The sequence below is a fragment of the Rhinolophus ferrumequinum genome, chromosome X (genome assembly GCF_004115265.2).
Source record: "Rhinolophus ferrumequinum isolate MPI-CBG mRhiFer1 chromosome X, mRhiFer1_v1.p, whole genome shotgun sequence".
Lineage (NCBI taxonomy): Eukaryota > Metazoa > Chordata > Mammalia > Chiroptera > Rhinolophidae > Rhinolophus > Rhinolophus ferrumequinum.
Genome location: NC_046284.1, coordinates 95,078,081 through 95,203,084, shown reverse-complemented (window position 1 = coordinate 95,203,084; position 125,004 = coordinate 95,078,081). Strand labels below are relative to the sequence as shown.

Sequence of the window (125,004 nt, the reverse complement as noted above, 5' to 3'; positions counted from 1 at the left end):
CAGGCTTGTGGTGGTGGGTGTCGTTCAAGTCCCCGCTGGGACCCTGTCCGGATAGTGACAGACGTCACAAATATCACATGCTCTCACTCAAGCTCTCACATAGGCAAACGTCGACTCATAACTGTAATACTAGTGATAGTGACCATTTATAACTAAATGAGATAGGCACTCTGCTAAACATGCCAAATCGCATTTGTATCCCCGGCATCTAACAAAGTGGGCATATACTAGATGTTCATTAAATCTTTATTGAATGAGTCAGCCCTCCTACAGCCCTATAAAGTGGTTAATGTTACCCCCGTTTACAGATGTGTAAATTATACAATGGGAGAGTTGGGGTTCAGTTTAGCCAGTCCAGCCTGTGTGCTGAATGGCCCCCTTGTGTCCTCCCACAGGAGAAGACTGAGGTGTACAATCTGTGACAACAATATGATCAAAGACGATCACCAACAGCAGAACATCATTGCTCTAGAATTTGCCCAGGGATGTTATATTTTTCTGCAGGCAAACAGTTTCCAGTGCATCAACACCTCACCATCATAAAACAAAAAGGCAAAAAGCCATCTTCCAGGATGAGATGTTATGGGCATAGGCTCTAGAATTAAACAAAGCTGTATTCAAGGGTCCCTGAATTCCTGTGTGTATGGAAGTGTGTTACTGACTTTTTTAGGGCATTTGAATTACAATTGGGAGGGGGGCAATGCCACTGGTATTTTGATATCGGTTGCATTGGATCTATAGATTGCTTTGGGTAGCATGGACATTTTAACAATGTTAATTCTTCCTATCCATGAGCATGGTCTGTGCTTCCATTTATTTGTATCTTCTTCAATTTCTTTCTTCAGTGTCTCATAGTTAGTTTTCCGAGTATAGGTCTTTTATCTCATTGGTCAAATTCATTCCTAGGTGTTTTTTTTTTGATGCAATTGTAAATGGGATTGCTTTCTTAATTTCTCTTTCTGACATATGATCTCACTTATATGTGGAATCTAAAGAACAAAATAAACGAACAAACAAAACAAACAGACTCATAGATACAGAGAACAAACTTATGGTTGCCAGAGGGGAGAAACGGTTGAGGATCTCAGTGAGAAAGGTGAAGGGAATTAAGAAATATAAATTGCTAGTTACAAAATAGTCATGGGGATGTAAAGTACAGCACAGAGAATATAGTCAGTAATGTTGCAATAACTATGTATCATGCCAGGTGGATCCTGGACTAATCGGAGGATCATTTCATAAATGATATAAATGTCTAACCACTATGTTGTACACCTGAAACGAATATAAAAAAAAATATTGAATGTCAACTGTAACTGAAAAGCAATAATTAAAAAAATGGGTAGGGGAGCTTAAACTATCCAATACACAAATAACTACTTAGAAAGCAAAGTGGGAACTACTATGAAAGTGTTTAACAAAGAGCATTGACTTGGTGTGAGAGATTAAGGAAAGCTTATGAGAAGAAAGGACATTAAATGTAAGAACTGAGGAAGAAGCTGGGAGGGGTGAGAAAGCTCTGGGCAGAGAGTAAATCACATGCAAAGGCTCATAAGGAGCTTGGCTCTTTCCAGGAGCTCAAATAGGTGACACTGGCTCATGGCAAGGTGGCAGGGTCTTGGGGCTGTTAAGGATCTGAGATTTTATCCTGAGGACCATTGGAAGCCACCGAGGGCTTTCAAACAGTGGATTGTTAGGATCAGTTATGTGTATCCCTGGAATCATTCTGCCTGGCTGCTTTGTGGAGAATAAATTGGAGCAGGGAGGAGGTTTCAGAGACTATTGCAGAAATTCAGACAAGCAGTCACACTGGCTTGGAATACAGGGCATTGGCACCAGAGAGGAGCAGGCAGATGTGAAAATATTTTAGGACGTAGAATCAACAGGAAATGGCATCTGACTATTGACTCCTAGGCAGAGCAGGAATACCGAACAGCTCTTAGAGCAAACGGAAAGAAGAGGCCCTAAATTATTTTGCAAAGGATTGGATATTATTTTTTAAAGTATTATTGTGTCACTGTGGGAAAATCAGAATTTTTAAAGGCTTACTGTATTTATGATATTCATTGATTTGTTTTTTTTTTCTTTTCAAAATATAGTAAAGCGCATTTTGGTGCTGAGCGCTCCTGAAGGTATCGAGGTAGCCCTACTCTCAGGTTTCCAAGATAGATAGACAGGGGAAAGGTGGTGCTATTTACTGAGTTGGGGAACACCGAGGAAGGAGCAGGAGGGTTTGGAGTTAGGTAGGTCTCGTGGGGAGAACATGACAGTTCCTGACATCAAAGTGGAGGTGCTGAGCTGAGCAGGCAATTGAGCAGAAGCTCCAGATGGAGGCACATTTTTGGCAGATGCTGGGGTCTGGGTGGTGATAGCAGCCTTGGGAAAGACTGCTAGGTGAACAACTAGAAAGTGACTACAGAATGAGACGAAAAGTGAGGTTATTATGAGATGTGATGAAGGCCCAAATTTAATGGCCCAGCAACAGATGCTGAGGCTAAAAAGAAGATAAGAGTGATTAGAGAGGGACAACCTATGGAATAGGGTTTCAACAAGGAGGGTGCGGTCAGTTGTGTCATGTGATGCTGAGAAATCAAGTAAGGTGAAAACTAAATGCCCACTGAATTGAGGAATGCAGAGATCATTAGCAGTGCTGAAAAGAGCTGTTTGGTAGAGTGCTGAAGGAGGAAACAATATTGGAGTAGTCAGACGGTGGGAGAAGTTAAGGGAAAGAAGTAAGGGTGAATGCTTTGGAGAGAAGAGATGGAGATGGTCTAAGAGAAAAGGGAAGATAATCATTGGAGGAGGAAGAGAGGTGGATGGAGGGCTTTTGTTAAGCTTGGAGAGAGTTGAGAATCCTGAGGGACACACTGAATAGAAGGGGAGAAAACAGAAGTTCAGGAGACCAAAGGAATAATCAATATTGTAAGGGAGGAAGAGATGGCATCCAGATCTCATGTGGAGGGACTGGCCATAGCTCGAAGGAGAGACACGACTTTTAGCATAACAAGCGGAAAGGAAGAAAGCCTCCTTTCACAGTACACTCCTGAAATATATGCTATATCTGTATCTACATATAGATGATACGTATAGACTATTGAGATGTATTTTATAGATATATATTATATATGTCACATAATATATGATAATACTATTGTCTATCTCAGAAGGTTGTTGTGAGATATTACGTAATGCATGTAGAATTCACAGCTTGCTGCCTGCAATAGAGTAGCACTCAACAGTGTTAGCTATTATGAATAAGGCAGAGTCGGCTGTGTTCACTATATTTGTCAGCATAACCCAGGCTATGCTGCAATGCAAACAACACCCGACCTCAGTGCTTAACACAAACGAAGTTTCTTTCTCATTGATGCTACATATCCAGTTGAGTCAGCGAGGGGATCTGCTCCATCCGGTCCCTCGGGCCCAGATTACTGGTGGAGGTTCAGCTGTCTTGTAGCTGCACCAGATGTGATCCTGACCTCTTCGGTTGCTGTAACAGGGCAAGAGAGAGAGGGAGCAGGCAGGTCAGTGCTTCAGGCCACATGTGACACGTGTCTCCTTCTCACAACCCATTGGCCAGATCCAGTGTCCTGTGCCCCTGCATACTGTTGGGGGGCTGGGAAATGTGGGAGCACCCATGACATTCAGTGAGTAGGAAATACCTCTGGCACAATCCCTGTAGCCAGATGGTTTCAGCCTGTGGAGTCACCTCCCTCGTGTTGGAGAAGGCAGAGACTTCAAAAGTATAACTTTGTGACTCTCCTTTGTGTGCTCTTTTGATACCTCCTTCATAGGAGGTCTGACAATTACGTGTGCGAACTTGTTGCAATGATGTTGCTGACCTTTTTTGATATCAGAGGGATTATTCCTGATGAATTTGTACCAACTGGACAAACAGTTCACCAAGGTTACTATTTGGAAGTGCTGAAAAGGCTGCGTGAAAAAGTCAGACGACATGAACTTTTGCCAATAATTCCTGGCTCTTGCATCACTACAATGCACCAGCTCACACGGCACTGTCTGTGAGGGAGTTTTTAGCCAGTAAACAAATAACCGTATTGGAACACCCTCCCTACTGACCTGATCTGGCCCCCAATGACTTCTTTCTTTACCTGACGATAAGGGAAATATTGAAAGGAAGACATTTTGATGACATTCAGGACATCAAGGGTAATACGATGACAGGTCTGATGGCCATTCCAGAAAAAGAGTTCCAAAATTGCTTTGAAGGGTGAACTAGGCACTGGCATTGGTGCATAGCTTCCCAAGGGGAGTCGTTTGAAGGTGACAGTAGTGATATTCAGCAATGAGATATGTAGCACTTTTTCTAGGATGAGCTCACGAACTTAATTGTCAGACCTCATACATAGCCAACCACTCATATACTCCTCAGGAAATCATGTTGACGTACAGAAGTCACCACCCATCTGACAACATATACAGCTCTTGGCAATTTCCCCTATTAATTCTAGTTGTTATTCATTTCTGGAGAATTTTGTGTCAACTGAAAATAGAGACGTATGAACAAGGAGGACATTTGATTATGCGTTTTAGCTGAACGAGTGCCTTTTTTGACAGCATTCAACAAAACTTCCAAGGCTTGTATTTTGAGTTGCCTTACAATGTAGCCGCTATCGCTGTTTATTTCCCTGTTTGGAATCAGATAAACAGGTGTGTCTCCACTTTGAGAACTCCATTATGAAATCCCATAAGCATCTGAATTTACAAATCAGATTCTTATGGCTTCTTTAATTTTTGAATTTTTGCTGTGCAGCTCCAAGATACATGAAGTGAGCATGCTCAAGTCCAAAGCCAGGGAGTTTTATTTAAAAAGAGTAATAGCTAATATTTAATGAGCATTTACTACTCATACGTGGCAGGCACAGTTCTAAGTACTTTACATAATATGTTAACTTATTGAATCCTCACAAAACTTTCTGGGTTATATTTTCTTCAGTTTCCCCATTTTGCAGATGAAGACAATGAGGTATGGAGAGATTAAGTAATTTGCTCAAAGTCAAACAGTTACTAAGAGATGGAGCCAAGATTTAAATTCATGTCTGTCTGACTACAGAACTCTAGCTCTTAGGACTATACCATCTGCCTGTTAAGGAAAAATTAAAATATTTTAGGAAGGAAAAAATATGTTAGAAGATCCTAGTTGATACCAATCAGAACAAACTGGCTATCCATTGATTACTGTACAGATTTTGAGCATGGACTAGTAATGACTGTCCCGTTAGTGGTTTTATTGTATACCAGATATGTGATTGAGGCCTTTTACCTACATTATCCTCTTAAATATGTGCTCAGAAAGTTCTAGCTTCCAAATATATCTGCAAACTCATCACGTCTCATCACCTCCACTATTACCACCCTGTTCCAAAACACCATCACCTTTCACCTGCACTACTGCCATCACCCCTTAATTGGTGTCCCTGCTTCCACCCTAACAGTATTCACAACCCAGGAGTCAGAATGATCCTTTTAAGGGCATGACATGCCTTTCCCTTTGTCAAAACCCTCCAATGGCTTCCCCGCTGACTCAAAATCCAAAGTCCTAACAGCGTACAAGATGCTGCAGCACCTGGCTCTCCACCTCACTGAGCTCATCTCCCTCTAAACCTGCAAGCAAGGAATTATAAAATGCAGGTGTTAGTGACCTGTAAATGATTCTATTAGCAAATTTTGAGCCAGGAATCAAACCTAGTTTTATTTGACACTGATTATTGGATTCCCTACATTACACTGTGCTCTGATAAAATGGTTATTTTTTTTTGCAGTAAAATGAGTATTATTTTTGATAGATAACTTAGACATTTCCTCTTCTTGGGGAGGTAATTTAGTCTAGCATTGCCAAAATTGCTGATAACATGCTTTGCCCCTCCTTTTGGAAGAGACTAGAGCTAGGGGTATGTTCTTATAAAAAGTCACAGAAGTGAAAATCCTTAATCACTGCATTTGTATTAGATTTTAGAATTATTTTACAGAATAATTTGAAACTTAAATACACAAAACATATAAAGGATTTTCAAGAAGAAAAAATATCCTTTGAGGTGACAAATAAAGGGTGACTATAAAGAAATGGCTCTGATGGTCTTGGGTAGCTCATGCACTAATTCAGGAGACAATTCCAAAAGAAGAGTTGTGGGAGTGGGGGGTGGGGGAAATGGTGAAGAGGAATGAAAGGTACAAAGTTCCAGTTATAAAATAAATGAGTAATGGGGATGTAATGTACAACATGGGGAAAATAGTCAATAATATCATAATAACTTTGTATAGTGACAGGTGGGTACTAGCCTTATCATTGTGATCACATCGTCAGGTATGTAAATGTCAAATAACTATGTTGTACACCTGAAACTAATGCACGTCAACTATACTTTAAATAATAAGTTTTAAAAAAAAAAGGTTGTGAGGGATCTATGGCAGTAGTTGTATGACTAGGTAATTTCCTGAATGATTACTTTGAAGGATCATGTAATGTGATGATAAGGGCTTAGAGCATTAGACTCATATAATGTGTCAGATATTGGTCTAAGCCCTCTATGTAGTAATTATTTAAATTTGCACATTACAGAAGAGAAAACTGAGGTAGAGAGAGGTTAAGTTACCCAGGGTCTCCCAGCTAAAATGTGGCGGGGCTGAGGTTCGAACACATGCAGTCTGGGTCCTGAATCTATGCTTCTCACAATTGCACTATACTGCCTCTTGGAAGAGCACAGAGCAGGGGGGCTTCAAACTTTTTAGATTACACATCCTCATTCATAACCAACCAGAAGCCAGAAGACTCGAGAGCTCATTGATGTAGCCCATGCAAATCAGCCTGCCTGGGTAGATACCTAGCACTCGGGGTACTAGGTACTAGGTACTATCAGCTGGTGCACCTAATCAGTGAGAAGATTGAGGAATGATGCTCTGAAAGAAATAAAGGCAGAGATCAAGGAAAGCTATCCAGCAGAAGCAATACATGAGTATTTACATATTTGTATGCATGTACTACTGTACTCATAGATTTATATTGTAAAACATGTACAAAAAGATTTAAAATGATGAGATAAAAATAAACATAACTCAAAGTTCTAATATTTGGTTTGCACCACCAAGATGGATGTTTTCAGCATCCCCTGGGGAACACCTCAATTTGGAAAATAGTCTTGGGCTAGCATGGTTTTAAATTCTGGCTTTACCACTTATTACCTGAGTATTCTGGGCAAGTTGCTTACTCTTTGCCTCTGATTCTTCGTCTGTTAAATCAGGATAATAACTCCTAATTTGCAGGATTGTGTTGCTGAAGTGAGATGATGTGTGCAAAATCTGTAGTGCCAGCCTTTCAGTAAGCTCTTTACCTATTATTTACTTTCTCTCTTAATTTTAATTCCCATTATTTGTTTTATGGTCTGTGTTTTAAAAACTGTATTATTTTGTACATACTCCTATAATGAAGCTGGAGGCAGCTCTGCAGTTAGCCTTGGTGCATCTAGATGGAGCCAGATTAATAGCTTTTTCATGCTCCAGCATTACAGACATGGTGCAGCTGTGTCTCTGACAGCAAAGAACACTGTGGAGGAGACATGTGGAAGAACCTATGTGCATTTTACTTTGTGCTAAACGCCATATGAATTGGGAGGGAAGGAGGGAGGACTTAATGACTCTTCCGACACTTAACAATGAATGGCTCGATTGTTCAGCAATTATATATCTGTAACAGAAGCTCCCTTTCACACCAGCTGGTAGCCATTGCTCTTTCGTGATTGGCAGTCAGGCTTGAAGACTCTGTAACTGGATTTTGAGCTATTTTTTATCTGTGCCTTTCCGTGGGTGACTTTTTCCTAACAGGGTTCCTTGGCTACATTAAGTGTCATTTATTACCATTCACTGAAAATTTCACTTTTGATCCCAACTCTAGGCTTTTGTTTCTTCTTTCTCCTCCTCTTTTGATGCTAAGCCTGTTGGGTTTCTTTGGCTCAAAGTTAACCAGAAAAAAAAGTGCACTCGAAGGCATATCAGTCAGGTTTCTGACAAACAGATGGCACCCTCTTATTAGGATAATCTGAGAAGGGTTTTCTTATAACGGAACTAATTTCAAAGTATAGGAAGGGGATTGGAGCAGCCACAAGGCATAGTGCAAGGACCCAGGAGTCATAGCAGTAGAGCGGTCACTGTCCCTTGGCCCAAAGAGATGAAGGGGTGGGCAGGCATCTACACAATCTATGAAGTGCGCTGTGCACCTGAAGCTGAAATAGAAGAATACTGAATGTCAACTATAATTAAATATATATGTATATATATGTATATATATAATTAAATATATGTGTATATACATAATTAAATGTATATGTTTTTGGGGTGCCAAAAACATGTATACAAGTGGACACTTTGGTCAGCATTGCTCACGCAGTAGTTTGCCATCATCAGAAAGCACCTCTTGTAATTGTGGAAGTCACAGGTGACTTGTATCCATCTTTTGTTATCGATATATATTGAGTATTACGATTAATAGTTTTTTCCTTTTATAAAATGTGTATACATTTCTTTGGGACCCTCTGTATATATAGTCGCAGGATTTAAAGTGCAGCACAAGGAATATAGGCAATGGTATAGTAACAGCTATATATAATGTCAGAGGGGTAGTAGACTTGGAGGGGTTATCACTTTGTGAGGGGTGTAAATGTCTATTACATTGCTTTGTACACCTGAAACTAATATAAAACGGTTAGAAAAAGAGATGAAGGGAGGGAGAGTTTATTAGAACATGGAAGGGGAGAAAGGAGAGAGGTGTGTGGAGCAGGTCACCTTGAGAGGAACAGTGAATTTTTATTGAGGAACAGCCAATGCAAGGTGACCTCATGGGAAACCATGCGAACAAACATTCCGAGTTCACTCTCCTGTCTCCCTCCATTTTCCAGCTTGGATTCCAGTAGCTAAATTCCACCCAAAGCTAGAAGACATGAGAACTCATTGAGATAGCTCATACAAATCAGCTTTCCTAGGTAGATATCTAGCACTTGAAACTATCAGCTAGTGCACAGAATCAGAGGAAAGATTGAAGAATGAGGCTCATAAAAATAAAAAGCAGAGCTCAAGGGAGGCTACCCAACAGGAGCAATCTGGCTAGGACACCACTATTGGATGCAGCCACTGCTTTCACCATCCTTCTGATCTCACTGTTCTTTCTTCATCTTTCGGTCACGTCTTTGAGAGCAGAGTCCGGGGGAGGAGCATCCAATTGGCTGAGGCTAGTTCATCTACTAGTTCACCCTCTTTGCCAAGGGGTGGAGACAGGGAGTATTGCCGCATTTGGCTTCCCTGGGGGGAACTGGGCTGCTGCCTTCTTTCAAGGCTCACACATTTGTGGATTTGTAAATATTAAGAAAGAGCTCAAAAACAAGGCAGGTCAAGTATATGGTAACACATGGAAACTAGACGTGTGGTGGTGAGCATGCAATAGAGTACAGAGATATCAAATTATAATGTTGCACACCTGAAACTGATACAATGTTATTAACAAATGTTACCTCAATAAGAAAAAAATTTTAAAAAAGGCAGTTCTGTCTCTTCTAAAAAAGACACTCTCCATTAACAGATGACCTCCTAAATCTCCTTTACTAATCTGCAGCAGTAAGACTACTAGACAAGAGTACGGAGATTTGTTTTTACTTTCAGTTCTCTATCTCTCTCTCATTTCCTTCTTTCCCCCATTTCCTGATCTTAGGAAGATTCCTTTATCTCTTTAGATCTTTATACAAGACAGCAGGACTAAGATCCTCAAACCTAGTTGGGGGTTCAAATGCTGGGCAGCCAAATATATATATGTATCTCAACAGAATGCCCTAATCAATGTTTTCTTGATAGAACGCCTATTAGGCTGTTAATACCTAAACTCCATTGAACATGTATTTCTCTCAATACAATGTTGGGTTTTTTTCAGCTGCTATTTATATAGGAAACATTTGTATTTATGGCCCTAAAATGAAGTGTAACATTTTTTAATGGATAGTCAGTCATGAGACCGACATCAGAGACTCTTGGGCACTGTGTATCTTTTAGTATGCATTCACAGGGGGCATCAATATTCTCACCCTCTGAGAAATCCACTCACATTTTTTTTCAAAACCTCCTTGTCTTCAGTCTTTAATCTTTTTCCTTTGATGTCCCTAATCATCTGGCCAAGCCACTAACAACTGCTTATGACTTGGTATAGACCCATGACTCAAGGCTTCTCTCCCCAGGTAAGGTGCCAGTGAGGTACTGCTTGAAGTTTTGTCCATTGGAAGCATTTCCCTTCGTTACCCCTCAGATTCAATATAGCTGCTCAATCCACAATGAATCTTGAATTGTTGGATCCAGACCAATCCAAAATTACATTTGTCATCCTTGATCAAGTATGCTTATACTCTATTCCCACACACACTTCCCTAGAGTTTTTTTCAATATAAACTAGAAATCCAGGAGTTCTTTGGCCTTCTCTGGCTTCTGCCTTTTTCATTGCCACTCCCCTCCCAGGGTTATGTGGAAATCTGACAACCTTGGGAATCGGTGGGGGGAAAGAGGACGATGAAGTGAACTGGCTTCATCTTACCAGGTAACTCCCTCAGGTGAAAGAGAATCTTCAATCAAGGGAAGAACTGTTTCATCAGACAAGCTAGAAGAGATTTCTTGAGCTGGCAAGGGAGATTCAATGAGAATTAAGGGTGCAGCATTCTTAGGGTCCTCTAAATCCTTTCATATATTTCCATGTCGATTTTCCAGCTTTCAGTCTAACCCAGATAATGCCACAATATGCACTGAAGAAACCTGTCAGGACTGTGAATACCACTGTGATATTATAATTCAGCAGCACACAGGATCAAACCAAAATCTGAGTTTATCTTTGACCATCTCAGATCTGCTGAGGCAGAGGCCTTTTTTCACCATTAAGCTATTCATTGTAAGAATCAGCCACTTCATTGGCTGTCATTAAACTCCTCACGCCCTTCACACTAATCTCCTTAAATCCTACTCTAAATCACCATTCCAGGTGACCATAAGCAAATGTTTAATCAGCTATATTGCTACTGTATTTCTAAGGGGGAGTTTTAATGTCAGTGAACCAATCCCGGTTTTATCACTTTTCCTTGAGGGTCAGTTGCCTGCAGTTCACTTTGTGGTACCAATTTCTGAGTCAGTCAGAGTTCTTGGGGGACAAAAGGAATTTAGTGGGAAATCATCAAGGAACTCATAGAATTAACAGAATGTCTGGAGAGGAATGCTTAGGCAAGGGGGGGGGGGAACTAGGGAAATGAGGCAGCGGGAGATGGGATTAGGATGTTGCTGCGGATTTTGTTGTAATTCACAGCCACCACTGGGCCTCATCACCATGACAAGAGTGTGCTAGCCACTGGGCACAGCCAGGAATGCTGGTAGATTACAGTTTTGTACATTTCATCGCACTGGCTCTTTTTCTTTAATCCTTTAAGATGCAAAGCCCCAGGGGAGAGCATGTGCTGGATCATGTGCCCCTTGACCTGGCTTTGCAGGGGTTGGAGAGAGGGAGGGGAAATTTTTATACTAAGATGCTACAGTAAGACTCACACTATGAGAACTGAAGGGGATTTCGGATGCTGGGCCCTGAAAAGCCCTCTTTTTCGGTCAATAAGTAATGGAAAGCCCTAGGAGTCCAGAAGCCTTTTTCTATTTCTCACTCTCTCACTTGTGTTCTCTCTTTCTCCTTCCTTATCCAATTTTGAGAAAGTCACTGTATTTCCCTGGTCCTGTGGAGGAGAGAGTTTGACTAAAATATTTAGGGTCCATCTATGTCTAAGACTCCATGATCTCAGACTTCTCAAGAATCTAGTAAATTAAAAAAAAAATTTAGAAGGCATTATTATGCTTACATTAAAAACTTAATAAATGCATAGGCTCAGATCTTTCCTTTTATCTAATCACTAGTTTAAAATGATCATTTTGACCCAGTTTTTCATTGTATATGAAACTTCTACATACGTCAGCAAGTCATATTTGTGGAGTTCCTTCTATAATATTAGATATTGAAGCATTTTAACCTTAATTGCCTTTGGATAGTTCATGTTGATTTTAATAGCTTTCTCAGTACTCCCGCCAAAGTTAAAATGAACATAAAAATCAAGGTGAACCTTAGGAAGAACAGTGATAAAGGAAGTTAATATTCTGGGAGGCCTTAGGGTCTTATCAGGGTTGGTGCATCAGTTTTACTTTAAATCTCTTATCTATCTAATTATTTCACCACTTTGATTAAATGAAGCTAAAATTGGTATTGATGAAAAGAGAAAGCACAATCCAAGAAGCAGATAAGCAAATAATTGAATGCAAATAACTCTTAATTATACTCACTTAATAAAGTTAAGGAATAGTGTCAGGTGCCAACATTACTTTGTCACATCAAAGGGCAGTGTCAGGATAAAAAAAATAGCACAGAATGTTCTGAAAATTGTGGTCAATTTCAAATTGTTAAATACTTTCATATGAGTTTGGTTCCAAAACAACTCTGAATCCGGGACTGTGAGTGTGTTCAGACACTCCAATGGAAACCCAATTCTTTGTATCCCGCCATATGTCTCAATCATTTGTAAAATCCTAACTAGAGTCCTCAGGCTTCCCCAAACACAAAGAAATAGATGGGCTTCCACGTATGGCAGTTGCACCTGGCAAGTTTAAAATGCTGTCCATTTGCAATTGTAATAGGAAAACTACCAAATAGCTTTCACTTTAAGTTGATCAAACAGTTTCTTCTAAACTCAATAATACATTTACACTTTGTCCCCTACCTAACCCAAGGTTACCGGGATTATTTATCCTCTCTATCCAGTGTCCTGCTGCTATGATGCATGGTGCATAGGAACAAACATCTGGTAGTGATATAAACTAACTAACACGTGCAGAAGAGATATGAACAGCACATTCATTACAGAAAAACAGCTTGTGTGTGGGGAAGAGACAGTGATGTTTTAACCGGAGGCCAAACGAGTCCGGGGCTCGAGCTGCCTGCGCTAGCTACTCAGCCAATAGACTGACACAGGAGTTGGGTCATAGAATAAGCATTTATTACCGGTGATCTGAGAAGGCAGCGGGTTAACACCTCCAAAAACTGCCTTCACATTCTCAGACTGGCTAGGGGTATGTAAAGGAAAATCATGGCACTCTCCCAGAGGCTGCATGACCAAGTCCCAGAGGTCTGTTTTCCTTTTGTGATGCTCCCTGTCATCCTATCTCTTGTGGCGCCAGCGGTCTGGGAACAGTGGGGGAGTAACCTGGGAAAATGCTAAGCGATAGAGTTTGTAATTAGCAAGCATCTACAAGGTGATAATCTAAGATAAGGAGCCGGAACCCGGACAGGGCATCCCGGAGGCATTCTGAGCTCAGCCGCAGGGGGTGTGAAGCCTACTTGGATGGGGGCAGGGCACCCCGGAGGCATTCTGAGCACAGGGGGCCCAGCTGGGCCCTGCTTCATTGTCATTAGAAACTGAAGGTGATCAGGATGCATTATTCTCATATGGACTTTGCAAAATGCATTGCTGATGTCTCCAGAGTCATTTTGTGTGCAGTTGATCAGGGACACATATTTTAGAAAACGACTGGATTGTTTTTATGTCCCTCATTGCTTTGAACAAACAGGCTGCAACTATAAATTTAACTGGCAAAAAGAGTAGTGGCCATGGTAGCAAAGAGATTTTATGATCCATTTTTATCATACAGTTTCATTATACTGGAAGGCAATAACGACCCTTGGCATTTATAGAGTCCTTTGTATTTTCAAAGCACTTAACAATCATTAATTACTTTATCTCATCGCCATCTCAAATAGGATAGGTTGGTTAGCAGGACAGGGTTACAGAAGGAAAATAGTATCAGACCATGAAAGATTAGAAACTTGAAAAGTTAGGCAGTTGAAACACTAAGAGAGAACAAAGTCCCTGGTTTTCCCATCATTTAGGAGGAAAACGATAAGAGAAGAAAACATCATAGGTCCTCATTGAGAAACACTGTTTCTGTTTCTTATTTTTGATTAGTTTAGAGGACTAACGGTAAAAACAAACAAAAAAAGCAGCGTACCTCAATACCTTTATAAGCCAACAACTGGGCTAGGGGTGGGGACTCTCACCACTTGTACTGATGCTAGTAAATAAGGAAACATAGATAACTTTGAACACCGAGCCAGGTACTGTGCTACAGTACTCGATATCCATTATCACATTTCATCTGCACAACCAAACCATGAGATAGGAGCTGCTAGTACCACCAATTAACAGAACAGGAAACTGAGGCTTAAAGATGCTGAGGAATTTGCTCACAATAAATAGGTCTCCAACCTTAACTGACTCCCCAATCCCTGCATTAATTCTCCTCAGATGGCTTCGAGGTGATCTGCATATTCCTGAATGGTACTATGCTGGGTAACAACTGAGGCTGACCTAGCAACCCATTAACTCCTTGGTTCTCTGGAAGAAAGGATGCTGAATTCCAGTTGAAGAATTCTGGAGGATGAAATCGGTAAATATGAGTGCTCGATCTCTATGATATAGGCTCCAAACAGTCAACAAAATTCAAAGAGAGGGGCTTGTTTCTCTCTTGTTTTGGGGACATGATTCCCATAGTCTATCTTCTGCACCATGGGTAGGTCCCATCTTTACAGGCCACAGAATTGTTACGAGTGGAGCAGCCTTAAGAGAAGAAAGCTGTGTTTTAGCTAGTAGCTTGAGATGAGGGCAGAGCCCTTGCTTAGCAGACGGGGCCTCATAAACCAGTCATGAACAGATCAAGAGGGCTTCCCAAGTAGTGTCTGGAAAGAGGCACCAACCACAAAGATGACTGTAGGTTTCTCCTAGAACTAGAAATAGGCAGGGGAGGCATTCACTAAACAGTGATTTTAAGGACATCAAGGATATGTGTCCTGGGCTTGAGGGGAGAATATTGCCACGGAAATTAGTATTGGGACAGCGCTTATAGACAAGCCCTGGACAGTAGGAAGCAATGCCAATAGCTTCACAAGGGCCCCACATTACTCAGACTCTAGAATTATCCGGCAATTCTAGGGAGCATCAGGGAGGATCATTGAGACACTGGTGAGATTTGAACCACTGTGAGTTCCCTGTTCGCTTAATGTTTGATAGCCTTTGGTCTGCTAATAAACCTTTATGCACAGCGTGAACTCTGTGCTTCCCAGGGGAGGAACTGGAATCAGCCTATGGGGGAAGAGATGGCTCTAGGATTCTGGGTGGGAGCTTGAGCAAATAAAAGGGCAACCATGAAAGATAACCTTGCCTTTTGCATCTCATCTGTTTATGAGACAAAAGGTTACATCATTAACCATATTTATTTACCCTTTTCCTACCTCATAAATTGTGTGTGCATTTCCTAGTCTTCTCTTCTAATGCCAAAATTTACCAGATCACAAAATACAAATTATCCGGTATGAAAAGTTGACTTTTTGTCCCTATCTAAGCTCTGAAAAATTCTAGGCTCTGCTTAAAATCAACAACTGCCAGAGTAAATGAATAACAGAAGAGTGACTTCAATAAAAATGTGGTTTACATGACATGAGAGATGAGAGACGGCACCTGAATTTGATGACCAGCATTTTATGCTCTGGTTCAGAATTTTGGTCTTCATGTAGGACCCTGTTTACCTTCTTCACGTGCCTCAATTAAAAGGGTATGGTGGGAAAAGGGGTGGAGAGAGGGTCAGAGATAATCTTCACTGATTTCACAATTGCCCCCAGGGTCCGGCATGTTTGAACAAATACTTAGCAGTGATGTAGCAAGAAAACACCCCTGAATCAATATTTTGACAAAGTCCCGTTACCATCTGTTAATTAAAAAGTAATTTTCAGATTATCTGTAAAGCAGGAGCTCCGTGGGTGACATATATACAAGTGAAGAGGAAAATAGTAGCCAGCGGAGGGGTGATTTACTTCACTATTATAATTCTAATTTATTTTCTTTCACCAATTCCCATGCAGATCCAAGTCACATACATAATAAAACATTCTTACAGTAGGCTACAGCTTTGTACTATGCAGCATTCCAGGGACATGAGCACAAAAGGATTTTGTAGATTCTTCAGGAAATTGTATATGACCTAGGCCATAGAGGGCCTTTAAGAAAAGGAAAATTGGACATCCATGTGCCCCCACAAAAGTTTCAACCTGAACCTACACTTTGAATGAAACTTAACTCAAAATGGATCACAGATCTAAATGTCACTTCGAAGACTGTAAAAATGTCAGAAGACATAGGAGAAAATCTTTGTGACCTTGGGTTAGGTAACGAGTTCACAGATAATAGCATCAACATTGTTATCCATAAAAAGAAAAAATGGTAAGTTGAACTTGATCAAAATTAAAAACTATTGCTCTGCAAAAGGCACTATCAAGAGACTAAAAAGACAAGCTACAGACTAGGAGAAAATATTTGCAAAACACATATCCAATATAAAAGTCTTATATCCAGGGTATATAAAGAACTCTCACAATTAAACAATAAGAAAACAAACAACTCAATTAAAAAAATAAAGTAGGCAAAAGATTTGACAGACACTTCATCCAAGAAGATGTATGGATGATGAATAAGCACAAGGAAAGAGGCTTAAAATCATTAGCCTTTAAGGAAATGCAAACTAAAACCACAGTGAGAAACCACTATATACCTACCTCAACAGCAACAATGAAAAATACTGACAATTCCATGCATTGGTAAGGACTCAGAGCAACTGGAGCCCTCATCCAGTACTGGGAGGGACTGCAAAATGGTATAGTCACTCTGGAAAATATTTTGGCAGTTTTTTCTAAAGTTAAACATCTACCTACCATACAATCCAGCCATTTTACTCCTAAATATTTACTCTAGAGAACTAAAACGTATGTTCACACTAAAACCCATACACAAATATTTGTAGCAGCTCTATTTGTAAGTTCCAAAACCGGGAAGCAACCCAAATGTCCTTTAATGGGGAATAGATAAACTATGATATATCCATACAATGAAATACTACTTAGCCATAAAAAGGAATAAGCTAGTGACAAACACAGCAATACAGGTGAATCTCAAAGGCATTTTGCTGAGTGAAAGAAGCCAATCTCAAAAGATGACAGATTGTATGATCCCATTTATGTCACATTCTGGAAATGGCAAAAGTATAAGGGAAAGAGAAAAGATCAATATGCCAGGAATTAGTAGGGAAAGGAGGGTGTGACTACAAAAGGACTTAAAGGGGAGTTTTGGGGGGAGATAGAATTGTTCTGTATTCTGATTGTGGTGCTGGTTACACAAATCTATATGTTTACACTCAGCACTGTATACCCAAAAAAAAAACACTTAAATTTATTGTAAGATAATTTTTAAAAATTAAAAAAAACCCCAAACATATCAAGTACATTCATTCAACAAAAATTTTAAAACTAAAGGAGAGAAAAAGGATATTGTTTCCATTTGCAGGTCAGGAAACTGACTCGCCCAAGGTCATTCAACCAAATGATAAGTTCTAAACTAGAATCACATCTTTGAAGGACATCATTCTTTCCCTGTTGTTACACGAGGAAAAAAACCTTCAAAAACCTAAGCCCAGTCATGTATCAGCATGCATTTGATTGCAAGCAACAAAAAACCCCAATTCAGAGTGATTTTTTAAAAAAAGGTATTTATTATTTTACATAACAAGGTGTCCAGTGGTAAGGACAGTCATGAGGTTGGTTTTGCAACTGAATGATGTCATACGTGACCAAGATTCCTTCCTTCTTCCGCTGCCAAACTACAGCTTCATTCTAAGGCTGCTTTTCTTCCTGCTCATAGTATGGCCACTGGTCTCAGATAGGAATCTGTGCTTCTTTGTTCATATTCAATGGAAGCTAGATCACCAGCAACAATCTCACAAAGCTTGTAACCAAAGTGCGTACTGCATGCAAATGCTGTGGTTTCCTAGGGTCTTAAAGATTCCAGAAGATCAGCTATAACAAGTACTTATGTAATTAGCAACACTCTGAGATAAACAGAGCTTCTCACTGCAGTAACAGCCGTATGTCTTATTTGTGCAGAGCTCAAATTTGCAATAGATCTTTGGCGATAGCCATGCTGACGCTCGTAGACACTGTACCTCATGTTTGGTTAGCATGTTAAAGTTTACCAAGCAGTGTAATAGCTCATTTTATAAAACCTTTAGTTGAAGAGAGGAGGATTCTCAGGGTCTTAGGAGTCAAGTGACTTGGCCAAATTCACCATCAGTTAGCAATGCAGCCAGAGGTCACATTTGATCTTCAAACATCCTTTTCATAATTCTTTCCTTTACATCACATGGATTCCGTCTTCAATGCTTAGATTTCACTAGGGAGGCACAGTAGCAATTTCAAAGAAATATTGCAACTTCATACATGATGCTTACAAACTTTAAATGTCGGCAAACTCACACTGTTTATATCCCCAATGGTGACATTTGGCTATTTGGAATTTTAGACTCAAATGAGATAGGACAAACTTGAAATCCTGAGGTCTCATCAACTTGTCCATCTCCCTTCCCTCAGTGTCCAGTCAACTGTCCTGATAGGTGGATTCTAATCCCTAAATATGTCTTGCATCATCCCGTTTTTTATATCCACAGCCCCAGTGTGTGCTCAGGCCCTTGTTATAACACAGTAACCTCTGTCACTTTGCCTCCCTTTTCTCCCCACCGTTACTTCTTACACAATGGTGCTGGATTAATGTTTTCAAAACACAGTGCAGGTAATGACATATGTCTCCTTGTTTGCCCCAGCTCTAAAACTTTATTAATTTTTCTTTTACTATAAATTCTTCACTCCATAATCTTTCTATGGCCCTCAACAATCTGATTCCAATATTCCTTTATATTTAATAAATTTTATTGGGGAATATTGGGGAACAGTGTGTTTCTTCAGGGCCCATCAGCTCCAAGTCATTGTCCTTCAATCTAGTTGTGGAGGGCGCAGCTCAGCTCCAAGTCCGGTTGTCGTTTTCAGTCTTTAGTTGCAGGGGGCACAGCCCACCATCCCATGTGGGAATTGAACTCGTAACCTTGTTGTTAAGAGCTCACGCTCTAACCAACTGAGCCATCCGGCCACCCCCAATATTCCTTTTCAAAGCTTGACAAAATCCTCCTTTCTGGGTGGGGGTTGTAGGCAGTAGCGTACTGGAGTCAGCTTACAAAGCTTGTGAGAACCAGTCTTACACCTCTCTTCCCAACCCTGTGTTCAGTGATGTCAGGCTGGTCGCTTGAAGCTGACCATGTTGCAGGGTAACTAGGACTAAATCTGAGAGTAAAGGTTCCTTATTACATGGGGGGAGGGGCAAATATGTTGACACTGAAAGCCCTGTACCAAATCAGAGATAAGAGGGGCCGGGGGAAGCGAACAACAAGCAGAGCGTTGAAAAATCGTTGAGAAGGTAGACTTGAGCAAAGATCGAGTTCCCACAGAAGCAGCCGTTCAAAGGGATTTGAGATCAGGTGGTTTATTTGGAAGATGATCCCAGGATGCACTGGTAGGGGAGTGAGGGAAGGGAGACAATGAAGGAAAGACAGCTAATACGGATGAGCAGGTTTCTACTGTGGGCAAGTGAGGCTCAGTCCCATTGGGGCACTGGGGGAGTGCGTAAAACACACCTCATGGTTGCCCACGCAGGGGTGTTTATCCTTAGGCAGACAGCTGTGGGTGCTTGCATTAAGAAGCAGCAGGTATGTAGGGGAAGACCAAATGCAAAGGAGATACGTGTAGGACATGGACACTCATGGTTTTATGTTGTTCATAACTTGCTTGCTAGTGGCAGGGCTTCATATAAATGGTCAATGATGGGGTGGATCCACCCCTCCAGTTGTTAACCATTTGTTGCTACTCCACACACCCTATTTGTTCCTTCCTCTGGGTCTACTCCAGGTTCCTTCCTTTGCTATATAATATTCTTTGTAGGTCCCTCCAGTTTTGATAATTCCCTAATTCTTTCCAAGTCATCAAGGATCAGTGCCACCTCCTCTAGGAACCCCATTTAGCCCCTACCCCAACCCCCCCCACCCCCATGCTGGAAGCTGGATGAGGAGCAAACCAAGCTGGAGGTCCCAGGAGGTCTGAAGCAAGGGAGCAGGGAACAAGCCCCTCCCCCTTGGTGAGAATGCATGGGGTCAGAGGAAAGAGACAGAAGTCGTGCTGTGGGGTCATTCCAAATGGTGAACTCCATGTGAGAAGACTCATCACTACGGTTTATCACTAGATCCCTCAGACCCCCCCACCCCCCCAGCACAGACACCAGGCCTATTGTGGCTGCACAATTGTCGGTGGCAGAGAAAAATGAGCGAATGGAGGGCTGGATAGACAAAGGGAACTAGGTAGCGAGCCAAACCAGGAAGTTGGAAGAGGCATTAGAGGAGTCACGGAGTGAGTGGGTCAATAAGAGCACCTGGATGCATTCTGAGGATGGACGTCAAACCCTGTAAGGTGTTTTTCCACATGTGACCCAGATATCATTTGAGATATATTGTTTTCTGAGAGTCAGTGAAATTGCCTTTAGCCTCATCCTACTTTTGGGACAGCTCCTCTCTTCAAATCTCTGGGGGTTATGGGTGGTTTAAGTTTGTTTTGTTTTTAATTCCTCTGATGGACTGAGCACCTACCTCCATAGAATTACGATGGATGCAAACACTTGCCTCTGTCTGGAATATTCTTTCCAGAACAGAAGATTTGGCAGAGGTTTGGGAATTTCAGTCTTTCCTTCTCTTTATCCCATATCATTCTCTGTAAGTAGAAGGGAATAATGTCAGGATTTATTTCCCTGCTGATATTAATTATGATCATAATATATTAATTATGACATCAGAACCATTCCTGCCCCTGAAGTGGCCAAAGTTGGTTTTTAAATAACACTTTTCTTGCATTACATACACTTCTAGCAAGTCCTTATCTGGGTTTGCTAAAGTCAAATGAACTGACTGGGGGAGGCAGCCTGCACCCCTGTTTCTCTTTCCCTGCCTCCCACCTTTCCCAGTTTAGAGCATTCATTCCCCTTTCCTGTGATGTGGTAGCACTTTATCTGGACCTCTCCTATGGGCTTGTGTTATGGATATTTAGTTACAAATCTTATCACCCTTACTGAACTGTAAACTCTGCAAAGGTGGATCATCTTCCTCCTCTGAAATTCTAGGCTAACCTAGTATCTGACACAGGATAGATTTTGAAAACATCCAATTTATAACTGAATGAATGAATGAAAGTGAAGCTTTGGATGGCCCCTTATTGATCTGGAGAGGCTGCCAGGAGAGGAGCATATGGTACCTCCCGTCCCTACATCTATTGATTCTGGGTTCCTGCTAGAATTAATAGGCGACTACTAATTTATTGAAGACCTACTATGTGCAAGGCACAGTGGGAGCTCCAGGACTGAGATCTTTTTACTATACTTCTATCCAGCTTCTTGCCACCAAAACCAACCAAACAAGCCAAAAACAACTTCCAGGGCCCTTCTTTCAACACTTCTTTCTATTCGTTTTTGTGGAAAAGCTGGGGCTTAGAGGTAGGAAAGTGATATCACAGGAAATACTCAGGGCTGTCACGTCTACATCTGGCGGTTGGCACTGCCAATTCCCATTTTCTGAATGAGTTATTTCTGTGTGCCTTCTCGGCAGCCAGCACTGCAGTGCCTTGCATATATTATACGCTCAATGAATACTTGTCAGTTGATTTTGTACAAATATGTGACAGCATAAATATATTATGAAAAATGAGGAGTCTGGGTACCAAAAGAGTCAGGATTCCTTTTCAAAAAAAAAGCAAACAAAAAGGAAGTGGTGGAGCTTGGCTTAAAGTTCAAATGCCCCTGTACTCTGCCCTGCAATCTCTCTAAACAGGGGAATTTGATAAGGTAGTTGAAGGGTAATATTACCTTTGCTCTCTCAGTGCAATTGAAAGCATTCCTAGCTTTTAGGTGGACTCCACTGGCTACCTTCGTGAGGCATTTTCAAGAGCATAGCAAAAGAAGATGCTGTTTAATTTGAGGAGCCTACTGAACAGTGCAGCTCTTAGAAATGGTCACAATTTCATGGTTCGAAATTTTCGGTAAGTGATGACAGCCAGAGATTTGAGTCTGATGTCGGAACCATGGTGATAAATGAAATTTATCTATTCTGCAGCTTCAAAAGGCCTCTTTCTGCAGGGTGTAGTGCCAGGTTCAACCCTTATTTGAGACAGCTGTCTCTAATTCCAGCAGAGCTTTCATTGCTCAGTTCTCTGTAATCAGATTTCATTGTGCACTGGGGTGTGTGTGTGTGGGGGAGGGGGGGACTAACCACGCAGGTATAACAGACTAAATGTTCTTGACATTTTCCGTTTATGTACATTCCAAACGAGCAACTGGCTGAAGAAAATTAGAGGAACTAATTTACATAGGGCCTTCAGCTTGTATTCGGGTTTGCTTGAAAACAATATATGGTTCTAGGGCATGGGGATTAATCATTTCTTTAAAAGAACAGACCCTAAATAGCAACTAGCTTCATATTTACAGAGCTCCTGCAAAGGGGCCTTGTTTGTGATGAGGAGAATGATGTTTTAAAAATAAAGTACAAATTTGAAATCCATCCCTGGAATTCTCAGTAGCATGTGCAAAGGAGGCTGTCTCCACTGAATTCACTATAAAATCTGCATTCTGCTTATAGCCATGGAGCGTGTGGTGGAAAGTGGTGCGGAGTGTTTCTGTGGGGAAGGAGACATGAGGGGAGAGCTAGTTGGGTAAGCAAGGCTATCAAACGTGGACTTTGTTGCAAGAAAGCTTCTAGAGTAGCTAGAACATGTTAACAATGAGAATTTTCCCAGAGCCTCTTTACAACCGAAACCAACCTCAAAACAACTTCACTGACTTCCTAAAGGAGGAAGCTTCTAGTCTGAATTTTTTTCCCACTGTTAGGAAGCGGACGTGTGACAGTGGCCCTGGGCCTCCCTTCTCTGGGCCACGTCATAGTTCTGAGTTCTCTGAATTCCACCATTAGCACCACTTCCTTGGTGTATATGAAACTCAGGAGCCAGAATGACATTGTAAATGATATTGTAAGTTAAGCCCATAGTATTAGACCTAGGTGGGACCTCAGAGCCACAGAATCATGCCTCCTGATTATGCAGATAGGGTAAATGAAGTCCAGAGAGATTAGGGGCTTTACCAAGTAGTGCCGGAGTTAGACCATATATCCAAGAATCTGGAGGAAAGCTCAGGTTTTAGAGTCTCAAGAACTAGGTTCAAGGCCTGGCACCACCACTTGCTGGCTATATGACCTCGAGCAAGTAACTCAACTTTCCTATAATGTTGCTTCACGTATAAAATGGGAAAAAGAGGAGTATCTGCTCTGCTCTAGCACAGGGTAGTTCAATCATTCATTTAATAAATACTTACCGAGCACCCACTTTGTGCCACACCCTAGGCAAGGTGTTGGAGATAAGAGTGGTAAATAAGATATTTCATTCCAGACACATGAAGTCGCAGTCTACTGATAATGAGATAATGTGTGTGAAAACTGTAAAGTGACAGACAAATGTTCATTATTTTATTATTCCGTCTCACTGAGTTACATCAGATAAAAGTGTGATGAAATTTTATTCCATAGTCTTTAGCAAAGAATCATCACTGCGCTGAAAATAATCAACTGAACGAATAACCAAAGCTTGAAACTTAAACTTATATTCGTCTTTGTAATTTCAGTGATGACTGATTTTTTTTTTTTTTTTTTACAATTATTACAAGTTAAATTTTTGCAAGCAAAACCTCTTCCAAATATTTGGGCTTTTTTGACATTTACTAATATTCTATTGTCTATATCCAGTAGCCAGATTACAATTCTGAAACTCCTGGCTAGCCATCTGTCACAGTGAATGGGGGCTGAGGATGACTCAGCCCAATCCATACTTGTTATTTGAAAATGTGAAAGCGTCGAATCACCCATCTTATTAGGGACTTGAGAGTGTGAGTCTCTGTTGCAAAATGGAATAACATTGAAATGGTGTTGTTCTCATGTGGCATGGCTGTTTTTCTTTTTCACTCTTTTAGTTAGCCACACTACCTGCCAGCTAGATGAATTCAGAATGGCTGATCTCCAATAAGACCTACAGCCTTTGATGACCCCTCAACAACAGAGAAAAGCTCCCTGTCAACTCTGCCTATATTGTACTTTTACTTTGATTTTCAGCCTTCCACAGAGATTGGACTACGCTCCCCCCCACCCCGCGCTGCCCCGCCCCATCTCTCTTGGGAATGGTGGAGGGCCCTTCTTACAAAACCTACCACACGAATTTGCCACTAGAGAGTAATGGGAAATATGTGGTTAGGGTTTGGCAATGTCACAAAACAGGGACTACACAGTTTTGAAATGAGCAGTCATATCACTGTGGACGAGATAAAATAACAGCTTAAGTGAAGGTGAAAGCATCCACGCTAGCTCCTGGATCAATCACTTTTAGTCAATTATTATTATTATTATTTTTTACAAAATCAATAGGATCAGACACAAAGACTGCCGAAAACACCCAATCCGTAGGCTTTTCATCTTACAAACGAGGCTCTAGAGCCCAGCTGTGTTTGGCTAATAGACAGTGTCCTATGATTTGTTGCCTATTAGGAAAACCACTTATAGCTTTTAAAGAAACCACTAAAAAATCTCTTTCTTTATCAGAGAAGACCAATTTGTCAGTGCAGTTCAATTTCATCTTACAAATAGAAATTTCTTCAGAGAATATTGAGCTAAGCCACACAATTCTGTGGAGGTTATGGATTGGAGCCGGTGGTGACTGGTTTTCAGGTATTTCATTCCAGACCTATCTAAGGGCTTACATAACTCATTATGTTCCCTTCATCCCCCCCACACACACATCTATACACACATCGACACACAGACCAAGCAATCACAGGCCAGCCGTGTTCTTGCATAGAGAAAACAGTCCTCTGATTATTCACATTTTCTGTCATAAATGAACATTATTGCCTTTTAAAAAATATATTTCTTGACTTCAGAATCTCACAATTTTAGAATATTGACAACGTAAGGTATCTTAGAAACCACCTCGTCATCCAATTATCAGTAGTAATTTATACCTCACATGAGTATGTGGCAACAGTGAGAGAGGTTTCAAATACATTTTTATTAATAAATTATTATTATTGTTAATAATAAAGAAATTTGGCAATGATTTGCGCTTTTTTTAAATCAGTAGGATCAGGTTCAAGGGTTTTGTGAAAATAAAGTGACTCTTCCTTGCATGTATTGCAATATGCCTTCTCGAGATGGAAAGAAAGTAAGGGATGGAGGAAGTAAAGTTAGGCCACTGAGAATTCAATGACGCCAGTATGGCCTGCGGGAAATCTCGTGTTTATAAACTTCATGAATGTTGTGGAAGACAAAGAGATGAAGGATCACTGACTTTTAGTACATGTTCTTAATTTTTCAGATGAGGAATTCAGGCCAAAGGTGGGCAATAGTCTTCCCAAGGTCATACTTGAACTAGGACAAGAATTTGAGTATTTCAAACCACTGATCTTTCCAGTCCACTGCTTTGATTACTCTGATCCTTCCAAATTGATCAAGTTGGCCAATCTACCCTTGCACAATATCCTTTTTTTAGGTACAGCCAAAATATCTCAGTAAAGAAAAACACACCAAGAAAATATGCCTTCACTGTTGCATCAATCTGCACAGTTAAAGTAACACCGGAATCTCAGCCATAGGGGCTATTGGCCCTCTCTTATGCCTCCAGAAGCTAAAGTCTTTATCTTAAATTCTCCACGCTGATCAAAATATCATTTAACACGGAATTTTTTCCTACTCTGGCAAAGTCTGTTTCTGACTGACCACATTTTACTCAAATCAAGCATTTTTTCTTCCAACAAAATACAATTAGACAAGGGAACACATCCAGGTCTCCCCCCTTGCTCCAAACAATTTAGCAGAGTTGGAAAATGTAGACTCTAGTAATGAAAGGTTCATTCTGCCAATAGAGAATACTCTTCCATTTTCTAGCTGGGAAGATATTTGGGTAAAGCTAACACAAGGATCTACTATTACCTTGGCTTAGCTTCTTAGTATTCAGTGATTTGGGGTTGAGAAATCTCTACAATTATTTTTTCAAGGGATAAAATTAATGTAAAGAACTAGTCTTGCCTTTTTCAAAAGTTCTGGCTTTAACCAGGTTGCAGTGACAGTTTTGACAGAAAATCTGCACGTGGTTCCCATTGTTTTCTAGAATACTGTCCTCCCTATTATGTGTTGACTGAAGAATGATAATGTGGTTTAGGTCTGGTTTACCAAGGAGACACATTTGAGTACAAAAACACCATGCATTTTATGGGAATACTAAAATAGTGATTTTGGCCCTGGTCTGGGAGCTTGTGAACCAGACTAGGCTGCCTCCAACTGAGGCATGGGGTCTCTGTGAGAACATAATAGCCATTTATGCCAGGGGTTTTTACTGGGCTAATTCCAGTGTGGGTTTATCACCAGGTAAACAATAAATGCTTGATAGAGACCAGAAAAAAAGAGCCTGTGGCGGAGGTATTTCAACATGGTACAATTGTGGGGCTCGTCTACTTTTCTCTAATTTTTAAGTAGCTTAGGAAAGGGGTGTGGCAGTCTCATTTTGGAGCCAAGGGGAGGTCTATGAGGAGACAGAAAACAGGATAGGAATTTAAACTGGATCCATTGTGTTTGCTTTCCTTCCAGTGATAAATTTTCCTGGTTAGCTCTTGATATCTATGAAAAACAGCTCTTTCCCAAGCAAACATTTCCTGCCCCACCTCCTGGATAGAACTGAGAAAGGTGGTGACTACTGTAATGATTTTTCAATGGTGTAAACAGTATGACCCCCTTCACCAGTTGAGGTGTAATTAAAAAAAAATTTTTCCAGTTAATCACTCATGCCCTCACTTTCCAATATAACCAGATGTACAATATCTATCTCTCCACCCTTTTTATCCCCAAGAACCTTGGGGACTTGTTCTATCCCAAAGGGGTTAGTGGAGAGAGGGAACTGAAATACCGGTATACCGTAGTTCATGATTACAGCACTTTGGATTTTGGCTCTCATGGTGCCATGGGCAAAAACTTTTCCCATCACATCCTCTCACCAGTTTCCCAGGTTTTTGCACATGACTCAGACTGCTTCACCTAGGATCCAAGGTTATAATGGTCTCGTTTCACATGCGCATGTCCAACCATTATTTCCAGTAGTGCAAATACTGTATTGGAGTGGTGGAGCCCTAGGCGATTTCAACTGTAGCAACACACTAGGCTACAATCAATTCTCCTCTGGGATTCTTAGGCCTGGGCCACAGCCGATACTTGCTCTTGCCTCAACATTAATTCTGTTTTGGGGTTCTCCGTGTCTTTTTTTGGTCATCAGATCTTGGTCAGGGCATTGAAAATCCATCATGACAAATTTCTAAATTCATTCCTAGAAATCTGCTGAATTTCTTACACAAATTGATTTACTTCTGCCCCAGAGACATACTATCATTCATTCATCCATTTACTTAAGAAATATTTATTGAATGCCTACTGTATATCCCAGGCATTTCCAGAAGCACTGCGTAAATATTAATGAATAAAATAGGCAGGATCCCTGACATCATGGGTCATATAATCCAATGGGAAGATAAAAAGTAAGCAATAAATAGACATAAATACATATGAAAAATTATGGTCAGTGTTATGAACAAAATGAAGGCAAAGCGGAGACTACTTAGTACAGTCAGAGAAGAAATCTCATAGGAGGTGGTATTTAAGCTTTCAGCCTAAGGATGAGAAAAAGCCCTCCTTGAGAGCTGAGGGGTGAGTGTTCTGGACAGAAGAGCCTTACGATGGGAAAGCATTTGAAGTACAGGTCGTCCTTTCTTTGCATGGTGCCCATGTGCAGGAATTTCAATTACCACAGTTTAGTTAAATAAGTCCAGTATTACAGGTACAATGTTGAAATTTCAGTTGCCATGGTATATTAATCGTGAGTAGCTGCAGAAAGTAAAAACTTCACTGCTATCTCTTCAGTCCACAAATCACTATGTAAATAACTGATGCACATCATGATCAGTGACCAATCACATTCCTTCTTTCGAAGTCTGTTGTTTATTGCTCACTGTGCATATGTTATTCAGTTCGTATACAGACAGCAAAAAGTACATAGTCGTGCTGCTGTCTTGTCTCCCAATGATAAACCCATGTGACATTTTATAAAAATGGATGACTGAAAGAGTGAATTGTCTGATGGAGATGAAAGTGCAGCAGAGAAATAATAAAAAAAAATAACACTGGCTGTTAAATTTGAATCAAATGTTAATGTACTTATGAAAGAAATAGCTGACTGGGATTGTTGACCCTGCTGCTGTTGGGGAGGCTCTAGATATGCAGCTAGGGGAACTTAGTGAAGACAAACTTACCGTCATAAATAGGGAAAGTGGTTGTGACACAAAGTATGAAGATGTTCCAGAGGAAGTGACACCTGCAAAACTTCACATTAAAAGAATTCTCAGAGATATTTGAAAATATTGAAAGGGCCGAGGACAAAATGTTGGAAGTTGATTGAAACGTCCAAAGGAATATGACAATTCACCAAAGCATAGAAAAGATGTTTGCTCTGCATCATAAATTTTATGATAAAAGGATGGCATGCATTGTTCAAACTCCTCTTGACAAAGAAATAAAACACTATAATTCTTAATGTTTCTAGTGTTTTAAATTACAGTGTACTAAATATATATATCAGTTTTACTATCTTCTTCATTTTCCTATGTATTTAGACCGACAATAAGAGACTTTTTAATGTTTTGATTAAAAAAATTAAAGTCACAGAACAATTGTGATTTTTCCCATTGATTATTAAGATTGCTTTGCATGGGTTCAGATTTAATGGTTATTCACAGCCCTACACTACGTCTCAAGGCCAGAACTGTCTGTACAAAAAAAAAAAAAAGCTTATCTGCTAACATTTATTGGAGGTGTAATGCCCAGGCAACAAGAATGAGGGCGCCATTATCAGTGGCTGGAGTCTGGAAGAGGTATTCTTCTGATCGTTTGTTGGTCTAAGAAAAAGAATTTGAAATAAAGTTTCTGTCCCTGTACAAATTTGAAAATGAAAGGTCTGGACAAAAAGGAAAGATGCAAGCAGGATGTTTGTGTTTTCTTTCTACCTTTTATACTGAGATCTATCAGTGCAGAAATGAAAGGAATAGCATCTCATCATGTGATCTCAACAGGAGAACATTAACCCGAACCCTAAATCGAACCCTAACCCCACCTCCAACTTAGAAACTCCTTGAAGTGTGTAGGGACAAATTGGAGAAAAACCCAATCTGTCTTGTAATAACGGCTGGAAGTTGGAGCTCTTTTTGAAGTAGCTAAAGATGTTGTTCATCCTCTTTCACCATTATTTTCTATTTCCTTCCATGGAAAGGGGAGAGAAAAGTTTAGTTCCCTGCAAAATTTTCATTTCTAATTATTTTTCTCTGTGATTCAACAACTCAATTCTAAGACCTATGATATTTTCTTAAATGAAAGTTGTAGCCCCATGAGCATTTAAAAAGGAGTGGATACAACAAAGTCCTGTAGGGGCTGAGACTGAGGGAGGGTATTGAATCCCTTAAGTGTAGCAGTTTGGAGACTCAGCTTTTGTGGGCTCCAGAATAACTAGGAGTTTGAGCTGGAGCTCTAGGCAAAAAATAAGGCCTCAAAATTAACCCATGGCTTGTTTTTCCTGTTGTTGATGGATATGAGCTCAACAACTATAGTGATGTTTCCAAATTCTTTGAATCTTGGGGAGCGAGATTATTCAGTGAAGTTTCTCCCCTCATTTAAAAATAATATTGAAGGAAGTGTTAAACCAAAGACTATTAATGTATTATTGCAAGACATAGAGTCAGGAGAGTTTATCTTCTATGACTTTATGTTGCTTGGACCTTATTCCAGAAGAAAAAATACTTTCCGAACTGCCCTAAATGTGAATGGGGAAAGATGAAGCTACCATGACTCCATTCCAGGGCAGACATGTTAAACCTGTTTACAGATCCCCAGAAAAAAAAAAAATCCTGTGGACTCTGAAAAATGCATGAATATCAGTCAAATGGTTACTTCTCAACAATATCAGTACTTGTGTATTCTAAGTATTGCTTAATATTATGACTAATTAATATCATCAGAACCAAACATATAACCAAAATAATATGTAAAAACAAATTTCCTGCTTAAACGCTATGCTATGTCTCTAAAGTTATCAAATTGCTGACTGCTACTATCTAGATTTTGGACACAGTTTTGTAAACTTTTTACTAGGGTTCCAGTAGAAAGAAGAAAATGAAGGTCTATTCTAGAAAGTTCTTTAGCCAGCAAAATATTTTTTGTATATTTACAATTTATTTTTAAAATATTTTGTTCTTCTTAGTCTAAACTTTTAATTTTTTTTACTTATTTTCTTTATGTTTTGCTACGGACATAATCTATTAGGATAGTAATGCATATGTTATAAATAAATAAACATATTGTAGATCCATTTCAAACATCTACTCAAGCACCTTCACCAATGCTAGATTGTTAGAACAGAACCAGACTTTGCCTGGCCCTTAACTCCTCAACCTCCCTTGGCTTTACTTGGAGAAACTGAAGGCAAGGAATCAGAAGAAACAGCTCATGGTCCCTCTTCCCCCTAGAGAGGAGGCCAGCTTGAATTAGGCATGAGCTGAAAGGAAGAAGCTGTTAACCTGCAGTACATTTCTTGAAGTTCAAAAAAATCATTATTATTATTTCACATCATTTTACTTAGACTCTTGGGACAAGTAAAAAGAAGAAATCTCCAAGAATAGATTTGAAGGGCAGTAGGGGAAAATGAATGAAACTGTTTCTTATTGTATGTACATTATAAATTCTGATTGTCCAATCTAATGATTTCAATAATAGCTAAATTCTATCACATGCTTATTATTTGCCAGGCATTGTCTGAATTCCATGTATTAAATTATTTTATCCACACAACAACCCTCTAAGATTATTATACTCATTTTCTGGGTGAGAAATTTAGGTGCAGAGAGAGGTTAAGTAGTAAGTGGCAAAGCGACTTATAGGGCTATTTACAACAAATAAGAATTCAATCTCTTTCTTCAAATTCTTTTCTCTCAACAATCAAAATACTGGATGTCTAAAATGTAAAGTACAGCCATATCAATTTCAATGCATTAGCACTTTGCAGACACACATGAGGCTACATGTAATTTACTATGTTTTGTTTCAAGAATAAAATGATGAGTCACCACAGGACATGTTTTCGTATGGAAATATATATTTCTCTTTCTCTTTTTTTGTAGAAGTGGACAACCGCTACAAAATAAAGTACAGCTGAAGGGTCGTGACCTCCTCACTCTAAAGAACTTTACAGGAGAAGAAATTAAGTATATGCTATGGCTATCAGCAGATCTGAAATTTAGGATAAAACAGAAAGGAGAGGTATGTAGCATTTTCATCTTACTTTCCATTACTGCCAATCAGCCTTTTTAAAGACAACCTTTCCAAAGAAATACGGAAAAGAAAACACATTAAAATTCCGAAACAGTAGCGAGTAGTGAAACCACACAGTCAAGGTAATTGATTATCACTGAGTGTACAGGCATATAAAAAGCATAAAAATCAGTTATTCAATGACAAGTCATTGTACTTCTTTCATGTGGAATGTTGAAATTCATTATTAACTGGGTCAGAACCTAAGGAATCATTTCTCCAGAAAGATTTTATTTTTATACTTCCTTTCTTTTCTCTGTGTGTTTTCTATTAAGTTAAAAATAAGCATACTTTTTTTCTAGCAACAAATTTCAATTGTGAATGCATATCAGATATATGATTATTAGGATAATGTAAAAAAATGTACACTGATGTGACAGTGTTTAAAAAAATTTAGCAAAGAAACAATCAAATGGTAACCCAGTAGGAGAAAAGATGGGACATGGTGCTTAGCTATAATCATTATTCTGCATTTTGAGCAATTCATGTTTGAAACACGCTTCATTAATGCAGTAGCTTCATTTAGATTGCTTAATCGCAAAAACATTGTCATATTCCAAGCTTGTTCAAAAGCGTTTTTCAAGAGTTGGTTGCAGGTTGAGAAAGTTGTATACAACTTTGATTTTCTTATCTAGTTCACAAGCTCTCCAAGTTCCTGAGAACAAATTGCAAACAGGAGAGAGTCCAACTGGGATGAGTTGATGTCCCTATAGAAGACCTGAGATACTGAGAAAAGGTCTCCCAAGATTCCAGGCCTTTGTTATTTACACTGTGTGAGAGGAAGCTTAGCTGGCAGGAATCTATTTGTTCCAAAACTCATCCTATCGGGAGTGTCCATCCATAGATGAGGAAGGAGGAAGAGCCCCACCCCACACCAAACTCTCCGGATTGTTTCCACAGGACTTTCAGAAACAAAGCCTTTGCATTCCCATGAGGATGCATGAGGAAAGTGCAGCTGACACTCTGAGGCTGCATCTTAAGGAGTCTTAGTGCCCCATGTTGTGATAGGGTAGCATGTTCCTAGCTGAGAAAACACTGCGAACCATGCATCTTCAAGGTCATTGGACACTGATGGGCATTTCTGTGGATTTAAGGGAGAAGATGGTTCCAGTGTGAAATATGAATATCCTTTGGAACAACTGTTCACATTGAACCCAGGGCAACTAATAATCCTCTCTAATTATATGTCAATAAGCTGTGGGAGTTTCTGCTCCCTTCCCCCATTTGTATAGAACATGAAAAAAAAAAACACTTTAAATTCACTTTTTAAATACCATTTTGAACAGTTATTTGGAAGCAGTGATGAATTATTCTGCATTTTCTGATAACGTAAAGAATTAAGTTTTGAAACATAGTCCTTGATATTGGATATACAGATATTTTTCATTTTAATTGCATTTTTGTCCTTGGTTTTCAGTATCTGCCTTTATTGCAAGGGAAGTCCTTAGGCATGATTTTTGAAAAAAGAAGTACTCGAACAAGATTGTCCACGGAAACGGGTGAGTGCACAAACTAACCTTTGTGTTGAAGAAGGGGCTGGAGGGTGAGGACCTGGGCAGTGTAACCCAGTAGGAGGATTTGTCTCTTTAGCAACCACAGAGGGGAAACGCTAGCCCTGGAGGAGCAGTGCAAACCTCTGAATGCCTCTTCCAATTCTCACAGAAGCTGCCAGTAGAAAGATTAGCTTCCTCTGTAGGAATTCAATGAGGACTCGAGCGGAAGTCCCAAACAGCAATTCATGTTCGGTACAAAATGCAAGCAGGCACAAATTCTCAGGCCTCAAACTCATGTGGGAGAGAAATGTGTATTATTTTTAATATGTAAACAACTTTTTCTTGTTTTTACCAATGTTGCTGGACGGTGGAAACCTAATCTCTGCAATGTTAGGCAATCCTCAGTCATTTCAGGGTTTGCTTTGCCACCTAGGGTTTCCTTTCCCTTTCCACGCAGTCATGGTTCCGTCCTGGAGACTATCTGAATGTCAAGACATCGAGGGCTATGGGGATCTGGTCATTGGTCATCAGGACATCATCATCCAAGATCCATGCTGGAGACTATTGGGACTTCTGTATCCCCATTGGACCTTGGCTGTCTCCCATTCACGGTGGAGTTGGCTTCACTCTGATCACCAGACCTGAAATATATCTCAGTTTGGCTCTCTCAACCTCTTGCCACGTCCCCAAGCCACACTGGACACAGAGACACTGTAAGGCTCTCTCTACTCATGCTGGGTACTAGGGAGTTCTATAACATTTGTTGCCTCCTGTAGCTCTGTCTTAAAAGCACAGCACAGGTGTTCTCATCTCTGGGGTTCCCCAAATTCTTCTGAAATTTTCATCATGCTCCCCACCCTTCAGTACTTGGCCTGGGGACGGACAGGTGGGTTTAGTGTCAAAGGTCCATCAAATTCTACTTCTGTTGCTTCTTCTCTCTCGCTCCTCTTTTTCCCCTTCCAGTTCCCAGTATTGGGGGCCCAGCGATAAAGTAGGAGGGAAAACTTGCTCTGACTTTCCATGTAGTATTCTTTCAAACCTATTATTTGTGCCTGGACTCCTAGGCTGTTGAAACTCAAAATTTCTTTTTTCTCAAACTAATATCTGTGTACTGAGTTTCAAAAAGTCTATTTTGAAACATGTAATCTACACCTTGCCTTTTTTCTTTCTCTCCGTGTTTCTGTTCTACCAGACCGCCCTTGAATCAATGATATGACTGCCTCCCACCCCCAGTGGCCGGTTAGAGCATGGTGCTCTTTACAACAAAGTTGCCGGTTCGATCCCCATATTAGCCAGTGTGAGCTGCGCCCTCCACAACTAGATTGAGACAACTACTTGACTTGCAGCTGATGGGTCTTAGAAAGATACACTTAAAATAAATAAAAAATTTAAAAAAATAATATGACTGCCCAAATGGGCAAATGGATAGGATTGAGGAGGAGGTACCAGTGAAAAAAATGCATTGGTTGATTCTTCAAATCAAGAAGCATCAGAGCTTTCTAGGGCTTAGAAGCCAACAACAACTTCGTGCAAATCTTGCCTTGTAATGATCAGTAATGAAGTTCATCAAATACATAACAAAATGGAGTTCAGAGGGATTAAATGATTTGCTAACTTCACTCAATTAGCACCGCGCTTTAACCAACTGAGCTAACTGGCCATCCCAATTCACTCAATTAATACAGATAGCACCAGGATTCAGATGTCAAGTTCAACACTCTTGCTAATGCACTCCCCACCTCCCCTGAGAGAAGGAAAGAGGAAGAGGGGAAACATGTACGGTGTCGCCGAATCTCTGAAGTCTTAGGAAGAAAACATGAGAACATTTTGCTATTTAAAGCTGGCTCCTTTAAGAGATCATGTTGACATCTAGCGTACAGTAAAGGGAAAATGAATATCGCATTAACCAGTTGGTAATTCTCAAATTCTGTTCCCTTTCAACAGTGGTCTTCCACGAACTGGGCAGAATTTTATTTTATCATTTTTAATCATTAGTATATAAGAGGGGTGTTCTTTTAAGTTATCAAATGAATCAAATTAATGCAGAGACATTTCTCAATTTTAAATATTTTAAAAGTAATTTTTCTTAGTTGTTGGTATTTTTCTACCAGTCTTCTCTGTTCAAATGTTATGTTGATATCAGATATCCCTGAATAAGTGATCAGTTTTACCATTCACATAGAATGTGGTTGTTAAGCTATTAATAAAACCAAGAGTGAAGATTTAATAAGCCTTTAGGTGAAGACCCTGTGCCAAGCACTCTACATTAATTACATGGATTATCTCGCTTAATCCTGACAACTCCATGAGGGTGAGGCCATTGAGAAAAACAGGCTGAAACAGGTTCAGCAAATGGCCCACTGACACATTGCTAATAAATGGCAGACACAGGATTGGAAGCTATTATTAAATGTATTTTTTATTAAATGTATTTTTTAAGTATCTAATTTAGTTTGGACATGTGATAGTCATGTTTTATTCCAGGAAAATTGTTTCTATAGGTGGCATGAAGCATTTTGTTAAATGATGGCTTTCTATAAAGAAGGGCTCTGAAACCTGCACAAAATTGCCAACTGTAACAACAAATACATGAGGAAAAGGAACATATGATCATAAAAAGTTATGGTTCACAGAGTATTCATTATTAGCCTCAATAAATATCCGTGGTTTTAATTGCGTATGGCATCCTGCCAAACTCAACAGTAGGAGAATCAGGCAGAGGAAGTAGCTGCTTTAAACGTTTACGGAAACTGTAAACCTCAAGCAAGAAAACATGGCAGAGCATTTGTGTTGTGTACATGTGCCTCTTAAGAGTTGTCCCCTGGCACAATTTTTCATTAAAACCTGTTACCTTGGTATTTAGAATGAAAATAGGACGTAATTAAAACTGCCTGTCACTGCCCCGGCTTTGTGCCAGCTTTTGGGATGGGACAATCTGTGAGGAGTCCATCCCAAGCCTGAGTTGTGGAGCTACAGCAGAATTCCCCTTTATCTCAGGGGACAGAATAAAATTCTCCACCCAACTTAAGCCATATTAATGGTTCGTGTAATATTTTTATTACAGTGTAACCCACCTACGGAAAAGTGCACAATCAATAAGCGTATAGTTCAATGAATTCTTACCGTGAACACAGCCTTGTAACTAATACCCACATAGAGAAACAGGATACTAACTAGCGATCAGAAGCCCTCCCTTGTATCTTCTTCTAGCTGCCACTCCCTCTACCCAAGGGTTATCATTCTCCTGCCTTCCAATAGCACAGATTACTTTTGCCTGTTTTTGAACTTTATATCATTCAGCATATGCTCTTTTGTGTCTGGCTTCTCCGGCTCAGCATTAGGTTTGTGAAATGTATCGATGTCTCTGTGTGTAGTTGTAGATCATTCATTCCTCACACACTCTTTGTGTATGCCTGCTTGGCAAACCGTGCAATTCTCCTGTGTGTCTACTGATGATTATATTCTTTCATTGCAAGTTAATTGAGCAGATAGACGGGTAGATTTATTAATCTCGGTAAGTGCAGTAGCTGATAGAAAAATGCACAGGGCATCCTAAGAGACGGCTCTTTTCATTATTTAACATTGGTATTTGACTTTCAAGGTGACACAGAAGCCGGTGCTTTCCAAGCTCTTTCAAATTCATCATCTTTACAAAGGTGGCAATATGAAAATTGTTATACTGCCCTGCAGGTGGGAAAGTGAAGCACAGAGAGGTTAACGACGGCCTTAGTTCTATCAAAAGAGCCCTCAGATTTCCAGTGCATGAATTTTATTTATACCCTTTCTTCCAAAGCTTGCAGGGCTCTGTGAGGAAAAGAAAGAGCAAAGTAAGATGTACTTTTATTTTCCCAGACAGAAATTATTGCTAGAAGAAGCCCTTTATTCAAAACTATCTGATGTGAATGCACAAACAAATGAAACAGATAGAAGCAGACTTCTCTGGATGAAGCGTGAAGAAAGAGTATAGATAGACCTGTCCCTTTGCTCTCCTCTCCTCAGGTAGCTCCTGGTGGCTTCTGGGAACCTCTGATGCCCTGGTGAAGCACTTATTACCATCCAGGTCTGATAAACTGGTGAATACTTGACCTGTGATATTTTTGGACTGGAGCCTGAGGCTTCTTTCTGATCAGTGACCGGAATTGCAGAGGCAATTCTTTCCTGGAGGCAATGGCCCCCATTTTATCTCCTCCAGGAACTGCTGAAGGCCTTGACTCTTAATTCTTAACACTTTCTGTAACTCCTCTTCCTACCCCTACCTCGTAAGGCCAGTCTTGATGTGAATCTTTATAACACAAAGAGAGAAATGAAAAGGCAAAAAAACGAATCCTGGGTTATTACAGCAAAAGGCTCCTCGTCCAAGTAAGAGTGTGACTTGGAGCAGAGATGCCAGGACGTCTTAAACTTTATGTGAAACGTTCCTCCATAGTCTTCAACCCTTCATGACATTCACCCCTGTGCTAGGCACATAGCAGGTACAAAATAAATACTGTCTTAATGAATGTGCAGTATTCATATTTGTTTAGGTGACTTTACCTGTTTATAAACAGATTAAGTGCTCGGGAGTGATTAGTGATTACAATCATCACTAAATCCCATTAGCTCACTTCACACATAATAGAACATTCTGTTCTTTTTGTTAACAAAATTAGGAGACGTTTGCAAGTGAAAAGAATGAGTCCTTGGGGTGGCCGGTTAGGTCAGTTGGTTAGAGCTGGTGCTGGTGGCACCAAGGTTATTGGTTCGATCCCTGCATGGGCCACTGGGAGCTGTGCTCTCCTTAAAAAAAAAAAAAAAAAAGAATGAGTCCTCTCTCCAGAGTAAAAATCCCGTCTTCACTGAGTAAAAATCCCTTCTACATTCATTCAACAGGTATTTGTTGAGAATTTACTATGTACCAGCATTTATTCTAGGTTCTTGAGAGTGATACACCAGTGAAAAGAGAGGAAAATCCCTGCCTTCATGGAACTTACATCCTAGAGAGTATATAGACAACACACAATAGACATAATAAATAAGTGTATGATATCTTATGTTGGAAGGTAAGTGCTCTCAGCAAGAAGTATGTGCCTGGAACTGAGGGAAAAACATGTACTCCATTATTTGGACTTTGGCTTTTACTCCGAGTGAAATTGGGAATCTTTGCAGGGTTTTGAATCAAGGAGGGCATGATCTAACTTGCTTTTTAAAAGAATCTCTCTGGCTGCTCTATTGAGAATAAACTGTTGGGGTGGGGGTGGAGACAAGATAGAAACAGTGAAACTTGTTAATAGGTAACTAGTACATAGAGGCTGGGGCCAGGGTGGTAGCGATGGAGGGCTAAGAGGGACACATTCGGGCTATGTTTTGAAGGGAGAGCCGATGAGATTCCTGATGTATTGAGTAAGAGCGCGACATCAAGGATGACTTCAAGGTTTCTGTCTAGCAACTCTGAGCAGGGTGGAGCAGGATAGAGGGGAAGATCGGGAGTTCGGTTTTGGAAGTATTGAGTTTGAGATGTCTATTAGACACACAGGCAAAAATATAGTTAGATATTAGTCAGGAATAAGGGAGTGAGATTTGGCCTACAGATATTTGGAGTCATCAGCATATAGGTGACTTATATGCTGATCATGGGATCAGCTTTAAGGTCATGGGATTGGCTATAATTATAAAAGGAATGAGTGTAGATGGAGGGAAGAGGCCAATGAATGGCCCTGGGGCACCTCAACATTAAGAGGTCAAGGAAAAGAGGATTCAGCAATGGAGATTGAGAAGGAGCAAATGCCAAGGTAGATGTAAAGGTAAGAAAGTGTGATGTCCTGGACAGTGTGTGAAGAAAGTTAATTACGGAAAAGGTGGTAGACAACGTTGTTAAATGCTACTAAGAAAAATGAGAACTTAAATGGCCACTAGATGTAGCGATGTAAAGTTTATTGGTCACCTTGGTGAGAGGAGTTCTGGAGCAGTGTTAGGGGGCCACTGCCTTATGGGAATAGATTTGAAGGAAATGAGAAAAGAGGATCTGGAGAGAGAAAGAAAAAAAAAGAGTTTTTCTGTAAAGAACAAAGAATTGAAGGGATACCTGGTGGGGGAAATAAGACAAGAGAAAGTTTGCATTTGTTTTTATTAATGAGTGAAAAAATGAGAATGGCCTATTCAAGATGTAGGTAACGTAAGGGAGAAAGGGAAGAACTGCTAGAGCAACGTCGTTGAATAAGCAAGGGGGTATGGCTTCTAGTGCATTCATGGGGCATGGAAGGTTCATCTATGCTTAACAGGAAAGAAAGCAGAATATATGGGTACAGATGCTGGCAGGTGGGGAAATGGAGTGGTGGAATCTGGAAGTCCTCTGATCGCTAGCTTTTTCCTCAGTAAGGTAGAAAGCAAGGTCATCAGCTTAGTGCTGGCCCCACTTTGAAAATACAGAGGCTGCCAAAAAAATGTATACACATTTTTAAAAAGGAGAAAACTGTATTAAAATAGAAATACAATGAATGACGCCAGCATTCATTTGATTAACGCCATCTTTTGAGCGAACGTCATACTACACATTGCTACGTAATTCAATTCAACTTCGAAAAGTAATATATAGATAACATCTCTCAAAATGTGTATACATGTTTTTGGCACCCCCGGTATATCAGAATCCAATCACTTTCTCATCACTTCAGCTGCTACTACCCTGATCCAAGCTACCAACTCTCACCCAGATTTTTAAAAACATTTTTATTGGGGAATATTGGGGAACAGTGTGTTTTTCCAGGACCCATCAGCTCCAAGTCAAGTCATTGTCTTCAGTCTAGCTGTGGAGGGTGCAGCTCACTAGCCCATGTGGGAATTGAACCGGCGACGTTGGTGATATGAGCACTGTGCTCTAACCAACTGAGCCACCCAGCTGAACCTCACCCAGATTTTTGAAACAGTCTTCTGACTAGTTGCCCTGCTTTGGCCCTACTACAGATGTTCTATGAAAACATAAACCCAATCATAATTATTCCTCTGCTCCAACCTTCTAATGGCTTCCCATCTTATTCAGACAAAAGTCAAAGTTGTTGCTTCCTCCCCACCTTCCTCCTGCAACCTCAGCCCTTACTATCCTCACACACACTGCATCTTATGCACCAACCTTCTTGGTGTGCCTTGAACCTACAGTCATGACCCTTCCTCATGAGCTCAGGACATGCTCTTCCCACTGTCTGGTATGTTTCAGTGTGGCTTCCTTGACCACGTGAAAATTACAACTCCTATTCCTTATACTCCGTATCCCCCCTTCATCCTCTATTTTTCGGATAGTACTTATCAACATCTGACATATAAGGCATTTACAGTAGTCCCGTCTTACCCACAGGGTATACATTCCAAGACCCCCAGTGGATGCCTGAAACCGCAGATACTACCAAACCCTCTCTATATATTGATTTTTTCCTATACATACATACCTATGATCAAGTTTAATTTATAAATTAAGCACAGTAAGAGATCAACAATAATGAAACAGAACAATTATAACAATATACTGTAATAAAAGTTATGTGAATATGGCCTTAGTAAGTAAAATAAGGCTGACTTGAACACAAGTGCTGTGATACCGGGACAATCTGATTATCGAGAGGGCTACTAAGTGACTAACAGGCGGGGAGCGTATACAGAATGGATACACTTGACAAAGGGATGATTCACGTCTTGGGCAGGAGGGAGCCAGACAGCACAAGATTTCATCATGCTACTCAGAATGGCGTGCAATTTAAAACTCATGAATTCTTTATTTCTGGAATTTCCATTTAATATTTTCAGACTGTGGTGGACCATTGGTAACTGAAACCTCAGAAAGCTAAAGCACATATAAGGACAGCCTATTGTAATTTACTCATCCAGTTTATTATCAGTCTTTCCTCACTAGAATGTAAGTTCCATGTAGGCAGGGACTTGTACCATGTTTACAGTGCTTTCCCCGGTGCCTAGAACAGCACCAGGCACGTAATTTTAGAATGAATGAATACATTTCAGAACCATGTTGTGAGGCCAGGACCTGCTTGGTCACTCCAGAGAGACAAGATGGTCTCCCACCAAAATTTGGTTTGATTGTTGACAGTGAGGGCACCACACATGCACCAAGAGAGTATGAAAAGTTTTATTACTCACATAATGTGGTTTTCTGGGGAGACTAGGTTTGGCTCCCAAGCTGGTCCAGAAGTGGCATTAGAGACCGGGGAGATGCTACTGGCCTGGACTTCTACTGTGGGTAGGGGGTGGGGCTGGGGAGAGGATTCCCATGCATAGGCCAGGACTTGCATAGTTTGAACTTCCTGCTAGCGCCAAAGGAGGGATCACCTGCACTTTCTTATTAGCTTGCCCAGATATAGGGCAGAAGGAGAAGGGAGAGTGATGGTAGGCTTGAAAGCTTGTAGCAGTCAAACATCACAAATGGAGTCAGATGCTTTATTATAGGACCCTTAGCAAGTAATACTGTTACTGTGTTTCATGTTCTCTGGTTCTACTTAGGACATAGCTGCCAGGGGTCTTAGGGCCCTAGGCAAACTGCCTGATTTTTCAGATGAAGAAGACTGAGTCCATTTCCACCGGGTTGCCCTGTCTCTGTAGATCCCACTGTAAGTTGGCTCAAGGACTGGCTCCCCTATGGCAAGCCCTTGGACTCTAGGTTCGCAAAAACAATCTTGAACACATTTTTAGACTCTCTGACTCTTGGAAGATGTCAGAGGGGTAGTAGCTTAGGGAAGGGAGGTTATCACTTTGTGAGGGGTATAAATGTCTAACTAGTATGTTGCCTTGTACACCTGAAACTAATAAAAAAATAAAATAAAAGAGAACACCTTTAAGTACAAAATAGGTTGATTATAATTATTTCATTTTATGCAGTAACAGAAATGAGGACTATTGTTTTGATGTGGATTTTTCTGAGTTTCACTTTTAATTAAGAGTTATTAAATAGAAAGTAGATTAGCATAATGAGCATACCAATGCCTAACAACTGTTAATATGTTGCCTTCTTTGATTTATCTATGCATTTTTGTTGCTGAAGTATTTTATAGTAATGTAAAGCTATAATGACATTTTATCCCAAAATATATCAGTAAGCATATTTTAAATAAACAAGGATAGTTTCCTATATAACGATAGTATCATTATCACACCTAACAAAAATGATTCCTTAGTATCATTTAATATCCATCCATATTCAAATTGTATCATTCAAATGTGTTCAGACTTAAATGGGGTGTTTCATGAGATTTTGGGTCAAATTCCCCTTCAAGGGTCTAAAACTCCTCATTCCCCAGTTCACTATGAAATTATTTCCTCCTTTCTCATGGGAAACAGATGGGATTAGAAATTTCTGACTGTTGTTTATTTCCTGAAAGACAAATTAGGCGTATTACAAGAAGAAGGAAAACAGTAATGTCTGCAAAATTCCTCAGACATGTGTCTATCTTGTAATTATACTTATTTGCCCTTACATTGTGTATCGAAGGTCTGCCTACTGAAGCAATCTCAAATGAGAGAGTAAAAGTTTGACTGGATGTCACCATTTCCCATCATTTTGCCCCAGGGTGTGTTATAAAAGGGCTCTGCTTGCACTAACAGAGTTTAGCTGTAGCTTGGGGTGACACAGGATGACACAGCCCCCCTGTGTCATCCTCTTCTGACCAATGGAACATGCGGGTGCAGGTGAGGCAGGAGCCATCCTCATCTGATGAGATGGCTGCAATGATCGCACATTCCACAGAGAGTTGAGAAGTGGTGAGGGTAATATGTGAGCACTGCTTAGCTTTGTCTTGGTTGGAAGATACATAAAACAGTAGAGGGACACTTTGACTTGGCTGACTTTTAGTGACCCGAAACTACCAATTCAATGCTTACTTTATTTTAATTAAAAAAAAATTAAAGTATAATTTATATATAGTAAAATACACAGATCTTAAGTGTATAGTTCAATCAGTGTTGAAGACTACATACACCCATGTAACCTACAAACTCTATCAAAGTATAAAACATTCCCATTACCCCAGAAAGTTCACCAATGCTCCTTCCCAGCCAATCACCCTCTCCAGAAGCAACTATTGTTGTAATTTCTGCCATTCTGTTTGTTTTGCCTGTTCTAGAACTTCATATAAATGAAATTATACATTGTCTAGCTTCTTTCATTCAGCATAAAGTCTGTGAGAGTCATCTACGTTGTGTGTATTCATAGTTCATTCCTTTTTATTACTGAGTAGTATTCCATTGCAATCCGTGATATCCCATGCTATGGTTTATTTTTCTGTTCTCCTGGATAGACATCAGTATATATTTTAAAGAATAAATACCAGGAGTAGCCTCTGAAAGGGGAACAGTGCCCCGTTATTTCCAGGTTCTGAACAAGAGGGTGGAAAAACGGGCACACAGCTGAAGGAGAGTTGAGTGTTTGTACAGAAAATTCCCTCGGTTCCTCATGTTGCTCTGCCTGGGAATTCCCTATCAGAGAACTTGGAGAACTTGAAAGATTTTGACTTTTCAATCAAGATTGTGCCAGCTCCTCATAATTGTGTTTCCTATTTTAGTTCCTTTTTTCAAAATGCTTTTGTTTTTCTTTTATTGTAGGCTTTGCACTTCTGGGAGGACATCCTTGTTTTCTGACCACACAAGATATTCACTTGGGTGTGAATGAAAGTCTCACAGACACAGCCCGGTTTGTAAATTTTCTTCTCTTCAAAACTTATTTCAGAATTGATGGATACATTTCAAAAAGAAACTATGCTTCTCTTTTAATAGTGTTTTCCCCTTTCACTGTCCTTTGTACTGTTCTCTGTTTTCCTTCTTTCCCTCTTTACTTGATGTTCTCAATGCCCCTCTCTTATCCTCTGGCCACTTTCCATGGATTAAGATCATTTTTTTCTTAGCAATTTGAAGAGGTTTCTGATTATAAAATTTCAAATTTCGGGAAACTTAGAAATCATTAAGCATGACTCTTACATTTTACAATTGAAGAAATGGAGGACCAGGGAAATTGACACGTTCAATGACTCATAACTAGTTTGCATTGCAGCAGGGCGTAATATTAATAGATATCATTTACTGAGCATTTATTATGTGTCAGCATTGTTCTAACTCATTGAATCCTTATAACAACCCACACAGATTAGCACAAAGAGGTGAAACTTAATTAGGGACATACTAGCTACTTTAACACAGAATCTCAAAATGTCAATGGCTTAACATAGTACAGGTGTTCCTCATTGGTAAGAGGGAAAGACTGATTATTTGTGTGGCCACTGAGAGACTCTGGATGAAAGTGTTTCTACAATCTTTAACATGTGGCCTCTAAGGTCACCCTGGGTGTCAACATCCAGCCACAAGCTAGGGGAAGAAGAGAACATGGAGACGGGATACTTGCTTCAAAGCCACCTTAGCAGGGAAGTGGCACCATCACTTCTACTCACATTCTGTTGGCAAGTACTAGTAGCTCACCCCTACCTAGATGAAAGCAGAGGTGGGAAAAGGCTCGTAACCACTATACTATAAAGATTGAATGGGCGGACGGGTGGCTCAGTTGGTTAGAGCACGAGCTCTGGGCAACAGGGCTACGGGTTCGATTCCCACATGGGCCAGAGAGCTGTGCCCTCCACAACTAGAATGAAGTCAATGAGCTGGTGTTCAGCTCCCGGGTGGCCAGATGGCTCAGTTGGTTGGAGCGCGGGCTCTCAACCACAAGGTTGTCGGTTCGACTCCTCGACTCTCACAAGGGAGGGTGGGCTGTGCCCCCTGCCCCAAAAAAAGATTGAAACACAGGCCCCGTGACTCCCCATGCAGTATTCTCACCATTATATCATATCTGGTCGAGAAATGCAGAGCAAATGTCTTTGTTTAAATATTTTACCCTTGATGTGGAAGCCTACTGACTTTTTTTTCTGCAAATGATGTGCCATAAAGTAACTCCTTGCAGACACTTCCTACTTTTTATGGCATCTACCCTAGTATATACTAAAGAAACCACCTCATTTGAATTGCTAAAGTGATTTGAAATCACTCATCTTTAAACATTTTTGTCACATTATTTCAGATGAAACAGTATTAGTATTAAGAAGTGTGGTGTTCATCTTCTGGATGTAAAGGACAAAAAGAATAAATAAACATAAATGAGATTTTCTTCCAAATCTGCTGCCACTGACTGGGATTTATATTAGCCTAATAATTCTCTTTTCACAAAAGTGAAATATAGCTTACTCGAGAGCAAATATTACAAGCTGGTTAAGGAATGAAGCCAGGGATACAACCAGGAGAGAGTTTCAGTGGGGATCCTCCGTGTAGAACCAAGTGAATGAGAGTGAATGAGTCATATAGGAACTAGTGGTTGGAAAAGGGTACGGTTGAAGGAACAGCTGAGCATCCAGTAAAGCATTAAGGAGTGCAGACTGGCAGCCAGAAAGAGCTCAGGGCCCAGAAATCAGTGGAGTGGGCAGGACCCCAAAAGCAAGAGACCAATAGCCAAGCATGGATCGAAAGCTGAGGATGAGTATAAACGTGTTCTTTTCTGTGCTTGCTCTCCACATAACGATTCCCACCGCAAGTTCTTAGAGGAGCTCTACACAGATCTTGAGAAAAACAATATGCTCACAAGTTCCAACGTCATTGGGACCTTTTAGTCCATATACATAATTAGTTCCATTGCTACATGGATATATGGATACATAAAATTTGATCCATAGAATTCCTTCTGATCATTGCATCTTATCCAAAAAACTCTGAATGAAAACAAAAGCTCCTTCTTAAAGGGTGTATACTATGGACCTCTTGTGCTATTATCTCAAATCTTTGTAAAATCCTTACAAAGTAAGTGTTATTGGCCCAATTTTACAGATGACGAAACCATGACTCAGAGAAGTAATGGAGCTTAGAAGCTAAGTCAGAATTTAAATCAAGCTGTTTTTTGTTTATTTAAGGCTATGCTGTTTTTGACTACCCCTACTGCTTCTTGCATACATCCCATGAGAGGGACAGTGGAATAAGTTGTGGCAATCATTGGCTTCTGTGTCATTAGGTCCCCAAGACCACCCCATGTTTGATGATTCACCTGGAGGATTCACAGGACTCAGCATACAGTCCTACTCATGGCTGTGATTTATTATAGTGAGAAAGTATACCAAGCACAAGCAATGAAGGGAAAAGGCACATGTAGCAAAGTTCAAGGGAAACCAGGTGCAAGCTTCCAAGAGTTCTCTCCCAGGGGAGTCACTCAGGACATGCTTAGTACCCTTCGCAATGAGTTGTCACAACACATGAAATGTTGCTCCTTAGAGACTCAGTGCCCAGGGTTTTCACTGGGAGACAGTTATATAGCATCCTCTGTTTGACATGTACCCAAATCCCAGACTCCCAGGAGGAAAGCAGGTGTTTACTTTAAACCACATTATTTGTAAAAATATTTTAGGCACAATGAGCCACTCTTATCAGTCCTGGAAATGGTGGAAACCCTGTCAAAATCAAAGTTCCCAGATGCCCTCCAGGGGATTCTTACAAGCAGGGCTTTCAAAGGATAGCGGTCAGGCCTGCTATGTTACCTCTTCTCTGCATGGCTTGGATATCACAAGACTTGAGATCTAGTCTAAGCTTTGCCCCTTACCTACTTTGTGACCTCCCTAGGTGAAAATTTTCTGGATCTTAGTTTCCTTTTCTAAAATGTCAGGGAGTACTGATCCTTAAGGTTCACTTTATACTCTCAAATGCATACAAATGTATCAGATACAAAGTTGTAGTCTTTAAACAGAGGTGTGTCCCAATGTAAACCATGTGTAGACAAATGCGGAGTAATTTGGATAGGGGTAAAGACAGAAAGTAGAGAGATAATTTGTAATTTTGCAGGTTAGGGTTTAGATGGTGTCTGGGCATCTACATTTTATTTTTATTTATTTATTTATTTTTTAAAGGAAATGCTTTTTATGTTTTTAAAGCAGGGCGCAGCTCACAGTGGCCCAGGTGGGGATCAAACCGACAACCTTGGTGTTATTATCACCACGCTCTAACCAACTGAGCTAACCGGCCACCCCCTGGGCACCTACATTTTAACAAGCTCCTCAAATGATTCTGTTGCCAGGGTGTCTGGACCACACTTTGAGACCCTGAATTGTAAGGTTGTCCTGTAATCTTGAGCTGTTGTGCTGTCAATCTATGCTAGTGCATTAGGGAAAGGGATGGTAAAGAAGAAACAGCTAATGAGATATTTATATGGTTTCATGATAACTGATTATGAAGGGTGCATTGATAGTGGAGACAAAATGATTTCAGATTAGTTATTATTAAAATATGTGTGTATATATTAGCAGAAGAAGGAACATGAAAGGAGTTTCTGCTTTGGGGAGGAGGTAATAGATTAGGTATTGACCTACTGTATTAAAGGTTGAACCTCCAAGTACAAAGGGCCACAGGCCATTGGGGATAAAGACCTTGGGTGAAGTTGAAAGCTGGAGAAATAGAAGTAGAAGCTCAGTGGTAGAAAATGAGCTGCAGTGTCTCATTGTGGGAGAACTGCAGAAGGCTGAACCTTGAGAGCTGCAGTTACGGACGGGCGGGAGGAAATCATGAGAGTACAAGGAGAATAAGGATAATGCAATCAGAAGAGGCTAGAATGGGAGATGGGGATGTCAGAAAGGGGGATAGAGTAGCTACTGTGGAAATCTGACTTTCTGTTGTGTACCGCATTACTGCTTCATCTGCCAAAATATCTGACAAACAAGATATGGCGGAGATTCAGAAACTCAATACATTTAAATCAAAGAAGACAAGAGAAACGCACTGCCTTTCACAGAAGCAATTGAACAGGAGAAGCAAGGAAGTGAATCTTAATGACATCTATCCTGCTGATACGCACCATACCATCCATAGCAATTGCCTCCTTGCTTTTTGTAGAAGTTAAACTTTGTAAAATGCAAAAAGATCGGATGATGTTTAAATGACAGTGCTGGTCCTTTCAAATCAAGAGAATAGCACACACCTGACAGTGACTGATGGCTTTGCTTCTCCATCTGCCTGTCTGGCTGCTTTGGGGACTTGGTGGAATAAAAAAGTGACTGCCCATTGGTCAAAGAAGAACCTGACGGGCAATACAGTGAATGTGGCAACAGGAAAAGGAAAAAAAAAAAAAAAGGCAAAATTGGGCCAGTCTCCTGAAAGCTGTTAAATGTAATTTCCAAAGTGTCTCTCTTATTTAGCCAAATGATTTAATTATTCATTTATTCAAAAATATTTATTGAATGCCTAGTTTTTCTTCCAGGCATTGTTTTAGCACTGAGAATAAAATGCTGATCAAATCAAACAAAATCATTGTTTGAGTGGAAATTATAGTCTAGAGGGAGGAGGCTTTCACCAAACAAATAAATAAAGCATGAATAGACTAGCAGGTTGAAATAAGTGCTATGTTGAAGCTTAAAACAGGGTGATCTGTGGGTGGGGTGGAGGCTACTTTAGATTGGGTAGTCAGGAAAGGCGTCTTGGAGGAGGTGACAGTTGAGAACTCATTGTAAAGACAGAGTCAGGTATGCAAAGCTGTGGGAAGAGCATCCAGATGGAAAGAACTGCTGATACAAAAGGTTAAGGCAACAATAAAGTTGATGTGTTCAGGAACAGAAGGACAGCCAGCAATGTTTTAAAGTCTGCAAATAAACATATTTTAAATCCGCACATAAAAAAATAAGTCCACTTATGAGTTGGTCCTGTCCCAACCACCAAAGACAGGAAAAATAAAATCAGATCAAGGAGTAAAAAATGTAAATACACATTCAAAATAGAATGTGTTGCTCTTTTTTTTTCTTGATTATGATAATAAACTTTAATTAAAAAAAACCCAAAAACCTGTTCTCTTCAAAATATTGTGGGCAAATCCTCCTTAGCTAGTTGAGTATTGTGTAATCTGAAGGGATGCTAGTGGGGAGAAAAGAGGGACACTGAGATGGAGTTGTGGACTGGTACTGTGGACGAACTGGTATGTCGGGGTCCCCAAGACCACCGCCAGGTTTGGTGATTCATTAGGACTCACAAGACTCAGCAGACGATCATACTCAGAGCTAAGATTTATTACAAAAAAAGGTTTCAAAGCAAAGTCAGCAAAGAGTAAAGGCACATGGGGCCAAGTCCAGGGGAGACCAGGCACAAGCTTCCAAGTGTCCCCCTCTCCCAGTGGAGACATATAGGACATGCTTAATTCACCTCGCGACAAGTTGTGGCAATACGTGTGAAATGTTGTTTACCAGGGAGTCTCTAGTCAGTGCCCAAGATTTTTATCAGGGGCTGGTCACACAGGCACCCTCTGCCTAGCATGAACCCAAATTCTAGACTCCTAAAAGGAAAGCAGTTGTTCAGCACCATCCGTACTGTTTATACGAACAGTTTAGGCAGTGAGCCATCCTTATTATTTCTGGGAATGGTAGGAACCCTCCCCAAGTCCAAGTTCCCAGACAGTGGCCAAGGGCCAAAGTTGTAAGCAGACCTTTCAAAGATAACCGTCTCAGGACTGCTATGTTAACTCTTGTTAGCACAACCTGGCTCTCATCTCTCCTCTGGATTTTGGTAACTGTCCTTTACCTCGATCTACCCTAGCTGGTAATGGAGTGCGTCCTACACTGATGGGGGACGACAGCCTTAAGATTTGAATTATTTCCTCAGTTCAGTGTGGGTCCCTGTAGGGCCAGACACCCATCGGATATAATCAACCATTGCTTACTTCCCTCTTTGGAAAAGTCTCTCTTGGCTACCTCGTCCACCCCCTAACATGTCAGAACACACAAAACATATACACATACATTCAGTTACATTTGCTTCAGATTTGAGGGTATTTTCAGATGTTGCCAATTCTCTGGTGCTCTGCTAGAGTTAAGAGTTGGATATTCTATGTTTCCCCCTTGCTCTGGGCTTATTCTTTTAGATGGGTTCACCAGAAGTGACACCTTCGCATGACTCAGACCACTGGTTTTTTTGAAGTTGAAAATCGGATGGACCTTAGGAACAGCAGAGAGACGTTATCAGTCCAGTTTGAAGGCTTTCTGTTTCTTCTATAATGACAGCTGTTCATGCCTAATGCTCTGAGTCCACTATTGAAAGGGACGTAATAGCTTCACAGTCATTTTCACTTTAATACAGTTCATAATGCAGCTTCAGAAACTACGTGTTTGAAAAGCTCCATATAAAACCAGATAATGTAACGTTGTTCTACTCTAATTACTTTCCCTACAGATGTAATTTACTTATGGTGGTGATTGCTAAAGTGTGTTCTGTCAGTGTAAAACTAGCAGAAAGTAAAATCAGCACAAACCACTGTATTAGTTTCCTAGGGCTGCCAAAAAAATGACCACCAAACTTGGTGATTTAAAACAACAGAAATGTATTCTCTCACGGTTCTGGAGTCCAGAAGTCTGAAATCAAGGCGTCAGCATGGCTGCGCTCCCTCTGCAGGTGCTGGGGAAGGATCGCTCCTTGCCTCTTCCCATGGCTCCTTGGCATCCCTTGGCTTATAGATGCATCTGTGGGGACAGGATCCCAGAGAGCAGTTTCCAGGCTCTCAGCCTCACGTGGAAAGGTGCTGGCTTGGGTAGAAGATGGCCATCCGCTGTGACTAGTTAGCCATCAGCTGTAACCAGTTAGCCATTAGCCATTGATATCACTGCTGTGGCCAAGCTGGCAAGCGCAGATTGCAGCTAGCAAGTGAGGTTGGTTGGCAGAGAAGTGGACGGCAGGTTACAGATCGTGTGGCTCCTGCTTCCTGTGTCTCCCACCCAGCCACCAGCGAGAATATAGTGGTGTGACTCCCCTATCTATGATTCCGTGGGTGTTCCTTTTGGCCTCACCATGTCCTGCGTTCTGGTGCGGGGAGCAGGACCAGAGACCCCGCATGACACCCTGTGTGACAGCATCACTCCAAACTCTGCCTGTCTTCACCTGGCCTTCTTTTCTGTATGTCTCTGTCCTCTCCTCTTATCAGGGTATCAGTCATTGGATTTAGGGCCCACCCGTCTCCAGTCTGACCTCATCTTAACTAATTACATATGCAAAGATCCTACCTGCAAACGAGGTCACATTCTGAGTTTCCAAGGTGGACATGAATTTGGGGGACACCACTCAACCCACTACAAACCACATATCCACATGCCCTGCAGCAACATGGAAGGGTTTCAAGTCATTGTGATTCTCATCGTTCAAATAATGGAAGTTACGGAGGAATTTGTGGATGAAACACGGTCTTCAAAGAAAGAGTGAACCACTGTCATGTTGAAAAGAATGTTTAAAAAAGCTGTGATATTGTTATAAGGTATTTATAGCAATGATATTAAGACCAAAAAAGGTAATCTTTCCTAAGTTTTAAAATATTGGCATATAATGGGAAATATGTACCTCAGGAGGTATGAATAACTTGGTCTCTAATAGGAAATGTGGTATTACCAGGAATCTTTACAGAGGCCACCAAGAAGCTAGCAGGCTTGGCCTGCTTTGACAAAAAAATCAAAATAGAAAACATCCATTTTTTAAATAATTACAGGGTTATCAATGGTGTCATTATGCACAGCCAAAAATTCCTCCCACTGTTTGCCAGTCAGCTCTTCTACTGACAGGAGATGTCACTGATAACAAACTGGAATTTAGGGGGCACACAGTCTGATTCAAGGTAGGGTGGAGTCAGAAGGAAGAACGCATGGCAGGACCCTAAGAGAATATAACTTGTGTTTCTTTTTGGCTTTTGCAACCCATTCCCTATGTTCCAAAAGTTTAGGAACAACTGAACTCTAAAGAGCATCAAGATTGCTGTGTGATTGTCCATCTTATCAATATCCATGTTTGCTCTTAAGATCTGGCTCAGCATACAGCATAATATTGGAGGTTTTTTGTTTGTTTTTTTGTTTGTTTTGAGTATTTGTTCACCTAACCACAGAAACTCTGCAGCAGGCCTGCTTGACGCCATGGAGAACTTGGCTTATGGTGGTTTTTGTTTTGTTTTGCTTTGTTCTGTTTTGGCCTTCTGGATGTTTTAGTGAAATGATAAATAAGTTTTGATCTTATACTAAAGGAAAAAATATCAACGAATAATGGAAACTCGAGGTTGGAAAGGTCTTTATGGGTTACTTAGATCAACCATGCTTTTCATGACTCCTCCACACCATTCCTTCAAAATTGTCCTTGAGCCTGCATGAAAAAATCCAATATCAGGGTACTCTTTACATACTGAGCTATCATGCTCCATTTTTATACAGTCTCTGACTGTTCTGGGGAGAGTTTATACAAACTGACTGAGAATTCACTTTCAAATTGAGTTGAAATTGGTATTGCTATGTCTTCTCAATGTTCTTCTGTTTTTTTTAGTATCTTTATAAATTCATGCATTTTAATATATTTTAAAGTTTCAATTCATTGTAGTTGTTCTTACTGATGCTCAAATTGTCCCATATCTAGCCAATGTGATTTGTCTTCAAGTTGGCTACTAGGTCATTTTGACATAACTCTTTTAGTCTTGGATAGTTTCCTTGCTTTTTGATATGACAAGATATTCCAGGCTCATCTTGCATATTTCTTTACCAAAGGCAAGCATTAGTCATTGCTCTAAGAAGCCCTTTCATTTTCAATTACTTTCAAAATCATGTTTAGGAGGATGTTTTTTGAATTTTTTTTCCTGGTTATTACAATACTCCTTTTGGTAGAAACTACGAGATTTTTTTTTTGATTACACAATATGTTCTTTTATTTTTCCAACTAAGGTTTATTAGTGCGATAATGGTTAGTAAAGTTACATAGGTTTCAAGTGGAACTACCAATATTGCCATCATCTAGAAATAAACAATGTTAACATTTTATCTCCTGAACCATTTTTCCATTTAAAGTCCTATGCCATGATTCTTTTTATAAACAGTAGGAAAGAGAGATGATTGGGGGGGGGGGAACACATTTTAAACATTTCAGCAAAATCAAATTGAATAAACTTTTTAATTTGTTCATTATTTAAAGAAAATCATATTGTTAGCTATTAAAAATCCAGAGGGAACTGGTATGTGTGAGAAACTTTAAATTTGGGTAATTTGGATTTTGCAAAAGCAGTTTTGTTACCATTGTGGACAGATAACTTAAGATTGACTGCAAAGTTTCAGAAATCAATCGGAAGGCAAACAGCACTCTCTATGTTCAAGGGAAATGAAAAGAGACCGAATTAAAAGTTATTACAGAGCCAGAGAGTATTTTTAACTGGTCAGCCTTTTATTTTGTAGCACATATAATGCAGCTCTGATGATGTTTAAAGCCAGGGCTTCAAATTGATGGAGAGCTATAGAAAGCCCAATTACTGTAAATGTGCCTATAAGCCCAGCTCTATTTATAGGTTTCTGATTTTTTTCCAGGGAAAAGGTTTTTGTTTTGTTTTATTTTAAAGACCTTGAGTATCCTGGAAGAAGAAAACTAAGAATGGTGATTTCTCTATGACTTATATCAACTTTAAATATAAAGTAGACAGCAACACCATTGACAAAATAATATGAATAACTGTCTATTTAAAGATCTTTAATATCTTTGTTTCCCCAAGAGATTACAATGTGAAGACAACCTGCGATCTGTGCCTCTCCCACGTCCCAGATTCCACTTCACCTTCTGTGCCTGAAGGAGGATTGCAGGGCCATTTTTTTTAAAATCAAGCTTTTGCCCGTAGATGCTTTACTGTCCAAGGGGCTTTCTGTGTTTATAGGAATATTGCCTACTCTGCACTTTTTTTTACAGTCAAATCTATTAACGTTATGAATTATCAACCATTAGCATTCCTTTAAACACAAAATTGCAAACATTCCTCAATGGTTCTCAAAGTGTGGTCCCCAAAGCAGCAGCATAATTTGCTGTTAGAAATGCAAATTTGGCGGGGAGGGGACCAATCCAGACCTACTGAATCAGAAACAGGATTGGCTGTGTTCTAACAAGCCCTCCTGGTGATTCTCACGCATGTTCAAATTTCAGAATGATTGCTTTAAACTTTCACATGTTACTTATCCAACCAATAAATCAAATACATATTAAATGAACAAAACAAGTCTCCTCAACCGGTTAAACACTGATTGCGAAATTAATCAACTGCTTTTAAACATTTAACTTAATCACAAACCTAGCATTTCAGATTTCCTTGAATGCTCTAAACATTTTAAAAAGGAAAAAATACACATAAAATACCACTTTGATTACAGAGCTGATTAATATTTAACAAGAAAACTGGGCATAACACTGTTAATATCATACACTTAATATTGTTTTACATTATTATCCCTGCTTTTATTTTATCCTTACATGGTCCTGGAATTGAAACTTTATACACTGCTGGGTTGCAAGGATTTCTACTGGAGACTATTTTTATACATTTTCATGGTTTACATATGTCGTTTTACCGGACTGGAAGGAAAAAATATCATCTCAGGAGGCTAAGAATGCAAGTGAAGTGGATTGCTGACCACTTAATCTTGGTTGGGTTTTGGGAACTAGTTGCTCTTAAGTTCAAGATGAATTAAAGTAAATCTGCTGGCCACTAGGATGAATATATTTTTATCACATAGTTTTCACTTTTTATCATGAGCTCTATATTGGATTGCTATTACTGCTTTAACAAATTACCACAAAATTAGTGGCTTAAAACAAAACAATTTATTGTCTTACAATTCTGGAGGCCAGAGGTCTAAAATGAGCCCACAGGGCAGTGTTCCTTTTGGAGGCTCCAGGGGAGAATCCATTTCCTTGCCCTTTCCAATCTCCAGAGGCTGCCTGTATCCTGGGGTTCCTGGCTCCCTTTCTCCATCTTCAAAGCCAGCGGCTTTGAAGCCATCTTCTCTTATTTCTGACCACCTGCCTCCCTCTTATAAGGTCCCTTATAATTATATTGGGCCCACCCCAGGATAATCTCCCTATCTCAAGTTCCTTAATTTAATCACATCTGCAAAATTCCTTTTGCTATGTAACATATTCAGGGGTTATGGGGATTAGAGCGTGGATATCGTTGGGGTGCATTATTCTATCTTAAGATCCTTATTCCTGTTTTTCATATAAATTCTGATTTTTTAAAAAGATTTTATTGGGGAAGGGGAACTGTGAATTTCCAGGACTTTATTGGGGAACAGTGTGTTTTTCCCAGGACCCATCAGCTCCAAGTCAAGTCGTTGTCCTTCAATCTAGTTGTGGAGGGCGCAGCTCAGCTCCAAGTCCAGTTACTGTTTTCAATCTTAGTTGCAGGGGGCGCAGCCCACGATCCCATGTAGGAATCGAACCAGCCACCTTCTTGTTAAGAGCACGCGCTCTAACCAACTGAGCCATAGTATTTTAGGTGTCATAAAATTAACCAATTCTTACGAAATAGGAAATTGATAATAATTATAGACTTTTTTGGCATAGCTGCCTCCATCGACATTACTTTCTCACGATAGAGTTAAAAGACTGCATTCTATAGTATGAAGCATCAGTATATCTGTACTGGGAAGGGAATTTGTATTAAGGTCTTGAAGAAAGAGGTAAAGATTTAAAATTCTTTTAACATAATAGCCTATGCCTTAGGACAGTAGTTCTCAAACTTTGGAAGGTTATCTGAGTTACTTGGGAAACTTGGTAACAAGTGAAACTACCCAGACTCTACCCTATTTTGGGAGCGTGGGCCTCAGTACTTTAAGTTCTTCACTTAGTTTTGACACACACAAGTTTGGGAACCATTTGTCTTGGGCATCCAATTGGTCAAGGTAGCTGGTTACTCTAATGAGGGGGCCTTAATGGAAGGGCGTGCATTCTTCATTTCTTAGGATTTGAGATGCTTTTCTCCTTCAATTGAACTAGAAAGCACTCCCTGCCAGTGAGATTATGGACCAAGTCCTCTGTCTTTCTGGGCTGCTATCTCTTGAATTTTTGGGGCTGGCTGGGGCTGCTTAGGGTTCTAAGAAAAAAAAAATGGGTGGTACTTTCAAAAATATGGTGGCCTCAATTCCCTCTTTATTGGGAGTCTCAAACTTTAATATGCAAACGAATCACCTGAAAACTTTGTTAAAATCCATATTCTGATTCAGTAAATCTGACGGGGCCTATGATTCTACAGTTCTAACAAGCTCCCAGGTGGTGCCCATGCTGTTGACCTGAGGAGCCAGGTGCTAGCTTTGGTTCTCAACCTTGGCTGCATATTGGAGTTTCCTGGAAAGCTTTTAAAAATACTGATCCCTAGGTCTTACCCTTAGAGATTCTACTTTTCTGACATAATTGATAGAGATTATGGCCTGGGTATCAAGAGTTTTAAAAACTCTCCAGGTGACTTTCATGTGCGGCAATATTTGAAAACTCTTTTCTTAATTAACCATCAAACATCACCTGTCTTGCAAGAGCAATTATAAAGTGGCTCTTTTATGCACCTCTTTCATGCTTATAACATAGACTGTGCTTAGATAGTTCAGAGCACTGGTTCCTAAATCTTGACCTCTCCTCTTATGCCCTGCCATGAGAAGTTTTCATCAGAAGTGGTAGAATAAGAAAAATAAAGACGATGTAGTGAATTACACAAAGCAAAATTCAATTTCAAGGTTGTTCACACCTTTTTTTTTGGTGTTAAAATATCACTTTATTAAGTGAAGATACTAACATATTACATGTGTTTATTTGCTTGTTTCCCATTGTCCTTAATTTGCCAAACAAAAAGTTGGAAATTTTATGTTGATCTCCATGTTATCGGAAATTTTGCTGATCCATGAAATCTGAAAATCTGGGAACTATGAGTAGGAGAAATCAATGAAAATTTGAAAGTATCTGAGTCTAGAAAATATTATAATAATATAGTTTTCAACCTGTGATTCTCTAATCCCTGGTAGCAAGGTGTCGTGCGGTAGACCCTGCTCGCTGCGCCATTTGTCGTGCGGGGCGGCCTGCGGGGCCTCTGGTCCCGCTCCCCACATAAGAAGGCAGGACACGGTGAGGCCAAAAAGGTACACCCACGGAGCCATAAGTAGGGGAGTCATATCTCTATACTCTTGCTGGCGGCTGGGTTGGAGACACAGGAAACAGGAGCCACAGAATCTGCAATCCGCCATCCACTTGTCTCTGCCAAACAACCTCACTTGCTAGCAATCCGCCTCTCTGCAATCTGCAATCCACACTTCGCTGCTTGCTAGCTCAGCCACCATCTTCTTGCTAGCCCCCATTTTCTGCTAGCCTAGCCACGGCAGTTATATTAGTGGCCAATGGCTCACTGGTTACAGCTGACGGCCAACTAGCCACAGCTGATGGCCATCCAATCACAGTCGACGGCCATTTACTACCTGAGCCAGCACCTTTCTTTCTATGTGAGGCCGAGAGCCTGGAAACTGCTTTTTGGGGCTCTGTCCCAACACAAGGAGTTATTTTTGTGGTCCTTGAATTTTATAAGCACCAATAGTTTTCTATAGACTAAGTAAATAATATGTCTCAGACATATGAGAGACTAATTTTCCAAATATATATGATGATTAAAATACAAATTTATGAAGACCTTACTAAATACATACTAGCTGTAGTTCTTAAGCATTTTCTTTTGACACAGTAATAATATCTACTACTTTTTGATCTCTTACTATGAACAAGGCATCATACTATGCACATAGGGTCTCTCATGTAAATCTCACAATAACCCAGTGGGATATGTATTGTTATTATGGTTTTACAGACCAAGAAACTAAATCATAGAGAAATTAAATAACATGTCCAAAGTCACACAGTTAGTAACTTACAGAGTGAGCTGTAGAACCCAAGACTAACTGCATATCTTAAAATTATGACTCTATTTTTAATATAACTACGATCATGGGAGGCTTTCCAAAATTTTTTGCTATTAAAAAGAATTTCTTAAAACTGAAATGATTAGAAGCCTCTGTTGTGAGGGTTTCCCTTAAATAATAAGAAACCATGATTTTAAACGAAAGGCCGTTCTTGCTATTTTTGTAAGGCTGAAGCATTAGCTGAGGGACCACCACCACTCTTACACATGGAAAAACTTAAAATCTGGATCCCAGTCTCTCCTTTCAGATGTTTATCCTCTGCAAATTTGAGGCCATGTGTAGTAATGGTAAAAACATGGACTTCTGAGTTAAACTGACTTTGATTTGAATACAAGCTCCTCCAACTTATTTAGCTGTGTGATTCAGGGTAAGTTACTTAATCTCTCTGTGTCTCAGGGTCTTCACTATAAAATGAGAATAATAATATCCATCTTTCTAAGAATTACTTGAATTTGTGGCCACGATTTGATTTGTGTTGCTTTTTTGGCGTAGTGTGTGTGTGTTTGTGTTTGTATTTGTGGTATGATATTGAACGCGTTCTGTCTTTTTCAGAGATGCTGATAGCTGTGCAGAGAATAGGAGTAAGGGCCAAATGCCTTCTCAGGCTCAGCCCCTGCAAGAGTTCATTGCTAGCTGTGTCAGTTCAAGTTTACTGAGAAGGAGACTCCAAGATGGAATTAGACAAGCAAGAGATGCATTTGGGGAGAACTGTGAAGAATTAAGGAGAAAGGAAGCAGGAGTAGGCAGGGAGAGCCTTCAGAAGGTGATGCAGATCTGACCCCAGTGAAAGGAAAGGAGGAAGGAAGGAGTCGGTTGGAAAGAACCTCAGACACAGTACAACTCTGAGAAAGTCTCAGCCAGGCTGATGAGTAGCCCCAGAGCAAAGACTGCCCTTCAGAAAAGTCCTGTGTCAGGCAGAGTGGTCCAGCTCTGGTGTCCACACCATGCTCAGTTATTGATGGGAACAGCGTGGGGAGAGTGTGGTCTCTGCAGGAATGCTGCAGTGGATCCTGAAGGTACAGCAGCTGAGGGCTGTCAGCTAACAGCACTCCTTCTAGAAGGTTCTCTCTTGTGAAGCAATCTGTGTGCACCTCTGTGGCTGCCCCATTTGTACTTTCAGTTTTATAGTGAAAATGTATTTGTCTGCGGATGGTGGAAAAGAAAATTAGCCACATGCCAGGTCATTAATGTTTTTCTGTACATTAATGTTTTTCTGTTTTTGGTCTTGTTCCTTTTAACTTTACCAACTGCCATTTATCAGTTATAATTCATCATCATGACTGTTAGGCCCATGGTTAATTTCTTATCTCTGTAAAAAATAGTAAAATCAGTGGTCACTGGATATCAGTGGAACAACAACTGCCTTCTGTAATGACTACATGTTTAATATTAGCTTTTAAATCTGTCGCGTTGATAGGTAGTTGTAACGTAGTAAAAATTCTAATTTATTAGCATGTTATTACTGTTAAAGATCCTGTATTAAAGAAGGAATTATTAAGCATAATTCACTTAGATGATCTTTTCTTGGTTTGCTGCAGCGTATTGTCTAGCATGACAGATGCAGTGTTGGCTCGAGTGTATAAACAATCAGATCTGGACATCCTGGCTAAAGAAGCATCCATCCCCATCATCAATGGGCTGTCAGATTTGTACCATCCTATCCAGATCCTGGCTGACTACCTCACGCTCCAGGTTAGCTTATTTCCTTGCCTTATACAAGAGCAAAATCAATAAATAGTCTTGACCATCTCCAAACGGAACCGTTTAAATCATGGTATTGATGTTTTGTTTTCAAATATCATCTTGGCAAAGAATTATAGCACATGGGTGTATATTAGACATCCAAAGAACAGGGAATTGTTAAAAACAGATTATGGGAGCTTCCTGTTCTCAACCCTATTCCCAACCTCTTTTAGTCCATCTCTCATCACCTGGTTTTTAATTGTTTCACTTTTTGGTGACATGTTTAATACAGTGGATGAATAGGGAATGCTGGAGCATACAGATAGGAAAAGCTTTATGTAATCCTACATATCAGGCTCTGTGGTTTGGGAGTGAAGACTGGTGGAGTGTGCTTTACATACTCGAAACGGTCAATTACTAAATCACTTTCTAAGAAGGAAGCCATTTTCTATCATTTTAATAAACTGTTTAAGGCTAGGATTAAGAACATGCAGAACTTATGGAATTGAGGCTCAAATTTAGCCATGTCCTCCTCCCCAAATTAGGAACTTGAATAACTTTGAAAGATTGATCTTGTTTGTTTTGCCACAGCCAATCCACAGAGTTTTGCCACTGGGAATCCTGACAACCACGGTTTCTGTGTCTATGGACTTTTCTGGGGAGATAGGGAAAAACTGTATAGGTCCATATTCGTCTTCATTTGAATAAGCTACACACATGTATATGTGAGGTGAAACTCAAAATGAAACTCAACTGGTGATAGGATAAAATTCATGCAGAGAGGGTAATACAACGATGTTAGATACGAAGTGGCCGTGGCTTTACATATACACCAGATAATTTAATGCTTCGCCTTGAGGCTTTATCATTACTAGATTATAAATTCACTGAGGGACAGTGAAATGTCCTAGTCATCATATTGTCCCCTGCAGGATATGGTGCAATGCCTTCACATAGGAGATACTCAAAGTCAGAGTTGAATGAATAAATAGTTTATCAAGAACATGGAATCTAAATCAGATGGACCTGGATTTAAATCGTAGTTTAGCCCCCTAGTAGTTCTGTGATCTCCAAATTGCTTAGTCTTTCTCTTTTTTATCTTATATGTATAAATATAAATACATATAAAACCTACAGATACTTCAAGAAAAATAAAAAATAAACCCACATGCCATTGACACAGTTTTGTCAAACCTTACCTTAGAATTTTTTTGCTTTTAAATACAATGTTACAGGTAGAGTTGAAGCCCACTGTTTAACTCTCCCTGCTCTCATTTCCTCCCATCCCTCAAGGAAATTATTATCCTGATGTCTGTATTTATAATTCCCAGGCATGTGTTTATATTTTAGCTATACCTGTCTATATTCATAAACAACCAAAATTATTAATGGGCATGTTTTCCAACTTTGTATGAGTGGGAACATACTCAACTACCATGCTACACTGTTTTAGGTGCATTGTATGTCCCCTTTCTTACACCAGCGAATGGAAGATCCATAAAGGCAGTGACTGATTTCTCCTTTGTTCATTATTATATCTCCAGGGCGAAGAAAAGTGTCTGGACATGGATGGTGCTCAATTAGTGGAATGAATGAATGAATGAATGAATGAATACAACAAAGATTCAGATTTGAAATGTATGAAAATATGAGTCTCATGCAAGTTAATGTGATGTCTTGGTTTAAGATATTAGGACATTTTGCTATTTTTTTGTGATTGTACATTTATGTTAATTGAATTGCTCAGTATAATGCAAGAAATTAGTACAGTAGTACCCCGGTTTTCGAACGTCTCCATTGATGAACATTTCGGTTTACGAACGCCGTAAACCCGGAAGTAAGTGCTTCGGTTTTCGAACACGCCTTGGAAGTCGAACATGTCATGTGGCTTCCGCTGAGTGCAAGATCCTGAGGCCCAGCTGTTGGCTGTTTTCGAACATTTCAGAACTCGAACGGTCTTCCAGAACAGATTACGTTCGAAAACCGAGGTACCACTGCAGTTTAATTATTCCAACAAAGCATTAAAATTGAGGTGAAGACCGTTTATTTTAACCCAAATAATTGTTTCACGTCAGTGGATTTCCTCCCAGATGTAATCTCCTCCATCCCTTGCCTTTTAGGAACACTATGGCTCTCTGAAAGGCCTTACCCTCAGCTGGATTGGGGATGGGAACAACATCCTGCACTCCATCATGATGAGTGCAGCGAAATTCGGAATGCACATTCAGGCAGCTACTCCAAAGGTAGGGAAACTTTCTGTCTCGAACTCACCTCCTCTTAAATCATCCCCAAATGCAATTACCCGGTGAAAACAAACCTCTCATCCATTCCAGAGCACAGGTGAGGCCACAAAATTTAGGTTGTGTTAACAGTCCTACTATTATAGCTATTTGGCTTATTGAGTGCCCAATATCCCATCTCTACAGAAAGAGTCTTGGCTGATGCTTTTCATCCTGTGAGTTTATTAGAAGTATGTCTGAATTATCCTTCTGAATGTGCTGAAACCAGCCAGTGTGATGACTAAATCTTTGTGCATTGCTACCACAAAGTCTGAGAAAAGCAAGCAAATCCAGACAAGACAGAATTCCCAAGGCACAGGGAGGGCTGTCATTTTCTAATACAGCAGTCCTCCCCTATCCGTGGGGAATAGGTTCAAAGACCCCCACTGGATGCCTGACACTGGGGATAGTAACAGACCCTCTATACAGAGGGTACGAAAAAAATGTATACACATTTTAAGAAAGGAAAATTTTTTAAAACTAATACTGAATATATGCGTATACTGATAACAAAAGGTGAATACGAGTCACATTTGACTTCTGCAATTACAAAAGGTACTCAAAGTTACCGTCAGCGTCCAGACACTTCTGATGACGGCGAACTACTGCTTGAGTAACATTGACCAAAGTGTCCACTTGTATACATTTTTCTGGCACCCCTGGTATATTACATTTTTTCCTATACATACATACCTATGATAAAGTTTAATTTATAAGTCAGGCACAGAAGAGATTAACAATACTAAGAATAGAACAATTAGAACAATATGCTGTAATTAAAGTTATGTGAATGTGGTCTCTCGCTCTTTCAAAATATCTTATTGTTCTGTACTTATCTTCTTCTGATGATGTTAGATGATAAAATGCCTACATGATGAAGTGAGGTGAATGAGACATGATTAAGTAAAATAAGGCTGACTTGAACACAAGCGCTATGATACCGGGACAGTCAATCTGATAACCGAGACAGCCGCTAAGTGACTAAGGGTGGGGAGGCTGTATTGTGTGGGTACGCTGGACAAAGGAATGAGTCACGTGCCGGGCAAGATGGAGCGGGTGGGCGCGAGATTTCATCATGCTCCTGAGAATGGCACAGAATTGAAAACTTATGAATATTTATTTCTGGAATTTTCCATTTAATATTTTTGGACTGTGGTTGACCATGGGTAACTGAAATGGCAGAGAGAAAAACTGCAGATAATGGTGGACTACTGTACTGCAATTTGATAGAAAAACGTCAGTCTAATATGAAGCTCACAGTGATGGCGTCTACACCAGCTTAGTGTTTCAAAACTCGTCTTCAGGGACCTTTCTGCTTTTTAAATCCAAGTCCCATATGACTGTGAACCTGACTCCCATATACCTTCTATCTTGCTGCTAATCTTTCATAGAATGTATGGGAAGCATGACTTCTTTCATAGACCCAAAGTGACCCTTCTGATACTCAAGAAACTGGTAATAGTTGTTGCCTCTGAGAAGGGGAACTGGGAGGTTCAAGGATAGAGGTAAAAGGATGACTTTCTTTTCACAGTATATCCTTTCATGTAGTTTGAATTTCTTAACATGTAAATTTGTGTTACTTACATAAAAACATCCATCCATAAATAAATACACCAAAATAAAAAAAGTCAGATCCCTTTAGGAGAAGCCCTGTGTTATGATACCTGCACACTCATACAAAATAAATAGGCCTCTCAGATGATAAAAATTAACCCTACAAGAGATTCATACAGAAATCAGTCTGGAGGGATTCCCACAGAACCTTTGAAATATCCCCCATCTCTACTGAATTGTTTTCCCCAGTATGTTTCTCATTGGCTACTAATATTCTATTAGGAGTCTTTTGAGTGGAATACTCCCCTAAATAGAAACCATTTCAGAAACAAAGTAAAAGACAGAATTGACCCTCTCATTAAGAGACGACTATTCAAAATTATTGTGTACCAGTGTGTTTCTGACTAAGCATGCATTTGCTGTTATTTCAGTAGTCGCTGCCGTGGTTAACTCTGAAAAGCTAAGACATCCAGAGATGACTATATGAGTCCTGAAAATTCCTCCTTGCCTCTGCTTCTTGAGTTTGAGATGTTTATTAGCCAATCAACTGGGAACTTGAATTACACAATGTAGATTAATAGCTAAATTTCTCCAACAGGAAAAACTCAAATCCTTGAGGTGTTCATGCACTCTTCACCCTCTACCAGGGTTTGGGCCAGGTTCTCCACAAGGAGACCTACCATGAAGATTGGTGTACAGGTGATTTATTAAGGAAGTACTCCTAAGGCAGACCTGTAGGAGAATAGGGGGAGCAGAACAGAGAAAGGGAAGAATCTAAGCAAGAGTGCCATTTACGAATCAACCATTCTAGTTTTCCTGGGACTAGGGATTTTCGGGGACATGAGACTATCAGTGCAAAACTGGGAGAGTCCTAGGCAAACCAGGATGAATTGGTCACTCTAGTGCCATGTCAGGTACAGTCCCACAGAAAGGAACGTCAGTGTGATCCCACAGGTGCTCTGCAGTTTAAATTATGCCCCAGAGTTTTCCCAACCTGAGGCAAGGAAGGTGGGTTTTCCTCCTTTGAACCAATATTTGGTCAAGGGCAGCAAGGGGATGAATCTCCCGGGTGGTGAATCTCCCAGCACTTTTGGCAGGAAAAGAAGCTGGGTAGCCAGAGGGTCATCAGAAGAAGAGCTGCGAGTGCTGTGAAAAGCACACTGAAATGGGGATAGGGAGGAAAAGTTGTAAAAATGGACCCTCTGATGGCATCTGGGTAGAGCATCAGCATTGTCTGCTGTACCCTGCCAAAACAAAACAAAACAAAACAAAAATGTTTTTTTCCTAGTGTTCTTGCTGGACCGATTTGAGTCAATGCACCCTGCAGCCTTAGTTTGCAAGGACTGCCATAACAAATTACCACAAACTCGGTGGCTTAAAACAACAGAAATTTATAGATTCACAGTTCTATAGACTAGAGGTCCAAATTCAAGGTGTTGGCAAGGCCCCACTCCCTTTGAAGCCTCTAGGGAAGGATCCTTCCTTGTCTCTTCCCACTTCTGGTGGTCCCAGGCATTCCGTGGTCTGTGGCTGCAACACTCCAGTCTCCACCTCCATCTTCTTCCCTTTATGTCTGTTTATCTTTACAAATGTCCCTCTTTTTATGAAGACCGTAGTTACCGTGTTTCCCCGAAAATAAGAGCTAGCCGTAATGCGTCTTTTGGAGCAAAAATTAATATAAGACCCGGTCTTATTTTATTATAAGACTGGGTCTTGTAATGTAATGTAATGTAATGTAATGTAATATAATATAATAATATAAATAATATAATACCAGGTCTTATATAAGACCGGGTATAATATAATATAATACCGGGTCTTATATAAGATCGGGTCTTATATAATATAATATAATATAATATAATATAATATAACATAATATAACATAATATAATAATAATATAATAATAATATAATATAATATATAATACCGTGTCTTATATTAATTTTAGCTCCAAAAGACGCATTTGAGCTGATTGTCCAGCTAGGTCTTATTTTCGGGGAAACAGAGTATATTAAACTTTGGCCCGACCTGATCCAGCATGACCTCATCTGAACTAATTACATCTGCAAAGACCCTGCTTCTAAATAAGGTCACTTTCTCAGATTCTGGGTGGAAATAAATTTTTTGGAGGACAGTATTCTACCTAACACACTTGCCATAGAACAAATGACAAGCATAGGCAACAGCACGCATTGGAAGCCACCCTATTATAGTAAACTTTGGGGACTCAGAGAGATAATGTTTACAACAGATAATTCTCTATTGTTCAGCATGAACTGAAATAAAGGGTCAGATCTGACATGTGCTTAAGGTGGTTCCTCCCTTTATGGGAAGAGTTAACACACTCTCACTACAAATCTTGTTTGAAGAAAAAAATCTGTATTAATGCAAACTATTACTGCATTTAGTTTTAGTTTTCACACATAAAACATACATTAACAATAATTGTTCCCTGGTATAAGGTGTTTTTATAAAGGCTTTATTCTGTTGGAAAAATGTATGATTTAAACATTTTATTGCGTGTCAGAGAGTTTTACTAGCATGAGAAGAAAAAATTCCAATATTACAGAGTAATTTCAGCATTGTTCTTATGTAGAAACTCATTTAAATGATAAAGAGTACTAAAACCTGGTTAAATCTCGGTGGGAGTAAGTAAGAGTTTTAAAAAGTCTTCTGGAAAGGTTGATAGTATAGGAGTTGTTCCATCAATTTATAAGTAGAACTATTTCTTTTAAAGATAAAGCTAGGAGATTTATTGTAAATTTAAGAAGCACTGAAAAGTTTCCAAGGCCATAATTCATCTATTTCTCCATTATTCCACCAAGAATAACTTCCATGTTCAAGAAAACATCATTTTGTCCTTGATTGCAAAAATTGCTGCATAAACTATTGATGGTAATGATTTTAACATTGTTCTAAGTGAATATTTAGACTGAACTAGGTTTGTTAATCACCTTCGTCTGGTTTGAAGATTTATGTTAAAGCCAATGAGTGATTGAGTATTGAAAGCTGAGCTGTGAGTAAAGAATTCCTTTTTGTATTCTCAGTCATGGCCCAGTGGATGCAAGGTTGGGTGATTTTCTAATTTCCAAATCTCTCTGTTGGTTCTCTAAGTACTTATTGATTCCTTCTCTAAGACTGATTATAGTTAGGGAGTATAAAACCTGCTCTCCAAAGGGAAAGCTAAATTTTCAGGGCAGGAGGCACATGAGGTAATAGCCCAGTCTCTTAATTTATGTTTACCAGTATGAATGGTCACAACATTAGTTACTAAATTAGCAAGCCTTTATTAATTACTTCCCCAAATCCTGATAAACAAAGCCCCCAAATTTATAGCTATTTGAGGGTGGTAAACCTGCTAAAATGTTGGCAGCCATCATCAGCAACATATGAGTAGTTTCTTTCCTCAAGAATTTTGTAATGAGAGAAGAAACTACGGTAGACAATCATATGCAAATAAATACAATTTCAAACGAATAAACTTGAATGTAATGTCACAGGTTGAGATTCCTGGGAAGCAGACTCTGAGACAGAGTTTAGCTTGCATGATGTTTACCAGGGCGTGTCCTTGAGATCAAGGCCTGTGGAAAGGAGGGAAAGGAAGCAGGAGTGAGCAGAGGGAGAAGCCGAGCTATGATATAGGCCCTACCACCACCTGGGCTGACCTTATGGAGAGTTCTAGATCTGAGATGGCCATTCAGAGCTGTCCCGATTGGGAGGAGGGTGTCAGGTTTTCATACCCTTCTGTCAACCAGTCACGGAATGTAGGTTGCCCTGGAAAGGTATCTGACCTTGGGTGAATCGGCTTTCTGCAACTGAGGCAGTGCCCAAAGAGGACTGACAGTCAAAAGCCATCTTCCAGCAGCATTCCCACCGCCTTTATTCATGAATGGGGATCTGGGTGGCATATCGCAGCGTCCACCACAGTGTCCTACTGAGAATTTATAAACACCAACTCATAATCAGTGCTAAGAATTCAGGAAAATGAAAAGGATGAAAGAAGGTGAGAATAATTATGGGGTTTGGACTGACAAGACTACCATATGGAGGGTCTGAAGGTGAAGCTGGGCTAGAGTTTTGACAAAGGAGGAGCTGACATGTTCTGATGAAGACGCCCCGGAGAGGAGGACAAAGCAGGAGGTGAGAGGCTGTGATGGCAGAAAAGGGCAAGACATGTGCAGGGATGACAATAATATTGGCTTTCCTGTAGCAAGATGTTGAGACGAATTAAAAGAGACAGAAACAGGAGATGTCAGTGGGGAGCCTTGATACTCTTAATCAGCTTTGACTTAAGAAACAAGTAGTAAACATCGAAGGCTTCAAAGAAAACAATTCTTGCTGCTGTGTACAGAACAGATTAGAAAGGAAAGATGGGGACAAAGGGGCTACCTGTTGTGTATGGAATAGCTTGGGGGGCTTTCGTTGCTTCCATAATGGCCCCTCACCTAGAGTTGAGACTAGGGTGAGCAAGTGAGGCACTGATGGTGCAAAATCTGTGCTTTCATGACTCTGACAGTGAGCACTTCCTTAGACTTTGTGCCTTAGGCACTTCGCTTGCCTCACCCAAGTTCTGACCCTTTCCTCACCAAGCCACCGTACACAAATGTATTTCAGCAAAAACAGTGTGCTTGCTGTGTAAATGCCATTTCAGAGCAAGTGCCCGGCACTCAGAACACTTGTTGGTGAGTGCAAAAGAATAAGATGTGTGCGTGTAGACTGTTAGTACTTAGCTGCAGTGGTCAGGGAAGGTTTTTCGGAAATACTTGAGCTGAGACCCGAAAGTGTTATGACATGGAGTGGATATGGAAAAGCATTTCAGACGAAAAAGCATTAATAAAAAAAAAAAAAAACCCAGCTCATGGAAAAACTGAGACCAAAATGCATAAGGTAGAATTATATATATAATCCTCTTAAGCTATTACAGGAACAAGAAAAGGTACTACCAAGAGCTAAAAAGCACCCCACCCTGTTTGTCTTTATGACTAAGGAGGTCAAAAACGATAAAAGAAGAATGAGGCAATTGCTTATTTTTTGAAATTCCCCAAAGCACTATCAAGGTTTGAAATTCTAGATGTAAATCATATACTACTGCACATGGTTGGGCTACAACTTAAAGCAAAAAAGGGAAAGAGAGTGTGACTATTACTGAAAGGAAAGTAATGCATATGTAAGAAAACATGTAGAATAACGTTACCTAACAGTTACATTCTTCCCCCTGCAGGGTTATGATCCGGATCCCAATATAATCAAGGTGGCAGAACAGTATGCCAAGGAGGTATGCTCCTTATATGTAAAGTCCTAATTGCCTTTCTCTGTCCCATGAAGTTGTTTAACTGGCATGCTTGTGTATGCTAGAACAGTACCAAGCTGTCGCTGACGAATGATCCACTGGAAGCGGCTCGTGGAGGCAACGTATTAATTACAGACACTTGGATAAGCATGGGACAAGAAGAGGAGAAGAAAAAGCGGCTCAAGGCTTTCCAAGGTTACCAGGTTACAATGAAGGTACAAATTGATGCCTCTCTGAAGGTTCATTAATTCCATTCATAAAGGCCAGAACCATCTAATCACTCATTCACTTTGGGGAGAGCAGACTGTCCTTTTATTCCCTATGAAGGACTCACTGACTGTATCCCCCAGGGATTTTTCTCTTCCCTAAGATTAGCTATGTCCTTTGCAAAGACACTTTTGTCCTGGTTGAAGGAATTTGAAACCCAGGCAGAAGAAAAAGCTGGTTTTCCTCTCTCACAGCAGTGAAGGCATTGGAATGCTTTTACTCTTTTTGTGTTTAGAGACATACGGTTACTTCTGTTGCATGCAGTTTCTTCTGATTTCTTCTAAGAAAAGCCCCGTTATTATGTTCTTTAGGCTGGTCCTTGCTTCTATTTTCTAAGGACTCGCAAATCCAGTTGAGTTTTGCTAACTGACTCCAGGGCATTCCCAGGGGAATCCCACCTAAGCTGATGCCTTTCATTAATTGAAATCTGAAACAATGCTTCTCAATCTGGAGCATGCCTTAGAATTGCCTGGAGGAGGAGTTAATATACAGCTGGCAGTACGCCACTCCCCTGTGGATTCTGAATCTGTAGGTCAGGGGTAGGACTCCAGAATTTGAGTTTCTATCTAGTTCCCAGGTGATGCAGCGCTGCTGCTCTAGGGTCACACTTTGAGAACCATCATTCTGGAGGAGTACCCTAAAAGTCAGGTGTGCATTGGGTTTTTGTCAGCAGAGAAACTAATCTGTTTAACGGAGAAAGGGATTAAGCAATTATAGTAGATAGCTTATTGACAAAGTAATATATACATACAAGCTCCTTATTTAATATATGTCAATATAATGAAGTTTGAAAAATAAAAAGTGAAAATGTCTTTCCCTTCATCCCTTAACGGTGACTATTCCCCAGAGGTAGCCAGTGTTTTACCACTTTGATGTGTCTCTTTGCAAATCTCTTCTGTGTGTTTACATAGTATGCCTACACACACACACAACTATTGATTTATCATAAATGGTATTTTAAAATATATTATTCTGACTTACTTTTTTCACTTAACAAATCTTAGATTTTCTTTTCCATTCATTTAGATATTTTTCATTCTTTTAAATGGCTGCATAAAATTCCAAAGTATGAGTCGACCATAATTCACCTAAAATGTTTCCTGTTGATAAATTAGGCGATTTCCAATTATCCCAATTACAAACAATGCTGTAATGCACATTCTTATACATAGTTCTTTGTGCAACTATTACTAGAAAATAGATCCCTAGAAGAATTTCCGTGTGAAATGGCAGATACTTTTTTAAAATATGGGAAATGCTGCTAAATTGCCCGTCCAAAAACGACTGGCAAAACAAAACAAAACAAAACAAAAAACGACTGGCAACTTATACTCCCTCCATATTCTCTCTATTCTTAGCTATTTACATTTTTAATTAAAAAGTTTGTACCTCATATTTTTTAAAATTTGCATTTCCCTGATTACTATGAAATTAAACATCTTTTCATGTTTATTGGCCATTTTCCATGTCTGTTTCTATAAACTGCTATCATATCCTTTGCCCATTTTCTATTTTTTTTTAATGTTTTTTATTATTGGTTATAGGAGTTATTTACATATTATGGCCAATCCTTTGGCATATATGTGGCACATCTTTTCATGGAGAAATTTTAAATGCCCTGTGGTTTACCTCATACCTACTTTGACCAAACTTAGATGTTTTTCTGGTGCTCGACCTGTAAGCACGAAGAGCAGTAACCTCACTGATGTATGACAAGTTAAAATATTATTCCTTTCCCTTGTCACTTTTCCAGTATTTTAGAAACTCAGAAGGTTCTGAACCTAGAACTAGAGTGGGAGGTAAAACAAAATTTTAGTATAAAGGTAATAATTTTGAGGTAAGAAATTCTGATGGAATGCAGTTTTGAATTTTTAAGTGAACAATGGAAATGGATGGGAAAATGTAACTTTCAGGAATTAACTGTTGGAGGAAATGAAAACTGTTAGGATATTTGCATTAAGAATGAAACATCTAGTTCAGAGTGCTCATAATCCTGTTTAATGCATTCCTATCTCAGAGCTCTTCTTCAAAAATGTTTTAACTAGTGATAAAGTATGCTCCAAGTGCTAAAAACCATAATTTGGAAATAAGCTCAAAATGTAACATAATCACATAAAAGCAACTTGTAAAATATATTGAGGTATAATTGGTGACTTTTGCTATCAACCACATGTTATACTACTAGAGTTCTTTACTGAAATGTCCACTATCCCACTAGACAGAGTAACAGAAAACTGAGTTAGTGGTTTAATTTGGAGTGACGATCTCCCAAATAATAATAATAAAAAGACTATAAAGTTCTACAAGTTGAAAGTACCATATACAGTTCCCCTGGGTGCCTTGAGCTTACACCCTTCTTTGTCTCTTTGCATGGCCTTTGGTGTCTCCCTTTGCATTGATCTGATCTCTGACTCCATGCCATATGTGTTTTTAAATACTGAAGACAAATGTGATAGCCACATATAATAGTCAAAACACAGACTTATCCCCATCTCTTCTTTAGACTGCTAAAGTTGCTGCCTCTGACTGGACCTTTTTACACTGCTTGCCCAGAAAGCCAGAAGAAGTGGATGATGAAGTGTTTTATTCTCCACGATCATTAGTATTCCCAGAGGCTGAAAACAGGAAGTGGACAATCATGGTAAGCAAGAAACGGAGAATGGAGAACAAGGAGTTCTCTGTGTGGCCCCAACTTGGTCATTTACACCTCTTGGTAAATAATAAGCAACTGAAATTATCCACCTACATTACTTGCTCATATGGAATCTATTTTTTCCAGAAAGTTCATAATAGATTTTTATTGCTTATTATCATTTATAGCATATTTTAATGGAATGAAACTAACCCCCTTCAAAATATATCTATTTTAATCAAAATTCTAACTCCTCTTTATCAGCCTGAGCACCAGCCACCATTGCCTGCCAAGCATTATAAGTTGCATAACTCTTATTTTACAATTCCCTTTTAATGTTTATAGAAGTCCCTAATTCAGCGCCTGGTACAAAAGGGGCATGTGAAGTAATCTTATTTCCTTCCTCTTCTCTTTCTTCCTTTCATAACTTGCCTAGATAATTGTTTTGGTTCTCTACTTGACTTTGGCTATACAGACACATTTGTTTTTAGGTATGGAACACTTTCAGAATTGCAACAAAACTAACTTAAAATTTATTCGTCCCTTTAACATAATGCTACTAGTTTCATCTTCATCTCTGCCATTCTATAGTAGGAAATATTAACCTCATGTCTCTGCTTTACAATATCCCAAACTTCCCCTTCTTTTATGGAAAACTGAATACTCACGTGCCATAATTTGGTACCACCAGTTTTTAGCTTTTAGTGATTTAACTGATCTCAATTACTGTACCAGCTAGGGTTTTACTGGCAAACAATACAGTTAACTCTAGGTAGGTAAATGGAAAGGAATTTATTAAGACACTAAGCAGCTCCCAGAATCTCTGGGGAAAGACAGTGCAGCAAATCATTCTTGGATACCCCATATTCAGAAACAACACAGGCAGGAAAATTGCCCAACAACACTGTGGTTCTTTTATAGCCAAACACCACTGACACAGCCACCCATAACCTGGTACCTAAGGCCCTTGAAACTAAATGCTAGATATTCCATTATAGCTGCCCCAGATGAACCAGGTACCTCCAGCTGCATTATGGATCAGAAGACCCAATGTCCCAGAGAATGAATTCCACTGCATTTAGTTCACTTATGGCTCCCAGTCTTGAGTAGATGCAGTTGAGTGGGAGCTGCAAAGGAGTCTAGGAAATGTAGTTTATAGCTTCCAACTTCTGGATTAGAGAAAAATGAGCTAGAAAGGACTGTCTATTAATTATTTATATATTTTATAATTGAAGAGAGATAGAGTTATTGTGAGTATTAAATACATGTAAAGCATTTAGTATGGTATCTAATACACCGTAAATACTGTGATTATAATTAATAAATTAGTATCCCCATCAGCATCTTCATTGTTGATCTAATGTAGTGACCAGAAGAGATTCGAGCTCCACTCTGGCTTCTTGGAAGCCATTCATGATTCCCTTTGCAGAGGAAAGTTGTATATCAGGCTTAAATTTGTCATATCTAATAAGAGGGATGATTTTTTTTCTTATTGTTCCTTCCAGCTTGCCACTTCAGGACACTAATTTTGGCTAAAATGGCAATTGCCCTGTCATCTAGACCAGTGCTTCTGAAACTTTAATGTCCATTTCAATCACCTAGGGATCTTGTTCAAGTATAGATTTGGTTTCAATAGGTCTGAGGTGGGACCGAAGATTCTGCATTTCTAACAAGCACCCAGATAATGTAGATGCCACTGTCCTGTGAACCACATTTTGAATAGCAAAGATCTAAATGATGAAAAGGAAAATGTGAGCAAACAGAACAGAAAAGGTAGAATCACACACAAACCAGACAACTGCAGGCATTCAGAAGGAATATTTTAAAAATGGAGAAAGAAGACAATTGATGCACTGATCACTGTTCAGGCAATATGCTTACTCAGGAAATGCTTTTAAAAAAAAGAAAAGAAGAGAAAAGGAAAGAAAAGAAAATGTGAGCTCTCCAATCATATACCTCAGGAAGAGACATAGCAAAAAATTTTCCTCAAGTTCTATTCTTTTTATTTTAATTTTTTAAAATTTTTCATTAGATTTATTGGGGTGACAATGGTTAGTAAAATCACATAGGTTTCAAGTGTAGAATTCTATAATACATCATGTGTATATCACATTGTGTGCTCACCACCCAGAGTCAGTTCTCCTTCCATCACCACATATTTGAACTTGAGCTCTATTCTTTATCAGAAGATGATTGAAGTTACAAAGATAAATCCACCTAAATCCATTAAAATAGGTCCTTTTAGAAATTCAGGGAGGGGAGAACTAAAAGAAAGTTTTCTAAAATATCCTTTATGGAGAAACTGTGTGTCTGAATTTTTAAAGAGCTTATTAAACATCTTTAAATTAAATTTACTTAAGAAATTAAATACGTAATGTATTCACATGGTTGAAATGTTTACAAGGATAAATACACACACACACACACACACACACACACACACACACACACACACACACACACTGAAACCTTATGTCCACCCATTTTCCATCCATCTAAGTTTGACTGCCATCTCTCTATCCCCTACCTTCCTGAGGTACTCAGTATTATTAGGGGAAGTTATACTGTAAAACAAACTAGAGGCATAGTCACATTAAAATGAACGTGGAGAGTCGAAAATACAAAGAATACTTAACTGGGAGTGAGGAGACGTGAATTCTAGAACTTTCTTTAATAGTAGTCAGCTGTGTCATCTTAGATAAGTATTATCTCTCCATTCCCCGTATGTAAAATGTTTCCTCGTATATAAATAATCAGATCAAGCTGTATAGATGGCAAATAAGTTTTAATTTTAGGTCCTCAATCTCATCAACAGGCTACTTAGAGTCCTATGTTCAGAAGGTATTAATAGTTCTAAGCCTGCCTGTGGTCTCGGAAAGAAAGAGTGGCATCACTGACTAGTGATATTTGACATGGATTCTGGAAGGGAGGTGGTGACACACACACTGCACTCTGTGTCTCTAAGCTAGATGTTTTGGAGGTCCCATTGAGCTAAGTTCATTTCAGCAATCTTATACGGAACATCTACTTGTACCAGGCCCTCTGCCAGGAATTGGAGATGATAAAAAAAAAAAAAAGACTATTGTGCGGTCCCCATGCAGCCTGTACTGTTCATAGAAGCATAGCATTTCCAAGTGGGATGAGACCTTAGAGACTGTCTAGCCTAAATTCTTACTTTATAGCAAAGAAATTATCCTCAGCTTATTTAGAATGGCATTGAGGCTCAGCACCTCTGTGATCGATTTTTCTGGGATGTTCTAAAAGCACAATACTTGTTTTCCTCTAGAACGTCCTTATCCAATACAGTAGCCACTAGATACATGTGGCTCTTTAAATTTGAACTTAAACTAGTAAAAAAAAAAAAACAACTTAAGATTCAGTTCCTCAGACACACTAACCATGTGTTAAGTGCTCAACAGCCACATATGGCTAGTGGCTGTACTATTTGTACTTGACAGAACACACATAGAACATTTCCATCATTGCAGAAAGTTCTATTGGAAAGCACTCCTGTCTAGAGAATGATTTCCACATACACACTTTCATTTAAAAACAGAATGGAAGAAGGAAGGAAAGATATAATCTAGCTTCAAGTTCTGAGATGCCCATAATGACTGGTATATAATAAGGTATAAAATTAAATAGGGTGAAGGGCTTGCACTAAAAGCATATAACCTTTTAAAAGTAAAAGTGCATTCTTTCAGTACTCAGAGTAGCTTTTTAAGACCTCCGTGCTGGGTGATTCCCAGCAGTGCTATTCAGAACATTCCAGTAATCACATCATTTTCTCCACAGTACACAGGCCTTTTGATCCCCGCCCCCTTTTTTTAAATATACCCTCTCCTCCCCACAAAGCTGGCTTTTGTATTTTTCAGTAATTAGTAAGGCTATAGAACTCAAAAATCAGGAGGGTTTCTTCCTCTGCCTACAATTTACTGTGGAGCTAAAGTAACCTAAAAGGGGCCCTATAAAACAAGCTGACACTTCAAAGCACTGCTATCAGGATGACTCTCAGGTACACAACACCATTGCAAATGTAAGTCACAGTATTTTATAGTCTCTTACTTCTCTCCTTGTTAGGGGGGCCCGATAAAATACAGTTAAACTGAAATTTCAGATAAACAAATAATTCTTTAGTATAGTGATATCCATGTAACATTTGGGACATACTTAGAGTTAAAAGACATTGTTTATCTGAAGCGCCAATTGAACTATCTGTCTGTATTTATTTAGTTAAATCTGGCAACTCTATTCCAAGTTGATGTCCTAAGATTTTGCATTTGAAAATAAATTCGACACATGCAATGACAATTAAAAACAAAACAAAACATGAGATTTGGTTCCAGGAATCCATAAGAAAGTTTAAAATATTTTACCTGGAAGAAGCTTTTATCCCAGTTTGGCCTTCCTACTTTCTTTTTGTCATTCAGATCTCAACTTAAATGTCACTCCTTTAACAAGGCCTTCCCTGGCCACCCACTCTTAAGTGATTCTCCAGGCCCCTTTATACCATTTTTTAAAAAGATTTTTATTGGGCAAGGGGAACAGGACTTTATTGGGGAACAGTGCATACTTCCAGGACTTTTTTCCAAGTCAAGTTGTTGTCCTTTCAGTCTTAGTTGTGGAGGGCGCAGCTCAGCTCCAGGTCCAGTGCCGTTGCTAGTTGCAGGGGGCACAGCCCACCATCCCTTGCGGGAGTTGAGGAATGGAACTGGCAACCTTATGGTTGAGGATGCACTCCAACCAACTGAGCCATCCGGGAGCTCAGCGGCAGCTCAGCTCAAAGTGCCGTGTTCAATCTTAGTTGCAGGGGGCTGCTGCCCACCATCCCTTGCGGGACTCGAGGAATTGAACTGGCAACCTTGTGGTTGAGAGCCCACTGGCCCAAGTGGGAATCGAACCGGCAGCCTTCGGAGTTAGGAGCATGGAGCTCTAACCGCCTGAGCCACCAGGCCAGCCCCCTTTATACTATTTTAAATTTTATTTTATAATGACATTTATCATTACTTGATATTTTCTTGTTTGTTTGTTGCCTGTCCCCTCGCCATTATAATGAAAACTCCTTCATAAGAGCATTGATCTAGGCTGTAGTGTTCTTCATTATACCCAAAATTGTGCCAGACAAATACCCTAAATATGTGGTCAATACATTTTCGTAGCCTGACGGCATTATAAGATATTAGTTCTAGAACATAAGCTTTGGAAATCAGGTTAAAGTTCTAGCTCTCTGTGTGACCTTGGGCAAGTGCTGTAATTTCTCTAAGCCCAGTTTATTCACATGAAAATGAGGATAAAAATAGACACAACCTCATGTGGTTGTGGGGATTAAATGAGGTAAGTAATCTGAACATAGTGGTGAAGGTCTAGGGACAAAGAGATACAGATCCAGCCCTTACCAGCACCACTCAGGAAAATGCCCACGCCTCGGTTTCCTCGTCTGTATTTTATATCTCTGACCGCCTCACACAGTAGGAAAGGATATTAAATGGTAGGATGCACAGAAAGCATTTAGCGCAGGGCCCAGCACATGGTAACTGCTCGGTAAATGCACTCGATTAACACCTTTGAAATACAAGACCTGCCCTTTTTGTTTTAATTAAAATATGGTGGGGTGATACTTATAAAAAAAACTAGTGATGCCAAGATTGCACTGAAATAAACCACTAATCTATTACTGATAAGAATCTAAATTGAGACAACTTTTCTGGACATTAATATGTAAACTGTACCAAGCATTTTAATAATGTTGTGTAGTATTGATCTATTAATATTATGTCTAGAAAGTGATTTTAGGAGATTATTCAGAGATGGGTATAGAGATTAATAATAGGGAAGTTTATCATAGTAAAATAAGAATGATGAAAGTTCATTAAAATCCTAAATATCCAATAGAAAGAAAGTAAATAATCTATATCTGTACCACATTAAAAAATATGTTGGGGTGACAATGGTTAGTAAAGTTACATAGCTTTCAAGTGTACAATCCTGTAATACATCATCTATATATCACATTGTGTGTCAACACCTACACTTTTGCTATAGGCTAGGGACACATGCAGAGTACGGTCAGAAGGAAAGAGCAAGTACGCGAAAGGCAGTAAAACAACCTCTTAAGAGTAGAGTCAGAGAAACCTGGGTCCAAAGCCAGTTCTGTACTATCTGTTGTTTTCAGGATTGATTTCCTCTTCTATAAATGATAATAACAGAAGCTACCTTAGAAGGTTGTTGCATTAAATGAGATAATGCATAAACATTTATCTCTAGCTCACCATGGCACCTAGCACAGTGCCTGGCAAATATTTCTTAACTCACTAACACATGATAAGGCACTTAATTTGGTACACAGTAAGCACTCAATAAGCATTTGTCACCATTTTTTCTGATATTACTATTGTCGTTATTGTGGAAGTTGGGAAGAGTGAAAGTGAAAATTACCATTTATGGCTGACAGCCTAAGGAGAAGCTGTACGCTTGGTTCTAAATATTCTTTCATGAGGACCCAGATTCAGATAGACACTACTTGTTAGCCCAAATGATTGACTTTTGTTCTACAGCTGATTTATTCTAAACTTCTTTAGATTACAGGTGACTAAAGCACAGTGCAAACACAAGGATGGGAGGGATTGCATTTCTCTGAAACTAGCCCATACCTAGGTTTAACTTCTGACTGGAAAATCTAATCATGGCCACTACCATGGGATCTCATGTCAACTCTCTAACCCACTAGTCATGGAAAGAGGCCTAAGTAAGCATGGTGTTTGTGCCTGTATTTGGTCAGTCTGATCCCTCCTGACCTTCCTTTATCTAAATAAAAATAAGTGTTAGATCGGAACTGTCCCCTTATCGTTTCATCAGGAAAACACATCATAACCATAGGCTTTCAAAGCTACAACCCAGTTCCCCTTCCTTAGGTCCTCGAGCAGACTCTTAGTAATGCTTACCCATTTCTTCATTTCTCTCTCTTTGTTGTATCATCCTAGGCTGTCATGGTGGCCCTGCTGACAGATTATTCACCTCAGCTCCAGAAGCCAAAGTTTTAATGCCGTGATGCTTGTCAAGAGGGAAACGATGTTCTTCAGTAACAGAATGAGTCAGTTTATGGGGGAAGGAGAAGAGAATCTAAGAAATAAACAAATCCTGATACGTGGTATATGTGAACAATATATTGTTTTGCCATTCTGAAACTTTCCTAAAGGTCTTTATTTAAGGGTTGATGCCCTGTAATACATGGCTTGATTTGGTTTAAACTCTCTAATTCACAATTTCTGAGTTACATTTGGGTATCATATTAATAATCATATACATTTGTTTCAACTAAACATAAAATATTGTGTTCATAATGCATAATGTCTAAGCCATTAAATGTAATCTATGCTTATTACCTTAATTAATTATCACCCACGCTAATTTATAAGTAAATATTTACCAGGCAGTCAGCCGCTGGTAGATCTGTGGGCTGTGTTCATATCCCCCAAGACCAACAAAGAAGCCAAATCATCCATCTTATTAATTTAGTGCAATTTTCAGGCAAATGAGGTAGACAGACTTTCACTTATGGAGGCAAATGATGAAATTCTTAGAAAACAGCTATAATTATGCACAAACTCTGGAGTTTTTTCCAGTCACTTGTGGGAAGGAGGGTCCTTCTAGAGCACACATCTCTTTTCTGTAATGAATACTTAATGTTACAAGACTAAAGAAGCCTTTGTGAACAAGTGGTAAAATCATGGATGCCTAGCTAGGAATGTACGATCCATTAGAGAGTGATATTTTCGTAGGTTCAAATTCTCCAGCAGGAGCAATTTAATTTTTCATGTTTGTGCTTATCATGCATCTATTCATACCAGATAGTGGATATTTCCATAAATCCATTACTTGCCACATTTTAGCCCATTTTTTTCTCCAATTTTTTTCAGGATAATCAAAATTTGCATTACTGGATTATTATAATTAAAGCTAGGTGTCTCTTGTGGTGGCTAACATTTGAAATGTTGAATTATTATGACATAATTTGAATTTTTTAGTTAAAAATTTAAATAACATAAGTGGAACTCTAAAAAAAATAATGTATTTTACAGAGGACAAAAGTAGTAATTACCTTTACATTCTACCTCCACTATTAGAAGAATGTTTCCAGGCTGATTGGCTGATACTTTTCAGGAGACAGCTATGACTTAAATGAGTAAGGGGTGAACTACAAATTAGATTTGTAATGAAGATGCAATAAGACATATTTTGTAGGGGAAAAAAGGCTTGTAATGTTACAGGGAAAAAAATCATTTTTTCTAGTAAATATCAAAGGTGACTTTCATGTCTATGGTAATTTATTGGGAGCACTTAAGAAAGAAAGAGTGGGGTGGACGGGTGGCTCAGTTGGTTAGAGTGCGAGCTCTGGGCAACGGGGCTGTCGGTTCGATTCCCAACTGGGCCAGCGAGCTGCGCCCTCTGCATCTAGAATGAAGTCAACGAGCTGCCTCTCAGTTTCTGGGTGGCCAGATGGCTCAGTTGGTTGGAGCGCGGGCTCTCAACCAAAGGTTGCCGGTTCGATTCCTCGACTCCCGCAAGGGATGGTGGGCTGCGCCCCCTGCAACTAACAACGGCAACTGGACCTGGAACTGAGCTGCGTCCTCCACAACTAAGATTGAAAGAACAACAGCTTGACTTGAAAAAGTCCTGGAAGTACATATACACTGTTCTCCAATAAAGTCCTGTTCCCCTTCCCCAATAAAATCTTGGGAAAAAAAAGAAAGAAAGAGTGGAGTTGTGTGGGCTCTCTTCTTTCAGCAGAGTGTACAGGAACCATTTAACCAGACAGTAGAAGCTCTCCTTTAAACTGTCTGCATGTACTTTCTAAATGGTCCCCAAGGTGATGAGCTGTCGTCTGTTTACTGGTTAGTCTTTGAACCAAATGGAAGTTATAATCTTCTTCCCTCCATCGGAAAGAACTTATAATCATTTTCTTGCCAAAATATGGTCACTTTACCTCAAAAAGCCCCAAAGCTTTCTTTTTAATGTACACACAAGTTAACATCGTTCTCAACCCAAACCTGTAAAAGTTTGCTTTCTTAACTTTTCATCTTAAAAATATATTATTTATATTATCAGGAATAAAGAAAACAAGGAAGGAAAATTTAGCCTTAACTTTTCCAAGGCTATTTTTATCTCCTGTTTCTTTTTACCCTTTCTTCCCTCATTCCTTTTCCTATGGAACTACTATGACAACAAAGATGAACGAAAATTCCAGCAATGACCCTTGGGTCTCTGGTATACATAACAGATCCTATCTATTTCATTAATATAACTAGCCAAAGCGTTCCTTTCTCTCAGGCTTTCTCTACTGTAACATTGGAAATAAAAACATCAAGTGATTACACTGCAATGATTTCAATGTCAGGGAAGAATCATCAATTTTTTTTTCAGTGATAAGTTTCCAGAACTTTAGAAAAATAATTCAATGTCAGATGTTTCTAATGGACATTGTGCTAATGATTTGACTATTGTAAAACTCCCAGGAAGAAAGATCTGCACAGATTAGCATGGCAGTGCCACATTAGAGCTCATACGCAAGCAGGTGACCGTAGAATCTCAGTGAAAATGGCAGGGGTGCCTTGATCCAATGCCGAAGTTCCAAGGCAAGGCTTCTCATGTGATGAAAATGAATGAAGAATACATACAGAGAGGGTATCCAGAACACATTCTTTTGGGGGCTTTTTTGTCTTAGAAGTTCTCATCAATGTCTAGATTATGGAGATGGTTGAGGCGCATGGGATTGATGTCTTTTGACAAATATGAAAGGCCATATCAAAGAGTGAAAAACTAGTCAAGTCACAATGCTCAGACTCCTACAACCAGAAACACCAAATACTGATGTGCAAGTTGTGCTCTGTGCAAAGGTCTCAGGTGAAAGGTCTGAGTAAGGGTTGAAACCTGGTCTGTACTTCAGTTACCAAGTCTTATGCCTCCTTCCAGGCCTTACAGCCAGGAGGAAGGCAAGACTTCTTTGTGAGTTGTCCTCCCAGAGCGGACACTTTTCAGTATTTCATAAGCCTGAATAGGTGCTTTGTTTTAAGTCACACAAAGGGCCAGTATCTGGTGGGGGGGGGGGGGCCCGACCATCAACTATGTATCAGGATTTTTAAAAAATATCACATCGTATTTGATTAAAATGAGATACATAGGGACACTTCAGTGATAGTTTTGGTGTCTCGCCTCAGTTTCTGCCACAGTTTCATTAAGACTGCATAATGATAATGTTTATCCATCTTTGTGTGTCAAATACATGACATAGATCGTTGAAGCAGGAATTGGGACCAACTCTGCAGTTCTTTAATATTTTAAAGAAATTCATCCCTGATAATTATCCAGAAAATTTTTTTTTAATTTATTGGGGTGACAATTGGTAGTAAAATTACATAGATTTCAGGTGTACAATTCTGTATTACATCATCTATAAATCCCATTGTGAGTTCACCACCCGAGAAAATTTAATGTCGATTATTGGTAAAAGAATCTTGGTCAGAACATGTGGAAGTGAATTCTCTGATATGGACTAAATCTTTTCACAGTTTTAATAGTGCCTGACTTATATCAATGACACCAGACTCATTTTCTGATCAATGCCCTTTTGAAACTCATTCCCAGAGGAAATATGCAAGCACAACAACTGCCTTCTACAGCGAAATCATTAGGCAAGTGGATTTTTCAACCGGAATGAGGTTTAGAAATAATCCAGACTACCACTTCATTTTACAAAAGAAGAAAATACGAGTAACAACAAAATGTTCCTAGGATAGGAATATATTCTATTGGGAGCGATAATGCATGTGTTCAACACCCTCCTGCAAACTATCTGGGATCGTACAAATGCAGCCACTTGATTTACCTCATAGCTGAGTGGGGAATAGGAAGCTGGCTGGTCCAAGACTATGGTTCTGTGAGGTCGAGGGATAGAGAGGAGAGGTCACACCTGGGGCAGGGATGCATACAGATATCCAGGGATATAAACAGACATCCAGGGATACGAAGAGACATCCAAAAGACATCCATATAGTAGATGCTGTTGGTGCCCCATCCAGATCCCTTTTACCTGGGTTTGCCCACCCCCTAGCTGCTGTCAGGGTTGGCTACTAATGGTCACAGTTGCCTCTTTTTTCTGAAGAGCTACCCTCAGTTACCAGGAACCACTTAGGCCAGGAGGTTAAGCTCTCAACTCCATCCCACCACAGTCAATGAGTGACTGAAAGATGTAACAAAATTTGGCTCCTTTCCTTCCAGGCAGGACCAACTCTGGTAAAATTCATTCAACAGAGCTCCCCATGGGATCAGGCTGAAGCTAATATCTGAGACCACATCCTTGGTTAGCTTTCCCTGCTGCTAACCTGCAACCCTTGCTTCCCTTCTCCTGAAAGTGCTTACTCAATAAATCATTTGCATAAGAATCTCCATCTCAGGCTCTGTTTCTAGGGAATCTGATCTCAGATGATCCACAAATAAGATTTTTCAGAGGTCTGTACTCTACTGCTCATCCTACAGGAATCGAGGGCACAGTAGACGGGGTAAGAGGCCAACTGGTAACAAATGGTGAAAAGCTTGTGCTTAGCAAGCACAAGCTTTTCTAGTTACCAGGATCAGCCTTTCTTAGAAGGAAGCAGAACATTACACGTAACAAATATTGTTTTCTGTCACAGGTTCAAATTCATAACAAGGAATTTATTAGCTTCATGGAGTAAGAAGCCAATTTGCTTTCCCCAGAGAAGAGTATATCTGAGTTAACTGACACAGTATTTCTGATTTATTTTTGTGATATTTTAGTACCTTTCTAGATTGGCAACCCTGGCAGCTATTTAGTTGGCCTGCCCTTTGCGTTGGCTTCTTGGCTGCCCCCAAATTTAGCAGTTCTAGACTGGGGCCTGAGAATCTGTGTGTTTTTAAAACTAGTTTCAGGTGTACAAAACAACATAGTGATAGCTATGTATGGTGTCAGATGGGTTGTCGACTTGTTGGGCTTACCACTTTTTGAGGTGTGTAAATGCCTAATCACTATGTTGTTTTGTACACCTGAGAATCTGTGTTTTTAACAAGTTCCCAGGCATGCTGGTGCTGCTGGTCCAGAGACAACACTTGGAGAATCACTGGCCTGAGACAATTCTAAAGACTTATATGAGGGGTTTTCATCCCCACATCCATAAAGTACCACCATAAAGCATCTGCCACAACCCAAATCCTCTAACTATGAATCTGTCTTTGGAGCCACTGAGGCCTGGGTTTCATTCCTCACCTGCTATATAACAGCTGTCGAAACCTGCTCTCCTCATCTGCTAAATTGGAATAATAATGCCCATCTCATAATGTTGTTGGGAGGATTAAATGAAGTAACATGGATAAGAGTATTTGGCTTAGAGCAAGTGCTAAATCAATATTAGCCCCTTTTTATTTGAACCATTGTTTCTAACACTTCATATTGTTTCTTTGGTCCTTTATAACAAAATTATATCCCAGCATGAGAAATATATTGAGTGGAATACTTGGTATCCAAAAAAGTACAAGGAATGAGCTTGTCTTCTGAAGTTGGCAGAACCCAGCAGCTGATGCTTCGGCTGTGCCATCTCCCTCTAGGATCTGGTTTGTGAATAGGTGACCCAGGTAAGCGACCTAGCTCTTTGCCAAAGATGGATGGAATCAGAGATGCCAACAAGTCCAAAAATCTAATCAAGGTGACTATACACTGCTTAGCAAATCATGGCAGGAATGTATATTTATATAAAATAAATCAAAGATGTTTGGCAATTGTCAGCCTTGAGTCTAGCTGATAAAAGGGGGAAGGGATTAGGGAAACCTCATCAGGGTTTATCCATCTTTGTCTGAGGCTACAACTGCTTCAAGGAGTTTTCAAACTGTTCTTAAGGCAGCAGTTCTTGAACGTTTTGGTCTCAGGACCTCTTTACATGCTCATAAGTTATGAAGATCTAGCTTTTGTTTCTGTGGGATATATCAATATATACACCACATTAGAAATTAAAACAGAAATATTAGACATTTGCTTATTGATTTTAAAATAACAATAGCAAACTTATTATAGGTGTGTGTGTATATATATATATATATATATGAAATATATATATATATATGAAAAATAACTGCATTTTCCAAAACAAAGTTAATGAATAAGTGGCTGACCTTGTTTTATAATTTTGCACGTGTCTTTGATGCCTGTCTTTATAGACGACAGCTGAATTCTCACATCTACTTCTGCATTCCATCTGTGGTACTATGTTGGTTTGAAGTACAGGAAGACTGTCCAGCCTCACACAGATAAGTATTTGAAAAGGGAGGTCTAGCCTTTTCAAATAATCACGGATATTCTTTGATGTTATACTGCAACTCCACAAGTGATAGCTCCTTCAACATTAGTTGCAATATGGAATCTGAAATCACATCAATGAACTTTTCTACACTGTTACATTAAACTTCATGTCTATTTTGCAGTTAGAATAGATCTTTTAACCATGTGTGATTCCACATGGGTCATTTGGAAAATATGAGTCCACTGAATTATGCAGATATTCCAAATCATGGCACATTATATTATTAAAAAAAAAATCACAGTTGTTAGTATCACCACTGCTATGGTCTGAATGTTTGCATCCCTTCCCCAAATTCATATGTTGAAATCCTAACCCTTAAAGATTATGATCTTAGGAGGTGGAACCTTTGGCCATGAGGGTGGAGTCCTCATAAATAGGATTAGTGCCTTATAAAAGGGACCCCACCGAGCTCCCTAGTCCCTTCAATCATGTGAGGACACAGTGAGAAGGCACCAGCTATGAACCAGGAAGAAGGTCCTCACCAGGCCATGCCCATACTGACACCTTGATCTTGGACTTCCCAGCCTCCAAGACTGAGAAGAAAATGTCTGCTGTTTACAAGCTACCCAGTCTGTGGTATTTTGTCATAGCATCTCAAATGGACTAATACAACCACCTATCTCATTAGAAAAATCTTCAAGTATTGTGAAGCAAATACATATTATACACAATTCTGATTTTCTTTTGCAAGCTCGAATTTATCTTTGGCAAAAAATACTGGCAGTTACTTTCCTTGAAGTGACAGGTTCACCTTGTTCATTTTTAAGATGATGTCTGCCAAATCCACAGGTTCTAATGACCATGGTTTGTGAGTTGTTTTTTTTTCTTTCAGTTAAAACTGGTGTACCATACAAAAGGCACTAGTTCAACAACTCAAAAAATTGCACAAGTACTTTTCAATCATCACACAGAATATTAAAGAGGTGAGTGCTCAAAGGTTGAAACTTAATATTAATAATTTTTACTGCTTCATCAAGGACATTTGTAAGTTAATTTGACTTTTTAAAAAACTGCCTGTATGTGTTAGTGATGAATAAAATGCCTTTTGGTTCTACTGCCTTGCTTTGTGCTAAGGCGCCAGCAGTTTTACCCACCAACCCTTGTGTACCATCCACTGCTGCTGCTTGTTCAGAGATCACCCGTTATAATGCAAGTTCCTATACTGCCTTCAGAGATCCAAGGGAGGCCAAGTGGGAAGAACTCTGGAACACTCTTCCTGAGTAAAGCAGAATAGCTGACTCTACTCTGATTTTATTTGTATTATTCAGTAGCATTCCCCAAAAAGATTCTGCTGGAAAATAAAAAGTTTATGACTCACTTCTATAAAGCAAGTCTTGGCTGCACTAACTATGGATTAAATCCATATTGAAACCTCTTTTTATTTATTCTATGCATCCAAGCCATTGCTTTGCGTCCCAGCTTTGTGCCAGACACTGTAGTGGGCATGGGAGGACATAGTAATCGACAAGAAAGTCATGAACCCTGCCTCACGGTGCGTATAGTCTCAAGGGGAGACAGACAACCACATGTGAGAAGAGCTGTGAGGGATACAAATAGGACACTCTAAGAGAGAATAAAGGGACAAAAGAAAAGGTACACATTTGGATCAATACTTCTCAAACTTCGGTGAATATGAGAATCATCTGGAGAGCTAATAAATAATACAGAGGCTCTGGCTTATTGAAATGTGTGTGTGTGCGGGGGTGGGTGGGGGCTGGGCCTCTGTAGTTTCACCAAGTGATTTTCCAAAATTTGAGTAGTGCTGCTTTAAATGCAGTGCCCAGAGAAAGCCTCTTGGGGAAGGTGACCTTAAAACTAAGTCTTGACTAATGAGAGTAATTGGGGGACCCGAGCTTTTCCCTGGATTTGGATCAGATTTTTCTGAGGTGATGCCAGTTCTTCTACAGCCGTAGGAGGAGCTGTAGGGCCGGTAAGTTCATTTACTGCTTAAGTGAGCCCATTCCATTTCTTATTACAAAAATATTTTACACTTAAGTGAACAACTACAAGTTCCTATAATAAACATGTTTTATGAGCAGAACTTTCACTAGACAGTTTGTATTTACAAGCCTTGTCAAGGAAGACCTCACTAAAGTTCTTATCCCATTAACAAAGGACAGAGCACATAACTTTATCTTTAAAAACTTATGCCCCTACTGACTATTTTTCCCACAGTGCCTCTTTATGCAGTCACTGGAATGTAAATGCTCTTCAACTTCTTTTTGTTATCTTCCTGCGATTTGTACAACCATCACAACACTTTGAGTTAATTCTCAAAATATTTGTGCTAGTAAAATTATCTCCCCTCAAGCTTTTCATTAAATATAATTGCAAAAATTATGTTTCTTTAACTAAGGTCAGTAAAAGAAATTAAGGTATTTAATTTCTGATCCCCATGTAATTAAGAATGGCAGAAAAGAGTATTTCAGCTAGAGGAAACAGTGTAGAGGTTGGCCCTGAGGTAAAAAAACAAAACAGCTTGGCTTCTTAAAGGAACTGGAAGAAGATGAATATAGCCAGAGTGTAGTAAGCAAGAAAGAGAGGAACACAAAACAAATCTGGAAAGTTTAAAAGGGGTTACCCAATGTAGGCCTTTGAGGTGAAGGCAAGAATTTTGACTTTCGTTGTAAACGCAATGGGAAGCCATTGATAGGATGTATCCATTAGGAGTATTCTGTGAAGACAGCTATGAGCGGAGTGTATTATAAAATAAGCATGATTGTGTATGAATGAATACACAGTTAACTGGTTTATCCATTAATCTTTTAGATATTTAGTTGGTATGAGTTAGTCCTTAATATCTACTCAATTCTTGACAAACCAATAAAATGGCATTCCCACAGCTTTAAAGCTGAGAACCAAATATCTGACTGAATTTGAGCCATTTAAGAATCATCAACAGGTCTGTTTATAAAAGGAGGACTCTGAAAGACAAGTGTTCACAGAACTAGCTCCAGAATCCTAAGCCCCATTTTATGGACTCATGCTTCACTCCATCTTGTCATTTCTCCACTGTTAATTCTTGCCCTCTTCTGCTTCACTGTACTCACCTTCCTCTTAGTCTTCCAGTGTGTTACATCACTCCAGTCTCCTGGTCTTCCTCCTGGAGCAACTGGAACTTGAGATCACATTTAAGTGCATGATAACCTAAGAGATAAGAATATGGGCTATTTAAATGCCACCTCTCCTCTACAGTATGGGGAATATAATCAATAATGTTGTAAAGACTATGTTTGGTATCAGATGGGTACTAGACTTATCAGGGGGATCACTTCTTAAATTACGTAAATGTCTAACCACTGTGCTGTACACCTGAAACTAATATAAAATAATATTGAATGTCAACTATAATTACATATATATATATATTCATGTGATATAAAGTGCAGCATAGGGAATATAGGCAATGGTATAGGAATAGCTATAAACAATGTCAGAGGGGTAGTAGACTTGGGGTGGTTATCACTTTGTGAGGGGTGTAAATGTCTAATCATTATGTTGTTTTGTACACCCGAAACTAATAATAAAAAAAGAGAAAATATCCCACCTCTCATCGTATTAGCTGAATGACCTTGGCTAAGTCCTATAACATCTCTAAGCCTCAGATTCCTCATTTGTAAATAGAGGATAATAATAGTGTCTACTTATAGAAATAAGTATGCAAGTCCAGGAAAAATAGCACATGACCTGCTGCATACTACATGCTCAAAAATGTTACTAATATAGCTTTAATTTCCTAATTAAAATTTCCATTTATATTGTCATCTCACATTTTGAGCTCCTTCAGTTCAGGGAGTATATAATTTATTTTCAAATCTGCCATGCCACCTTTCATTCTGTTGTTACTCTGTAATTAATTTGTTATCGTTTAATACAACTGTGAAATGCCACACGACTTATCGTTTAATACAACTGTGAAATGCCACACGACTTCAGAGAAAGGAGAAAATACCTCCTGTGCAGGACTGATAAGGAAACCCTTTAGGTCAGTGGAGGGATATGATTCCATCATGGAAGGACTGGCAACATTTGGATAGGCAAAGAAAAAGGTGAAGGGTATTCAGGTTGGCAGGACTGTGAGCAAGTGTGTGAGATGGAAATGTTTCAGATGGGAATACTTGTGTGATGGTCAAGCGAGTAGTCCATATTGTTTGAAATAGAGGATTTGTGAATGCAGACATTTGGAAAAATATGTTGGTGTGAAACAGAAGTACCTTTGTCAATAAGCAATTAAGCTTGGAATTTTTCCTGCAGGTTTTGGGAAGCCAGTGAACAGTTTGGCATGAGAGAGGGACAAAATGAAAGCAGTATTTCATCAATATTGATCCGGTGATACTGTGAAGACTTATTTGGGAAACCAGTCTCATAATTATTTTGTTCCCTGAACTAGAGTAGCAGTTGTGGAAATGGAAGACTTGATCCAACAGTAAACTAACAAGACTTGGCAGCTGAATCTAAAAGTCAAAGAGAAAGAATAAATATTTTGAACTTGAAATTATCATGAAACATATAAAAGCAGATCACATCACCTCTTGGCCTCAATAGATCTATCTTTAATAAAATATAATCTCTTAGCTTAACAAGGATAAGAAGAGCTTAAGCAAGATACTTGGTGTGAAGCATAAATATGATAACAGATGCAAGGACCTTACCTACCACAAGCAAAGCAATTAATAAACTTTTTTTTTCGTTTTTAATTATCTTGATACCTTTGGAAATAGAGCCCCATAGACAAATCAGTGCAGTTTTATAGGGTGAAAATAGTTAAGGGAAAGTATTAAAGGAGATGATTGATCTATATTTCTTGTCTTCAAATCTTGATTTACAGATTAATAGATCAAACAAACATATTTCCTGTTCATGGGTGTGAGTGTAGAGCACAGAAGGGAAACTACTTAGTTATAATTATTAATGGCTTCCCTGTCCTTCCTCTTTCATCAGTAAAACTTCAATAGTGGCAGAACCTTATGGATGTAAACATCTGTTTCTCTGACCTAAGTGATTTGATAATTAAATTATTAATCCTTTAAATGCCATTGAGAAGAAGTTATACACATTTAAGTAAGAGTGGATAGTTATTTTCAGTAATAAAATACATGATACATGCCTTCCTCTGGAGCTGGCCACTTCTCTGGCCCCTGAAGTGGCCGTTTCCCTCCTTGTACCACTTCAGTTTGGGCCAGAGACTCAATTTTCAGTTTCCAGGAATCATTTCCAGTGGATTTCCTAAGGGCCTTCGTAATTATAAAACTTTCTTTTGTTATTCTATAGGCCTACTTCCAAAGAACTAAGAATGACATAATAAATAGTCAATAAAATAAATCCACATGAGAACCCTGTGTATCTAGCAGGATAAATCCACCCCAAGCTCTCTAAGAGGTTCTGAGAGCACTAAGGTGCCTTTTACCTGACTGACAATAGCTCAGTTAGTCTTACTTAAAAGTGGGGAATTCCCAACAGAATGGCTGAAATTTAAAGGAATTACAATACCTACTGTCTGTGAGGATAGGATAAGAAAGGGAACAACTAAAACTCCTACACCTTGCTGATGGGAATGTAAACTGGTGCAGCCACATTACAGAACTATTTGGCAATATCTAGCAAAGCTGAAAATACATGTGCCACATGATCCAGCAATTTCACTCCTGGATATGCAGTCAAGAAAAATGAGTGCTTAAGTCCACTAAAAGACATGTTCAAGAATCCATAGCACCTGTTTTCATAATAGCCCCAAACTGGCAACAACTCTAATGTTCATCAACAATAGAATGGGTCGGTAAATTATAGCATATTCATGCAATGAAATATTACACAGCAATGAAAATAAGTGAAGTACGTGCAGTTATCCACAAAAACATGGAAGAATCTCACAGACATATGCAGAGTGGAAACAGCCAGACAAAAAGGAACTCATGAAGTTCAAGGACAGACAAAATTAACCTGTGGTTATATAAGTCAGAATGGTGGTTACTTTTATGTGGATGAGTATTAACTGGGAAGGAGCATAAAAGAGCTTTCTAGGGGTCCTGGAAATGTTCTATATCTTGACCTGATCGGTAGTTACATGAGTATATGTAACAATTAATTGAGATGTTATTTTAATATTTGTGCACTTTGAAGTACATAAACTTTACCTCATTTAAAAATAAATAAATAGATTTCCAGTCAAGATGGTGGAGTAGGTAAACACTGCACTTGCCTCCTCTCATGATCACATTAAAATTACAACTAAACTACAGAAAAACCATTGTTGAGAATCACCTGAAGTCTAGCTGAACTGAAGTCTTACAACTAAGGACATACAGAAGCCACCTGGAGACTAGTATGAGGGACAGAGATATGGAACAGGCTGGCCCCACACCCACGTGTGACCATTAAAAACCAAGAGGTATATCTTGGCTGCAGAGATCCCCCCAGAGGAGCGTGGGGTCCCACGCCCACACCAGGCTCCCCTGCCCAGGGTTCCAGTGCCAAGGAGAGAAATCCTCATAACTTCATGTTAGTTTTGCATTCACCAAAAGAAAACCTAGTAGGGCTTGCCTGGTGGCTCAGGCAGTTGGAGCTCCATGCTCCTAACTCCGAAGGCTGCCGGTTCGATTCCCACATGGGTCAGTGGGCTCTCAACCACAAGGTTGCCGGGTCGACTCCTCTACTCCCGCAAGGGATGGTGGGCTCTGCCCTCTGCAACTAAGATTGAACACAGCACCTTGAGCTGAGCTGCCGCTGAGCTCCCAGATGGTTCAGTTGGTTGGAGCGCATCTTCTCAAACACAAGGTTGTCGGTTTGACACCCGCAAGGGATGGTGGGCTGCGCCCCCTGCAACTAACAAGAGCAACTGGACCTGGAGCTGAGCTGCGCCCTCCACAACCAAGATTGAAAGGACAACAACTTGACTTGGAAAACGCTCTGGAAGTACACACTGTTCCCCTTCCCCAATAAAGTCTTAAAAAAAAAAAAAGAAAAAAAAAGAAAACCTAGTAGCTCTGATAGACTCTGAAGACCCAGCTTCAAACATTCATTGAGTACCCTGAGAGGGAAAAGAACAGAGTAAAATGTTACTAGCTAATATTACCACATCAGACCCCTGCTAAAGTGAACCCTGCTCTGTAGGGTCAGCCCCTGAACAACAGCTTCTCCACTGTAGTCACAGCCAGTTCTCACAACCAATCAGCCAGAGGGTCAATCCCTCCCACTGACATGCAAACAGCAACCAAGGCTCAACTACAACAGGAGGGCACACACAACCCACATAAATGATACACCTGGAGCACCTGGCTCAGGTAACCAGGGCGACTGTGCCATTGGACCCCAAAGGATACCTACTACATAAGGCCACTCAACTAGGACCAGGACACATAGCAGCTCTACTTAATACATAGAAAGAAACACAGAGAGGCAGCCAAAATAGGAAGACAAAGAATAATGCCCCAAATAAAATAACAGAACAAAGCTCCAGAAAAGGAACTAAATAAAATGGAGACCAGTAATCCACCAGACACAGAGTTCAAAACACTGGTTATAAGGATGGTCAATGATCTCAGGGAGAACTTCAACTAAGAGATAGGAAACATAAAAATGGAGATAGAAAACAAAAAAGAACCAGTCAGAAATAAAGAATACCATAACTGAAATGAAGAATATGTTAGAGAGAATCAACAGTAGATTAGATGAAGCAGAGGACTGAATCAGTGATTTAGAAGATAAGGAAGCAGAAAACACCCAATCAGAACAGCAAAAAGAAAAAAGAATCCAAAAGAAAAGAGGACAGTTTAAGAGGCCTCTGGGACAACATCAAGCATACCAACATTTGCTTCATTGGGGTACCAGAAGGAGAAGAGAGAGAGCAAGGAATTGAAAACCTATTTGAAGAAATAATAACAGAAAACTCCCCTAACCTGGTGAAGGAAAAAGACATACAAGTCCAGGAAGCGCAGAGTCCTAAATAAGATGAACCCAAAGAGGCCCACACCAAGACACATCATAATTAAAATGCCAAAGGTTAAAGACAAAGAAAGAATCTTAAAAGCAGCAAGAGAAAAGTAGTTAGTTACCTTCAAGGGAGCTCCTATAACACTGTCAGTTGATTTCTCAACAGAAACTTTGCAGGCAAGAAGGGAATGGCACGAAATAGTCAAAGTGATGAAAAACAAGGACCTATAACCAAGATTACTCTACCCAGCAAAGCTATCAGAATCGAGGGACAGATAAAGAGCTTCCCAGAAAAGGAAAAGATAAAGGAGTTCATCACCACCAAACCAGTATTACAAGGAATCTTAGAGGGACTTCTTTAAAATGAAGGAAAAAAAAATTTAAAAAAATGAATAATAAATGGCAGTAAGTACATATCTATCAATAATTACTTTAATGTAAATGGATTAACTGCTCCAATCAAAAGGCACAGGAGGGCTGAATGGATAAGAAAACAAAACTCCTACATATGCTGCCTATAAGAGACTCACTTCAGATAGAAAGACGTACACAGACTGAAAGTAAAGGGATGGAAAAAGACATTTCATGGAAATGGAAAGGAAAACAAAAATCTGGGGTAGCAATACTTATACCACACAAAACAGACTTTATAAAAAGAGACAGAAAAGGACCCAGTACTCCCACTTCTGGGTATTTATCTGAAAAAACCCAAAATGCTACTTGGAGGGGATGTGTGCATCCATATGCTCATTGCAGCATTGTTTACAATGGCCAAGATATAGAGGCAGCTTGGGCATCCATAGATGGATGAATGGATAAAGAGGAGGTGGTACATATACTCGTATACAATGGAATATTGCTGGGCCAGGGAAGGGAATGAGGTCTTGCCACATGCGGTGGCATGGATGGACTTAGAAGGCATTATACTGAGCAGAGTATGTCAGACAGAGAAAGACAGACACAGTGTGATTTCGCTTATATGTGGAATCTAAAGAACAAAATAAACAAACAAACAAAACAGAAACAAATTAATTAGATATAGAGAACATTTTGATGGTTGCCAGATGGGAGGAGGTTGGGGGGGTGAAGGAGAGGAAAAGATTAAGAAGTACAAACTGGTTGTTACAAAGTAGCCATGGGGATGTAGGGTACAGCATAAGGAATACAGTCAATAATATTGTAGTAACTATGGGTGGTGTCAGATGGGTGCTAGATTTATGAGGGTGACTGATGGTAGGGGGGTTGGGGGCAGGGTGAAAAAGGTAAAGGGATTAAGAAGTACAAATTGGTAGTTAAAAAATAGTCACAGGGATATAAAGTAAAGCATAGGGAATATAGTCAATGATACAGTAATAACTATGTATAGTGCCAGGTGGGTCCTAGACTAGTTAGGGGGCTCACTTCTTAAATTATGTAAATGTCTAACCACTATGCTGTACACCTGAAAGTAATATAAAATAACATTGAATGTCAACTGTAAATCAAAAATTAAAAAGGGGGATTAAAGGTGAAGGGGAATAAGAGGTTCAAATTTCCAGGTATAAAACAAGTAAGTCATGGGGATGTAATGTACAGCATAGGGAATATAGTCAATAATGTTGTGATAGCATGCTACGGTGTCAGATGGCTGCTGGACTTATCATGGTGATCACTTCTTTAGGTATATAAATGTTGAATAACTATGGTATACACCTGAAACTAATGTAATATTGTAGGTTAGTTACATTGTAATAAAATTAAATCAATAAATAAATGCATTTACATTTTTAAACATTAAAAAAGGTAAGGAAATCCAAAACAGGATTTAAATGAGTTGTCCAAGGTTATCCTGCGTCTAGATTTGGAAATGTACTCCACTGCACTGCTTCAACTGCACTGCTTACCAAAGAGGAATTACATTTTGAAAACATTTGACTTGATTAAACAAATTGGGCAGCTTCTTTATTAGAATGAAGGTCTGAACCTTCTGTAATTGATGGATTCACCAAATTTCTGCTCTGCGAAACTGCGAGATAAGAGAGGTCTTCAAGATTGAAAAGCCAGAAGGTTACCAAAGGGGAGGGGGTGGGGGAGTTGGATGAAAAAGGTGAAGGGATTAAGAAATACAAATTGGCAGTTACAAAATAGTCATGGGGATGTAAAGTACAGCACAGAAAACTTAGTCAATAATGTTGCAACAACTATGTATAGTGCCAGGTGGGTGCTGGACTAATCGAGGGGATCGCTATATAAATTATATAAATGTCTAATCACTATGCTGTACGCCTGAAACTAATATACGATAATAGTGAATGTCAACTATAACTGAAATAATAAATAAACAAATAAATGATTAAAAAGCCACTGTTTCTTCCCAAATCTACTGCTAAAACTATCCCCAAAATGGGACTTTTCAGCTGGGATCCTTACTGGATATCCATCCAACATACTTGGTTTACCTACAATGTATATATTACTATACATTGTATTAAGAGGATGTAGGCTCCCCCCCCTTTTTAATGAAGAGGCTATAATACATCCTTAAGGAATTTATAGTGTCTTAAAGAGGTGTTGTTTATGTTTCAAATAAAAGCCCACCGCTATCTATTCTTGTTAAATGAGATAAGCAATAAATTTTGAAAACAGGCATTCTTAACCGCCCATGGAACTTGAGAGGGTCCATGAACCCCATGAAATTACACACATTTTTACATGTGTAGATTAGTATTTTTTCTGTGAAGGGAAACAAAGCTTTTGTGGCAGCCATGAAGACAGATGTCTCAGATCTCCTGCAGCACCCATCAGATGGTTCCGCTCCTGCACTCTGACATCCATGACTGTGTTGATGCCAAGGCCACACTTCTCACAGCGTGCTCCACGCCAATGATGCAGGGCCTCTGACAGCACCTCTGGCTCAAGGATTCTCTGACAGACAGCCTTGTAGAACACTTTCAGAACTGTGCTCCAGTCTAAAATGCTGCCACCCGACCTTCGTACCATCTTCCTCCCTTCTCTCACTCCTTCACCCAGAGTCAGATCTGCTTTGAGGTCTTCAGCCTCCCGCGGTTCTGTGCTCGTATTACCTCATAGGCCCTGTCCTAATACATCTCTTGCATGGCTAGTTCTGTTGTGGTATCTACTTCTCCTAGCACCCAGACTGCATAACTGCTACCAAGAATGGTCTGAGAATATGGACAGTAAGATGTGGAGCTGGAATTTGGTTATTTACTGCCCTGCAGATTAAGATGATACTGTCCTGGTTGGGAGGTGGGACACAGATAGTCCCTGGCACAGAGTAGTGATTTAACTGCTGAAAATTTTACTGGTGGTGATCCCTGTGGAGGGGTCCGGCGGTCAGGGACATGCGGGAATACCCCCTCCAAAGTAAAAAATAGTGCTGAATCTTACAACCTCTACCACAGAGAAGGAAGCACAGCAACTGGTAGACTTTTTTGGATTCTGGCGGGACCTAAAGCACATTTCATTCCTAAAAATTTTCCTCTGGCATGGAAGGCTGCCAGCTTTAAGTAGGGTCCAAAGCAAGAAAGGGTTCTGTAGCAGGTCCAGGTTATACTTCAAGCAATGTTGCCACTTGGGCCATATAATCCAGCAGATTATATGGTGTTAAAAGTGGAAAAAGATACTGTATGGGGATTATGGCAAGCTCTAGCAGGAGAAAAACAATGTAGGCCCTAGGGGTCTGGAGCAAAAGCATGCTTCCCATAGCAGGAAATGATATGCCTTTTGAGAAAAAGTCCTGGTATATTATCGTGCCTTGGTAGGGACAAAACATTTGACCACAGGCACCAAGTGACCGTGCAGCTGGAGCTATCCATTATGAGTTCGGTTCTTTCTGAACTGTCAAGTCAGAAAGTCAGAGAGGCCTAGCCATCAGTCCATAATAACATGAAAATGGTACATCCAGGATGGGGGCCGGGCAAGACCAGAGAACACAAGTAAACTGCATGAGCAGGCAGCCCAGATCCCCCAGTCACTCCTAAGAGTGGTACCAGTGCCCCACCAAGGCTTGAACCTATAGCCATATGGGGGAGGATTCCCACACAGACAGCTGGAGGAGGAGAAGAAAGCTCTTGTTTACAGATGGTTTGGCTCAGTGTGTGAATGAAGCTGAAAATGGATGGCAGTTACATTACACCACATACTGGAGAGGCCCTGAATGATAATGAGAGGGAAAATCTTCCCAATGGGTAGAGCGGAGATGGTGCATCTGGTCATCCACTTTGTGTGGGAGGAACAGGGGTCTGAGGTAAGAATATTTAGATTCATGGGAAGTGGCCAATGGCCTGGAAGGAAAGGCTACAAGATCAGATACAAGGAGTTCTGGGGTAAAGACTTGTGAGTAGAAACATGGGTGGGGGTACAAAATGTGAAGATCTTTGTATCACACATAAATGTCAACCACAGAAGAGGCACCAAAAAACCAAGTAGAGAAAATGAGTCAGCCAGTTGACAGCAGTTCTCCTTTGTCATCAGCCACCCAGAATTGACACGATGGGCATATTCATGAAGTGGCCATGGTGGCCGAGATATAGGCCGATAACATTGACTCCCACTTACCAAAGCTGATCTAGCTACTGCTACCTCTGAATGTCCAACCTGTTGAAAACAGAGTCTCATAATGAGCTTCCTGATATAGCGCTATCCCTTGATCATATGGTGTCAAGTCAACAACACTGAGCCCCTTCCATCCCAGAAGGGTCAGCAGTTTGTCTTCACAGGGACAGAACTGAATTATTCCACGCACGGGTTCATCTTTCCTGCCTGGAGAGCCTCAGACAGTACCATTACCCAGGGGACTTTGGAGGCCTGATCCACAAGCATGGAATTCCGCATAGCATAGCATCTGACCAGCGGACCCATTTTACAGCAAAGGAGGGGAGAGATGGAGCCCGTGACCAAGGCATCCACTGGTTGTATCACATACCACACTATCCAGAGGCAGCCAGCCTCCCAGAACACTGGAATGGCTTTTGAAAGGAGTAACTGAATTGCCAGTTTTGAGGCTACACTCTGAAAGAAGCGGGTGCCCTTCAGGATACAGTGTAGATATTAAATCAGAGACCTCCATCTGGTGCTGTGTCCCCTGTAGGAAGAATACATGGATCCAGAGAGCAAGGGGTAGAAGCACGAGTGGCCCCACTTACCACGTGAGGACTCTGTGCTTCCAGTCCCATCAGCTCTGGGCAGGGCAAGGTTGGTGGTCATGGTCGGCAAAGAAGGCACACTTTTGCCAGAAGATGCAGGAAGGGTCCATTGAACTACAAGCTATGGCCACCACCAGGACACTTTAGGCTCCTTGTGCCCAGGGATCAGCCAGGAAGAAGAGGAGTCACAATTGTGGCAAGAGTAACTGATGACCCTCCATCATTAAGAGGAAGTATGGCTGTTTTTTACATAATGGCAGCAGGGAGGAATGTGTGTGTTACGCAGGTGGTACACCTGGGCACCTCTTGCTACTCTCTTCTCCAATTATGACTGTGAATGGGCAAGTGTAGCAATTCCAGCCTCGAAAGAGTATGATTCCCAAGGGCTTAGGCTTCTCAGGAATGAGAGTTTGGGTTATACCAGTAGGTATAGCCAGTAAGACCTACAGACGGGATAGCTGAGGGCAAGAGAAATTTAGAATGGATAGTGAAGGAGAGAGGATGAATATTGACTGTAGCTCCAAGACCAGCTGCAGCAACAGGGGTTGCAATTCGTCCCACTAACCCTTCTTTTCTGAGCTTTCCCCTCAGGATGAGAGGTCCATGGGAATTCAGGTCTGTTCCTGAATCTGTGAGAAGTAGATCTATGCAGTGCAGGGAGTAGACTGGCAGCCATGAGAATGACCCTCTTAGGAGTGTACTTGACTGAGAGCCCCAGTGGCACCGAGGGCAGTGAGTGAGCATGGCAGGGACGCTAAGGCATGCATGTTCCTGGGAGTCGTGAGACTCCTCTGATAGAAAACTTTGGAGCTAGGTCACCTGAAAGCCTTGTAGAACTCTCTTAAAACTGCACTGAAGTCTAAGACACTTTCACCTAACCTCCCTTCCTTCCCTCTCTCCTCTATGTGGGGTTGGATCAGATATCCTTCTCGGCTCTCCTAGCCTCCCCAGTTCTGCCCTCCCCACTCATTTCCCCTCACCCGTCTTTCTCTCAATAAATCTCTTTAACAGCGAATCCCATCTCAGAGGACCCGGGTCAACGCAGCTTTCATCAGATACTCAAAAGGTCTGTGACCTCAAAATGGTTACAACCCGTTTGCCAGATGCTGAGTTTGCATTCCTGCCTTGGAAGACGAGGAACAGAATTTGGAAGAGTTCTTGACTCAGGTCAAGGGTCTCATTTTTGCCATATCCTTGATCAAGGAAAATCAGATTGTGCTGATGCATTTGGGAAGATGCGTCAACACTGGGAATAAATTTAGGCCCAACAGTGAGTTTTCTTCCCTCTGGCCAGGCAGGTCACCCTAAGCAAAAACAGTCAGTCTTACTATATAAACTATGGGGACTCAATGGGATGTCACAAAACCAATTCAGCTGAAGGAACAGTCTTCCTTAAATTTACGTATTAAAATAATACATTAAAGAGCGTAAACATCCTTCCTGAATCATCCAAGTTGCAATGCTATCAGTCACTCCAAGAACTTGAAGTGTACCATAAACACACTGTGTTTCTCCAACCTGAAAAATGCAGTGACAAGGGAAGATAATTGCAAACCATTTCAGGAGCAAATTAAATACATCCATTTTAGAGTTCAGACAGTTGAGCTTTTTTATAAAATGTACGTTCCTCGATCACCCTTGAGCTTTCCCCATGACGTGAATCGTGTTCTGCCAGCAGGGAGAGGGACAATAGCTACCAAATAGATCTGTTACCCATGGGAGAGTGTTTAAGAGGTTGGTGACGTCCTCCTCTTATTAGTGACCAGACTGATTCAGAGTACTCCTTCCTGACCCATTTATTCATGGGTATGTTGTCAAGAATAATCTTAAACTTTCTATTTCATAGCATCATAAAAACAAACAAATTCAAGCAAAATTCATACTCTGTCCCACTTTTGTGCTGGTAATATTTCCTGGGTCTTTGCTACTCAAAAGAGCAAAATCAAAATCTTATTGTCTAAAATTCCATGTCTGAAATCCCTCCAAATTTCAGTCTACTTAAAGTAGCTGAGGGTATGTTTCTTCTAGGGTAATGTGTGGAAAGTGGAGCGATTGCAGGTGGGGTCTAGGATATAGGCAGGAGTGAAGCCTTTTGCAAAGCACAAAAAGCCCCAAATGATCCTTCCTCGAGAGTAATGTCACCCTAGTGTTCACGGCAGAATATTAGGGTGAAGAGGCTGCTGGAACATCAGTAGGTTTGATCGGATCTTCCCCTCATTCTTATATCTGATGTAGCTGATCCAGTTGCCAAAATCATCTGGGTATTCTCTTAGGGAGAAAGCATTATTGGAAGTTGATTCCAGCTCTGCAATTTAATAAATCAGGAGACTCAATTCATCAAGTGACCCTAGAGAAAGCAACTGATCTCTTGCACCTAAATTCATCCATTTGTAAAACTAAGATCATGTTACTTATCAGTTCTTCACTTAATAGGTTCTTATAAAGGGGAAAAATGGCCCAATTTTAATTGAATCAGGCTAAATGGCCCAAATAAAGTTTCAGATCTGATTCATGGGAATCTTTCACCATTATCCATGTCAGTTTTGCATTCACCAGAAGAAAACCTAGCAGCTATCACAGACTCTGAACATGCAGCTTCAAACATTCGTTGAGTACCCTGAGAAGGAAAAGGACAGATTGAAAATGTTACTAGTTAGTATTACTACTTTAAAGGCAATAATATTAGTGTTATAAAACCATTCCTCAAGTGGTGTTTTCAAAAGAGCACATTTTATACAACTAAAAGTACATTTTTAAATAGGTTACATTTTTTACTTATGTTTCAGCGACTCCATGAAGGGAAACACACAGCCCTCAGCAATAAGCCTTAAAACTCCCTTTTTTATTCCTCTCCCATCACACATCACAGGTGCTTTCCCGTCTCTCTCTCCTTCCAACCAACACCTTAACATCCATGCTTACAGGGATGTGTTATCCACATCTAACAACTCATGATTCCACGAAACTCTTGTCCACAAATCTGCTTCACTATTTCCTTATGATTTCTCCAGCACAGACGCTCTCAAAAACGGTCTGTCACCAGAATTCCCTCCTTGGATGGCAAGAAAAGGAAAGAGCAAGAAAACAGCTCATTTTAAAGGGCATGGGAAGAGTAATGGTCAGAAACTCTAAAGCGTCAAGAATTTTGACTCCGTCACACTACGATCTAGCTCTCATCTACCACATTACATATTTATAAATCTTAAAATATTTCCTAAATGCTTTTCACTACTAGCATATGAAGAGAAATGGTTCTTATGGGAGAGAGAAGCAAGCCATTGGAGAGGGAAATAACAATAGACTCTGTTTCTAGCTGGTCAGCTGCAGCTCCAGCAGTAACTGGATGTTTTCCAAGTCTTCGTTCACCAAGAATTGTTCATAAAGATGCCTATGAGAGGAATTTTTCCTTTTAAATTTCATAAAGCACCGTTCAAAACAAAAAAGGAAGAAAAATTTGGACACACATACAATTATCAAACAAAAAAATTAATAATGGTTGGTATGTATTGAATAATTTCTTTGGTCTCTCTCTCTCTCTCTTTCCACACACATACGTGCGTATGCATGCATGTGCCCACGCACACACACAAACACACACACACACACACACACACACACACACACACACACACCCCAAGCACAATTGGCCGTTTCAGATAAGTAGGTCAGGTTGGGGAAAAATATGTTCATGTGCTATGAACTAGTTTCTGCATTGGATTCTACCTTGTATTATTGTTATTTGTTAACAGGCCTGTCTCCATTAGCTCATAAACCTCTTGAATACAAGAGCAGTATCTTCTATTTCTTTGTATTCTCTAAAGCAGTGCTTCTCAAAATGTGGTTTGTGGACCACAGCTGGTTCATCGTCTGTAAACCGTTACTAATCTGCAACAAATACACAAACTGAAAGTATGTATTTACAATCTTTTATAGACATTTAACATTATATTGTTTAAATGCATGATCATTACACTCATCTTGTGAGCAAGGCATAGGGCATATTGGATATTGTTGAACTCACTTGGATGAGTTGCATATGGTACGTTACGAGATATATACTTGTCCTGGGTAGGAATAAACAAAAACAAAAAAAGTGCTTTGCTACAGATAGTTTAAGAAGCACTGCTCTGGGGTGGTCAGTTAGCTCAGTTGGTTAGAGCATGGTGCTGGTAGCACCAAGGTTGCTGGTTCGATCTTCCCATGGGACACTGTGAAGTTGGCAAACTACAGCCTGTGAGTCAAATCCTATTGGCCATCTTCCTGATTTTTATATATAAAGCTTTATTGGAACAAACCATGTCCATTCATTCACTTATTTTCTATACTGCTTTCACCCTACAGAGGCAGAGTTGAGTAGTTGCAGCCGAGACCACATGGTCTTCAAAGTTTAACGTACTTATTATCTGACCCTTTAAAACAAAGGTTTGCTGATCCTTGCTCTAAAGATATGTTTTTAAAACTTCATTTGTTGTAATCAACAGTAAGAAATGCATTTTATTTTGCAAACATATACACATTTATCTTTCTGAGGTGAAAGTTTTACAAACAATATTTACTCATACTACATGTGATGCACTCTATTTCTATTCTATTCTGCTTTGTTCAATTTTTTAAAAGTTTTTTAAAAAGATTTTTATTAAAATATAGCTAATGTACAATATTATATTAGTTTATATATAAATATATATATTTATATATTATATTATATTATTTTTATATTATAATAAAAAGATTTTTATTAAAATATAGCTAACGTACATTATATTAGTTGAATAACATACATAGTTATTCAACATTTATATACCTAAAGAAGTGATCACCATGATACGTCCAGCAACCATGTGACACCATACCACGCTATCACAATATTATTGACTATATATGCTGTATATTACATCCCCAAGACTTATTTGTTTTACACGTGGAAATTTGGATCTCTTATTTTCCTTCACCTTTCCCCCCTTTTCGTTAATTTTTTAATTACAGTTGATATTCAATATTATTTTATATTAATTTCAGGTGTACAGCACAGTGGTTAGACATTTATATAATTTAAGAAGTGATCCCCCTGACTAGTCTAGTACCCACCTGGCACTATACATATTTAATACCATATCATTGACTATATTCCCTATGCTTTACTTTAAATCTCCATGACTACTTTGTAACTACCAATTTGTGCTTCCTAATCCCTTCACCTTTCTCACTCAGCCCCCTAACCTCACTCGCATCTAGCAACCATTTGTTTGTTCTATGAATTTATTTCTATTTTGCTTGTTCGTTTATTCTGTTGTTTAGATTCCACATGTGAGATCATATAGTATTTGTCTTTCTCAGTCAGACTTATTTCACTGAGCATAATACCCTCCAGGTCCATCCAGGTTGTAGCAAATGGTAAGATTTTATCTTTTTTATAGCAGAGTAATACTCCATTGTATAAATGTAACACAATTTCTTTATCTAATTGTCCATTGATGGGCATTTCCGTTGTTTACATACCTTGGCTGTTGCGAATAGCGCTACAGTAAACATGGGGTGTATATATTGTTTTGAATTAGTGTTTTGGATTTTTTTGGATAAATACCCAGGAGTGGAATTGCTGGGTCATAAGGTACTTCTATTTTTAATATTTTGAGGAACCTCCATACTGTTTTCCATAGTGGCTGCACCAATTTGCAATCCCATCAACAGTGCATGAGGGTTTCCTTTTCTGTACATCCTCTCCAACACTTTGTTGATTTATTGATGATGGCTATTTTGACAGATGTGAGGTGATATCTCATTGTGGCTTTAATTTGCATTTATTTGATGATTAGTGACGTTGAGAATCTTTTCATATGTCTGTTGGCCATCTGAATGTCCTCTTTGTAGAAATGTCTATTCAGGTCTTCTGCCCATTTGTTAATTGGATTCTTTTTTTGGTGTTGAGTTATATGAGTTTCTTAATAAATTCTGGATATTAATGCCTTATCAGATGTATCATTGTCAAATATCTTTTCCATTCAGTAGGATTTCTTTTCGTTTTATTGATGGCTTCCTTTGCTGTGTAAAAACTTTTTAGTATGATGTAGTCGCATTTTATTTTTCATTTTGATAACCTTTGATGATTGTTTCTAGAAATGCTGTGCATCAACTATGTAGTTATCCTAAAATATAGCTTATACAAGGAACAGAATATTTGATTCTTTATTAATCAATTTTTAGAATAATGCATTGATATTCCAGTAACTTTCAAAGAAGCTCACCTTTTTTTCAAATATTATGAACTCATGAATATTTATATATTAGTGTGCTTCATTATTCCTTTTGATGCTCAAATTGACCTGTCTTTCATCAGCAGGAATCTTTTTGTCATGAACCCAATAGATGCTTTGATACCTTCCTTGCTTTCTACAACATGTTGTCTCAGATTCGTTTTATACATTTCTTGCTCCAGACTTGGAACTAAACATTCTAAGGAGTTCTGTTTCCTTTTTGTGGCAAATGCTATTTAGACCATAATTGGGATGTTAGTGGTCCTCATTCCTACCGGATTTTCATTGGCTCTACACTTTTTCAGTGAATAGAATTAGGAAATAAGTACATTTTTAGAAAGTGAAAAACAAATAATAAGTTTATATTGATACTTCTAAGACAAATTTAAGTTTACAAGATTTTTAACTTATTTGATTTTATATTTGTATCCCTTTTCTTTTACAGTGAAAAATAATTATTTCTAATTAAATTAACATAATAATTTGATTTATCCTACTTCACATATCATAATCTCAAAAATAACACTACTATTATTAAAAATAAGACAATTGAGTGCAGTGTAAGATTTCTTTGAGGTTATTTGGTCTTTACGCTATATTCCTCAAAGAATGTAAAAAGATGTAGAAGGAATACATTTTAAGTCACTTGAAATAATTCTTCTGTGGTTATCCCACCAAATTGATCTATAATTAGGTCCTATCGTTAAAGTTTGTTTTATATTTAGAGATTGCTTTGCTTTTTATTCTAGCTTAATTTTGGTTTTCATTTGTGTAAAAAATATCTATAATTCCAAAGTCAAAATTATAGAATAAAATACATTTAGAGAGTTCTAGCTTCCATCCTTGTTCCTACTCACATATTCCCTCCTTCCTCTCATAAGTGATACTCTGCATTCGTTTTTGTTTCCATTGTTTCTTTTGAAAAGAGGGCGGGTGTGTGTGCGTGTGTGCGTGTGTGCGTGTGTGCGTGTGCGCGGGTGTGCATGTGTATGTGTGTCCCAAGACCAAAGGTAGCAAGCTATACTACACATTTTACTTCACTTTCTTTTTTTTTGTTTTTTTACTTTTAACAACATATCCTGGAGGTTACTCTATAGCAGTACATAGAAATCTTCCTCCTTTTTAACACTAACTAGTTCTTCATTATTTAGATATACCATAGTTTATTCAACCAGTCTCCTATTAAGGGACATTTGGATTATTGCCAAATTTTTGCTATTAAAAATGCTGATGAAATTAATAGTTTTTCGCTTAGCATTATATTCTCAAGATCCATCCGTGTTGTCACAAATGGTCCTATTTCATCTTTTCTTACCGCCGAATAGTATTCCATTGTGTATATATACCACTACTTCTTTATCCATTCATCTATCGAAGGATATTTTGGTTAAGAGAAATAAGTCAGACAGAAAAAGCAGAGAACCATATGATTTCACTGATATGTGGTATATAAACCAAAAACAACAAAAGAACAAGACAAACAAATGAGAAACAAAAACTCATATACACAGACAATAGTTTAGTGGTTACCAGAGGGTAAAGAGGGAGGGGGATGGTAGATGAGGGTAAAGGGGATCAAATATATGGTGATGGAAGAAGAACTGACTCTGGGTGGTGAACACACAATGGGATTTATAGGTGATGCAATACAGAATTGTACACTGAAATCTATGTAATTTTACTAACAATTGTCACCCCAATACACTTTAATTAAAAAAAAGAAATCAATAGTTTTTTATATATGTCATCTTGTATTTTTGCTAGATTTCTAGAAGTGGGTTTGCTTTTTAAAAGAGTATATGTAACTTCTTAAAGATGCTACAAATGCTCCAAAGAACTGCAGTTCTAACAGCTCTGTAATGCAAGTACCTATTTCCCCACACCCTAACCAAAGGAGTATGCTGTCAACCCTTGAAATGTTTTGCCCCTCTGACAAGTGAGAAATAGTATCTCAGTGTAGTTTTAATTTGCATTTCTCTAATCATGATCAACGTAGATCATCTTTGCACATGCTTGAGAGCCATTTACATGTTCAGTTGTATAAATCTCTGAGACAGGAAAGATTGGATGCTCTTCAAATTATGCAACATGAGTGTCTCTGGTTAGGTTGCCCAAAGGCAGACCTTGAGACAAGGATTCATGTGGAAGTGAATTATTAGGAGGTAGTTCCATGAAAAGGCAGTAGGCGAATGGAGAAATGGAATAAGGAAGGAAAGGATGCCAAGGCAAGGTGTGATAGCACAGTTCCAAGGAATATTGCTTTGGGTTAATCTGATAGGGGAGTTCTAGAGACAATGTGAAACACAATTGTCCCCATCAGGGGGCAAAAGGGCTTGGATATTCATTCTCTATATTGTCATTCACTGGTTAAGGGCTGCCATCAGGGATTACAGATTCCCAGGCCTAATTTTCTATGTCTCCAGGCAAAGCAGGCTCCAGTTGCCTGAGGGGAATCAGCCAACTAAGAGATTTAAGAACTGGCTGTTGGAAACGGTAAAGGGATTGGAAGGGTTATGGTGGAGCACTAGTAGCATCTGCTTCAGAGTGACTACCCTCCACACTCATGGCGGGTTAGCACTGTACATAAGGAACGTTTATCAGGCATGATTTCAAAATCAACACCAGTGTCTATGCTGAATGAGAGAGCATCACTGGCATTTTATTTACTTTATTTGACTTCATAACTATTTGCTAATCACATGTGTTAAATGAAAATTAGTGTTATTTTGTACAGTCAGTTTTCCCTAGTCACATTGTGGAGTTAGATGGCTCCTATGAGGCTTCCTTAGAACTTCCACAGATGCCTAAGCTAATCCCTTTGTGTGAAAACAACACCCAGGTCTGTGTTGGAATTAAACCAGGGTCCCCCTGACACTAGCATGAGGAATAAACAGAACCTTGTTTTCCCAGATAATGAGAGCAAACATTTTTATCCCGGGTGGCGGGTGGCATTCCTTTGAGGTTTTACAACAATAAGATAATCACACACAAGCAAGAGGTGCAGTTTAACAATCTTAAATGAGAAACAAAGAAAGGAATAGGACAAAATGCCTTACTTGAGACTATCAAGTGTATTAACCCTGTGGCAAGTTTCCTGACAAAGCAAACATATGTGACCTCTTAGGCCTTTGACCCTGGAGTCCATGTTTTGATTCATAAAAGGACTTAAGAGCTGAAAGATCTCAACATCTCAGAGAAAAAGAGAGCTGTCCCTCACTTCTTTTCTTAATACTTAAAACTAGTGAATTGAAATAGAGATTATGAGAGAAGAGCTAACACTAATGGAACCTGACCTGAAGTGTAATTTCCCCATATCCAGACTTTTCTCCCTTCATGCTAAAGTTGAACTTTGGGCAATTTTAGGGTGATCAACTCATCTCAATTTGCCTACAACTTTCTTGGGCTTAGCACTGAAAGTACTAAGTCCAGGGCAACCCATCAGTCTAGGGAAAACCATGCTGGTTGTCACCTTAGTGATTTCTTGACTAATTCTGGTTATGCTGATGGTTTAGGACAGGGCCTCTCAAATTAAAGTGCATCCAGATTTCCTGGATTTATTGTTAACATGCTGATTCTGATTCAAGAGGTCGAGTTGGGCCTGTGAGTCAGCATTTCTAGTTCCCAGGTGCTGCTGCTGCTGCTGGTTTACCCACGGACTACACTTTGAGTGGCAAGGGTCCAAGGCAGGCCTAATATTGATGCCACAGCTTTGCTGTAAATCTCCAACACTTGAGATTTAATTTTAGTTCATCTCTGCTTTTAAGGAAAGAAATGTGCTGTGTGATAATATTATTCCTTTATGAATATTTGTAGTGAAAAGAAAGACATTAATTTCCTTGCCAATTGTGCATTTGTGTTTATGAAGAACAGTTTAAAGGAAGGGTACTCAACTTACAACAAAGCAAATTTTAACTGATACAAAAATTGTAGATGATGGTTGTTGCTCTACTTTTTATATTGCACTATTCACCTTTTATTTAGTTCTGTTTTTTGGATTTTGAACAAATTTTAAACTTGATATTTTTAGATAATTTTAGTTTCACGAACATGTCTGTATTGTCCATTCCTATCACAATCACATGCAGGCACCATCTGTGTCTTCTAATAGAGGGGTGTGTGTGTGTGTGTGTGTGTGTGTGTGTGTGTGTTTTGCCTGATTTCCTTATTTTTAGTTTACAGGGACATATTTCTTTATAAATTTTATATATTTCATATAAAAATACCAAAGTACTTAATAAGGCTTCTTCCTAGATTTGTTTCATCAACTCCTTACCTAAAATTTCATTTATTTACTTTTCTTTGGGCACATTTCCCAATAGCAAATCGCCTTTGAACAGTACACTTGATGGATGCCGTAAGACAGCTTTGATTCCAGGAAAGAAATACTAATTTTGAGTATTCCTAAATGCCACAGCAAGGCTTATTGCTATTAATTTTTATTGCAAACACTAACATGATAAACAATATCAAAATCCATACCATACATTTCCAATGAGTTGTCTAGAATTATTTCTTGACAGTTTCTCAACTACAGGGTGTCCACTATTTATATATGTGTATGTATGTGTGTGTGTGTGTGTGTACATATATATATATATATATATATATATATATATATATATATAGTTTTGTTTTGTTTTTTTTTTAAATTAAATTTCTATCTACTTTAGGAGAGGATTCATAGAAAACAGCAAACATTTCATTTATTAGTTCTATCACAGTTAAGAGATATCCTCTCAAATCCATCAACTTTATTGGATTTTAAAATCTATTAATGGTTAATAAGTGTGTCTGTGTATATACTAGTATGTGTATAAGTATAGTGAGGCAAAAATACATATTATTTTTGTTTATAATAAAAAACCCAAATAAATTTATTTTATTTTTAAAATTTATACTCCACCTTTTACCAGAAAGGATTTGATATAACTTACATAGATGTATTTCAACATAAAAAAATAGGAAGCATTAAAAATGGGGTGAAAAAATAAAATAAATCAGAGGGTAAAGTCAAACTAGAAGTAAACATAGAAGTAGTACAATAATAATATTCACATCTAGAATTTAAGCTTCTAGAATCAGATATAATAGTACCCAAGAGATAAAATGAGGCAAACTGATATATATCTTGTACAGGATTAGTTCATGTAATATTTCATCTTGTTCCAATGGCATCAGTGCCAAGAACAAAGTGTTTGTCATAAGAAAATTAAACTTATTAATCAATGAAATCAACATGTTGTCTACATACATTAAAATTTACCTGTTTTAAGTGTATAATTTGATGAGTTCTGACAAATTTACATACTTGTGTAACCACCACAATCAAGATGCAAAACATTTTCAAAACCCCTAAATGTTCCCTTGTTCCCCATCCTCTCCACCTTGGATTAGATTTGTCTTTTCTAAAATGTCATAAATGAAATCATTGAGTACGTATGTGGTCTTTTGTGTCGGGTTTCTTTCCCTCAGCACAATGTTGTTGAGATTCAGCCATGTTTTTGTGTGTATCAAAAGTCCATTTTTTGGGGCCGGCCCGGTGGCTCAGGTGGTTGGAGCTCCGTGCTCCTAACTCTGAAGGCTGCCGGTTCGATTCCCACATGGGCCAGTGGGCTCTCAACCACAAGGTTGCCAGTTCAATTCCTCGAGCCCTGCAAGGCAAGGGATGGTGGGCAGTGCCCCCTGCAACTAAAATTGAACACAGCACCTTGAGCTGAGCTCCCGGATGGCTCAGTTGGTTGGAATGCGTCCTCTCAACCACAAGGCTGCTGGTTCGACTCCCGCAAGGGATAGTGGGCTGCGCCCCCTGCAACTAGCAACGGCAACTGGACCTGGAGCTGAGCTTCGCCCTCCACGACTAACACTGAAAGGACAACAACTTGAAGCTGAACGGCACCCTCCACAACTAAGACTGAAAGGACAACAACTTGACTTGGAAAAAACTCCTGGAAGTACACACTGTTCCCCAATAAAGTCCTGTTCCCCTTCCCCGATAAAATCTTTTAAAAAAAAAGTCCATTTTTTAAATTAATGAATAATATTCCATTGTGTGGATATACCACAATTTGTTTATCTATTCACCAGTTGATGGACCAATGGTTGTAAGAGAAGGAAATTTGAAACAAACAAACAAACAAACAAACAAACAAAACAAACTGTAAATCTGCCACTTTGGCTTTATAAATAACAGAAGATATAAAGAGAGTGGGATTCTTGCTAATATATTCTTTACTCTTAACAACTGAACTTCTGCCTTCTTTTCTCTCTTTGGGTCTGTTGCTTTTCTAATATTTAGTAATAATTTTATTATACAAACCTGAAATACTTTAGGTTTATGCAAATTGTCATTGGCAGAAATCCAAACACATCATATTTATCACGTATGGCTCACATATTATCCCTGAGTGGTAGGCAGATGGCAGAATCTATTATCCTCCCTCAATTGAATTGGAAACTTCTGGAAGTAAACTAATATTTTGGGCTGTAGCAGAAATTTAGGACTGAAACGAGGAATACAATGTAGATTTCCCAAGCCCAACGTGACTCCTCTACTCTGTTCCTATCCCCTTACCCTGGAGTGGACTCAGCAGGCAACTCACAGCCCCCTTCTCCTTATCCCCACCGCAATTACCTCTATTCACTTCAACGCAAGCAGCTGGTCTATAACTTGTTGTATCTATTGAATTTTCCATGCAAGATTTCACTTGCTAAAATGGTTCTCAGATTAAAAAATATTGAAAACCCATTGAACCAAATCATCCCAGAAAAATGAGGGTTCTCTCTGTTTTAAAATACAAACTTTCAGTGATAGAACAATGCCTGCCATTTATATGACACTTCTACTTCTTTAAAGAGCCTCCACAGACATTTCATTTGGCCAGAAGAACAAAGTTAATCAATAAAGGCAATTAATTAAGACTGCACTTGCAAATGTGTGAAGTCCAGTTAACATTTAATTATCCTTGTTAATGGGAAATATGCGTGCAAAATCTAGACACAGACTAAAAACTTAGAGCAAGTAGTTTCTAACTTCTCTCTCTTTAAACTTTGACTGGAGGTCCTAAAAATTATCCACAGTGGCAAAAAAAAAAAAAGGCAATATTCATGGGTTTCGTTTCGTTTCCTGTCTCTCCTGCAAGAGAGTGGTGGTGAAGAAGTGAAATAAGAACCTTGGGAAAGCAGATTTTTTTAAACCCTGAAAATATGACTTTTCAAAAACGGATTGCCAAAACTTGACATGATAAAGACAAGTTTTTAAAAAGTGACTTAAAAGTCTTCCAACAGGCAAATATTAAAACATCAACAACAGCATAGCTTAACTTTGGGCCATTACTGAGACCAGGAGGAGAGGCAGGCCGTAGCTACAAACAGAGTGACAACCGGTCCCAGTTTGCCTGGACGGTTACAGTTAACAACGGTTGTCCTGGCATCATTGTTACTAGTGCGCTCTTTCACTTTCACAGGTGTCCTAATTTCAACAAATTATATGGTTATCCTAGCTCTAAGGAAACAACACTGAAGCACAAATAGCAAAAATGGGAAAATTTCCTGCCTTTTTCCCATTTCTCCTGCCCCAAAGATGCTCAACTGACACACTGCACTATCTAAACTATAGCTATGACAAGACTTCCTCTCCCTTTTATTCATTCCAATTAGTGTGCTCATCAGAATCACCGAAAAGCTTAAAAGTACTGATGCCTGAGCAACAACTTGGAACAATTAAATCAGCGTCTCTGGAGGTGGGGTCTAATCCTTGATACTGTCTCAAAGCTTCCCAGATAATTCTAATGTGCAGCCAGGGTGAGAACCACTGATTATGATAGTTATCAAGTAATTATTTCTATTACAAGACACCTGATATTTTGAGTGATGTATGAAACTTCATATCTCCTTGGGGAAGAAAGATGTGCCTGCCTGCCACCCTTAACCAAGGACCATGGCATACCCCCCTTTGTTCCATCTTCTGGGTGGCCAAAGGTCCTGTTCATTCTTATTGTCTGTTCACACAAGGATAAATCATTCTACTTTTTCCTCTGAAATCTTCAATACCTGCAGTGATAATATAACAAAGCTTGAATTATAATAGTCCAAACGAAGAGCTTCTTTACGCTGGGATAAAGGCACTTGAAATGATAAGTAATAAAGACGTTTGAAGGGACCTTCAAGTTGGCCACTCCTTGTCATTTGATGGAAGCTCTGACATTCTGAAAGCTAAGCAACTGAAGCTAGGTGGCAGTCCTGCTTAGGCAATTAGAGACACCATAAAGACAATTATAAAGAAGATCCACACAGAAGGAAACCAAAAAGAAGTTACCACTGATTTACACGGGCATGGGAACAACAGGGCAAAACTGACTTGCTAACATTGTGCCTTTAAATATAGTCTTCCTTATCAAAGTTGGGGGATTTCCCTAAAATTATGGGCAACTCTTGAATTTTTCAGATGCTTCTCAATATTCTTCATAACTTCTTCACATGTCAGGTTTTTGGAGATTGCCCTCCACCACCACCACCCCTCAGGTGTGTCTACAAATAGATACTGGCTAGTCATTTATCTTATTTCTATAAAATAAAAGAATGTGAAGAGGTTCTGGAGAATATTGGGAAGCATCTGAAATGGCAATATATGTTACAGACACTCAAAACAATGACGAAATGTGATTTTATTTTTTTAGGAGGGTGCAAATCACAGTGGCCCATGCCCGGGATCGAACTGGCAACCTTGGTGCTTCCAGCACCATGCTCTAACCAACTGAGCTAACCAGACAAAGTATGATTCTTTAAAAAAACTTATATAACTATAAGGATGTTTACCAAAATATTAATAGCATTTATCTCTAGGTCAAGGGATTTGAGGAGATTTTTATACTCTTTTATACTTTTCTGTCTTGTTTAACTTGCTTTACAATAAGCATATATCCTTTTATTTTAAAATTTCAGTACTTTTATGAGTTATGTCCTTCAAGTCACTAATGTCCATTAGCAATTAGACAATTAGCAGATCATGACTGTTTTCTGTCATGTTTATTCTCAGCCCAAGGCTTGCTTTACTTTAATTGATGGCTCTCCTAATTATAGTTGTTAATTGATGATGCCAGTATGTGTTCACCCCAATCAATAGATTGTGCTTGTATTCACTCTAATTTGGAAAACTAACCAGAAGTTGATGTTTTTGTTTGTTAACTGTTGTTCTGAGGAATACCAATGATGAAGCTAGGGGGTATTTAGTTGTGTAGGTTTCATACATCCTTAAGTGTTTAAGAAACTATTCCTTAAAGAAGATGTAATTTTAGAAATTACAAGATAAATTGCTATATGAGAACTAAGAGGTCAGAATGACTTTGTGATTCTTCTAAACATATAACATATATATATTTATATATATTAATTGAGTTATTTGAATTAAGCATAGCACATTAATAAGTACAAGTACAGATGGGAACACAACTGACAGTAACAGTTGTGTATCCCAACGATCGATCAACTGTTCTCAAAAAAAAAAGCTTCAATGTTTAATGAATCCCAAACAGGATAAATAAAAATTGATCTATACCTTCATATATCCTAATGAAATTGTGGAATAACAAAGACAGAGAAAATATCAATGTCAGCCAGAGATAAAAGACAAATAATCACTTATAAAGGAATGTCTATTAGATCAATAGCCACAACTGAAGCCAGAAGGCAGTGGAATAATAGCTTTAATATTCTGAGGTTAAATAACTGTCAACTTAGAATTTTGTACCCATAGGAACTATATTTCAAGAATGAAAATGAAATTTTAAAAAATTTAGCCCAACAAAAGTTAAAAGATCTTTATTAATAAATGCTCATTAAATTCTAAAGGACTACCATTCAAGCAAATAATCTCAGAGGTAAGACCTGAAATGCAAGAAGGAAAGATAATGGATAAAATCCATTGAGTACTGAGTATATAAAACAAGTGAATATATAGCTAGTAATGTCTAATCTTTAAAATGAAAAATAACATAGAACTAAAATACTGGATAACCATGTAAGCATGGAGAGTGGCCATCAGATATAATGCTAAGGTCCTTGAGTTGTTCAGGAGGAGGTTAAAGATGTTTTTATCTTCCTCCATATTTTATATCATCAAGATAATATACAACTTCTAAATTTCTGTGTGCCTAATATATGTAAGAATATGAAAAAAGGTGAAATAAACAAATTCACTAACTTGATGGGGAAATTTTAACACATTTCTCTTAGGAATTGATATAATAAGCAGAAAAATCAGTTAAGAGATAGAAAATTTGAACATGACAATCAAAAAGCTTGGTTCGATGGACGAACATGGAACACTGTATGCTGCAAAGCACGTTTTTTTCAAGCACATAGGGAACACTTATATGTTAGACCATAAGGTAAGCACAGAAAGAGGAGATGCACCTCAACTCATTTGATGAGGCTAGCACAACTTTGATTCCAAAACCAATCAAGGATAGTACAAGAAAGGAAAATTACAGGCTGTTCTCCTTGAGGAACATAGATGTAGAAATCCCAAATATTGTGTTTCCCCGAAAATAAGACCTAACCGGACAACCAGCTCTAATGTGTCTTTTGGAGCAAAAATTAATGTAAGACCTGGTATTATGTTATTATTATTATATTATATTACATTACATCATATTATATTAGACCCAGTCTTATGGTATAGTAAAATAAGACCGGATCTTATATTAATTTTTGCTCCAAAAGACGCGTTAGAGCTGATTGTCTGGCTAGGTCTCATTTTTGGGGAAACACGGTCCTATATTAACAAACTGAATTTCGCAGTGTTTAAAAACATGACCATGTTTAGTTTACTCCAGAATGCAAGATTAATTTAATGTTAGAAAATTGATGAATGTAATTCACTACATTGACAATTTAAAGGTTGAAAACCATTTGGATATAGAAAATAGGTCTGATAACAAAGTCAATATATACTCATCATAGTAACACTCAGCAAACAATAAAAGGGACCTTCTCTAACCTGACAGAGCACTTCTCGGAATATGATAGCAATTATTGCACTTAATAGTGACAAAATTAAAGAATTACCTTTAAGATCAGAAAGGAAAAAAAAAGACAAGGGAGACTTCTAACACCACTTCTATTCAACACTATACTGGACATCCTAGCCAGTACAATAAAACAAGAAAAACAATTTTAATGTATAAGAATTGAAAAGGAAGGAAAAGCTGTCATTATGGCAGATGATGTGATTATCGGTGTAGGAAATCTGACAGAATTTATAATTTATTAGAGTTAAGAAACGTTTAGGACAACCAAGATGGCGCAGTATGTAAACGCTGTGTTTACCTTCTCTCACAACCACACCAAAATTACAACTAATCTACAAAACAACCATTATTGAGAATCGCCTAAAATCAAGCTGAACTGAAGGCTTTCAACTAAGGACGTGCAGAAGAAGCCACCTCCAGACTGGTAGGAAGGTCAGAGATGAAGAACAGGTTGGTCTCACACCTGCATGTGACCATTAAAGATCGGGAGGGCTATTTCGGCTGTGGGGGTCCCCCTGATATAGAAGCCCTCTCACTATAGAAATTTTAAGTCTCCTTTTCCCTAGTTTCTTAGTTCTTTAGCCCCTGGCTTTGATTACACTTCTAATCAGTTTCTGAATCCTAGACTAAAGATTGCTCCTAGCCTGAATCACAGAATGTCTCTCACCCCTGCTTCAGATAACTACTTACAAGCCTGTGACTTCCCAACATCCCCAAACCATTCTGGACCCCCCAAACAGCATACTTGTTGAGTGTCATCACTGAAGTCTAATGTTCTTTCCAACCCATTCTGGGCTCAGCTCCCGGACAATTGAGGCCACCTAAATGACTGGTTGAATGGCCACAGGCTCTATAGAGCTAACGGATTTATTAATTAAAATCAATTTTTCCTCATTCAGGGGCCTTGGGGATACAGAGGATATCCCAGCAAGCTTGCCAGTCCCAACCAAAGAAGCTAATGCGGTCTTCCAGGTAGATCTCGAGACCCCTTTCTCTCATCTGAGATCAGATAGGGTGAGAGTTCTGTGAATTCCCCAATAAGTAGGGACAGCTCTACACCCCTGTCCAGCAGGACGCAGATACTGAAAAACAGACCTCCTGTCCCTCAACTTCCCATAAAGATTTTATGGGGATCACGTCTCTCAAGGGGAAAACAAGGCAGGCAGTTAGACATTGAGTCTCTGCATTACCGACCAAAAGACCTCCCCTCTCTGTCCAAAACTTTCCCTTTTCATTGTAAACAAATGGGTACAAGATACCTAACTAGATCAAAGCGGCCACTCACACCTGCTGTGCAGTCTAAAAAAATGAGGTAATAGCCTTTTTTCAATCACAGGTGTCAATCAAGTGGTCCCACGCCCGGAAAGGAACAGCCCATTTGAGAGAAAAAGATAAAAACTCCAAGTCCTCGCCAGTCAGGGCCTTTTGTGAGCCCGGGGCCTTGCCCTCTGGGCCTTTGAGCCTTTTGAGCCTCTTCTTTTGCTTGGCCCGCTCCAAACTCTTTGGAGTGTACTATCCCTTTTAATAATGGCCCTTTAGCCACTGCTTTCTGCCTGGGCCCGCTCCTATTTCTTTGAAGTGGACTATCTCTTCAAATAAACTGCTTTTCACTACTTTACTTTAGTATCTCATTCAATTCTTTGCTTGAGACGCCAAGAACCTGGATCCTGCCCCGAGAAGAGCGCACCCTCTGGTAACACCACCATCCCCTAAAGGAGCGAGAGATACCAGCCCCACCCCAGCCCAGGGTTCCAGTGCTGGGGAGAGAAGTCCCCCTAATTTTTGGTTGTGAAAAACAGCAGAGATTGTGACTGAGACAGTGTGGCTGCACTCACAGGCGCTCCTCTTAAAGGGACTGCGGTGGACTTAACCACCAGTGGAATCACTCGCTCTGAGCTCCAGCACTGGGACAGCAGCTGGAAAGGCGGCAGGGACAAACGGTGGGTAATTGAGTTGTCTGGTTTGGGAGGGGCTGGAGAGGTGGCTTTCTCCTGGATGGAAGAGCTGGCTGGTGGAGGCCATTGTTTCTTTGTTGAACCCTCCCCCTTCCTGGCATGTGAACACAGGCGGCTGCCATTTCTGAGTCTCCGCTGTTTGTCCACCCCACCCTGGCGATTTGAGATCTGCCCCCCCCGAACTTTTGGGTACACCCAGGCTGCTTTCAGTGTCTTTCTCATGCAGACCACCTGCCTTGGCTCAAGCTGCACTTTCCTAGGGTCTCTCAAAGGTTCGTGGAACTCAGACAAGCTGCATCTGGCTTGAGCATATCTTGTACCTTTGGCTGAGCAGCCCTAAGCCTGCACTAGTGGCAGCCGGCCTTGGTTTGTGGCTTGGCCTCTCAAAAGCGCTTCCAAGCTCAGCATGGGTAGCAGACATCTGCGGATTTCTTTCTGGATCCCGCTAGGTGGCCCCGGGTGGGGCACAGGCTGTGGCTGAAGTAGACCTACAGTGGGTCCCCTCCAAGGTGGTCCTGGGGCTGGCGCCCCCAGTGGCCAGCTTCGAAACGAGCTGGAGTATCACCTAGCCGTTTCCAACTACGACACACCCAAGGGGCGGATTGGGCAGGCACCAGAGTCCTGCTGAGGGAGATCCTGCTCTGTAGGATCAGCCCCTGCACAACAACACTTCCACTGTAGTCAAGGCCAGTCCTTACAACCAGTGAGCCCAAGGGTCAGTCCCTCATATTGATGTGCAGTTATCAACCAAGGCTCAACTACAAGAGGAGGGCACACACAACCCACATAAGGGATGCACCTGGAGCGTGTGGCTCAGGTGACCAGAAAGACTGCACCACTGAACCCCCAGCACACCTACTACATAAGGCCACTCTCCTAAGACTGGAAGACATAGCAGCCCTACCTAATACATAGAAACAAACACAGGGAGGCAGCCAAACTGGGGAGACAAAGAAACATGTCCCAAACAAAAGAACAGAACAAAGATCCAGAAAAAGAACTAAGCGAAATGGAGATAAGCAATCTATCAGACAGAGTTCCAAACACTGGTCATAAGAATGCTCAATGATCTCATAAAACTGGAGATGGAAACCATGAAAAAGAACCAGTCAGAAATAAAGGACACAATGGAAATGAAGAATATATTAAAGGGAATCAACAGTAGATTAGATGAAGCAGAGGATCCAATCAGCGATGTAGAAGATAAGGTAGCAGAAAACACACAACCAGAACAGCAAAAAGAAAAAAAGAATCCAAAAAATTGAGGTGAGTTTAAGGGGCTTCCAGGACAATATCAAGCGTACCAACATTCGCATTATAGGGGTACCAGAAGGAGAAGAGAGAGAGCAAGGAATTGAAAACCTATTTGAAGAAATAATGACAGAAAACTTCCCTAACTTGGTGAAGGAAATGGATATACAAGCCCAGGAAGCACAGAGAGTCCCAAACGAGATAAATCCACAGAGGCCCACCCTAAGACACATCATAATTAAAATGCCAAAGGTTAACTAGAAAGAGAGAATCTTAAAAGCAGCAAGAGAAAAGCAGTTAGTACCTACAAGGGAGCACCCATAATACTGTCAGCTGATTTCTCAACAGAAACTTTGCAGGCAAGAAGGGAGTGGCAGGAAATATTCCAAGTGATGAAAAGCAATGACATACAACCAAGATTGCTCTACCCAGCAAGGCTGTCATTTAGAATTGAAGGACAGATAAGGAGCTTCCCAGACAAGAAACAGCTGAAGGAGTTCACCACCACCAAACCAAGGACTCTTAGAGGGACTTGTTTAAGATGGGAAGGGGATTAAGGATGGATGAAAGGGGAAGTGATTAAGAAGAACAAATTGGGTGTTATACAGTAGTCATGGGGATGTAGGGTACAGCATAAGGAATATAGGCAACAATATTGTAATAACGAGGTATGGTGATATATAGATACTAGATCTATCAAGGTGATAGATGGGAACAGGGTTGGGGGCAGGGTGAAAAAGGTGAAGGCATTAAGAAATACAAATTGGCACTTAACACAATATGGGGAATATAATCAACAATGTTGTGAAGATCATGGAAGGTGCCAGATGGGCACTGGACTTATCAGGGGGGTCACGTCATAGACTGTAGATGCCTGACCAATGCACTATACACCTGAAGAGCTGAAGTAGAATAATATTGAATGTCAACTATAACTAAATAAATAGGTATATATAGTCATGGGATGTAGAGTACAACATATGAAAATAGTCGATGGTATTGTAACAGCTATATAAGATGTCACAGGGGTAGTAGCTTGGGGGTGGGTTATCACTTTATGAGGGGTTTAGATGTCTATTACGTTGCTTCGTACACCTGAAACTAATAAAAAAAGAAGAGTTTAGCAGGTGGCAAATGTAAAATGTACTATAATTTGCAGAGTCTCAGTCTCAGCATCACCAGGTAGAATACAGAAGGGTATGTTTGGAGCTGAGAGATTAATAATTAGCATGCTCATTCAGTATCAAATTTTCCTGGGATATAGTATGCTATTCCCATCTGTATATTCAAGGCTCCTTTTGTTTCAGCAATGTTTCCTGGATTTATATCTGTGAACTTTTCTGTTCCATTGTTTGGTCCTTAGGGTTTTTTTTTTCTTGTGGGCTACAGACAGGTGAAAAGAAGCCACTTCATGCATATGTGCCATATGGTAATATTGCTAAATTAATTTTCAGTTTGTTAACAATGGCATATATAAATCTAGCAACATGAAAGTGGCTACCCAGTGCAGCACGGCTCTGCACAGCTTTCAGAGGTCATCACCATCATCACCACCACCAAGCCCTTAACGGGAATTGCAGGCACAGAGTCCCAGAAAGCAGTTTCCAGGCTCTCGGCCACACATGGAAAGGTGCTGGCTCGGGTAGTAGTTGGTCATCAGCTGTAACTAGTTGGCCATCAGCTGTTATCGGTTAGCCATTAGCCACTGATGTTAACTGCCGTGGCTATGCTAGCAGGTGCGGCCTGCAACCAGCAAGTGTGGTTAGCAAGTGGATTGTGGGTTGCAGATCCTGTTGATTCTACTTCCTGTGTCTCGCCTGGCCACCAGCGAGGCCGGGGTGCAGGAAGACCCTTCGTTGGGGTACTGGCGGATGTTTGCTTTTGTGTCTCGACTAACCGCCATTGAGAATATAGTGGTATGACTCCCCTATCTATGGCTCTATTGTTGTTCCTTTTTGGCCTCACCGTATCCTGCGTTCTTGTGCGGGGAGCAGGATCTGAGACCTTGCATTATAGGAACATAGCTGCCATTGTCAAGGTCTGCACAAGGTAGGGTCTTTCTGTGTCTAAGAAGATTAATTTCATGTTTGCAATCAGGATGCTACTCTGGGACAATACTAATAATGTCACAAAAATAGCTTTACTTTCTTCATTCCCAGGCCCACTTTAGAACACCAAATCCCTTCTCCTGGTGTCTGAGAAAAGAAATCCAAACAACGACAACAAATTCATATACATATATATATATATATGATAAAAATAGTATAAGGACTAGTTTTAAGATTCTTTCATTTCTGGTTCTATTTAGAGTCTTTGACTAACAAACTTGTCCCCAAATCCTTACCTTTATAGGTATCAAGAGTGACTGGGCACATGAAGATCAACTGAAGGATATTTTATCTATGTGCTAGTGTAACCTTTAGTTAGCAGAGAGAGCAACAATTTGATGTGGAAATTGTATTGTTTTGGAGTGACTGCTCTCCTCCATAATGATGAGTGTGGTGGGTGGATTTGTGAGCTTTCACTGCTAGCAGGCATTCACTATGCCTCACCTTGGTACAGTCATCTTTTGCAAATTACTCTCTCAAATGGCAAGCATCATCTGAAATTAGGCACTTTGCTAGAGACACTATTTGAGTAACAATTTGGAAGATTCTAAGCTTAAAGGGAATGGAGTGGGAGTGATAACTACATCAACCACAGGAAGCTGTAATGAGTTTATTTACCTGACTGGTGCCTGCAAGGACACATATACATATACTACATATATTCTCTTGACCTCAATCCCTTCTGGTAACATTTTAGATGTACTATATCAATTTATATTTTTAATTACTTCTGTTTTACTGTCCCTTCCCCTTGCTTACATTTTTAGGTCTATCCTATTAAAAAATAATTATATCCTAACTCCTACAAACTTCCAAACTCACTGCAATCAAATTTCTTGAAAGAAATTATCATAACCTGCTCATTGCTTATCCCCTTGAAGTGTGGATTCCATTTTTGGTGCCCCACTGCAATGACTCACCAATGTCTCTGATGACCTGCTAATTGTCAATCCCATTGCTGTCTTCTCTCTAGCCTCCTTCACCATCTTTCTCCTTTTTTTTTTTTGGAGGGACTGATTCCTTATGTTAAGACGCCAATTTTCTTTTTTTTTCTAAACATTTTTTTTATTAGTTTCAGGTGCACAAAACAATGTAATAGTTAGACATTTACCATTTATATCCCCCACACGGACACAACCCCTCTCCCCCCATCCACTACCCTTCTGACATCGCACACAGCCATTACATTTCCACTAAGACACGTCAATTTTCAGTATCAAAACATTGCAGTCTTGGTTTCTCTTTCTCCCAACCAGCCCCCAAAGAGACCACACCAATGGAGAACACTTTAAGCCAATAAGCTGCAGGACACACACCTAACAGACCTCACAGCAACCTCACCAAAAAAGGGGGTACTGGGTAGGGAAAGAAACTTTTAAAGATCAGCACTTTGCCAGAGCTCGGGTTATAGAGAGCTCTCACAGCCAGATGGGGTGGCCAATGTGTTCCAACCCCAAAGAAGCAAAGTTTCAAAATAACATAAAATTTAAAAACAGTTTTGTACATAAGCTATTCAAGATTTCTCCAGCACTATCTGATACACAGCACAATGAGATGGCACTTTTAGAGACAGCAGCTTCAGACCCAGAAAACCATGATGAGATGACTTTCATATGGCTACATCAGTGGCAAAAACCATCATTTTCTTTCTTTCGAGGAGGCACCTCAATGTAAGGGGCACATGATCCATTCTGTGAGCTATTGGGAAGGGGGGTAGAGATGGGACAAGGATTTGGTCTCAGAGGTCTCATCATTTAATTTGATCACTTTTTGATGCAAAAAATAAAAATAAAATTGCCCAAAGATACCTTAAAGCTAAAAACCTGAACAGCACTTTTTTTTTGGGGGGTGGGGTGGGGTGCTAACTCCTGGAATCACCTTTCTGGTTTGGCTGGTACTCTGTGCAAAGCAATAAGTTTCCCCATGGTGGAGTCTTTCTCTGGGCTCTGTTTGGCTCTCAGTAAGGCAGACCCATACCTCTTTCCCTCCTCTAAGGAAAGGACAATTTGTATTAAGCTGAAAAATTACCTTCTAAAAGTGAGAAAGGGATTAGACTGCTACTTCAGAACTGTGGAATTATTTGGAATGCTTCCAAATGGTTGCCACATCAACAACAATAAAAAAGGTAATTACAAAACGTGTACATCACATGATTTTAACGACACTTTGCATTGTGCTCACATCCCCTTAAATGCTGTTCCCAAAGGTACTCAGCTTCTAACCCAACTGGTATCTCTAGGGAGAGGCAGAGACAGTTTGGTGTAAAAGATGCAGGGGTTGGGGTGGGAGGCAGTAAAAGGAGAAAGGAGCCTTCCAGTTAAAGACCAGTCCTCAGTTTAAAGGTCAGCTTAGGCAGGCTGGCCTCTGGTGGAGTCAGGGTCAGAGGGAGGAGCAGCGGCAGCGCGGGACTGGGGCAGTATACATCTCATTCAGGTCAAGCAGAGTTTGGTCGGGCCTCCTTTGCATACAGAGGTGTTCCTCTTTGGTGCATTTCAGTTTATCTTCCAAGTCATCAGTTGTCTTTTCCAGCTTGGCTACCGATCTCTCAGCAAACTCCGCATGGGTCTCTGCCTCCTTGAGTTTATCAGTAAGAATCTTTATCTCTTCTTCATATTTGTCTTCTTATTGAGAGTACTTTTCTTCAGCGGCACTCAGACACTTCAGGTTCTGGTCCACGAGTCTGATCTGCTCACTCCATCTCTGGGACTCTTCCAGTTCAGCTCATTCCTCTGTGCATTACAAGGCTCCCTCAGTAATCAACAACTTACGGAGCCACCTCTTCATGCTTCCTATCTGCCTCTTCTGCGACGTTGAATTCTCTGAGTTAGATTTCCTAGAGTTCCATCTTTTCTTCATCTTTTAAAGCTCAGTTTTCAATAACCTTCATACCTCTCGCTCTCAGCAGCTTTCTCAGCTTCCTTCAGCTTTTGCAGAGCAGTGGCCATGCGCTCCTGAGTGTGATTCAGCTCCTCTTCAAGCAACTGGATCCTAAGGTTCAAGGATGCCACCTGAGCCTCGGCCTGTTCCTGGGCCCTCCTCTTTCCCTCCAGTTCCTGCTGGAGGCACTGGGCCATGCCCTCTGCATCATGAGCCTGCTGCTTCAGAACCTGGATCTTGTGCTTCTCCACCTCGAGGGTGGTGATCCTGGCTATGGCGCCCACCCAGCTCCTGCTCGCGCTCAGCGTTGCAGCCTCCTCTCTCCATTTTTTTCATGTTGTTCTTCAGCCTCTCTCTTTTCCTAACTTTTATGACACAGAAGTCTCTTTGTTCTGCCTTGTTCTGGATGCTCTTTCTGTCTCCTGCACTGATTTTCTTCCTCCTCTTGCTCCTAAAGGTCTTCCAAGACTCTGCCATTGGTCATTATTTTTTCTTTCCCTTGAACCTTGGTGAGTTTACCAATGTTCATCGTATTATCTACCAAACCTACATCTCTTAATTCAATGATTTCCTCAAGCTCTATCCTTATGTTCACAACTTCCCAATGGACATAAAATACCCTGGATAATCCAACAGCATCTCAAACTCAACAGGTCCAAAGGTAAATTCATAATGTTTTCCCATAAATTATCTCCTTTCCCAAAGGCTTGAAGCTTGTTCTTTGCTCCTCCCTATATGTAATCTGTTGCCAGATCTGTAAACTGTCTGCCTTTGTAGCAGCTGCGTCTGCCTCCTATATCCCATTCTCACTACCACTGCCCTACTCACAATCCTCACAATCACTCATATTGTACTTTGTAATAAGCTTCTAATTTCTCTCCCCTACCCTTCCTTTCCTATTCCATCAGATCCAGCAAAATCAAAATAATTTCCTAAAGTAGGGCAATGATGTCTTACTTGCTCAAAACCCCTCAGTAGCTCCCCAGTTCCTTTCTCAGTGAAGTCTAAATGTATCACTCCTACATTCAAGCTTCTTTGTGATCTATTCCCAAACCATCTATGCTTGGCTTTTCCCCTTCTCCTACTATACAAGAAAACTGAATGACTTGTTCCCTAGACCTGTCCCCAGATTCCCTACCTCCATGCCTTTTTCCATACCACTTCCCTCCTCTTTGCTTGTTAAAATCCAGACCAGTATTCAATATCATTTTGCAAGCCTTCTCCTCTGTCTTCTCTTATAAAGACCTGGTTGAAACTTTTCCAGGACCCCATCTGAAAGTTCAATTACAGCAATTATTACATTTTGCAATTAATTACAGCATTCCGTGAACCTGTTTTATTCCACTACTCAGCCTGGAACCTCTGTTTTTTAATTGGGTAATACAATGGGTAATACCCCCAGGACCCTTGCCTCCTGGTATTCACACCCATATGTAATCCCCTCCCCTTGAGTGTGAACTGGACCTAGTGACTGGCCTCTAACAAACAGAATAGGGCAAAAGTGTTGAGATGACACTTCGCTGATTAGTTATACAAAACATTCCCTCTTGCTAGCAGACCCTCTTGCTGGTTTTGATGAAGCAAGCCGCTCTGCTGGGAAAGCCCATGTGGCAAGGAATTGAGGGTGGCCTC

The 125,004-nt window shown here is 39.7% G+C and overlaps 1 protein-coding gene and 1 pseudogene across 2 annotated transcripts; one reads left to right on the top strand and one right to left on the bottom strand.

Moving 5' to 3' along the window:
• The first annotated feature begins 14,366 nt into the window (after window positions 1-14,366).
• On the top strand, window positions 14,367-78,850 carry OTC (ornithine transcarbamylase). Of its 2 annotated transcripts, none has more exons than XM_033104175.1 (10): window positions 14,367-14,508; window positions 31,323-31,461; window positions 32,930-33,011; window positions 43,581-43,668; window positions 59,293-59,446; window positions 61,558-61,680; window positions 68,496-68,549; window positions 68,630-68,779; window positions 71,335-71,472; window positions 78,444-78,850. In XM_033104175.1, the coding sequence occupies exons 2-10, from the start codon at window positions 31,411-31,413 to the stop codon at window positions 78,501-78,503; spliced, it is 900 nt and encodes a 299-aa protein (XP_032960066.1). In that variant the 5' UTR covers window positions 14,367-14,508; window positions 31,323-31,410; the 3' UTR covers window positions 78,504-78,850. The 2 variants fall into 2 exon arrangements, with proteins under 2 accessions (XP_032960066.1, XP_032960059.1); XM_033104168.1 differs by lacking the exon at window positions 14,367-14,508 and adding an exon at window positions 21,849-22,063.
• Window positions 78,851-122,874: 44,024 nt separating this feature from the next.
• Window positions 122,875-124,219, bottom strand: LOC117017765 (tropomyosin alpha-3 chain-like; annotated as a pseudogene).
• Window positions 124,220-125,004: the final 785 nt, after the last annotated feature.

Excerpts from the sequence above, each read along its gene's own strand:
- OTC (XM_033104168.1), top strand. The coding sequence starts at position 21,987 with ATGCTGTTTAATTTGAGGAGCCTACTGAACAGTGCAGCTCTTAGAAAT. Across the intron at positions 31,462-32,929 it reads GGATAAAACAGAAAGGAGAG|TATCTGCCTTTATTGCAAGG; the intron begins GTATGTAGCATT and ends CTTGGTTTTCAG. Across the intron at positions 59,447-61,557 it reads CTGACTACCTCACGCTCCAG|GAACACTATGGCTCTCTGAA; the intron begins GTTAGCTTATTT and ends CTTGCCTTTTAG.